At 35.7% G+C, this 124,811-nt stretch overlaps 1 protein-coding gene and 1 pseudogene across 1 annotated transcript; both read left to right on the forward strand.

Moving 5' to 3' along the window:
- Window positions 1-74,165: 74,165 nt before the first annotated feature.
- Window positions 74,166-116,162, forward strand: Gc (GC vitamin D binding protein). The gene is made up of 13 exons (XM_026402598.2): window positions 74,166-74,334; window positions 88,770-88,839; window positions 89,422-89,554; window positions 91,853-92,064; window positions 93,490-93,622; window positions 93,927-94,021; window positions 101,578-101,707; window positions 103,257-103,459; window positions 104,957-105,086; window positions 105,542-105,639; window positions 107,275-107,407; window positions 111,735-111,788; window positions 114,224-116,162. Exons 1-12 carry the CDS (start codon window positions 74,277-74,279, stop codon window positions 111,786-111,788), a joined length of 1,449 nt encoding a protein of 482 aa, XP_026258383.2. The 5' UTR covers window positions 74,166-74,276; the 3' UTR covers window positions 114,224-116,162.
- LOC113192441 (rab-like protein 2A pseudogene) lies at window positions 84,688-85,348 on the forward strand (annotated as a pseudogene).
- Window positions 116,163-124,811: the final 8,649 nt, after the last annotated feature.

Consider the following 124,811-nt stretch of genomic DNA (forward strand, 5'->3'; position numbering starts at 1 on the left):
TGCCTGTCCCATTTTATAGGTGCTAAATTATAATTCGGAGACATCAGATAACTTACATGAAATTGTAAAACTCTGAGGAAGTTTTGAGTTGTACACAGGTCCATGCAGTTAGTTCTAAAGCCCAAGATCTCTCATCGGATCCTATTTCTAAGTGGAGCTTCCTTCAATGTTCCCAACTTCAAACATATTTCAAAACTCTCAATTGCTCTTACAAACACCAACTAGCAGAATAGTTATCAGGAAATCAGGTTAAATGTTTTCTCATCAAAATTGCAGAGGAGAGAATACAAAGAACAATGCATAAATCATCTCAGACTATTTTGGCATTTCATTTTAAAGCCCATTCTTTAGAAAATAATTTACATATTTTCCTTCTGACAAAGACCACCAAGAGAGTGAAGAAATAAAAGAAAATAAAAAAGAAAAGTTGTTAACTGGCCACAAGATGCTTTCAGGCAGGTGGTGATCCTTTTATTCTTGTCTTCTCCAAAGAAAAATTTCAGTGGAAAGACTCAGACTGAACATGAGAAGTTTAAGCAGCACTGATTTGTGATTTATTAGCAAAGCAAGAGCACACAGTACACCTCACAAAAAGCAGAGCAGGCTGTACCAAAAGATGGAGAGCACCACTACCTAGGTTTATGACTGTTTTTACGTCAGTGAGGAGTAAATATTTTTTACATTTATGTAAATTAAAGATATAAATTTTTCTTCTAGTGCATTTGATTAACATCTACAAGTTAATATAATTTTATATTCAATGTACAGGCACTTAACCCATAACTATCTAAGTGGAGCTCAAAGGGGGGTTTCAAAACTGCAATGCAAATGATATTATAAAGAATTCCACATCATTTAGGGACACAATTTTTCAGTTACTGCAGTCTGTCTCACATTTAGTAAGTAAGAGGAAGAAGGGTTGTTCCTATTTTCCTCTTAGTGTGGAAACCAAACTCACCAGTTAAGACTGCAAGGGAAAAGAGACATCTCTAAAACAAGTGATGAATGGGCACCCCCTTGAGCCCTCCCATTGATATCTAATTGCCTCTAACAAACTGTAGAGATTTTGATGCATTTGAACTTTAAGTATGGACATTTTCAATTTAATTGATTAGGGATAACTAATCAGTTAATTGATTAGGGATAACTAATCAGTTAATTGATTAGGGATAATGGAGAATTGATATCTGTTTACAAAGAAAATTTGATTCCAATATGATGAGACATGATCTTTAAAGGACCGCACCTGACCCCATAAACCTTGCAGGAAAATTTATTTTATGGCTTAGTTTCCACACTAAGAGGAAAATAGGAACAACCCTTCTTCCTCTTACTTACTATCAGATACTGTTTCTTCTCCACTGGAATAAATACTGAAAAATTTGGGCTTCTTTAGCTGTATTATGTTGAATGACAAATAATAAGTTTTTGCTTCTTTATTCCTTGAATCCACCAGTGGAATATTCTGGATATCACCTTTGTAAAAGCAAAACCTTTTACATAACCAGGGAAGTTTCTATGTATATGTTTTGCTGGCTTCAATATTATATCCCTCATCTTTCCCTATACTAAAACACTCCTAAATCACCTGCTTTATTCCAAAAACATCTAAATACTTATTAGAATCTGTTAGTGCAATATTCTTAGGAGATCTTAGTTTTTGAAATGTCTTTGTTATACCCTGAGATATATTTTATGTTTATTTATAAAATTGACATAAATACATAATAGTTTTATCAATTATTATACTCTTCATATTCCCAAATTCTAAGTCCCAATTTTTCTCTCAGCAAATGTCAGTGTCATCTACAATATAAATATGTACAATGGCAAGATAATCCACCTTAAAGAAAACAAAATAAAAATGTTCTGAGGCAATGTTATGTGGGGAAGATATGTTTAATGTTTTCAGACAAAAATATTAGTGTGAAAAGTAGAAAAGATTAGGCTTCCTTCTTACAATGAACACATTTCCATCAAGACATTCCACCAACCCTCCATACATTAGCTGCGCAATCCTGTGCTGTTCTGTCCCTGAGACTCCTGCATTTCACATAACTCCCCAGATTATCATTTGCAAACTAAACTGTTCTCTTTGGTCACACTGCATAATCCTTACTACTCTTCTCACCATGAATCAAGTTGTTGAAGCCATCACTGATGTTTTTACCAGAGATAAGGAGCAGAGATTAGTCCATTTATGTTCCTGCCCTTCTTCACTATACAGCAGTTAGAAAGTACCTGCCTAGGGGGGTAGGGTGAAGATTAAACATCAAATATGGTTATTTAAAAGAGGTATTACTTACCTTAATAAGCTATTTTCTTATTTGCATTTCTGTTAATTATACTTATTTTAATAGATTTATTGAGGTTTAACTACTAAACAAAGAACTTCACTTAGCTAATGTGTACAATGTGATAAATTTGGACACATGCAAATGCCTGTGATCCTATGCCACAATCAAGATCATGGGCACATCCAAGACTTCCACAAGTTCCCTCATATTCCTTTGTGTTTGTGTTTGTTTACTTGTGATGAGAAAATGTAACATGAAATCTATCGTCTTAACAATTTTTAATGTGTACAATACCATATTGTCATTTCTAAGAACACAGAAGATCTCTAGAACTTATTCATCTAGATAGTTACTTTGTAGATCCAAGTGATATAGTTAAACTTCTGTAGCTGACATATTTAGTGCCTTATGTCAGGTCTCCATAGTAAAGCCTTGAATTCAACTCAGCTGTAGCAGACAGTTCTGAGTGCAGTACCGAGCTAGCTCTGATTTTGTTCAACCTGTAAGAATTTGCAGCTCTCTGTAGGCCAGTGTCATAATCCTGCAGTGAAAATGGTATTATTCAAAACAATACAGCTATGTGGTAGCTCTTAATCACCAGAGGTAAGGTAAATGTAATGGAAATCAATTGCAAAGAGGAAACAAAATTCCATTATCCATAGAAATAAGTAGTAATGGCTTATAAAACATGGAGTTTCTAAGCCCCAAAGTTAGATGGACAGACAGCAAAAGTATTGCCTGAACGTTAGAATCAGGAAAAAAAAATTCAAGTTGTGAATTTTGAATTTTTACTTTTGAACAAAAGTATATGGTGACTACTACAAAAGAAACATTTATTTTTCCAGATTCTAGTCATAAGCCCATTCTCAGAAGCAACACTCATGAATTTAAGATTGGATCTTCTTGAGGAAGTATGCTTAACACTACTGAAAATATGTAAGGAAAATTTTACCCAACTCCTTTCCAAAACAGACTTGTAGCCATTTACCAAAGTAAAGTTACACTAGGGAAAGAGTTTATCTAGATCTCATGATTGCACAGGGTAGACTTTGAGCTGACATAGCTCCTGAGGGATGAGAATGCCATCATGACTTCTAGTCCACACTGAAGTAAATAGAGGCCAGGTAATTAATAGAGTCCTGGACCAAGTTCATATTACAGTGATTATAATGTGTCTGAAGAAATACTCTGCAGTCATTTATTTTTAATCCCTCAGTGCATACTTGGGATTGAAATACTTAGCAGCTGTCAGAACCCTCCTATTGGTTTCTAGATTTATGGAGTAAAAGCCATTTTGGTAGGAAAGTCAATTTTTTTTTTTAACTTTGAAGCCATTGTCCCTTTGACTTCCACAGTCCAATAGTACTGTTAAGTTTAACATTCATCTTTCTTAGAATAAATTTTTCCTCTGGGAAATTTTAGGACATTATGTTTTATTTTCCTAGATGTGGTCAACACACTTTAAGATATCTTCCTTACATCTCATCCATCGGTGTTTACGCTTTTCTATGATTTCATCTTTTTGAGAATGAATGAGAACTTATTTCCAACCTAAAGAAACAGAAAAGGCAACTGGAAATCACTCCTGTGTTTTACATTTACAGAAGACTCTGTCTTCTTGGTAGATTTGCTTTTCCTTTTCTTGCTGGTTTTGAAGCAACAACCAACCTCAAGTCGTACAGTCTGAGGAATTGAGTCTTGTGGAATGAATTTAGTCACATAAGTAAAATAAAATGTTCAATATAATTTCATGTGTAACAAGGTGCTTGTGCTTAAACTTTGTTAAGGATCTTTCTATCTTTCATGAGTCTGAATTCTTCAGATTTTGTTTTCTTTTCAGTCAGGCTCTTCATAGCAGCAAGAGGGCTACCAAGAGCCCCAAACTCACCTCTTCACAGATGAAATTGGTAGAAATCCAACGGAGCTCCAGAGCTGAGTCATATGCCTATTACAGAAGGTAAGGCTTAAGGTAATGGTCTATTTACTTCAGTGTTGACTAGGAGCCTTGATGGCATTCTCCTCTCTCTGAAAAAGAAGAGGAAGTTGTATCCTACAGATACCATGTGAGTCAAATAAGTGATTCTTCAAAAGAAAACTAAGCACCAAAGGATTCTTATCCAAAGGAGAGAAATAGATACTGGGTAGGCAGAATTCAATAAAATTCAGATTATATTTTGGCTCTGCAACATTCAATGTCAGCCTCCTTTCCAAACACTTGATTATGAACATTCTTCCACCTAGTAAAACACAACCTAACACATACAACTAAAGACACCCTTAAACCATTTCCAAGTTGAGCAACACAGATTCACACTAAACTGCTCTATTTAGCTCCAGGTCCTTATCTCCTACTAATGTGATTATCTTTTGATCATGGATCTTCATAGCATGCAACCAATAGCAGGTGATAAGTTGAACCACCCAAACAGAGAGTATATAATGATTAGAGGAAAATTTCAAAATCATGATAAAATAACTATATGAGTAAGATTTAAAGAAAAAAAACATTGATTTCTGGGCAAACCAAGAGAATTCTCATTATTGAGAGGATGTGTGATGAAAACAGCCCAATTCTTGTTGACACGGTTTGGAGAGAATGCTCTGGGCATTATGTCAGTGGGTTAGCAATCTCCAGCCCTTATTTATTTGACACACACTTTTTATCTGCTTACATTCTTGGAACCTCATGGGTTAGTAACCAAAGTGTAGGTCTTCTCAAATTGAGGCTCTTGGCTTTGTTCCTTCACATCAGGTGTCTTTCCATTCTCCTCACCCCTACCTCAATAAGCCATTTGCATCACCATATTTTCACAAATATATTTCATGTTAGTTGGGTCTCTTTGGGTTACAAATTATACAAACTGAACTTAAACTTACTTTTAAAAGGATGAAAAATTGTTAACTCAAGTAATCTAAATATTCTCTGGTGAGCAGCTCTCCTGTGACTTGATCTAGGTACTCAAAGGTAAGATCTGTCTTCCTCTATCTCTTGGCTCTGGTTTTCTCTGTGTTGAATACATTCCAGGCATGTTTTGTTGCAGTATCTGAGGTAGGCACATATCTTAAAATATCTTGACAAGTTTAATGGAATGAGAGTTTTGCATCTTCCTCTAATCCTTTTGATAAAAATCTAAGGATTAGATCTTATTAGACTGGATCCACATGAGAACAGGAGCTAGATAGGCAAACAGGGTAGCACCTGGAATTCAACAATTCCATGGACAAAGTATCTGGTTGGACAGACAGCAGGTAGGTGATCAAGCAAATGAACAGGCAGGTGAACAGCATGATCAACATCCTGATTGGACAAGGAGGAGGTATGATCATGTCTCACTCTGATTGGTTGAAGAAACCCTCCTCCCCGAAAATCATCAGCCAATAGCTTTCAAAGTCACCTTAAGCAACACCATGGAAACCCCTAGAAAGTAGCTACTCAGCAGCTACCCATTAGGGACTTCTCCCTTGTGGGAGCTGCACTTCCTCTCTGTTCAAAGAAAGAAAGAAAATCTGTCACTTTACCCTCCACTGTTCCTGGATCACATTCTTTGGATCTTTCTCTCCCAGTCACCAAACCAATAAGCATAAACTCAAAAGTTGGATAATGTTTAATGGAAATGAGACAGAAAGATAAACCACCCAAAAACAGCTTGAAAAATTGTCTTGGAGAATAAAATGAAGAAGAGAGAATTGGGAAGCTTCTGACCCCAGCTAGTCCTAGCCACAAGGATAGTTCCTTAACAGCCCTTAAACATGGCCAACCCCCTAAGTTACTTTCTCTTGCACCAGCAGACTCTTACCCTTGCCTCTGAGGTTAATTAAGGCTTAGAAATCACTTTACTTCAGATTTTCTGAAGAAGGAAAAATAGAGTTCCCTTTATAAATCCTATATCCAACAATCACTTGTCAACATGGATGGAACCCATAAAAACCCCTAGACTGCCAGGTGTGTTGGCTCAGGTGTGTAATCCCAGTGTCTCTGGAGGTTGAGGCAGGAGGATCACAAATTCAAAGGTCTCAGCAACTTAGTGAGATCTGTCTCAAAATAAAAAACAAAATGGGCTGTGAATGTGGCTCAGTGGTTAAGTGTGCCTGAGTTTAATCCCTGTACAAAAAAAAAAAAAAAATCAAAACCAAAACCAAAAAACTCACAACTGTAGAAAACAGATACCCATTAGCATCCCTCTCTCTTGCCACCCCTCCCTCATTAGGAGCTTTGCCTTCTTTCTTTCTTTCTTTCATAGATCCTGTTAACTTTGCTCTTTATCTTGTGTCCTTGGGTTTCCTTTTTGGAATTCACAAGACAAGGAACTCACCCATTCACTCCATGCTCCAGAAATATGAAATCTGTCTGATTTTTCGCATTTCCAGCAGTAGTGATTTTGATGTATCTAGTGCCATTCTGCAATACCAGTAGATTAATGTAATGGTCTTACCTCACTCTTCCCAAAAGGTACATTTGAGGAGAAGAAATGTGGGAAAATTTTGAATTTTACTGACTATAATGAGAGTAGTAAAATCCAAGATAACAGCCAAGACCCTGTGCAAAGTTGCTCAGACTGAGTTGCTTTGACTCCCTGGAAAGAAGAATCCTTAAGCAAAACATGCTGACTCTTATTGTCAGGTTCATGATTCTTGTTCAGTCAATTTAGATGGTCAGAATTTTTCTAGGTAGTATATCCTAAGTAACTAATAAACTATATTATCTTACCAGAATTTCAGTCTAAGAATGACACTGGAGAACATTCTGTGCTTTGAGGGTTATTAAACCATTTTGAAAGAGTATTTTTTTAAGACAATCTGAAAGGTCAACCTGAGATAATTACTTCATGCTAAGTTTTTATTATATGTCAAATAACATAAGTAATTTACATTCTCTAGTGCATTTAGTTCTCACTATAGCTTCAACATGTCTACTACTCCCCTTTTTATATGAGAATTATAAAGCCCAGCAAGGCCAAATAATGTTGTCCCCCCAAATAAATTTGAAAGCAATATATAAGTTCAGGAGTGTCTAATTCAAAAACCTGTAGAAATAACCAATTTATTTAAAAGTCCTTTTAGAATTGTTCCTTACAGGAGAACACATCTTCTGAAGTAAAAACAACATTACAGCTCATTCCAGGGAGTTTGGTATTAATAGTGCAGGCTGGAGTTTGAAGCTTTGAAATTTTAACTGCAGCACACTAGCTTTAAAACTAGAGGTTATATAATAAGCTATGCTATGGCTCATTTATAAATAATGTATTTATCACATTATTTATAGTGACTAACACTGTATATGATACATACAGAAAATTATAGCTATTATCAGTATAAGTAGCAAATAATTTCAAGATGTTTGAGTTTATAGTTGCATAAAGCATTAATTACTAATTAATTAAGCCTAAAGATGAGAGACACTGCAAAAGTTGTTCACCAGGTTCAACAGTTAAAAGCCTTAAATAGGTTTACTAGAATATATGTAAATGTTTTCTGTTTTTTAGCACTTAAAATCAATCATGTTGCTACTAGACCCTATGTCATAAGTATTCAATGAAAATTTTCATCTTTCTATTTATAAAATTTCATTTATGCAAAGGAAATGGTGATTTGTATGGTCAGATGATTCTTTTTCTCTTTTGGATTCATTGTATTGCATTCCATTGTCATTGTGAAATTCATATTCATATTTTACAAGAAGTGTGTATGTCATTAGATATCCTAAATACTTTTATGAAGACAATTGTGTGGACAATTACAAGTCATCTCTGTTAAGTATTATTAACTGAGCAAATATACTATTGTTGAAACATTTTAATAAAAATTTAAGTTAGATAATAAAGTTAACTCAAGCTAACAGAAATAACACATAAATTACTCTGATTCTGATATCTAAAATACTAAGTATGAATACAAAATCTCTTTAGGAGAGAAAACATGTCCTTAAAATTAGAAAATATGGAATCATTTGATTCTAAGTGAAACAAGATAAAAACAACTTTGGAAAATGGGCTATTAATTCAAAGATTAAACATATCATCATGATCATAATAATTAAATTTGGTATTATTATCTATATTCTCAATAACTTTAATAATTATGTTATTCCAAGTAAGTACAGCTGTTCATGTCTTAATGTATCATTTTAAACGTAAAATGTGTGTACATAAATATTTCCTTCAATTTTAATAAAGAAATATGTCATCGTTCACTGTGAGTCAGAGAAAATAGAAAATGGAGTGAAAGCTGGTTCAAACACTAGCAGTTTTAATGAAAATATCTCAGTGATATGATGTCAAGAGTTAAATACATTGCAGTGATTCTGAGTTCTGATTTTAGTTTTGCTGCTGATAAATTGTACGATTTTTGACAAATTACTTGATCCTCTTGGGATGTTGCCAGAATTGTGCATAATCAGTAATTCCCTTTGTTGAGGCATGGAAACAGAGTCACAGAATATTAGGATTTGAAGAAAGCTTAGAGGACACCAAGTGCAGTCTTAACACAAAATGGGTTAAGATAATGCTCTAGGTCTGTGTTGGACTGCCTGGAAGAAGTCTTTTGTGCTGAGAGGAGAAAGGTTTGGTACCATTATTTCTGTTGTTGAGAGTCTTTGAAAATAAATAATAAACAAATGAAGGTTAGAAGTTAATGCCATGTACTAACAATAAGATTTCTTCTTTATTCTGTTATTAGTCATACCAAAAGATCATTGTTAACTTACTAAATAAACACTCCAATCACCTAATATGTGTGAGGAATTATGCTAGTTCCTGGAGATTAAAAATAAAAAGGAGACAGTATATCCAAGGACTCTAAGTTCAATGAAGATTCACATTCTAGGAAATAGCTGTAGTGAAGAGGGGAGATGCATTGCTAGTGAAGTAGATAAAGAATAAAGAAAGAATAATAGTGACCTACAGGGAAAGCAAAGTTCTGACCATCCAACTCATCTAAAGGAGATGAGAATTTTTTCACTGAAGATGAGGTGACATTTAGCCCAAAATTGTGAAGGGAGAAAAAGTGGAGGGAGACATAAGCTTGTTGAAGAAGCCATTTCAGGGAAAGCAATGACCTGAACAGAGGATAGCAAACAAAAGGGAGAAATTCACTGTGGCTGGAAGAGAAAAAAAAAATGGTATAAGAAAGAAAGTCACAATCCTATTTGAATGGTCTTCTGCAACCAACCAAAAAGTACAGGGCTTCTTGGTATTATTTCTTATTCTATTATTTTTTTTCTCATTCTCATACATCATCTCTCTTTTTCCCCTCCAGGATTCATCCTGTTTCTTTCTCTGGAGATCTTTTCAGTGAAAAGCTTGGCTGCATTCAATCACAGTGCTTCATTTCCTTTGGTGCTTTTTACAAATAAGTTTGATTAAATAAAAGCACCCATGTGGTCTTTGCAGAGCCATCAGTTGAAGTTTGTGACTCATCTTGCAGCATAGGTGAACACCTTCATTTGTATCCAGTAGGGACAAAAGAAAATGACATGGGTTTAATTAATGACCTGGGCACCATGGTGTGCAAAAAAAGAAAATTTCTTTATTTTCCCAGTGTCAGCCTGTGGGCTCATTCCTCTCTAGGCTGACAGTGACTCTAGAAGAGCCTACATTCTCTCTGGCAGGTCTAAATTAATAACCTATATTTCTGGATGTTAAAGTTTTAGTCCAATCAAGTATAATTTTAAACCCCTTTTAAAATAAACTACTGCCCTTTCTGCTCAGGTGCACACAAGGCAGAAACCAGTAGACAAAGAGAGGCCTCATAAGCCTCTTAATTTGTCCTTTAATCTCCTTTACTGGCTGGATGGAATGTATGGCTCCTTCCAGGGTCAAATAAGGATATTGGGCATGCTAAGGATGGAAAGGATATAGGGTAATAGAAAATTTCTCATTTAATGGTACTGTAATCTAGTTGTCCATGCCTTCTTTGTGACAAATGTATAGTTACTGGCTAAATTTTTTTTTTCACATAGAATGCAAACAGCCTGGTCAATGGAAGCCCTATTCTCCTGGTCAGTTTCACAAGCCCTCAATTTCTGCATATGACTCTCTATTCTGCCTCTTTAATCCTGAAGTTGACTTGCTCCTATTAGGATTTCTCTGTGAAATGATTCTATTTAAAAGATATTTGTTGAGTCAAATTAAAACAGATTGCAATCAAAGAAAGCTTGTTGCCATAAACTTAGATTTATGGAATGAGAAGATGCCCTGAAAGAAAAAAATGTCCATGCTGTTCCTTTTGGGCATTTATACTTACCTGTTCTCTTTGACTGAAGCACTTCATGACTTGCTCCCTCACTTTTTGTGGAACTTCCCTACTGACAGCAGCTCTTCCTAGGAAATATCAACACTGATTTCTGTGTTTCATTGCAACTTTACTGTCTAAAGTCTTTAAGGAACTAGAATCTTTGAGGGACCATGGTGTGGCAGGCTTTTTTTCCTGGAACTAATTGAAGGCTCTTCCCAACCAATGACCTGTGGACTCATTCTCTTTAATTGAGAGCATTAGTTTTCAATCTTTTATTGATATATCCATCATGATAATTCTGCAGTAGTGACACAAAAATAAGCAAAATATAAACCAAGCTTTTCTAGTACTTACTAATTTTTAAATATTTTCATGACAGGTTTGGGAAAGCAAATAATTTTGTGTTGAAGCTAAATTGAGAAAATATTTGTAATATTGCAGATTTTAGGGTGATATGTATTTTCTGTCTTTATTTTTGTCATACAAAATTGTTCAATGTAAAATCTGTCAAAAGAATAGTACCAGAAATTCAATATAATATTCTACACATTTGTTAAAATGTAATGGCATACATTTGCACTAAAATACCAAAAGAAAGTTTTGTCTTAACACTTACTTAGCACAGAATCAGCAAAAGAAATTAAGTGAATTAGATATAATACAGAGGGTCATAGGAAGAAGATATTTATATTTACACAACATCAACAAAGTACTTTAAACTCATTATGTAAAGAAATTTATGAAATTCATGTTAAAAAAGACAACCATAGCAATAGGTAAAAGACGTTTATGAAAAAATTTAACGAGAGAATATCTAAATGGTCAACAATAAAGGTGTTAAAATTCACTCATCATCAGAAAAATTCAAGTTAATACCACAGTGAGATACATGATCCACCAGAATGACTAAAACTTAAAAATTTAATGATAAAGTTTGAAGTGGATATGGAACAAATAGCATCTGCGAACATTGATGGTAGGAATATAATGGGAAACATTTAATAGAAGCTGAACTATTTATACACTGTGACCCAACAACTTCATGCCTAGTTTCATACAAAATATATACATAATTGCATCAAAAATATACCCAAGTATTTTCAAAGTAAATTTTTTGTAATAGCTATAACTCAAAACAACCTCAGTATGCAACAATACAAAAAATGAGTAGCAATGTATTAAAAATGGAAATACTATATTGCAGAGGATACAGGTTAAACCCTGTAGACCACGTTGAACCCTCTCCTTGTTTTTACAAATAAAGTCTTATTGAAGTACATACAATCCCCTTATTTGTTTTTATTGTATATGACTGCTTTTATACTTTAGAACATTGTGGATAGTTGCAACAAAGATTTTAATGGCCCATAAAACTCAGAATAATCACCATCTGGCCCTTTATAGAAAAAAATGTACCGAGTCCTGCTACATATAAGTGAAAATGAATGAACTGTGACTGCGGGAAATCATGGGATGAATCCCACAAACAAACACAGGGCTGAGCCAGAAGAAGCTGAAGGCAAAAGTGAATGGGGTAAAAAAGGACAATTCATTTAAAGTTTAAAAAAATGCAAAACTAAACTGCAATATTGAAGGTCAGGATCCTGGTTCCTCAGGGGAAAAGAGTACACTAATAACTGGGTGAAGATGTAAGAAGGTTTCTAAAGTACTAGTAACACTTCATTTCTTCACTTAAATATTGGCCACAGGAATGTTTTCATTTTGTGATTATACCTATAATATGTGCATTTTCATGATATATATAAAGTTCCAAAAATGAATTTAACTTAAAAATATAATTAGAGCACAGTAGAGAGACTAGGACATAAGCATAATGGAAGAGGATTCCTCTGTCATATCTGGCAATACCCATCACATCTCCCTAAAGAATTTACATTCAGTTCTTTCAGTAAATCACTTAATACCTCCTCTCTCTACACTTTTAATTCTCCATTCACTCAATTTTCTAACAGTAATTTGATTTTCTATTTGACAGGCAAAATTGAGAGAGTCGGAAAAGATAATTCCATTGTCTAATTATCGAAGAATTTACTTATGTATTCCCATTTATAATCTTCTAAGGATGATCTTTCTCCTCATGCACAGGTTTGGTATTGTTCTCACCTCTTCAGAGATTATTCTAGTTAATATGAAATAGCAGACAAAAATCCCATCCAGGAAAATGGAAGAATTTTATAACTCATTCGTGATGATTGTGATTAAAATGAATAGATAAATACTTGAAATCTTGCATAAAAAGTGCATGAATATTTGGAGGTCAAAAGATAGTAGAAGAAAAGATGAGAATAACCCAAAATATTTAAATTGTAAATTGATATATGAATCCAATATGAACACTCCTTGTGCATGTTTGGAGATATTTTTTGAAAATATTTTATTATTTTAAATATTATATTTAATCTTTTAAAAAAATTATTTTTTATTCTAATTTGTTATATATGACAGCAGAATGCATTACAATTCTCATTACACATTTAGAGCACATATTTTCATATCTCTGGTTGTATACAATGTATATTCACACCATTAGTGTCTTCATACAGGTACTTAGGGTAATGATGCCCATCTCATTCCACCATCTTTTTTATACCCATTGCTCCATCCCTTCCCCTCCTTCCCCTTTGCCCTTTCTAGAGTTCATCTAATCTTTCCATGATTCTCCTCCCAACCCCACTATGAATCAGTCTCCTTATATCAGAGAAAATATTTGGCATTTGGTTTTTTGGGATTGGCTAACTTCACTTAGCATTATATTCTCCAAATTCATCCATTTACCTGCAAATGTCATAATTTTATTCTCTTTTATTGCTGAGTAATATTCCATCAAATATCAAAACATAACAAAAGATAGTGCACCACGATCAAGTGAGATTCATCCTGGGGATGCAAGTTTGGTTCAACATACAGAAATCAATAAATGTAATTCATCACATCAATAGACTTAAAGATAAGAACCATATGATCATCTTTTTTTTTTTTTTATTTTTTATTTTTTTTTTTATTGGTCGTTCATAACATTACATAGTTCTTAATACATCATATTACACGGTTTGATTCAAGTGGATTATGAACTCCCGCTTTTACCCCGTATACAAATTGCTGTATCACATCAGTTACCCTTCCATTGATTGACATATTGCCTTTCTAGTGTCTGATGTATTCTGCTGTCTGTCCTATTCTCTACTATCCCCCCTCCCCTCCCCTCCCCTCCCCTCCCCTTTTCTCTCTCTACCCCTTCTACTGTAAATCATGTCTTCCATTTGTATTCTCTTGACTTACCCCTCCTTACCTCTTATATGACATTTTGTATAACCCTGAGGATCGCCTTCCATTTCCATGCAATTTCCCTTCTCACTCCCTTTCCCTCCCACCTCTCATCCCTGTTTACTGTAAATATTCTTCTCAAGCTCTTCGTCCCTACCCTGTCCTTGTTTACACCCCTTATATCAAAGGAGTCATTTGGTATTTGTTTTTTAAAGATTGACTAGCTTCACTTAGCATAATCTGCTCTAATGCCATCCATTTCCCTCCAAATTCTATAATTTTGTCATTTTTTAATGCAGAGTAATACTCCATAGTGTATAAATGCCACATTTTTTTTATCCATTCATCTATTGAAGGGCATCTAGGCTGGTTCCACAGTCTTGCTATCGTGAATTGAGCTGCTATGAACATCGATGTAGCAGTGTCCCTGTAGCATGCTCTTGTTAGGGCTTTAGGGAATAGACCTAGAAGGGGAATAGCTGGGTCAAATGGTGGTTCCATTCCCAGCTTTCCGAGAAATCTCCATACTGCTTTCCAAATTGGCTGCACCAATTTGCAGTCCCACCAGCAATGAACAAGAGTGCCCTTTTCCCCGCATCCTCTCCAGCACTTATTGTTGTTTGACTTCCTAATGGCTGCCAGTCTTACTGGAGTGAGATGGTATCTTAGGGTAGTTTTGATTTGCATTTCTCTGACTGCTAGCGATGGTGAGCATTTTTTCATGTACTTGTTGATTGATTGTATGTCCTCCTCTGAGAAGTGTCTGTTCAGGTCCTTGGCCCATTTATTGATTGGGTTATTTGTTATCTTATTGTCTAATTTTTTGAGTTCTTTGTATATTCTGGTTATTAGGGCTCTATCTGAAGTGTGTGGAGTAAAGATTTGTTCCCAGGATGTAGGCTCCCTGTTTATCTCTCTTATTGTTTCTTTTGCTGAGAAAAAACTTTTTAGTTTGAGTAAGTCCCATTTGTTGATTCTATTTGTTAACTCTAGCGCTATGGGTGTCCTATTGAGGAATTTGGAGCCCGATCCCACAGCGTGTAGATCATAACCAACTTTTTCTTCTATCAGATGCCGTGTCTCTGATTTAATATCAAGCTCCTTGATCCATTTTGAGTTAACTTTTGTGCACGGCGAGAGATAGGGATTCAGATTCATTTTGGTGCAAATGGATTTCCAGTTTTCCCAGCACCATTTGTTGAAGATGCTATCCTTCCTCCATTGCATGCTTTTAGCCCCTTTATCAAATATAAGATAGTTGTAGTTTTGTGGATTGGTTACTGTGTCCTCTATTCTGTACCATTGGTCCACCCGCCTGTTTTGGTACCAGTACCATGCTGTTTTTGTAACTATTGCTCTGTAGTATAGTTTGAAGTCTGGTATCGCTATACCGCCTGATTCACACTTCCTGCTTAGTATTGTTTTTGTTATTCTGGGTCTTTTATTATTCCATATGAATTTCATGATTCTTTTATCTATTTCTACAAGATATGCTGTTGGGATTTTGATTGGCATTGCATTGAACTTATAGAGAACTTTTGGTAATATCGCCATTTTGATGATGTTAGTTCTGCCTATCCATGAGCAGGGTATGTTTTTCCATCTTCTAAGGTCTTCTTCTATGTCTTTCTTTAGGGTTCTGTAATTTTCATTGTATAAATCTTTCACCTCTTTTGTTAGGTTGATTCCCAAGTATTTTATTTTTTGGGGGGATATTGTGAATGGAGTAGTTGTCCTCATTTCCGTTTCAGAGGATTTGTCGCTGATATACAGGAATGCCTTTGATTTACGCGTGTTGATCTTATATCCTGCCACTTTGCTGAATTCATTTATTAGCTCTAATAGCTTCTTTGTAGACCCTTTTGGGTCTGCTAGGTATAGAATCATATCATCTGCAAATAGTGATAATTTAAGTTCTTCTTTTCCTATTTTTATGCCTTTAATTTCTTTTGACTGTCTAATTGCTCTAGCCAGTGTTTCGAGGACTATGTTGAACAGAAGTGGTGAGAGAGGGCATCCCTGTCTTGTACCAGATCTTAGAGGGAATGCCTTCAATTTTTCTCCATTCAGAATGATGCTGGCCTGTGGCTTATCATAGATTGCTTTTACAATGTTGAGGTATGATCCTGTTATCCCTAATTTTTCTAGCGTTTTGAAATAAAGGGATGCTGTACTTTGTCGAATGCTTTTTCTGCATCTATTGAGATGATCATATGGTTCTTATTTTTAAGTCTATTGATGTGGTGAATAACATTTATTGATTTCCGTATATTGAACCAGCCTTGCATCCCAGGGATGAATCCTACTTGATCATGATGTATAATTTTTTTGATATGTATTTGAATCTGATTCGCCAGAATTTTATTGAGGATTTTTGCGTCAAGGTTCATTAGAGATATTGGTCTGTAGTTTTCCTTCTTTGATGTGTCTTTGTCTGGTTTCGGAATCAGGGTGATGTTGGCCTCGTAGAATGAATTTGGAAGTTCTCCCTCTTTTTCTATTTCCTGAAATAGCTTGAAAAGTATTGGTGTTAGTTCCTCTTTAAAGGTTTTGTAAAACTCTGCTGTATACCCATCCGATCCTGGGCTTTTCTTAGTTGGTAGTCTTTTGATGGTTTCTTCTATTTCCTCTATTGTTATTGGTCTGTTTAGGTTGTCTATATCCTCCTGACTCAATCTGGGCAGATCATAGGACTCAAGGAATTTATCTATGCCTTCACTATCTTCTATTTTATTGGAGTATAAGGATTCAAAGTAATTTCTGATTATCTTCTGTATTTCTGAAGTGTCTGTTGTGATATTGCCTTTTTCATCCCGTATGCTAGTAATTTGGGTTCTCTCTCTTCTTCTCTTCATTAGCATGGCTAAGGGTCTGTCAATTTTATTTATTTTTTCAAAGAACCAGCTTTTAGTTTTGTCAATTTTTTCAATTGTTCCTTTTGTTTCAATTTCATTAATTTCAGCTCTGATTTTAATTATTTCTTGCCTTCTACTTCTTTTGCTGTTGTTTTGCTCTTCTTTTTCTAGGATTTTGAGATGAAGTATGAGATCATTTATTTGTTGGTTTTTTCTTTTTTTGAGGAATGAACTCCAAGCAATGAATTTTCCTCTTAGAACTGCTTTCAATGTGTCCCATAGATTCCGATATGTTGTGTCTGTGTTTTCATTTAACTCTAGGAATTTTTTAATTTCCTCCTTGATGTCTTCTAAAACCCATTGATCACTCAGCAACCTATTGTTCATTCTCCAGGTGATGCTTGATTTTTCCTTTCTTATTTTATCATTGATTTTCAGTTTCATTCCATTATGATCAGATAAGATGCATGGTATTATCTCTACCCCTTTGTATTGTCTAAGAGTTGCCCTGTGACATAGTATATGGTCTATTTTTGAGAAGGTTCCATGTGCTGCTGAGAAAAAAGTGTAGCTACTTGATGTTGGGTGGTATAGTCTATATATGTCAATTAAGTCTAGGTTGTTAATTGTGTTATTGAGTTCTATAGTTTCCTTATTTAACTTTTGTTTGGAAGATCTGTCCAGTGGTGAGAGAGGTGTGTTGAAGTCTCCCATGATTATTGTATGGTGGTCTATTAGACTCTTGAACTTGAGAAGAGTTTGCTTGATGAACACAGCTGCACCATTATTTGGGGCATATATATTTATGATTGTTATGTCTTGTTGGTGTATGGTTCCCTTGAGCAGTATGAAGTGTCCTTCTATATCCCTTTTGATTAGCTTTGGCTTGAAATCTATTTTATTAGATATGAGTATGGACACTCCTGCTTGTTTCCGCGGTCCATATGAGTGATATGATTTTTCCCAACCTTTCACCTTCAGTCTATGTATATCTTTTCCTATCAAATGCGTCTCCTGTAGACAGCATATTGTTGGGTCTTGTTTTTTGATCCATTCTACTAGCCTGTGTCTCTTAATTGGTGAGTTTAAGCCATTAACATTTAGGGTTATTATTGAGATATGGTTTGTTCTTCTATCCATATTTGTTTATTGATGTTACTAAACCTGATTTGTTATCTTCTTTGACTACTTTCCCCCCTTTACTGTCCTACCTCCCATTGTTGGTTTTCAATGTTATTTTCCATTTCCTCTTCCTGTAATGTTCTGCCAAGGATTTTTTGAAGAGATGGTTTTCTAGCTGCGAATTCTTTTAACTTTTGTTTATTGTGGAAGGTTTTAATTTCATCTTCTAACCTGAAGCTTAATTTCTCCGGATACACGATTCTTGGTTGGAGCCCATTGTCTTTCAGTGTTTGAAATATATTATTCCAGGATCTTCTAGCTTTCAGAGTCTGTGTTGAGAGATCAGCTGTTATCCTGATTGGTTTACCCCTAAATGTAATCTGCTTTCTTTCTCTTGCAGCTTTTAAAATTCTCTCCTTATTCTGTATGTTGGACATCTTCATTATAATGTGTCTAGGTGTGGATCTCTTATGATTTTGCACATTCGGCGTCCTGTAGGCTTCTAGGATTTGGGATTCTGTCTCAATCTTCAATTCTGGGAAGTTTTCTCGTATTATTTCACTGAATAGACTGTTTATTCCTTTGGAATGGAGCTCTGTGCCTTCCTGTATCCCAATGACTCTTAAATTTGGTCTTTTGATATTGTCCCATAATTCCTGGATGTTCTGCTCATGGTTTCTTAGCAGACTTGCTGAGCTGTCTATGTTCTTTTCCAGTTGAAATACTTTGTCTTCATTGTCTGATGTTCTCTCTTCTAAGTGATCTACTCTGCTGGTAGTATTCTCAATTGAGTTTTTAAGTTGGTTTATTGTTTCCTGCATTTCTAGAATTTCAATTTGTTTGTTTTTTATTACCTCTATCTCCCTGTGAAATTGATCTTTTACTTCCTGGATTTGTTTGTCAATGTGATCTTTCATTGTCTGATTTTGCTGTCTCATGTCTTCCTTGAGACTCCAGATCATCTGAAGCATATATATCCTGAACTCTTTATCTGATATTCCATCTGTTGCAGCTATTACCTCTTCTAAAGTTGAGTTGACCTGCATTGCTTGTGGTCCTTTCTTTCCTTGTCTTTTCATACTGCTCGCGTTTCTTTCTGCTTGGTGCAACTGTTGTGTTTTGAAATTTACCCCCTATTTATTTATGTTGCTCTTGTATACTTGAAAAGTCTCCCTTGCAGGTGCGGGCGGCGGCTGTGCCCCTACTCCAATTGGGGTGACGTGTCTACCACGCTGGCGGCTCTCTGGGCCTGTTCCAGGAGTGGAAGGCGGCTCTGCTCTGTCCCTATTCCAATTGGGGTGTCGTGACTACAATGCTGGCAGGTCGCTGGGCCTGTTCCGGGCATGGGCGGTGGGCTTGGCTGGCGGGATTCCACCTAATGGCAGTCCCTAACCTCCCTGCTTGCTAATTAATGGCTTCTCTGAGGCGCCACGCCTTCTGTAGCTGCGGGGCAGGCCGCGCGAATCAGTTGGCCTGGATCTCCGGGGTCCTGCTGCTGGCTGTTTTGATGTTGCAAGCTGTTGGAGAGTGGTGGTGTATTCTTCAGCTTTCCCGGATGGTGGCCGCTGACTGCCTGGATGGAGTGTCCGCTGTTTTGATGTTGCACTCTGAAGGAGAGTGGCGGTGTATCCTTCAGCTTTCCCGAATGGTGGCCGCTGACTGCCTTGGTGGAGTGTCCGCTGTGGGGGATGGGACTGTACCGCTTCCTTCCCCTTCTGAGATCCCGTGCTCGGCCCAAGGGTCCGTGTGGGCTTGGCTGGTGGGATTCCACCTAATGGCCTTCCCTAACCTCCCTGCTTGCTAATTAATGGCTTCACTGAGTCGCCACGCCTACTGTAGCCGCAGTGCAGGCCACGCGAATCAGTTGGCCTGGATCTCCGGGGCCCTGCTGCAGGCTGCTGGGATCCCTGGCACTCTATCACTTTGATTTTTTCTGCTTGCCCCTCCCCCAGCGCTGGCTAGCCAGGTTTCCTTTTGGCTGCTACTGGGAGGAGGGGTTGGAGGTCAGGTGTCTCTGGTTTCCCCCTAGTCTTTATGGAGGCTCAGCTTGATACTCCCTCTCCCGGCAAGCCTAGGAGAGATTTTATGCGAATTCCCGCTGTCTGGGGGGTGAGCTGAATGACACCGACCTGTTTTGATGTTGCACTCTGAAGGAGAGTGGCGGTGTATCCTTCAGCTTTCCCGGATGGTGGCCGCTGACTGCCTCGGTGGAGTGTCCGCTGTGGGGGATGGGACTGTACCGCTTCCTTCCCCTTCTGAGATCCCGTGCTCGGCCCAAGGGTCCGTGTGGGCTTGGCTGGTGGGATTCCACCTAATGGCCTTCCCTAACCTCCCTGCTTGCTAATTAATGGCTTCACTGAGGCGCCACGCCTTCTGTAGCCGCAGGGCAGGCCACGCGAATCAGTTGGCCTGGATCTCCGGGGCCCTGCTGCAGGCTGCTGGGATCCCTGGCACTCTATCACTTTCTGAATTCATTTATGAGTTCTAGAAGTTTTCTGGTGAAGTTTTTTGGATCTTTTTAATATAGAATCCTGTCTTTTGTAAATAGGGATAGTTTGATTTCTTCTTTCCTATTCATATTCCTTTAATTTCTTTCTTTTGCCTAATTGCTGTGGCTAGAGTTTAAAAGACTATTTTGAATAGAAGTTATCCCCAGACATTTTTAAATTTTATTTTGAGATAAGGTCTCACTAAATTACCCAGCCTATAGTTGGAATTAGAGCTGTGTTGAGACAGCTCAGTTTCTCCTTTATCCCCAAGCAATATTTCTATGCTTTACAAAATTCCTCTTTACAGATAAAAAAGCCAATTCAATACTAAATCCAAGCAAACTTGTTGAATGAATAAATATTTCTTCTAGTATGAATATTTTCTATTCTTTTGAAACATCACAGAGCAAAAATGATGCTTATTTTGAGGGGGCTGGGGGTACCAGGATTAAACTCAGGGGCACTCAAACACTGAGCCACATCCCCAGCCCTGTTTTGTATTTTATTTAGAGACAGGATCTCACTGAGTTGCTTAGAATCTTGCTATTGCTGAGGCTGGCGTTGAACTCAGGATCCTCCTGCCTCAGCCTCCTGAGCTGCTGGGATTACAGGCACATGTAACCACACCCTGCAAAAGATACTTATTAACACACACACACACACACACACACACAAAAATCGCTCTTATCTGGTGGAATTTCAAATACTGAAATGGATATAGTTAGTCATTCTGGAGGAAAGGTGGTCCAGATACATTCCTGGCTTACCTACTATATTTCAAGTTATACTCTGTAAATGCCTGCATACACACACTGTTCTTCAGAATGCCCAAGAATATAATTTCCAAAATGTACTTTTTCTTCTTCTAAAATGTAAGTAACATTTAGGATTTTAATATTTTCTATATGCTAAATAGAAAACACGAAAGATACAAATTTTTACATGTTTTTCTTCCCAGACCACATAATTTTTAAACAAGAGATTATTATAAAACACAGCTTTGACTACTGATTTATTTAAGATTAACATAAAGCCCTTTACTTCAGAGGAATCCATTTCTACATGTGAGAAGTTTCTGAATTCTTGTATAACAACTTTCCCAAAAAAGATCAATAAAATAAGCAATAGACAATAATTGAAAATGTCACAGATTCTGTATTCATTTTAATCAATAATTTCAAACTTACAATGATTTGACTCATGATTTTTCAACCTTATGATGATGTGAAAGCAATATTCATTCAATAGAAATGCTTCAAAGTTTGAATTTGGATCTTTTCTCAGTCTAAGGATATAGGAATATACCCTCTCATGATACAGGCCAGTGGTAACAAACCACAGCTCCCAGTCAGCTAAGCAATCACAAACTTAAACAATGATAATCTGCAAAGTACTGTGTGGCTAAGCTATGATGTTCTGGAGGATAGGTGTATTAAATGCATTTAAACTTATATTTTCAACTTACCATGGATTTATCAGAACATAACCCCATCACAAGTTGAAAAGCATCTTGTATACTATTTAAATCTTTTTCTATACTCTTGATAAAGTTAGATGCTATTTTATGAAATATGTGTGAGAAAGGGTAGAAGCAATGAAAAATTAAAGATTCAGAAAGAAATTTGTATAAAGTCAATTACCAGGAGAAAAAACATAGTCCCAAGCTAAGTAAGGTATACTGTAAAAGAAATAATCAAACTTTAACTGTTTTTTTATAATAAAGTCAAGGAACATTACTGCCTACTTCTGATATGGCTGTAGCAGGCAATCAAGCAAAATTTCACCATAAAATTGAAGTTCCACTCAAAATTTTGACTAAACGAATGCAGAAATGATAATTTCATTTTGGTCTTTGCTGTTCTTTATCTAATAGTAGTAGATGATACAATGTCTTTAGCACATTAAAGCATTCATTTCTTAGGCTATACTCTTCATTATGCACCAGAAGCCACATCAGTCTATGTAAATTTAAGTTTAAATGAATTCAGATTAAATAAAATTTAACATTTAGTTCTTTCATCACAGTAGCAATGTTGTTTTGGTGCTCATCAACCACTACAATGGTAGTTAATTCTGGATAGCATTCTTTAGAACATCTCCATCATCACATGAATTTCTTTTGGACAGCACTGACTTACAAAGCAAGTTTCAATAAATAGAGTCTAACTAAGAAAACTAAAATACATACTTCCCTTCTGTCTATGACCATAATTTTCCACATTACTGTTTTTAGTAAAAATATTTATCGTGTACCTATTATATACAAGATGCTTATTTTAAACATGACTCATAAAGTAGTGAAAAGAATTCCCTGCCATTATACCTTTGGCCTTCCGGAGGGAAGAAACAATACAGAAAAATGGGAACAACTACATTGAAAAAAGATTTGTCATAGAATTTGCAGGGAAATGGATGGCACTAGAGCAGATTATGCTTAGTGAAGCTAGTCAATCCCTAAAAAACAAATACCAAATGTCTTCTTTGATATAATGAGAGCAACTATGAACAGAGCAGGGAGGAAGAGCAGGAAGAAAAGATTAACATTAAACAGAGACATGAGGTGGGAGGGAAAGGGAGAGAAAAGGGAAATTGCATGGAAATGAAGGGAGACCCTCATTGCTATACAAAATTACATATAAGAGGTTGTGAGGGGAATGGGAAAATAAACAAGGAGAGAAATGAATTACAGTAGATGGGGTAGAGAGAGAAGATGGGAGGGGAGGGGAGGGGGGATAGTAGGGGATAGGAAAGGTAGCAGAATACAACAATTACTAATTGGGCATTATGTAAAATTGTGGATGTGTAACTGACGTGATTCTGCAATCTGCATTTGGGGTAAAATTGGGAGTTCATAACCCACTTCAATCTAATGTATGAAATATGATATGTCAAGAGCTTTGTAATGTTGTGAACAACCAATAAAAAAAAAAAAGATTTGTCAGTAAGTATCATGTAGTAAATGAAATAAGACAATTCAGTGGAAAGTGACCAGAGAAAGCACAGGGTAGGGTGGAAGGAGATGCCTTCTTATGTTGAAAGTTGGAGGAATCTTTTCAGGGCTTATATTCAGAATGAATCCTTGTGACAAAAGAAGCCACTATGCAAAGGTCCCCTGAAAGAAAGAACAGTTTTTGGAAATGCTCTCAGGCAGGAGCAGTCCTGGCCCATTCTAAACTGCTTGTGGGCTCAGATGGTTAAAGGGTAAGGAAACAGAATAGTACAGAATAGAGTAAAACATAAGCAGAGCCAACTCATTCAGGGACTCATGGGATATTGTAAGACTGTTTAAAAAAAATAGAAATATACTAAAAAGCCATTGACGCATTTCCAGCATGGCCATGATGAAATTGCTAAGGCCCACCCAAAGACATTCAGACATAAATTCCTTAAATAACATAATTCTTAAGTTATTTTTAAGGAAGTGCCTTCATAATCTACTGAAGAGTGGCTTGAAACAGTATTTTCAAGAATAGATATGTGCAGAAGAAGCAAGCTTCTCCAATCAATGATCTTCTGACAACACTGACTCAAATACCCAATGCAGAATATGTCAATCCACCCTCTGAAAAAAAAATATGCAAACTATAAAAACACATGATAATCATCTATGTCTGTGCAAAAAACCCTAAAATTTCTTCTTCTTATCAGCAGATCAACAAGACTCTTTTCCCCCTCTTCCATCATATAAATTGACTGCAATACTAATGAATCAGGGAGGCCAGCTCCTGACCTTCTTCCAAAACAGCTACTTCTTGCAAAAATCAGAACAATAATATCAGTTTCTATGCACATTGGACAGCAAGCCTTTCCTTGGTATCAATGATATGATTTAAATGATGGCTGTCATGGTTATATGTGGACTTTATCCTTTAAAGAATGTGGGTTATATCTTTATTCAGATATTATCTTGTTCTATTCCTAAAACTGTTATAAAAACCTAGCCATAGAGCTAGTCTTCCTATGGACAACCCTAAAAGGAGTTATTTATTATTCCTCATATTCTCCCAGAACCACAGAAATATCTTTGGAAGTACAAGATAGGTGTTATTAACAGAAAAATACTACCCACTCCACCACTTGCTACTTGTATGTTGCATAAGCTTTAAAAACATCCATAAACCTATTTTCCTCAACAGAAAAATATGGCATAAAACCTGTAACAGTAATCACCCAGATAGATTAGAAAATCTAGTAGTGCTTTGTGAATTAGTATTTTTAAACTAAATCTTTATCATATGTTCCATCATGTTCTGGGTTAAGTTTTGATGAATGACTAAAATAGTTTAGAAGTGCTAAGCCTAGTAATGTGTATGAGTTCTAGCCAATATAAATAAGCCTAACAAAAAAAAATATCTACTGTAATTTTCTGAAAGAATAAATATTTAAGATCCAAGAAAGATATTAGAATGATAAATACCTTTATTCTTCTATGAATCTCCCAAACTCTTAACTGAAATTTCTATAAAACTATTACAGTTATTTTAGCCTTAAAATATTTTTCTTAGACCTTTAGTAAACTGTATATATGAAACAATGTTCTCTTGATTACAAACTGAAATGCTAACAAATAAATAAATGTATACAATCTAAGTGGTCTGTTCGACATGAAGTTGACATTTCATTTTCAAATTATATCATTTTCAAGTTCAGTACACTTCTTTATGTTTATAATTAACACCCAGATGGAAACACTTGCTTTCTTGCTCCTTTGTCGTCTCTCTCTGCTTAAAAGCAGAGGTGAAAATAGGTTTTGAATGTCAAGGAATTGGAAATATACTTCCTGAGGTGATTGCCAATCTTCACTTTCCATTTTAGCTTGCAGCCATAGAATCTTGAGCATTTCTATGATTTCCTTTATCTTCTGTCATCAGCTAAGATGATAGAATTTCTCTTCTATTCTTCTATGAAATCTGTAAGAAGGTAGTCTATATGTTCTGTTCGTAGCACCTCACAAAGAATGCATTGGAAAAAAACACTGATTCTCTCTGCATCTCTCCAATGTTACAGCAGATATTTGTGTGTATTTATTTGTTAGTTTATTTATTTATTGGTTCTCTAATTATATATGATAGTAGAACCCATTTTGATATAATTATACAAGCATGAAATATATTTTAATCAAGTTACAACCTCCTTCTTGTGGATGTACCCATAGGTGGGATTCACTGTGATGTTTTCATATATGTACATAGGAAAATTATGTCAGATTTAAGCCACTGTCCTTCCTATTCCTATCCCCACTCCTTTGCCTCCATTCCCCACTTTCTAATCTACTGAACTTCTATTCTCCAACCTACCACACACAGGTACACACCTTATGGTGGGCTAGCACACACATCAGAATAAACATTTGACCTTTGGTTTTGGAGGACTGGCTCAACTTAGCAGGCTAATCTCTAGATCCATCTATTTACTGGCAAATGTCATGAAGTCATTATTTTTATAGCTAATACTCCATTGTATATGTGTGTGTGTGTGTGTGTGTGTGTGTGTATCACATTTTCTTTATCCACTCATTTGTTGAGGGGCACCTAGGTTGAGATTCTGTGTTTTAAATATTAACCTTCATGCAAATGAGGTAGGTACTATTATTGTCCCAAAGACAATAGAAATAATTCTTGTAAGGAAGATGGATAGTAAATAACAAAGCTGGGATTTGACCACTGATTTTCAATGTTCTTAATCTCTACAAAAAAAAAAAAAAATTCTGTCTTTGATCAGGACGTCAATAATTACATTATCAAGCCAATGTCTAAAAACAGTCATATAAAAACTAATCTAAGTCAATTTAGTCATATATAATTCTTTTTTTTAGAGAGAGAGATAGAGAATTTTTTTAATATTTATTTTTTATTTTTTGGCAGACACAACACCTTTGTTTGTATATGGTGCTGAGGATGGAACCAGGGTCGCACGCATGCCAGGCGAGCGCACTACCACTTGAGCCACATCCCCAGCCCAGTCATATATAATTCTTAGGTTCTTTTTGATAAACATTAATACTTAGAGGCAAGTGATAGATACAGATTACTTCTTCAGAGCCTATTTACCAGATAATAACGAAAGCAAGTCTTGGACAAAATTATGCAGCACATATAGGTATTTATTACCAATAGTAACACGGCAATCATACAATGAAGCCTCAGCTCTCTGCCCTTGTGGCTGCACCAGAGGCACCTTACATGAATGGTGCATGCACAGTAATTGGGACAATGCCAAAACACAGACTTGGACAAAGCATTGTGTCAGAAGCATGACTCCAAGAGAATTCTAAATTAGCAGATGAGCCCAGAATTGGGTCAATTATTGAATTTACAGGATTCTATTTCCCATCTCTACAAGGGTATGAGCATCTCTACACTATTTCTGACCAATTTACATTTCATGAGTATTGTGATTTCTACATTTAATGATACACAAACATTATATCAGAAGAAAAGTTATAAATGTAGTATTAAGCTTTAGTGAATAAATCTTATGCTGAGTTCTTTAGGGAAAAATATTAGAGATCTGAAGCTTGCATTGAAATGTACCTAACAATAAAACAGATGACTATGAGAAGAATAGTTGCACAGATATGTGATGGAATCAAGTACAGTGAGATGCTAATGGAAAAACCTAGGTACAAATTATCAAAACATTTAATGTTTTGATAATATCTTGATTTTTCTCTTTGTGTGAAAATACTCATAAATATCACCAAAATGGAGTGCCTTTGTGCTGTGGTCCCTCAAAAAACCCTCAAAGTGTCCCTTAAAGGACTCACAGTGTCCCTCAAAGGACTGTGTATTAAAGGATTGGTCTGCAGAGTGTTGGTACTGGGAGGTGGTGGAAACTTTGAGAGGTAGGGCCAAGTGGGGGGGGGGTCCTTGGGTCACTGCATCTTTACTCCCAGAAAGGGCTGAAGTAATTCTCATGGTACTCAGAGTTAGTGCTCAGAAGAGGATTGTTATAAAAAGAGCAAGCCCGGCTCCTTCCCTTCTCTCTGAGTCACAGTGTGATCATTTTCTCCATTAAACATTTCTGCCATCTGTCATAGGGCCCTTGCAAGAGCTGGCACCATGCTGAACTATCAGCCTCAAAAACTATTAGCTGAATAAACCTCTTTCTTCATAAGTAGCTTGCCTCAAGTATTTTGCTAAAGTAGTTAAAAACAGACTAATTCCCTTTGTAATATTGAAGATACATTCTTTCAACCCCATGTTTTGAGTACTTCATAAGTGTTAATCAGGGTTCAAGGTGCTGGCAATAAGATAGTGAATAAAACAAACAAAACCTCTGCTGTAATGAAGTCTACATCTCTGTTCTAGGAAGACAAATAGTAAATAGACATGTACACAGATAATATGTCAGGTGGTGAGAAAATCTAAGAAGAAGAATGCAGCCAGGTGTAGTGGCACGTGCCTGTAATTCCAGTGACTAGGGAGGTTGAGACAGAAAAATTGTGAGTTCAAAGCCAGCCTTAGCAACTCAGCAAGACTCTGCCTCTAAATAAAATACTAAAAAAAGGCTTGGGACATAGTTCAGTGTTTAAGCATCCCTGATTCCAATCCCAAGGGACAAAACAAAAGAATAATAATGGAAAATAAGAGTAGAAGTTAGGAAAAGACTCTGAGGAGATCACATTTTAGTGGGGATATGAATAAAGTGAGGAAGTGTCTATGGCTTAATAGCATTATAGGCAGATGAAGCAGCAAATGAAAAAACTCTGAGGTGAGTGTGGACATGGAATGTAAAAGATGTACATATATGTAAATTATATATAAATGTACAACTTCAAAATTTAAATATAAATATGTATATTAAATGTGTTACATATTTATATATAAAACATAATTTATACATACATTTATATATATATAATTTTATGTATATGAAAACAAACAAGGAGGTCAGAATGGCCTTAGCAAAGCAGAAGGGCAACAGAAAACAAGATTAGAAAGATAAGGACAGGCAAAAGGGCAAAGTAGAAGAGTTCATGGAAGGTTGCAGATTTAATTGTGATTGATATGGGAAGCCACTGAAAGTCTTTGAGCAGAGAGGAATGATAGGATCTAATTTATACTTTAAAGGAATTGACCTAACAGCTTTCTTGATCACAGACTATAAAGGGTTTTGATAGCAGATCACAGGAGGTAAAGATAGAAGACAGATTAGGTCTTTAAATAGCCAAAGTCCAGTCAAAAGAACAAGGTATCTTTGATTAGAATGGTTTTAATGAAAGAAGTGAATCATATGTATCTAAATATGACTCTGGACATATTCAGAAGGCATAGCTGACAGAATCCCTCAAGGGTTGAATATAGGGTTTGAGAGAAAGATGGAGTAGTGGGACAAATGGAAAGCAGAATTGCCACACATTGAAAGAAAGAACAGGTCTGGAAAGGGGAGGATTTTAAGAATTTATACTGAGGTCTGACAATTTTGACAAGTCTTTTTAGGCATCCAAATAAAAATTGCTACATAGTTGGATAAAATGAACCTAAGGTACAGATCTGGCCTGGTGTTAAGCCCTCGAAGGGGTGAGACCACCAGGCAGGGCAGGTAGGTTGAATAAGAGGAAGGTCTACCTCCAAGACAGCTTGGAGAACTTTAAAGCTAAAAAGATGAGATTCACCATTCAAGGAGTCTTGGACGCTAAGTGAATGATCAGTCTCAAGAAAAAAAAAGTAGAGAAGTGACAAATGCAGCTGACAGGTTGAGAGAAGGCTCCTAACTGACCTCAGCTGGCAATTAGAGTTTATCAGTGAATGCAAATGCAAATCATTATAGCATATGCCATATACTCCAATTTATAGATACTTTCTCTGCTTTTTAATCTTAAAAATTGTACATTTAACGATTCTTAGTCTTTATCTTTTCTTTAGTTTGAACTAAATTAATTAACTATATTAATTTCAGTGCTTTCTCTTGAAAATGCAATCTTCCAAATTATGGAGAAAAGAAACTTTAGAAAAGATAAGAGAATGTTCTATTTTCCCCCAGTGCCACTGGGAAGCAGTCCATTTTCTGCATAATAAATCCAGTTATGATAAGGTAGTAATTTGGATACACCCACAAAAGAATCCATCCTATTTTCCTACCCTATGTGCAATTTAATATATGTATAATTCTGTTCTATTTTTCTAACATTATAAAACCACCCTTGAAAGTAATATTTACACAAAGGTATACACAAATATTCCAATATATTGCTGAAGAGATTATCCTAAGGTCCTGAAACACTGACCCTTAATTCCTAAAACTTTGTAGTCCTTCATTGTCGTTTCAATAATTTTTTACATAGGTATGATATTAAAATAAAATGTTTATTTTCTAAAAACATAAATAAAATGGACTCTTCTCTTTAAACCTGAAGAGTTGCAAGATTTCTTTCTCCTTCCTTGATTGGAAGATGTAATCCATTCCATGACCTAGAGACCTCTTCATCAAAGAAGGAGCTCTGAGTCTTTGTCATTTAAAGTGACATTAGTGGTGTCTTGATCAGTTTCTTTACATAAAGTGGTAGAAATGGAAGCTTGATTAGAGTGGCTGTGCTAGAAAATGGGAAGAAAGGAATCAGACAATAAGACAACTGGTTAAAGGAGTTTTGGTGAAAGAGGGACTAGAAAAAATGGGCCAATGGCTGAAAAGGATGTGAGTCAAGGGAGGTCTTATTTTTTAAGATTGGAATAATTTCATCATCTTTGCATGTGATAGGAACCCTAACGTGGGGACAGAAATTTTAAAGGAAATAAAGAATGGGAAATTGCAGGCATAATGGTTGTGAAGAGGCTAGAGGGCTGGGACTAGAGCCTAAGTGGAATAGTTGGACTTGGGAATGATTGAAGGCTTCACTCAATTCAACAAAGGAGCAAAAAGCCTCTGAGAACAGATGTTGTTTTAGGTGGTGGGAGCATGTGGATATTCTTTCTGCATCTCTCCTATTTTCTTGATGAATAAAGAAATACATTCAACAGTTGATGTCAGGAAGAAAGCTATTCCAAGTTTAGAAGGAGGGAGAGATTAGAAAATCAATGTTTAAGACTGAGGGAGAATATGTTGGCCAAGGAAAAGTGGTAGTATATCTGGCCTCCCTTAGGACCTAATGGTTTTGTGATCCTGAATTTAAGGTGAGTCTAGAAAACATCTTGGAGATTTAACTAAAGCCTAAATACCAATTAGAATTGTCATACAGAGGAAGCAACCTAAATTACGTCTGTATACTTATCTTTTCTTTGTCCAGAGGCAGATGGATAGGTATTGTATATGCATAAACACACACACACACACACACACACACACATTATATACTTATGTATATATGTATATATAAATATATAAATACAAATTTTATATATACATGTATTATATATGTGTGTATATATATTAATATATATTATATATAATAAGTTTTAAAAATTACACACGCATAAGAACCTAAACTGAATGACCTAGAACCCTGATTCCTACTCTTCTGCCTAGTTAATAATTAATAATTAATTTAACTTAATGGTCACGTTCTCAGAAAAGAATTCCCTGACTCTTCTGCTATGCCCATCACTCCTATATTCTTTTTTGTATCCTGTACTTCTATCTAGAATTGACCCCAATTACAAATAAATGAATGTTTATATAATTTTTGTTTGCCTTACCTTGTAAGCTATAAACTTCCTAAGGGCAAAAGACCATGTGAGCCATCTCTGCAATATTCCCTACTGAACTGGTATCATTAACAAAAATTAACACATTAATTGCTTAATAAACATCTACTATTAGTTCCTCACTTAATCAGTCACTATATATTTATGAATATAAACCATGCATTATAAATACAATGTGTTTACAGAATTTATGATCCAATAAGAAAATAATAATCAAATCATCACACAAATATCTAATTACTAATTATGATCAGTAACCCATTAAAAATACAGAATTCTTTGAGATATTTAGCAGATTTGATCCAGATTGGGAAGTCAGCTAGAGGTTCCCTGGACACATGTAATTTAAGCTAATCTTTGAAAGATGAGTAAGAATTAAGTAGACAAGGAGTTGAAGTATTCTAGGCAGAAAGCACAACAGAAATAAAGGCACTGTGCCAGAATGAACAAGGTATGTTTCAGCAAGGTGAGTGAGCTACAGCTTAGATCTTCAGACAAGGAGAGGGAAGCTAGATAATATCAGGTATTTCCAGAGAAGTAGGCATGTCCAGATGAATAAATGGATATATCTATAACAAATCTTAATTCTCACACACAGAGATTTACTCTCTGTAAAATGTGGCTGGACCAGGTTGTTCTCATCATAACCTTTCACAATATTTACCACTCTTCAAGAAATTTTCAAGTAAAATAACAGATAGGTAATATAATCATGCTAAAGAAAGTCCAAGTAACATTACACGCCAAGCTAAATAATAGAAATTAAAAAGTGAAGGGAAAAGTCAAAATAAAATCAACACACATCACAAAGAAATGCAAATGAGCCAAATTAAAAATGATCCATAGAGTAGTGTGTCAGTCAGCTTTCTGTTGCTATGAAAAATACTGAGCTACTCAACTTAGAAAGCTGAAAGAATTATTTTGACTCATAGTTTCAGAGGGTTCTTGCCATGGCCACATGGCCCTTTTGCAACACAGTATTTCGTGGTAGAATCATGTGGAAAGAAAGCCCGTTCACCTCATGGCAGCCAGGAAGCAAAGAGAAAAAGAGACAAGGAGCTGGGTTCCCAATATCTTCTTCAAGAGCATGCTCCCAGTGACCTAACTTCTTCATGCTGGGCCTTGCCTCTCAGAGGTTCCACCACTTCCCAGTAGTGCTACAGATTGGAACCAAGCCTTCAATACATGGGCCTTTGGGGGACACGCAAGATCCAAACCACAGCAAGTAGCACTTAGAAGATTTGTCTTGCAAGCAGCTATTTTGTTTCAGTAAAACAGTAACCTCCCTCAATTTAAATGGTGTTCATTTAAAATTTTATTGGCTTTACATTTTAAAATTTTTACTTTCTTATTTAGTAGTCCTTTAAAATTATGTAAGCATAAAAATTTATGGCTAGTTTTACATTTGTAAGGATTTAAGAGAATTATAACCAAATAACCAAGTAGAACATCCTATTATTCTTATACAGATAACCAACACATCTTAATCTGCTCAGGCTGCACTAACAAAATAACAGACTGAATAGCTTAAACAACAGAAATGTATTTTCTCACTTCTAGAGTCTGGAGGTCTAAGATTATCATGTCGGCATGGTTGGGTTCTGATGGCAGCTCTCTTCCTAGCTTGTAGATCGCCATCTTCTTGCTGTGTCCTCATAAGGCATTCAGGGCAAGCAAGCACTCTGTTGTCTCTTCTCAAGAGGGCACTGATCCAATTATGGGATCCCACCCATACTACCTCTAAACCTAATTACTTTCCAAAAGTTCTATCTCCATGTACCATCCCTGGGTGTTTAGGGATACAGCATCTGAATTTTGGGAAACAATTCAATCCATAGAAATGCATTAATAATATTTTTAAATGCCAAAATAAAAAAATCCATAAGAATTTCCTACTGAAATGAGTATTTGCCCCATTTATTCCCTTTAGGCAAGATTCATTATTAAATTAGCAAGTCATGAAGAGGATAATTAGGAAATAAGAGGTAAGAATTAAGAACCCCATCAATATAAGAAAAGCAAACTAATTAGACTCTACAAATTTGGCACTTTACTTGTAATATCTCTTAAGTGTCTGTAGTAAGAATAATATCAATAACAACAACAATAATAATCACTATCACTCTCAAGACTGTTGTCACTTATTAAGCACATTTTTTTTGTACCAGATAAGGTACCAGGCACTTCATAAATATTATTTATTTTTAAATGTTTTTAAATCAGATTTGTTCTTAAAAGTAATCTACAGTAGTTATTTCTCCCCATTTTATGGTTGAAAAACCTTAATCGTTGGCATAAATCTAAGATTACCTAAAAACTAAGAAGTGAATTCCAGAATTGAACTACATATGGCTGTCAACAAAGTCCATGTTATAAAGTTCAACATAAAAAGGAGTTAGTACAACATCACATAGTAAGAAGTAGGGAGCTACAGCTAAAGTCTGGTGTTTCCCACTGTACCCACCAAACCATTGAGGGCACACTACAAATGACCCACATCATAGGTCAGCTCTCAACAATGAGACACAAAATAAACCTCACTTTTTACAAGTTTGCTTAGGTTTCCCTGTCATCTCTGAAAACCAAGCCACAAACACCACGAGAGCATAGCCTATCAACAGTAATACATTATGCAGACTTAAGATAAAGTCTGTTATTACTATGTTAGCTGTCTTGTCTAGCTGTCAGAAATGCCGGAAGCTAAGAAACCAAATCAGGAGAACTTAGGAAAACAGGAATAAGATCAAAAATAACTGAAAGTCAGAATCATTTTAACCTTGTGAATGCATCTGCTAGCCGCTGGTGTGGAAACAATTGGCTGAGTCACTTGAAAGGCAGGACTTGCCCTCTAGGCACATAACTGCTTTGCTTCAGGCAATGGTCAGCCTGTCTGGGCCCTTCAAGAAGACTGCCATTTCTTCCCACCAGATTCTCAGTATTGCCCAGATCTAGAAGCCTTTAGAAGTTCCAAATTGCTTTACCTCTCTTCCAAGAACCATAAATTTATCTCGGAATTGAAAAATACAACTAGTACTACAAAAAATGGTATTTGTTACTTTCTACCATCACAAAGGGCAAGATATTTATTAGGTGACTGCCACACAGTACACGCACAAAAGATGTTTGGCATATGAACAAAATTTTGAAACATTCGTAAATGTGTATAGATCCTACAAGAAACAGAAATGTGTTTTAAACCAATTTTCTTAATTACCACCCTCAGAACAAGGTTAATAAGAGAACTTCCACTATCACTCAAAATGAGTGAAACTTTTAATCCAGTTCTCCTAATGCTCACTATTCAAAATGCTTGTAGGTGACTGGAATGCAGAATCTCATGTTCTTTTCTAGACTCACATAATCAAAATCCACTATTTAACTGGTTGGGATGTACATTAAGGTTTGAGAAGACAAGATATTTTCAAAACCTGGATATAATCAACTTGGAATTACAAAATTTTTTGTGTAATATAGATTTCTAACATATTCTGCAATTTAAGATTTTCTAAATTGGGGTCTGTGATTGGGAACCCTGCCAAAAGTATCAACCATGATTTCAAAGTTATTCATGTGTGATGATTGTCACTTTAAGGAAAACGAGCATCTGTCATCTTCTATAGAGCTCATAATAAATATCATGAAAATAAAGAAATTCCTCATAGAAAAAATATGTGAATTACAACATTTCAGTTATTTCAAGAGTAAGATCTCTGAATTTGGTATGGTATAAGTAAGCACATTTTGATCTATTAATATCTATTTCTTAAAGCCAATAACATCAAAAACATCACTAGATCTGAGAAAATAAAAATAAATATATAGGTAGAAAAGATAAGAAAGAAAATAGTGGGCTGGGGATGTGGCTCAAGCGGTAGCGCGCTCGCCTGGCATGCGTGCGGCCTGGGTTCGATCCTCAGCACCATGTACAAACAAAGATGTTGTGTCCACCGAAAAACTAAAAAAAAAAAAAAAAAAATTAAAAATTCTCTCTCTCTCCTTCTCTCTCTCTCACTCTCTCTTTAAAAAAAAAAGAAAATAGAGCACTTAGAAACACCCTTTTCAGCAGAAATACTCTCAAAGAAACAATTCCTTTAATAATTAGGTTAAACCTGATTCCTATAATCCATATACATTTATACAGGGCATATTTCTACACAAATCATAAAGTTGATTTCTTCTACTTACATAGGAAAATTCCCAAGGGCAATTAGTAAATTATAATCTCTGTGTGTCATCTTATATTAGACTAAGAGGATAGGCATTCTCACAAAGAGAATTAGTATAGTGAAGAAAAGATAAAGATGTGGTTTAAACATTATTCCTAAATATTTAGAAATCTATGGTTACTAATATATTCACCTGTGTTTGCCAGTGAATGAGGCCTCGAAAAAGGTGGATTCACATTTAATCAATGTTTCGATTACTATACAGATCAGAAAGTTTGCAATTCTCCGAAGTTTTTAGCCTCTTTCTATGTTTATTTAGAAACTTCTTATATTACTGACTTCACATATGAAAATAGTAAACCATTCTCTATAACCAAATAGTTTAAACATTACTAAGAATATAACTAATATAAAGATTATTTTTATTTATGAATAAGTAAATTTGACTGACAGTCATGTTAATGTATTAAATTATTGCCTGCTGATTTCAACAAAAATAGTGGTGGAATAGACATTTTCACTCCTTATCTTATACACCATTGAAAGTGAGTAGTTTTGACAGCAACCCCTGCCTGAGAGTACTTTCATGAGAGGGAGTTAGGCTGTTAAAGAGATGCTACCCTCTTAAAGTATTAAAACAGGCAAGAATAGATGAACTGAAGAGTGTAAGAAGAGTTTCCCTTTATGTCATCCTTTCTTCAAAGAAGCATAACACAATACTATGAGAAATATCTCAATCTAAGATTTCACTTCTAGATGGTATGGTTTGGATGTGGTTTGTACCCCAAGGATTCCTGGGCTACTGACTTGGTGCTCCGTCTAGTGAAGTAATGTTAAAAGGTGATGAGACCTTTAAGAAGAGGGCACTAAGGAGTGGTCATTAGGTCATAGTGGCATTGCACTTTGAAGAAGTATATACTCCCAAGACTCCTACCAGCAAGAGGAAATAAGAGTAGGGGATGAGTATAATCATCAAAAAGGGATAAGAAGCACTCAGATTTTTTTCAAAAATAAACAAACTAGACAAACTAGACGGAATTAAGAAATCTCAAGGACATAAAATAAGTAATGAAAAGGGGGACATTAAAACTGATTTGACAGAAATATAAAGAATCACAAGAGAGAACTATGAACAGTTATATGCCAACAATTAGAAAGTTGGATAACCAAATTGAACATACCGAACTAAAAAGGAGATTGACTTAATAACATGAACGCCCAATAAAGCCTAGAACCACATGTCTTCATGGATGAATTCTTCCAAATGTGTAAAAAAGAATTAATCCCAGTCTGTATCAAACTCTTACCATCCTACCCCCCCCAAAAAAAAAATATTGAAGAGGGAACACACCCTATGGGCCAGTATTACCTTGATACCAAAGCCAAACAAGGGTATTACAATTAAACCAAATTCAAAACATTCAAAGGACCACACACCATGATCTCGTGTGATTTATCTCTAGAATGCAAGCATGGTTCAATATACAAATCAATAGCGTGATAGACACATTAACAGAGTGAGGGATAAAAAACATATGATCATCTCAATAGATGCAGAAAAAGCATTTAACCAAATTCAACGTATTTTGATAAAAACTCAACAAATTCATAATTGAAGGATCATGTATATCAACATGGTCAAGACCATATGTGACAAGCCCACTGGTAACATCATATTCAGAGGTGAAAACCTTAAAGCCCGTCTTATAAAGAAAATGAAAAAGATGTTGCAGTTGTCTTAATGTTCTCCAAAAGTCACGCCTTGAAGCTGAACTTCATAGTGGTGTTATTAAAGAGTTAGGGCCTCTTTTGAAGTGATTAAGTCATGAGGGTGGCACCCTCATGAATAGATTAGTGCTCCATGAAAGAGCTCTAGGGAACTAGCTTAGGACCATGCCCCTTTAATCTCTTTGGTCATGTGAGGAAACAGCAGTCATTCTCTAAAATAAAAAAATAAAAATCAACAAGACACTATGTTGGAAGCAGACCAGGCCTTTCTCACCAAAACCTACTGACATCTTGATCTTGGACTTCTCAGCCTTCAAATTTGTGAGAAATAAAATTCCATTGTTTATAAATTACCCAGTCTCATGTAATTTGTTATAGCAGCACAAATGAATTAAGAGAAATGCCAACTCTCACTATATCTATCAAAAAAATACTAACCAGAAGTTTTTACAAGAATAATTAGGCAAGCAGCAAAAAAAGCCATCCAAATCACAAAATCAGAAGCAAAATTATTTCCATTGTTACATGACATGATCTCATATATATATAAAAGACAGAATCTAAAGGCTCCACCAAAAAATGTGTTAGAATAAATGAATTCAGTAAAATTTCAGAATAAAAATTAACATGCAAAATCAGTAGCATTTCTATATGCCAATAATCAGCTATCCAAAAATAAATCAATAAAACAATTCTACTTACAATAGCATCAATAATTAATTAATTAATTAGAAAAACATTTAACAAACTATTCAACTGATAAGAAGCTAATATCCAAAATACGTAAGTAACTCAAAAACTCAATTCAATAGCACAAAACAAGCTGATTAAAAAAATGAGAAAAGGACTTTAACAGACATTTTGCAAAGAACATATATATGCCTAATAGGTTCATGGAAAGATGCTCAGAATCACTAATCTTAAGATAAATGCAAATTAAAAGCAAAATGAGCTATCACTTCATTCCTGTTAAAATACCTTTTTTTCAAAAACATGAAAGATAGAAGTGTTGACAAGAAAGTGAGGAAAAAGCAACACTTCTACACCATTAGTGGAAGTGTAAATTGATATATCCATTAAGGAAAACAGTATGAAATTTCCCCAAAACATTAAAAATAGTACTATTATGTGATTCAGCTATTCAACTTTTGGATATATGTTGAAAAGAGATGAAATCATTATATCAAAGAGACACTTGCATTCCCATGTGTATTGCAGCATTATTCTCAAGAACCAAAATATGGAATCAACTTTTACGTCCATCTACAGAAGGACGGATGAAGAAAATGTCATACACACACACCACACAACACAACTCTATTCATCTATAAAACCAAAAGAAGTCTTGACAATTTGAACAATATGAATGAACCTGAGAATGTTTTGCTAAATGGAATAAGGCACAGAAAGATGCTGCATAGTTTTGTTTACATGTAGAATTTAAAAAAGCAAAACTCATAAAAGCAGAGAGAATGGTAGTTGCTATGAGATGGGGGTGAAAGAAATGGGGAAATATTGATTCAAGGGTACAGTTTCAGTTATCTGGGAAGAATAAGTTTTGGAGATCTAATGCTGATGACTATAACTAATGTTACTGCATTGTATTTACTAAAAAATACACTGGAGATTTTCTGAGAAATTAGACCTTAAGTGTTTGCACCACAGAAAATAATCCCTAAAAGATTTAGCAAATCATTCCCAGTTTAAACTTGCTTTGTGGTGGTTATTCCAAGTATCTATACCAAACTATTTTAAGTGTAATAACTGTTTTCTAAAAATTCGAATCTCCATACCTCATCATAACTTGTGTTGAAGTTAAAGGTAATTAAGTCAGTGCTTAAAGGAAGACTTCTTTGTTTGAAAATTATCATTAATAGAAGACTAGAAATTAATGATGCCTAAAATAATGATATTCTTTTTCAGTTAAACTTTGCTTCAAGATTGCAAAATACAATTCTCTTATAAAGAAAGTGCCATAGGAAGTAACTGAGATATGAAAATATCCTACTAAAAGTTTTATGAGCCTCAAACTAGAAACAGAGTTTTGAAGTAAAACTGTTTATAATATATCCTGAGTAAAAAGGTGACCTACCCATCTTTTGTAGGGATTGAAATAATTCATTATTCATGATGTGATCATATAGATAAGCATATGGAAACTCCTGGGGCTCTTCAGAATATATACATGCACATACATCTAAGAAAGAGGGCCACAAGTTAATGCCTGTAGTTAGAATTAAAATGAGTGCAGTCACACAAACGGGAGATGGGGCATCTCTGAAAAATAATCTAAAGTTCAAAAGTTAAATCTGATGATATAGAAAACCTAAACAGATCAATATCACATAACAAAATTGAAATAGCAACTAAAAGCCTTTCAGCAAAGAAAAGCTCAGGACTAGATGGATTCTCAGCAGAGTCTACCAGACCTTTAGAGAAGAACTAACACCAGTCTTCCTCAAATTATTATTCCATGATATGGAAACAGAAGGAACTCTCTAAAACACATTCTATGAAGCCAGGATAACTCTAATAACAAACAGAAATCCCACTAGGAAAGAAAACTACAGGCCAATATACCAGATGAACATAGATGCAAAAATCCTTAATAAAATATTATCAAACTTAGTGCAAAAACAAATAAAGAATATAAAATGCCATGGTCAGTGGGTTTCATCCCAGGAATACAAGCCTGGTTCAACATAAACAAATAAAAAAAATGTAATTTACCCCGCTTAAATAGAATTAAAAACAAGAATCATATGGTTTTTAAAAAAATTCATGTTTAAAAAGCATAAGAGAAACTAGGGATAGTAGGAAATTACCCTGACATTATAAAAGCTACATTGACAAACCCAAAGCTAACATCATACTGAAAGCTTTTTCTCTAAAACCAGGAACAAGACAAGGATGTCTCACCACTACTATTGAAAATAGTTATCAAAACTCTAGCCAGAAGAATCAGGCAAAAAAAAAAAAAGGAAACTAAAGGGATACAAATCAGAAAAGGGATACAAATCACTGTTTATTGATGACAGGATCCTATATCTATAAGATAAAAAAATTCCACCAGAAATTTCTAGAGCTTATAACTGAGTTCAATAAAGTAGCAGGATACAAGATCAATAAATCAATAGTTTTCCTATACTTCAACAGTGATTCAGCTGAAGAAGAAATCAGGAAAACCATTCCATTCACAGAAAGAAAAAAAAAAACCTGGGAATTAATCCTACCAAGGAGGTGAAAGATCTCTACAATGAAAGTGACAGGATTCTAAAGAAAGAAACTGAAGATGGAAAGACATCCATGTTCTTGGACAGGCAGAATCAAAACAGACACGAAGACCAATGGAATTAATAGAAGATGCAGAGACAAACTCACATATTTACAGATACTCACATATCTGATACTTGACAAAAGTGTCAAAAATACATACTGGATAAAAGACATCATTTTAAATAAATGGTGAAGTGAAAACTAGATATCAATAAGTAGAAGGATGAATTTAGATGCCTATCTTTTAGCCTGCAAAAAATAAAATCAAAGGCTGGGGTTGTAGCTCAGTGGTAGAGAGCTTGCACCACATGCTTGAGGCACTAAGTTCAATAAAAAGAAATAGATTTTTTAAAAAAATATTGTGTCCATCTACAACTAAAAAAATATTTTTAAAAAATGAAATCAAAATGGATTCAAAACTTATGAATTAGACCACAAATCTTAAAACTGCTAGGCATGACTTCCTCAACAAGACTTCTAAAGTTCTAGAAATAAAATCAAGAATCAAATAAGCAGTATACCTTCAAATTAAAAAGCATATGTGCAGCAAAGGAATTAGTTAAGAGGGTGAAGAAAAAGCCTATGGAGTGGGAGAAAATCTTTGCCATCTACTCCTCTGACAGGACATTAATATCCAGAATATATAAAAATAGGTAAAAAAAACTCAAAGCCAAAGACACACACACACACACACACACAGCCCAATCAACGGGCAAAAAAACTAAACAGAAATTTCTCAATTTCTCAAGAAATACAAATGGCCGAGAAACATGAAAAATGTTCAACAGCTCTAGCAATCAGGAAATTCAAATCAAAACTACACTAAGATTTCATCTCATTCCAGTCAGAATGGCAATTATCAAGAAAACAAATACTGGCAAGGACAATTATGTGTGGAAAAAGGTACACTCTTACATTGTTGGTCAGACTGCAAAATTAGTACAACCATTCTGGAAAGCAGAGCAAACATTCCTCAAAAAACTAAGAATGGAACCACCATATGACCCAGCTATCCTATTCCTGGGTATTTTTCTAAAATATCTAAAATCAGCATACTATAGCAATACTGCCACGTCAATGTTTATGTCTGCACAACTCACAGTAGCCAAATTATGGAATCAACCCAGATGCTATTAATAGATGAATGAATCAAGAAAATGGTACATATACATAATGGAGTTTTACTCGGCCATAAGGAGGAATGAAATAGTGGCATTTAGCAGTAAATGAATAGAAATGGAGAAGAATCAAGCTAAGTGAAATAAGCAAGACTCAGAAAAATCACACGTTGAACATGTTTCCTCATATATGGAAGCTAGAGCAAAATAAGGGAAAGAAGAAGGTTGGGGAGGACATTGGGGAAGATCAGTGAAGCAGGAGAACAAGAGTGAGGGAGGAAGAAAGGTCAGGGGGAAGAAATATGAAATGAATTTAATAATGTTATATACATATATAGAAGTATCAAAGGGAATTTTACCTTTATGAATATGTAGAAGAAAGGAAGTTTAGTAGAGAAGGGAGAACAGGGGGAGAGAAGAGAGAAGGCAAGGGGTACAGAATGGAGATTGAAATCCAATTTCCTTCATGTATGATTTTATCAAAATGAACCCAAATACTGTGTATGATTATAATGCTCTAATTAAAAAGAATCAATACAGACTTTATAGAAGCTACGAGAAAACTTTATCTAAATGCAAAATGATTTGTTTCATGGATGGGTGAGATAAATGGTTTTTCTTTTATTTTCTCTTTTCTACTCTTCAAAAGTGCATAGAGCAATGAATTCCATTCTTTCCAGTCTCCCATGTTTTCATTAAACTTCCCTGCTGTGAAACACAGATATATTTTCTCTGTCCATGACCCATGGATATGGCCTTTAGATATCTTCTCTGAAGTCTTACACTGTAGAGGACAAAGTACCCCTGGCTAGAAATGATTCTGAATACTGTCTCAGATCTCCTCTCAACAAAATTTTCAACAATGAGGGCAAAAAGATGCTTTTGCATGGTGTGCTACTCTTAAAAGCAAACCCCAAGAATAAAAGCAGTCATTTTCACTTTACATTGATTTTGATTTGGCAAAGGACACATAAGAGCATCCAGAGAGTTCATTCTCTAAGTCTTTCATTTCCATTGTTTTCCAATGATCATTAGGTTGCTGAAATTCAGAATTTTTCAATATAAACATATTCAAGAAAAATCACCTAAGCAAATATAATATTTGCTCTTACTTTTAATTACACAAAACCATCCTTCTCATATAAAATTAGCAATGATGTGACTGATTTTAAATACAATAATTTGAAATAATTCACATTTCTTTATGATGTTTCACCTAACCTGCTATCTCATCTGTCCTGGATGATTTTAGTATTTTCAATAATTTCTATAATTGGCTTCCTTGGGTAAGAACATGTCAATAAAAGATAAAATGTTCCATAAAAGATGAAGTAAATAATTGATGCATTGTAAATAAAAATCTGACATTTCCAAGTAAAGGAAGAACACATAGAAGAGTCAGTCAAAACACTCTTCTAAAAAACAAAATCCCGTAATTATTATAGTAATCATTATTATGGACAATGTTTCTGACTTCTTAAAATTAATTAGAAATCTCAAAAAAGGTTTTTATGTCCTAAGTAGAAATCTATTTGATTCAGAAATATGTATATGTTGTTCTCACCAAGCAGAGAATGGTTGGATCCCCTCCACACACACAAATTCATATGGATATTGAAGCTAAAAACACCACACATAACCCAGGAGGATACAAAAAGCTTTATACTGCTCACATAAGAAGGCATTCTGGGAAAGATGGGACAGGATGGAATCTAAACCTGTTGAAATATAATGTAGGAGAGGAGACCCATTTGAAGTGTTACAAAATATAACGAGGAACAAACTGATGACTAAAACATGAGTGTCTAGATACCATTCAATGTGTTCTATGTGTGTTAACTCATTGAACCTCCCATATCAAGGTATGTAGTAGATATCACAAAGAGTATTATTTTAGACAAAGAAACCAAAGCATAAAGTTGTTAAGTAACTCGATCAACATCATTAACCAGTCATTGGCCAGCATTTGAATCAGTTAGTCTGGCCCTAGGGATATATACTTTAAACCACTATTCTCTCAATATATAATCACTACTGACCAGAAATTATGGCCACACTGTTGATCTTAGCAGCAGGAATATACTCTACCCCTATTAATTATGAAGCTACATTTAGTGTACTAGTTGGAAGAACAAGAGTGAGGGTAATGAAGACGGATGGGGGCTGCAAGGGAAAATTTGAGTCACACACCAAGACCCAGACTCACAATGTTTTAAATGGAAATAAAATCATAGATCTATTGCTACCGGAGCCTGATTCTCAGGTTCATCACTGGGTAAACTTGACAGGTGATGTCTTTGAACAAATAAGCAATTCTTAAAGACAATTATTATTCAGAAGCTACTGAAAAGGGGGATAGAATGTAGAATGCTATAAAAACAAGCAAACCGAAAATATCAAGGGGATAGATAGGGGGTGGAAGGAAGTTAATTGAACACTGTGCTGTAAATAAGAGGATCCTATATGTCTGGTCCTAACCACCATGTGAGTGAGCCTCTAAGACATGGAAACTTCAGAAGTCAGGGCAGTACCAGAGCAAAAAGTCTTACAGGTTTCTGGAAGCAATATTTAGGAGGGAGTAGGGAAACTGTTAGGCGGCTGCTGAAGGACAATGCCTTCAGGCTCTGAGGCATAAATAAAAGATAGAACTAAATCACATGGCAATGTAAGTAGCTGAAATAATTGAGCAAGATGAAAGAGGACTCAAGAAATGGCTTGGAATGGATGTTTAATATAAAAAAAGAGATAATTAGTAATAAGTCCATGCCAGCATGCCCTGTTACATAATTGGGGGAAGCTGCCAAAAAGTAAATCAGAGAACAATCCTGTCACATACACTTTCAAGTGTGTGACTTCCCAGGTAAATAAAGGCAAGGCATCCTCTCTTTAATCAGCTCACAGAATGGTTGAGCAAGTTCTGTGCAAACCTTTCACGCACGCGCGCGCGCACACACACACACACACACACACACAATTTAGAATTATCTTAAAAGCTTGTGTCCTACTGAGATTATACTAGTGCCCCTTTATCTGTGGTTTTGCTTTGCTATGTTTTAGTTAATTGTGCTCAACAATGGTCTGAAAATATTAAATGGAAATTTCCAGAAATACACGTTTTAAATTGCACACTATTCTGAGTATCATGGTGAAATGCCACACTTGCTCACTCCATTCCTTCTAGACATGAGCCTTTGCTTTGTCCAGCATGTCCACACAGCATATACAACCTGCTCATTGGTCACTTAACAGCCATCTTGGTGATCAGATCCCTGTCACAGAGCTGCTGTGCTTGTATTTAAGTAACTCTTGTTTCAGTTGATAAAGGCCCAAAGCACAAGAGGAGGGATGCTGGAAATCTGGAATATGCCAAAGAGAAGCCTTAAAATGCTTCCTCTAAATGACCAGGTTGAAGTTCTTAAGGAAAGAAAAAACTGTATGCTGAGGTTGCCAAGATCTATGGTGAGGACAACTCTTCTGTTCATCAAATTGTGAAGAAAGAAAAAGAAATTCATGCTAGTTTTTCTGATGCACCTTAAAGTGTAAAGGTACAACTATAGTGTGATGAGTGCTTACTAAGATGGTAAAGACATTAAATCACAGGGTTTGATGCTATCTGTGGCTTCAGGTATTCACTGGACATCTTGGAATGTAGCTCAAGTGGATACAGGAGGCCACTGCAGTGCTTCCAAGAAAGAACTGATGCATTCTTGACTCCTGGATAGTAGAGGAATCATGCAAATAAGAGCAAAGTGTGATTCCAGGAGCTCTGTTCTTGTTCTATAAACACCATGTCCTTTCTACCTCCCTGTCGTAGGAGACGGACACTGGGGCAGCATTCAGAGTGCTAAGCCAACCTCCGCCGTCTGATTTCTACATGAGTATATAATCATAATGAAGATTATAATGAAGTTATAATGGGTTATAATGAAGATCATCATAATTGCTGGTTAATTCCATTTGCAATTTCTTCCTTATTCCCTTTCTCCTAGGAGTCTTCTTTATCTGGGAAGAAATGAGGTCTAAGAGCTGAGAATTTCAAAGCATTCTGTTGTAAAAACAATCATATTATCCAAGATGGTTCATATTTTATTGAAACAGTTGAAAATAACTGAGCCAATCTCTTTTATGTTATAATCATTCAGCCTCGCGGATTCAAAATTAAATTGATCACTTTTTAAACTTCATCTTAAGCAATCATAAGCAGCTATCACTTAAGTGCAGCATTCATTCCCCTTAAATTACAGCAACAATACCTCCCATGTCCTTGAAGAACCAAGAAGTCCAGAGAACTTGTTGTGCTTTGGGGTTGAGATTTAGCTGGTGATACACTTTCTTAGAATGCTTGGTTATGTGATATAAATAAATCAGTTTTGATTGAAGTTTCTGTGACTTGCTACTGATAGAGATTCTCTCTTTTGACCAGAAGTGTACTCAGGCACCTGAATCCTTTTGGACAAGATACAACTTCAGATTTTCTTATCTGTTGTTGTAGAATCCAATTTGAGTATGCATTCTGTCCAGCCAGCTTACAAATATACCCCACCCTTAATATACAACCACCCTCCAAAATGTTATCACCCTACCTGCCTTCAACAATAACACCATGAAGTCAATTAGCCAGAAACTCTATCCTTGGTTGATTTCTCTTAGCAATTTTTCATCCATTGTCTCCCAACTTGTTCCTTGTTATAAATCCCTATGAGTGCTTACTGGGGTCAGAGTTGAACTCAGTCTCTCCTACTATAAGACTCCACTACAGTGGTCCCCACTCCTTTTACCAGGTCCACCCTTGAATAAAATCCACCTTGCTCTCTTTAACAAGTGTCATGAATAAATTTTTCTTTAATACTACTAAAAATTGCTAAGTTAAATATAACCATAAGAACAAGAATTATTCAGTGAAGTTTATTTCTTGTCACTGATCTCTTAGTTGCATAAAAAAATCAAAGGAATAAGCCTCTATAAAGATAATTAAGTAATAAGTCCATGCCATTTTCTATTAGGAGCATTGAAATAATTTATTATGAAAGTAACAAGGCTTAAGCTCTTGTCTTTTTACATATAAAAAAGTATATATTCTAACACATTAACAAGGAATATCTTTTTACAGCCCAGGGGATAATCATATCAAACAAATATGACTCATATCTATAATAAATAATGCAATGAGTATTTGCCACTAAGTATTAAGTGCTTGTTCACTTTTAGTTTAATGATCATTATTGCTTACATAAAGCACTTCCTAATAGAGGCAGAGACATTTTTTAATTTTAATTTTTCCACTCCATTGGCTAGATTTATATTTGTAAACGTTGGGAGTGTGACATAATGGCTTGCCTAACACATTTAAAAATTAGGTCAATTAATAAGAAACCACAATCACAATTGTCTCTGAAGAGGGAAAGTTGCTGACTGGGAGATAGGCTTAGGGGAAATCTTGCTATATCTTTTTATAGATTTCAATTTTAAATATCAAATATATGCAAAAAAATGATAATTTCATTTAAAAGATGAATTTAAATGTTAAATTTGAAAACAACATTTTCTTGGGTATGAGTGATTCTTTTAAAGCTTACAGTACTGTAGAAATAAAAATATTTTATTATCCTAAAAATTACTTAGTATTAATCCATTTATATACTTGATTTCCCTGTAGATGTCTAAAACAGAGGAAGGAGCTATCCTATGCCTATGTCTTTCTGGTTATTTAAGCCCATCACCAAAAGTGACACACATGTTCACATTATGACAAGAAAAGGCCTTTGGTGGGATCTGACCATTCTTATTGCCCAAGTAAGGAATCTGTAGCAAAGAACAAGATGAAAGAACTATCAGAGGAAAAATGTAAGAAGTTAGAAGATCAGCAACGGAGACATATTACCTAGTAAGAGTTCAAAAAAAGAACAAGCAAAACAGAATGGAAGAAACTACCTAACGAACATTGGAAGGAATTTTTTTAGAAACTCCCATTACTATAGATCATCCATATGGGAGAACCTGAAGCCAAGGTTCTACTTTTGTGCCCCACCTTATTTTCTCTTGCTGATTAAAAGACCAGCCTTCTTCCCCCTCCTCCATAATCCTCAATATCATTTGCTCCCTCTCAGTTGCATTAGTACATCAATGTAATGATAATGCTATTATTTCTCTCCAACCTCTTCAACTACAACCCATTTCTAAGCAAAACCCTTCAAAAAAGTTATTATATTCAGTATCATCAATTCCTCCCTTACCAATCCTTCTTGAACACATCTGATCAGGTTTCTGTCCCCAGTTCTCCACACACACAAAAAAATTCTTTTCACATTTACTAATAAGTTTAATGGTAGTAATTCTACTATAAATTTTAAGTATTTTATAGTGTTCCTATACAGCCAAACATTGCACTCTTGGGTATTTATCTTAGAAAAATAAATAATGTTTACACAGTTCAAACTATGATATATATAGAGAGAAAACTAATCAGCAACAAAAAAACTATTAAGACATATAAACTGGATGAAACTTCAGAGAATTAGGTGAGTGGGGGAAAAAAAATCCCCAAAAGTTATGTAATATATTATTCCATTTACTGAAACTGAATTAGGATTTCATTGTTGAAAAAGGAGGAGTTGAGATAAAGTGTGATTATAAAAATGCAATACAAGGGATCTTTGTATCTTGATGACATCAGTGTTAATAACTTGGTTGTGTTCCTGTATCAGAGTTTTGAAAGATGCCACCATTTGGGAAAACTAGTAAGGGACCTTTCTGTGTTATTTCTTATAGCTGCATGTACATCTATAATTATCTCAAAATAAAAAATAAGGAAGGGTGTGAGAGTGTGTATTGTGTATGGGAGTGAGGAGAAAAATCGACCCCCCAAAAAAACTTAGATTCTGTTTCCCATTCTTTTAGTGTTGTGCAAATTAGGCAAGAAGCCATAAATGGCCCTGGAAGAGAACTCAATCTTATTTTATGCTGGGGCCCCAGAGGAGATCACACTCCAAATTCTGAGCCCCCATCACCAGATTTTCGCAATATTTATAGTCTATCTAGTGTCATAAATTTTCTAGTCTAAATGATACATGATTGTGCATGGGGTCTCTAGAGGGAAGCATGTTTACAGATAAATCTCTAACCTTGGGCCCAGAGCCACATAGGGGTATTTACACTTCAAAGGAGTAATTAGATTCCTAGGGCAAGTCATTTACAATCCAAAAGGTAGTCCCTGACTAGAAAGCTGAGGAGACACTCTCCCTTTCCTAGGCACTAATCCTCATGGCAGTTTTCTGCATCCTGGTTTGGGTTAGTTAAGCATTACAATCTCCCAGGTCCTTGTTCTGGGCAACAAGGGGCAGCCTTATACCTGCAGTCTAATGAAATTAACTCTGGTAAGCCAGGATAACCAGGCTCTGAAGCCCAAATGAAGAGATTTCCTCAAGATTTTTCCCCCAACCAGCTCCTGACCACCCTGGCACTTCCCCCTGTGGCTTTGCCTGCCCCGCCCGCCATGCCTCCTGTTTCTAGGGATCTGGGTATATAAACTGTCTTCACAACAAATATTTTCCTATCTGCATGTCTTTTATACCTGACTTAAACAAGTCCCACATGCGTTTTAAACCTAGGCCTAATGCTGAAAGACGGAATTCATCTTAGGTCTCAAGAGACCTTGATGGTCTGTGTTGGGAAGTGGATCATTATTAGCAAAATTTATATCCTACAGATGACTATTTAATCAAAGTACTTACTACATATAGGAAGAGGCCATAGTACCATGGGTAGTAGCTACAGATTTGGAAGTGGGGATCTTTCTACTTGGATAAAGCCGTCAGAAGCAACCTCTGGTGGGATTTTAGGGAATCAATAGAAGAAAGATATTAAATTTCGTACTCATCAAAAAGATTCTTAAAATGGCATTAATTTAATTTGTAGAAATAAAATACATGTGACCACATCTAAAAGTTTGTATAGCAGTGTATTAAAAAGAAATAAATATGCATAAAGAAAAATAAAGGAATGAAACATACTAAAACACCTATTGCAGGAAAACACCTTTTTTTTCTTCTTTTCTCTGGTTTTATTTCAATTTTTAATCATTAGTCATATTAATCATCCTGTAAAATAACAAGTTTTAAAGAATATGTAAAACACATCTGAAAGTAGAAAAACAAAATAAAGTGTATAGAAGATAGAAGGAAAAAATTACCCCTTTGTCTTTGTAATGTTAAGCCTAGTGTGTTGCAAATATAAGAAAATATCACACTGCCTTATTCTTTGAAATTCACACTGATTACTTTGCTTTTCTTTCCATATGTATAGGGTAGGGGTATTGGAGATTGAACCCAAAGGTACTTAAGCACTGAGTTCTAACCCCAATTGCTCCCCACCCTCCTTTCCTTTTCTTTTTTGAGACAATGTCTTGTTAAATAATTGAGGCTGGCTCAAATTTGTGATCCTCCTTCCTCAACTTCCCAAGTGGCTGGGATTAAAGGTATGTACCACCACACTCAGACTACACATTTTTGTTTTTAAAATTCTTACTTGAGATGTTGCTAGGTTTTGTTTTCTGGAAAATAAGGTGGCCTCTGTCAAACTTTCTTCTGGATCAAGTCCTTTTCCTGAAAGTGGTATTAAAAATTACAGTACACATAGGCTAGGCATGGCAACACACCTATAATCCCAGCTACTCAGGAGGCAGGAGGATTGCAAGTTCAAGGCCAACCTAGCAACTTAGCAAGACCCTGTCTCAAGATAAAATGCAATGCAATAAAATAAAATAAAATACAAATAACATGGTCAAGGTCAAAAAAGTGTTAAAAACAGAAAAATTTTTTAAAAAGTTGTTCATTTACATAAATCTATACACATCTGCCTCTCTTTTAACTGAAGAGTGTAGAATATTATATTCTTCAGTGTAAAGACAAACTTTTGAGCAATGAGTTCTCTAAACCTTAGAAGAGCCCTATAATTGGCACTCTTAACAAACAACTGCAAGTAAATCTGAGGCAAGGGGATATGATAGTTGGATCACATCAGAATATACTTCCCTGGGAGCATGGATGGTGGAAGGATACCCTCATCATTATGCAAAACACATGTATGAAGATGTGAATTTGGTGTCAACATACCTTATATACAATCAGAGATATGATAAATTGTTGTATAAAGGTGTATTAAGAATTGTAATGCAAAAAATAATAATAATTAGAGCTCATGTATAATGGCATAATTTGGAGTGAACATACTTTATATAGAGAGTTATGAAAATGGTGTTGTGAATGTATAATTATGATTGTAATGCATTCACTATTGTCATGTATGTAAGAAATTTAAAAAAAAAGAATACACTTCCCTGAGAATAGTCCCAATGCAAAACTGAAATTTTTAAAAGTAGATCTAAATATCTATGGGAAAAAATAAGGAGAGAAATGAATTACAGTAGATGGGGTAGAGAGAGAAGATGGGAGGGGAGGGGAGGGGGGATAGTAGAGGATAGTAGCAGAATACAACAGTTACTATTATGACATTATGTAAAAATGTGGATGTGTAACCGATGTGATTCTACAATCTTTGTAATGTTTTGAATAACCAATAAAAAAAGAAAATAAATATCTAAATATAACATGACATTTGTTTATATTTTATGATAGAAATAATTTCCATTTCACTCTAAAAATGTATATAAAAACTAACCTATTACACATATAGAGCATGAATTTTTAATATCTCTGTTTGTATACACAGTATATTCACACCAATCATGTCTTCGTACATGTACTTTGGATAATGATGTCCATCACATTCCACCATCATTTCTAACCCCAGGCCTCCTCCCCTCCACTCCCACCCCTCTGCCCTATCTGGAGTTTTTCTATTCCTCCCATGCTCCCTCTCTCCCTACCCCACTATGAATCAGCCTCCTTATATCAGAGAAAACATTTAGCATTTGGTCTTCTGGGATTGGCTATCTTCACTTAGCATTATCTTCTCTAACTCCATCCATTTACCTGCAAATGCCATGATTTTATTCTCTTTTATTGTTGAGTAATATTTCATTGTGTATATATGCCACATTTTTTTATCCATTCATCTATTTAAGGGCATCTAGGTTGGTTCCACAGTTTAGCTATTGTGAATTGTGCTGCTGTAAAATTTGTGCCATATATGTGTAATATGAGTTGTAATACATTCTGCTGTCTTATAAAATAAAAAAATTTAAAAATTAACACATAATAACATATTGCTATGTGCTGAGATAAGCATATATGTAAATAAATATCCGATTTTATAGAATGCCTAATTTTTGAATAATTATTTGAAATAAAGTATATTTTATAAATATAAGTTGAGTGCAAAGTATGGAAAACATTAAAAAGACAGAATAATTATATCTCTGTCTTCTCTGCTGGCCTCACCTCCTGTCCTATTTTCAGAGATAAGTCTTCAGTATCAAAATTAACTCGTTTACCAATGTTAGATCATCCTGTGGCTTTAAATATACCTTCTATACATACAATGCCTAACTTTATATTTCAATCCACTTATCTAACTTGAACTCTGGACTCCACCTAATCATGAGGAGACAAGGTTGTTAGACTTCACAGTAGAGACAAGAAAGAAAACAGGTGCACACAGAGAGAGCTTTTGAGATCAGCAGAGGGTCTCCCTTGATTCTTCAGCTGAGTACTGATCAACATATAGATCCAAAGAAACCACCTAAAGGCAGGGAAAATTCCTGGAGTTCAAATTATTTGGAAAAAAAATTCCATTCCTACCAGTTACCACATAAAACTTTATTGCACATAAAATATACAATAGGATACTCTGAAAGACTTAGCCTCAACAATAGGGTAAAATTAGCCCAAAAGTAAATATTTCTTATCCCTCATAACAAATAAAATCAAGATGTAAAAGGGTCAAACTGTTCACTAGTAAAAGAGTATGTCCTCTACAAAGCTCAAGATTACTTACAAAAAGAGAAATATATCCAGTAGCCTATAAGATAAAATTCACTGTTGCTGGGAGCAGTGGTAAAAGCCTATAATCCCAGTGATTTGGGAGGCTGAAGCAGGAGGACCCAAGTTCGAGGCCAGCCCCAGCCACTTAGAAAGACCCTGTCTCAAAGTAAAAAATAAACAAAAAGGGCTGGTGTGTAGCTCAGTGGTAAAGTACCACTAGGTTCAATCCCCAGTACCAAAACAAAAACAAAACCAAAAAGTTACTACATATGCAAAGAAACAGAAAAGACTGATCCATAATTAGAAACATCAATCAAACCCAATCTAAAAATTATATAGATGATATGATTATAGATAAGGACATTAAAATACTTATTATAATTCATATGTTGATGAAGGTAGGACTAAGATGGACTGGATTAAGATAGAATATATTTTAAAGATCCAAATCAAAGTTCTAGAGATGAAAATTGAAGTATTTAAAATGAAAAACATATACATTGGATTCACAGCATCATAAACACCATAGAAGAAATGAGTACTAAAGGTGAAGACTTATAGAATTATCTAAATGCAACACTCAGGGGAAAAAATAAATGCAGTAACAATAAACTGCAGGACAACTTCACGCAGAATCAAAAATTGGACATGGATACAAATACTTGAAGACATAATAACTACAAATCTTCCAAATTTGAAGGAAACTATAAACTCACATACCAAAAGACCCCCAAAATAAGGAAAGTGAGAAAACCACACCAAGACACATTGCAGTTAAATTTCTTATAACAATGACAAAGGACCCAATATTACAAATAGCAAGAGAATAAAGACATATACAGAGGGTCAAAAATTAGAATGGTTAAAAAAAAATAAGAATGGTAAATAACTCCACATCAGAAATTATGTAAGATGAAGAACATGGAGAAATATTCTTAAAGTATTAAATTTTAAAAAATCAACCTAAATTTTTATGTCCAATGACAAATTCTGATATCAGAAAAAAAGTTCTCAAATACATTACATCAGCTTCTATCTTAAGAAAAAAATAGAAAATTAGGGGCTGGGGCTGTAGTTCAGTGGTAGAGCACTTGCCTGGCGCATCTGAGTCACTGGATTTGATCCCCAGCACCACATAAAAATAAATAAATAAAGGTGTATTTATTTATTTATTTTTTGTGTCCATCTGTAACAAAAAATATATGTATGTATGTATACATACACACACACACACACACACACACACATTTTAAGAATAGAAAATTAAACCAAAATTAAGAATGAAAGGGAAGAAGCAAGATAAGGCAGAAATCAATGATTTAGGAAATCATTGACTATCAAGAAAGAAAACAGAAGATGGTTCTTGGAGGAAAAAAAATCAATAAAATTAAAAAGTCTTTAGTCAAAATAATCAAGGATAAGAAGAAAAGAGATACATATCAGCAATATCAGGAATGGAAGAGTTGATACCACTACTGATACTACAGGTATTAAAATTATTTTAAAAAGAAACATTATTATATCATTTATAGAATGAATCTGATAACTACGATTAAATGAACTGCCAGGCGTGGTAGTTCACACCTATAATATCAGCAGTTCAAGAGGCTGAGGCAGGAGGATTGTAAGTTCAAAGCCAGCCTCAGCTAAGGTGCTAAGCAACTCAATGAGACCCTTTCTCTAAATAAAATACAAAATAGGACTGGGGATGTGGCTCAGTGGGTAAGTGCCCTTGAATTCAATCCCCAGTACAAAAAAAAAATGTTTTTCAGATAGGAAGAAACAAACTTTATTTATTTATAGACAGAATAATCATCTAAATAGAAATTCCATAGAATATTCAAAAATGCTATACTGTTTACTAAGTTTTCAGGATATATGATAAATATTTTAAATCCTTTTTAAATTTTATATATTAACAATTGAATAGAGACATTAAAATAGAAATGCCAATTAATGATAGCTTTGCATCTTCAAAAGAATAAAATACAGATGAACCTATCAAAAGATATGTAAAACTCTACATATTTTAAATAACAAAACATTAAAATAATTAAAGTGTTCTATAAATCAAAAGATATTTTATATTTGTAGCTTGAAAGACACAACATTTGTTCATTTCTCTGAATGTAGGCGGTGAGAGGATTGGAAATAAACAAACATAAATATAGAGAAAAGCAGGATTCAGTGGACCAACCCAACTTCTGATGGGAGAAAGACTGGCCATGAACAGGCTCTGCACATTTGTTATATAGGTTTAAACATCAAAAGCTTATTCAAGAGAAACAAAAATGAGGTTGTACGCAAGACCAGCCCAACTAAAAGCTTATCAGCTTGCGTCCAAATCTCTTCTACTTCAGGCAGCTGGCATTTGAACCTAAGGCTATTGAACCAATAAATTCTGTGACAAGTACAGAAGTTTTCCTCTTAGCAGGGGCCACTCCAAATGACAAGTTTCTCAGCACCTTCACACCAGAATTTCCCAAGGGGAGTGTCCAATGTCCCGGACAGTTCAAAGCAATGATTCATTCACCATTCCTGACAAAATCCCACTGTCAGCCCTCCATTATTAAATATAGAGGAGAATCTTCACATAAAATAAAACAAAAAGCACAATAAATAAGGTAACACAAAGGAGCTTTTCCACTCTAAAAAATCCGGTGTTCTCTAGCAAGGAAAAGGTAAACAACTCATTGTTGAATTAGGAAGCCCATATCACTAGGTTTTGTGGTAGCTACTTAGTATTCTTAGGAGAAATTTAAGAAAATCCAAGAGTTGACTAACGAAGACAAGTGAGCTAACATAAGCTATGTCTTAGAAAGGCTCAAGAGATAGCTAACAATTGCCATGTGTAAGGAGGCCATCTTGGCAGGAGTCCATCCAACTCCAAAAAGACTCAAACCTAAAGTGTTAGCTTCTCCACTGACAATGTGGGCACCTGAACAGGACCTCTACTCTGAGCCTTAGATATATCTTATGTAAAGAAGAGAATACTGAGAACCCACCAGTGCTAGAAACCTCATATTTTGTCGTATGTATTCTCATTTTACTCTCACAACAGAAATGGTAATAATAACATTATTATTTCCACAAATGAAATTTTTTACCCAGAACTTCAATGTTAATTAATAGCAGAGATGTCATTCAAACCTTCATATTAACATCCTCCTCTAAGCCAAGAATGGGCATATTACAGTCTACGAGTAGTAAAATCTGGCCTGTTTTTGTATGCGAGTAAATTAAGAAGAGTTGAAAAATCATAAAATGTCATGAGTTGGGAAAGATTATATGAAATTAAAATCTGGATCACCTGCTAAAAATGCTAATATTTTCATTTGCTGGATCACATTTCCTGCTCATGTGTTAGAGCCCCCTTTAATTATATTAACTCCTCTTTGGAGGCAGAGGATAATGAAGTCTTCCATTAAATGTCAAGAATAAATGCAGTCAAATTAGGCCATTGTTAAATGGACATTTTTTTTCTTTTAAAAAAGATGGAACAAAAATGAAAAGTGGTTTTGGTAACATCTAAATGGATGGAATTGATTGCTCCATAGCCAAATTAGTTGGCCTCAAAGTTGTCCTCTGACAATCTTTTGAGACATTAACAGGTACCCTCATTATGATTTTAATAAATAAATGTTCTGTGAAGTGAATCTTAGCCATCTTCCTTCTATGATATCTTTATTGTATTCATTTGAAATATACTTATGAAAAAAATAGCTTTCATATTGATTAAGGCATTTGTAACATTTGCATTGGACTGTAAATTAGTCACTATATACTGTACGCATTAACAGGCTAGGAAATGATACGTTTTTGTGCTCACTAAAGCAGGTAAAGAGTTCACAAGATTGATAACTCAGTATCAGCTCTCTACATGGCTGAATTTCCCTTTTGCAAATTTCCCTTCTACCATTCTGATATTTCTTACCTGTGCAGAAAGTAAATCCTCAGAAGCAATTCAATTCAATTAGCTCAGATTACAATACAGTTCTCTTAACTCGGACTACTGTTTTCTAAATGACCCTATATTATTTTTTGAAGATGTTAACTTATGTGCTCCACTTTCCTGCCTCACCTCCATATTGCCAGAGAGTAGACTCAAACTTTTTGGTTAGTTTAGCTACTTGAACTATGATTATATCTGTGACAAAAAGTATTGCAAAAGACTCAATTTGAAGGGGATATGTTTACAGATTTGGCTTTGATAGGCTGAGCTTGAGATTCCTTTAACAAATCCAGATATTTGGGTTGGATAATTCTTCACATCAGGCAAGAGGTAGTTGGTTGACCATAGAGAGGCTTGGGTGGTAGATATGCACTTGTGAGTCTTCTGCATACTTGCAAAAGAAGAATTGAGCATGAATGAAGTCACTTGGAGTCATAATACAGAGTGAGAACACAGAGAACGAAGGCTGAAGTTTAAGTACCTCTAATATTTAATAGCCTGATAGAGTAGAATAAGTCTGCAAAAGAGTCAGAGAAGAGCAACAAGATTAAATGAGCAGTGTTGTGCTGTGTATGCTGTCAGTTGAGAAAAGTATGTCAGGAAGGAAGTACCAAAAGAGTCAAGAGTCAAGTGTGTATACGTGTGAGTGTGTGTGTGTGTGTGTGTGTACACACATATATGTTGTAAAGACATATATGTATGTACACACCCATATGGTGGTATATCATTAGAATGCTTGCTTTCCATTTTTAGTTCCTCTAAGACAGATTGAAGAAGAAAATGTTCCAAGCACATTTTCTCTGTTATATCCTTGACTTAGTCCACCATCAAATGTAAGGTTCATATAACATATATACATACATATATATGTATGTATACACACACACACACATATATATATATATATAGATATAGATATATACACATATACCAAGCATCATGAGCAATGAGGAATGCACATTTTTTAAATAACCAAGGAATTCATTGGTTGAGAGGGAAAAGGAGGTAAAGAAATTAATATAGCAAAGTATAGTCATTCCATAGAAGAAATTGACTTTCAGAAGAGAGGAGAGTAGGTAACAATTGCTGAACAATGAGTGACCGGCTGAGATTGTGTCTTGATTTGTTTAAATGGGAGATACTGAGTACAAAGTCACTGGGATAAACTGTTGAGGAGGAGAACATGCATCTACAAGAAAGGATGAATGTAAATTCTGTACAAATTCTGAGAAAGTCAAGGACATAAATAAAAAGATTAGCCTCTACAATGTTGGTTACATGACATAGGCAAGGGATATTGCCCACAACAACTAGCACACTGGAGGGTGGCTATTTTACCAGGAAGGATTCTTTTGGTTACAACTAATCAAATCTAATTTCATACTGGTTAAAGCAAAATAAATTTATTAGTACATATAACAAAAAGTATAGATTAAACAGCCTTCAAGCTTGTTGTAAAGACCGAGTTCCAAGCACATTTTCTCTGTAATATCCTTGACTTAGTCCACCATCAAATGTAAGGTTCATATAACAAAGACTGAAATACTTTCTAGGTTTGACATCCATAAATCTCTTAGGACCATCTCCCCAGGGCTCTCACTCTGATTGGTTCAAATTAGGTTACATGCCTTCTCCTGAAATGATCACTGTGGGCAGGAGATTATTTTAACTACGGCAAACGCAGAATTAATTATGCTGGGTGACTGTTTTCTGGCAGGATTTACTAGACAAGGGACCATCTCACCTGATCATAATGGTTGCTGCACAATGAATGGGGATGTGGGAAGGGAACCAGAGCTAACAAGAAAACCAAACTGTCTACTTCATGCCATGCAATGAACCATCAAAATAGAACTAACTGATCATTTCTCAAAATAGTGGTGTATCATTAGAATGCTTGCTTTCCATTTTTAGTTCCTCCTTTAAGGCAGATTGAAGAAGAAAAAAGAAGGTCTCGTACTTTGACTGAGGTAATGGAGCTGGTAATGAAAAGAACTAAAGTTTTCACTACCAGGAGTCACCATGGCTAATAAAGTTGATGGCTAGAGGCACCTTTATCAAGACTGTTATTAAAAACCAAAATTAGCATTTGCTACATGAAATTTACTCAGAAAATCTTATGGAAGTGGAACACAATGTCCACATTGGTTATATATGTGTTTTCCCACTAATAAGCTTGATAATAATTAGATTCCCAGGGCTTCAAATTCAGTTATTGTTGTTTTACACACTGTGCATTGCCTCCTGTAACAGTTACTATTCCAAGATGTTTTCCAGGAAAACATGAGTGATTAAGATAGTGGCAAGTTGTCGCTAGGTGTGGTGGCGCATACCTGTAATCCCAGCAGCTCAGAAGGCTGCGGCTGGAGGATCACAGAGTTCAAAGTCAGCCTCAGCAAAGGCAAGGTGCTAAACAACTCAATGAGATCCTGTCTCTAAATAAAATACAAAATAGGGCTGGGGATGTGGGTCAATGGGTGAGTGCTCCTGTGTTCAATCCCCAGTATCCCCCAAAAGATAGTAGCAAGTTGCAATAGAGTTCAATCTCTGCATTGCCTACACAGAGGAAATAAATCTATTCTGATCATTGTAATATAGTTGTGCTAGGTTCTGCTGTTCTTTTGTTATTCTGCCCAAATTTAAGAGTCTATTCAAGAGTCAATTGAGCCTTTAGTTAAGATTGAAAGGGGGCTTCATATGTTCCTGATAGGATTAATCATTTTATTACTTTATCTTTCTGTCTAAAACTCTTATCAAGCTATAAAGACTCATGAATATTTTTGAACAGCAACATTTGAATTTCTAATATTCTCAGACATTGTTTGTTTATATTCTTTATATTTGTTCTATTGACCATCAGTTTTTTTCTTTTCCTATCCTAGCTAAGTGTTTCTCAACTCTGCTGCATATTAGACTCACTCAGAGAATTTTAACCAAAGGAGAGGGAACAGAAAGGGGAATCCCAAATGGGAAAGTAAAGGGAAGGAAGGAAAAATAAAACACTAGAACCTGGGCCCCAGCCCTGCAGAGACTGATTTATGGTTGTGGAGTGAGATGTGGGCATAACAGGTGGTACTGTGCAGTCAGACTGAGAATCACTGTCCCAGAAGATGGGTCATGAACTGCATTTTCAGACTTTATACTCTGGCCAGTTATTTTTGTTCACCCTACCCTGACTTCTCTCTCATACAGGACAACCTCTTCAAGTACATTCTTGCAGAATAAACCTCAGATCATTACTTACAACCTCATCTGGCTTTGGAGCCTATTACTGAGTGATATCTAGAAACAGTGTTACCCAAATTAGATTTAGCTGACTTTGGCATTCATTCACACAAATAATAAATGTAGCCAATACACTGCATCTTCTCTGCTATATATAGTGTGACATTTACTGCTCATTTTATAATCAATGAAATAGTCATTCTATAATTGAAACTCATATTTAAATTTTACTCTGACTCCAGGAAAATGGAAAAAGTTTATATAAAATTAAATGCTATCAATTTCTACAGAAATAATGTAGCTTTAATACTCTTAACATTAGACAAAAATATGGTGCAATAGATAGATAAAATATCTACATTAGGGCAAAACATTAAAGCCTATTCCTAATATAAAAGAATTTCAATGAATTTTAAAAATTGCTAGGAAAGTGAAGGTTAGAATGTGTAAATAGAAAAGGTACATTGAAGTAGGCCCTAATCTCCATCATGTGGGATTAGGCCCCAACTTCCTTAATAAGACTCCTGTGGCACAATAATTAAAATCAAGAATCAATAAATGGGATGGACTCAAGCTAAAAAGTTTCTTCTCAGCAAAAGAAATAATCTGTGAGGTGAATAGAGAGCCTACATCTTGGGAGCAAATCTTTACCCCGCACACATAAGATAGAGCACTAATCTCTAGGGTAAATAAAGAACTCAAAAAGCTAAACACACGCACATACACACACACACACATACAAAAAAAAAAAAATCAATAAATGGACCAAGAACCTAAAGAGACACTTCTCAGAAGATGACACACAATCAATCAACAAATATATGAAAAAATATCCATCATAACTAGCACTTAGAGAAATGCAAATCAAAACCACTCAAAGATTTCATTTCACTCCAGTCAGAATGGCAGCTATTATGAAGACAAACAACAATAAGTGTTGGCGAGGATGTGAGGGAAAAAGTACACCCATACACTGCTGGTGGGACTGCAAATTGGTACAGTCAATATGGAAAGCAGAATGGAGATTTCTTGAAAAATTGGGAATGGGACCACCATTTGACTCAGTTATCCCTCTCCTCGGTCTATACCCAAAAGACTTAAAAACAGTATACTACAGAGACACAGCCACATCAATGTTTATAGCAGCACGATTCACAATAGCTAAACTGTGGAACCAACCTAGATGCCCTTCAATAGATGAATGGATAAAAAAAATGTGGCATGTATACCCAATGGAATATTACTCAGCAATAAAAGAGAATAAAATCATGGCATTTGCATGTAAATGGATGGAGTTAGAGAAGATAATGCTAAGTGAAGTTTGCCAATCCCATAAAACCAAATGCCAAATGTTTTCTCTGATATAAGGAGGCTGATTCATAGTGGGGTAGGCAGGGGGAGCATGGAGGAATAGATGAACTCCAGATAGGACAGAAGGATGGGAGGGAATGGGGCATGGGGTTAGAAATGATGGTGGAATGTGATGATCATTAGTATCCAAAGTACAGGTATGAAGACACGAATTGGTGTGAATATACTGTGTATACAACCAGAGATATGAATAATTGTGCTCTATATGTGTAATACAAATTGTCATGCATTCTGCTGTCATATATAAATAAAAAAATAAAATGCAAAAAATAAAAAAAGTTACATTGAATTTAGGATGGTAATACAAAAAATTCAAATAGAAACCAGCCACTATTTCTTTATATGACTGTGGTCATGGCCTATGGAAGCCACCAAGTGCCACAAAGCTTTATGTCAAAATGAATGAAAGAACTTAGTGAAAGTCAGTCTCCTTGAAGGGAGTGTCAGAGACTTCTCTTGAGGGCTCTAGCTCATGTACACAGTGCTGGTTGTATGGTAAATATTCAATTTTTGCTCAGTTTCAGATTGCTCAAGGTCCATGGTTCAGCTGAGATGTTCTGTTTGCCTTCAGGTACTGGGAGGGCAAATACAAATTTAAAAGAAGAGGCTAATACTCCCTGTTGAAAATAAGGGAAGAGTCTTCCTACACACTCTTTACTTAGAGCATTTTAGAAAACTTGCAATTTCATTATATGACTCTAAAATATCTGTAAAACTTAAAAAAAAAAAAAAGCTTTTAAAGTTAAATTAGCCACTTGCCACTTTACAACTCAGGAATGTACTTCTCGGACACCTGAAAATCATCTCTTTGAAATGACTCATCCTAAAAGCACTTCTACCTCCCAGTTTCTGTGAAAGGGTCATGGCCCATTTTCACTGGGTGCCTTGCTCCAAAATCACTTCTTGCCATAAAAGTGAGAAGTTTATATTTTCCTTTAGATAAAGCCACTACTTTATATCAATGGCCATCCCAGTTACCAAGGAAAGCTGAACTATGTGTGACAAATAGTGAGGTCACATCTTCTTGGAGGACCTACTATTTATTTTGAAAATGTTCATGTAATGGGTTATCGGCTTGACTGTGTGCGTGGCTAAGATTTCTGTCTTTTGGGTCACTGAAGTGACGGAAGCACATGGCCTCATGTGGGTCACATTCTATTTTAATGTCCATTCAATAATAAAATTGCTTTCTTTCTCCTCTTCCTTTGTGGTGAGGTCTTTTGGACTTGGAGATGTTGTTCTATAAGTTTTCCCAACAGTGCCCACTCCAGTCCTTCTCATTGTGTCTTTTGTGCTCAAGTATAATAAGGAAACCTTCCTTTGAAGAGCATTTGTATTTTAAGAAAAATTCTGAGGCTATTCCATGATTGAACCAGGATTTTATGTCCTCTGCCCTTCATCAGGAAAAACCTAAATTGCAAGAGTAAATAATAGCCTCTCATTATTTTCAACAAATCTGATATTTATTTGGCAAAAAAAAATGCTCTGTACAATTTTCCCAGTACTATAGATACAATAGTGAGTAAAGCAAAGCCTCTGTTTCCAAAATGTATGTATTTTTCCAAGAAATGAAAAGCAATGATAATCAGGTACCTCATCTTTCATATTTCCAAAATTGGGAGGACCTGGGTGCAATGGATCTCACTATTAGCCAGGTAGAAGGTAATCATTGCCTGCACATGTTCCAAACTCATCACATCTGTTCTTATTGCCATCATTATTGCTATTATACCAAATGAGTCAGGTGTGGTCCTCATAGTGCATGTGGCAAGTTTAATTGCATTTAAAGTGTCTTTTTAAAAGATTAAACTTGAATTGTCTTTATGAAAAGTCAGGCCAACAGCATAGAAACAAAGTAGAATGGAATAAATGTGTAGTAGTGAAGGAAATATTCATAATGATTAGTATAACCTTGTTTTGATTTTGCTAAATAATAACCAAATGATTTCTCTCACAGCTTAGTATGGCTTTGAGATTAAGCTCCAGCATTTGGCGGGTTGTAAGCAGAACTATCCTTGGGAAATGTCTGGAACCTTCTCTAAGTGACCTCAGAACATGCCCTCTCCTGTCTCTTCATTCATCTTGCTATGAGTAACATGGATGAGGCCACCTTGGATGATGACAGGAGACCTTATAGAGAGTAACAAGAGAAGAAACCTTGGTTCTGATCCATGGGAGCTGTTGACCACCAGAAAAAAATTCACAGGACAGAAATTTACTTTATCTAGATTAAGCTACTCTACTATTAGTTGGAGTATGTTGTCATTTGCAGCTGAACATAATCTTAGTGTTACACTTTAGATATGAGATGTCCCCCAAAAGCTCATGTGTGAGACAATTCTGGAACATGCAGAGGTGAAATGATGAGATGTAAAGGTGTAACCTAATCAGTGCATTAACCCACTGATACTGATTAACTGGGTGGTAGCTATATAGGCAGGTAGCTTGTGGCTGGAGATAGTAGGTCCCTGGGGGGTATGACTCTGAGGTTTATATTTTGTCTCTGGTGAGCTGAGTCTCTACTTCCTGGTTGCCAAGTCCTTGGCTGCTTTTTTCCCACCACTCCCTTCCCCTATGATGTTCTGCCTCACCTGGCACTCAGAGCAATGGCATTACTGACCATAGAATCAATCTCTGAAAACATGAGCCAAAACAAACTTTCCCTCTAAAATGTTCTTGTTCAGGTATTTTGGAGATAGTGATGCAAAAGCTGACTGAAACAACTGGCCAGAACGGGAAGATAGACTGAAGCAACAGTATTTGTGCAAAGGTCCTGTGGCATAATTTCCAGAATTAAAAAAAAAAGAACACCAATTTAGGTGAAAGTTAACAAGCAAAGAAAGAAAGGTCCAGAAGAGTGCAGACCACCATGTGACAAGAAGGCAATAAAAAGTCCCTGAAGAATTAGGATAAAGATTAAAATGCACTTTATAAAAATTAGTTCTGGGTGTCCAGTGGGAAATGAAGAGAAGGCAAGTAAGAGGATATACAGGGAAGCTATTAGGAGACTCTTGTAGAAATTAAAGTAAAAAATGACAGGGGCCCAGATTAAGGTAGTAGCAAAGAATAAAGGTAGCAGATTACAACAGTCACTAATATGCCATTAGGTAAAAATGTGAGTATGTAACAGATGTGATTCTGCTATATGTATTTGGGGTAGAAATGGGAGTTCAAAACCCAATGGAGTCAAATGTATGAAAGATGATTTATCAAGAGCTCTGTAATGTTTGGAACAATCAATAAAAATAAATAAATAAATAAATAAATAAATAGGCAAGTTTCTTATCTTCTGAAAGCCTCAATTTTCTTTTCCAGCAAGATTGGGATATATAAAACATTCTTCCTCATAATACTTCTGTGAAAATTAAATGAGATTATATCTTTGGCATAGAAAAAGAGAATAGTGTTAGCTACTGCCATTACTATTATAATGACTGGCAGTAGAATTATAAGACTTGCTGATGGATTTTATTAAATATGAACTTTACTGTGAGCTGGGTACTGTTCTCATCAGAGGTTCTGCCAACCTAATGATCAGCTAGAGTCCAGGGGAGATAAGCCTATTGTTTCTACCCATGTCGGAGCTTCAGAGTGCCCATTCAGCTTTTTTCTGAGATGTTTACTACATTCACCTTTTACAAATACAGCAGGTATGAATGTTATTCCACTTTCAAAGACAAAAATTTACATAATTCTTTATTTCTCTAAATCCAATCAAATCTGCTGTGGTTCTCTACACTCTTGATCAACAGAAAGTTTATTTTGGAGGGTCCTTCTCTAAGGTTATGTAAATGCTCCAGGGTCTGATTTATCTAAAACATTCTCAAGGACTGCTAATCAGCCCACAAGGAACAAGCGCTGTGGTCACAGTAGGGAACATGGCTATTTCATTGAGCACTTGGGGCACCATGCTCTTTCCAAGTAGGGGAGTCAGGTCCCCGATAAACAGCTATTAATCCCTTCTGCACTTTTGCTACCTCCCTGGGGTACTGAAAGGAAGCAAACGGCTGAACCCCACAAGTCCAAGCCCATAGAATTTGAGAATTTCTCAGCTTCTCCAGGGAAAATACCTAGTAATATCCCTTTCTATCTCCTCTCTAATAATCACCACAACCTAGTCCTCCCACCACCACCCCTGCCCTTACCATACCAAATGGATTACTATTCTGTTTCATTTATTTTTAGCTCAGATGTAAAGAAAACAGTCTGTTTTATGTTCCCATGGGACTTGGGACCATGCTGTGGGGATGGGAAGATGTTTGGCTTGCCATTTGACAAATAGCTTCATCTAAGAATTTACGGGGTTGGTAAACTAGGACTGCTCATTCCAGCATGAGTCCCTTTTATTCCCAGGAGTTCATTCATGTTGTTGTAGCAAAGAAAAAGGAGGAAAGCATATGAAGTAGTCTCCACTTTTTGTATGTTGCAAGAGCCCACCAGAACTTCTTAATCTTGTTTCATAGCAACTTTGTACCCCTGAAACTGTGCCTTATGAAAACAAGCAGAGGGGAGCATCTCCTGAAGTTTAGCCAAAGATTCTCCTAAACATGTATCCATTTTCAAACTCCTCAAACCTGCAACTCTGATTTTTCTCATTCTGCTAAACCATTCACCTTTCCTTGCCTCCTGCTCACCTCACTCAGACTCAGATTCAAACAGTGGTTTGGCCTTTACCCCAACAGTTCCTGGAAGCAGCTAAGTGAGTTTGCCTCACTTAGGTAAACAAAGATTGAATCCTCCCTAACCGGCATAAACCACAAAACTCCTTACTTTCCCCGGGAGCAGGAGAGGAAGGTAAAATAGCTCAGAACTTGGTTCAACCTTCAAACAACGTAAATGTCTGAACAGAAGAATGGATACATAAAATTTGGCATATCCATGCAATTAAGTGTTTAAAAGCTGTGAAAAGGAATAAATCAGATTGATTAATATCAACCTAAGTGAATCTCAAACACATTGTTTCCAGGGAAGGAAAGTAGTCACTAACGATAGTGCACAGTGCTGATATTTAGATAAGGTATAGAAGCAGGCAAAACAATAGGAAAATATGACATTAATTGGAGTAAAAAAAGAAGCAAAAATATCTATCTATCTATCTATCATAGATAGGTACATAGATAGATAGATGAATTGGTTACCTCAGGGGTAGGAGAATGCAATCAACAGAAGTGCTTTAAAAGGATTTTTTATGTTACATGTTTATGAATTTCAAATATGCTATCTTCTGAAACTTTTCAACATGTTTATAATAAATTATAATACAAGGAAAAGTTAAAGAAACAAAATCTAGACTTCTCTATCCTATAGATAGGCCCAAGAATGGGGAAATGTGCTAATACATTTCTGCTTCATATTGCACCATTTCACCAATGGATATTTAAACCACGTTACCTAGCGTGAGCAGGGTTGTACCACATCGACAAACTCCCAGATAACTGAACACAAGTTTAAATTTTTGTTTTTGCTTCCTTGTGGTGTTTCCATATCCCTCTTGGCTCCAGTCAACATTCATTAATACAATTATCAGGACTGAAGAAGAGAGCAGGCATAATTACACAAGCAAATCTCAAGTACTCCCAAGCATGATCATATATGTCACATGGCCATCCCTAACTTTGAGAGGCTGTGTCTTGGAGTGCAGTATCCTCCAAAAATTTTAAAAAATTAAAAGTGCTAAAGCAGAACCTGAGTCAAGTGCATTCCTGCCAGTTGTTAATATTGTCAAGTAATCCTAAAAACAGGAATAGTGGGAAGAGTAATAGAAGGAGTAAAAGGCAGTCCCAGGTTTTATGAAGCTATTTCTGAGACCCAATCATGCTGGAACTCCTCAGAGGAGCCATGTAAAATGTATTCTGAAGGATAAATTTTTAAAAAAGTATTTATGTACTTTCCAGCCTCACTGGCCAAGAGTTGACTCACAGCAATAACTCTCTCATACTTCCTTATTGGTGCACATATCAGAATTCTTCCACTAATGCCCTACATTTGTTCATAAAGAATCGCCAGAGCAGAAGGCGAGAAACATACAGTGCAGTTGGGGCAAGTCTATCGAGTTGCACCTGTAAGTAGCAGATTGCTACTGTAATTGCTAATATCAAATGGAGAACTGGAGCTCATGAAGCAGAGCAGAGGAGCTGTCCGATACATGGCTTATACCACTCAGATCCATTTGTGCCCTACATTAAATACAATATAAGAAGACATAGTGGCCACTACTGTAAACCTGAAAAATAATAAATTACACATTTTAGATTCCCCTAATCCTTGAGCAAAAACTCGGTTGCTGCAGATTTCTTGCTTAAGGAGATTATATAGATTTCCAAGGGGAGGCAAAACCTTAGTTACTTCACTGTGGCCTACTATAGCTGCTGCAATTACATATCTATATTAATGTCTGAGTGTGGAAGCACTAGGATATTCTGAATTCCAGATGTATTCCTTCTTGTCCCTGTGGTGTAGCATCTCGGCCATAGGTAATCAGGAGCAATCATTCCTATTCATATTAACTACTTTATTTGTCTAATGGCTCAGCAGTATGAGAAATTAAAATGAGGTAGTATGGGGCACAGAATCCTTACTATACCCTCTTGTAGAAGTATTTCCTGAGGAGAACCAGAATAAACCCAGGGAAGGAAAAGACAATTCCAAAGACAGTCACTTGGAGTAATGGTGAGCAGCCTTATCCTCACTGCTAACTTTGGTTCCCATAGACACATTTAGTTATTGAGGACAATTTATCATGGTATGCCAATATAGAATATTGCTTACACTGAAGGACAGTTTCAAAATCACTGGTGTCAGTTAACTGACTTCTTTCCAAGGTCCTCTCTCATTCCTGGCCACATTCAAATCTGATAAAAGGATGAAAAGTCATCCCAAGTACAATGTATACCTCCTCTGAAGAGACTGAGAACTGCAAGGTTTTTTGTGTTAAACTCCAAAAAATTTTACCTATGTTACAGTTCTCTGAAATGCTTGAGAAAATTATCCCTCACCCTTTACCACTTCCATGTACCCTTCCAGAAAACCATAGGACATACTAATTTTTGTTCAGCATGTTCTGTTAGACTGATGAAATAATATAGTAAAAAATATGATATTCTGAAGAATGTCAAAAAATTCAGGGTCTCTGAAACCTATACTGTTACAAAGAACAGGGGAGTTAATATAACCCTGGGATGGGGCAGAAATTGTTCAGTGAATCCAGGAGATAGGGTCATCTTTAAACTCTGCCATGGAAGCTTTCTGAACATCACAGAATGACATGAATTAGTAAAGTTTCTTCACTTCACAAAACCCAGCCAATGCCACAATTAACACGGACACAATAGTGTATGACACTACTGTATGCTGAGGGTTACCACCACCCTTTGGCCTTCCACTGCAGTGGGATCTGATCACTGTGTGGATTACCACTTGCAGGGTGCTGTGCTGTCTTGAGTTCTATTAAAAATATATGACTAGATCTACTTCTAGTGTCCTGCCTGGGATTTTTCTAGAAGCAAAGCCTGAGGCATGGCTGATGTGTGTACTTTTTATTTGGTGACATGCTCACTCTCTAGGATGCTTTCCTCAGAAGGATGATTGAGAACACCCAAATTCTCTTCTTGTGGTAGAAAAGAATTATGTTCATCACCAACTCTTGTCCCCACTGTCTGTGTGCTTCTTATAGGTGTTATCTTCCTCATCATTCTAACTTGGAATGCATATCAAAATGATTGGTGGTTTTTACAGGTGTCCCCTGCAGATGTGACAAGCCCTGAGGCAGAGAAGAGGTCCCAAGTGCAGCTCAAATGAGGTGCTATCTGCTTGCACAAGTTCCAAAAGCAAAGTTTGGGGGTGGGAGGAGGAAGGTAGTATGACAGAATATGAGGAAAGGCAAAAGCAGTCTCCAGAGTAAGCTGGGTACTTATAAGGAAAGGAAGTCTGAAAATCCTAGTTATTGTTAATCATAAAGACCCAGACTCCTTTGAATACATAATAAAATCAGTCTATAAACTACCATGAAGCCATAAGTCTTTATTATAGTAAGCATCAAATAAAAATGAGTGAGAGAACAAGTAAAAGATGAGAAATGATGCGTTCAATTGAATTCTTAATGGAATAAAATTTAAACACATGTCATCTCACTAAATATGTAGATATATGTCTCCTCACAATCAAATAATAGTGAACTAAAATATTTTGTCATGCTTTATAAAACACACATTGTATAGGCAATCAATCTCAGTCATGTCTCCATAATAGACAACAGAGATAAGATAGATTCATTTCAGCAAGTTTAATAAACCAGAACAAATATGGGAGATTTAAATCATGAATCAGTGATTGTTCTTTAGGCAAAGTGAACATGAAAAATATATTTGAAAGGAAGCAGAGTTGGAGGTAGACTCAAAAAATGTATTCAGCCAGCAAACCATGAACTGAGATCCCTGAAACCATGAGCCAAAATAAACTTTTCCTCTTCTAAGTTGCTCTTGTCAGGTATTTTGATCACAGTGATACAAAGCTAACTAACAGAAAATGTCACCAAGAAGTAGAGCTGTTGATGTGACTACCTGTTGCTGTTCAGAAGCCTCTAAGAGTTTGGAAAATTTGGGAAATGCATTCAAGAGAAGCTTTAGAATGTTGTAATGTTGAAATGCAGAATGTTCTAAGTAGAACTTAATGGGTGATTCTGGTGGGAGCTCAGAAGACCAGAATGCCAATAGTGATGCAGACAGTTAAGACTGTGTTCAAAAGATATCAGAGGGGATTGAGGACTCTACTGGGAATTCAACTAGAGACTATTCATGTTACACTCTGGCAAAGAACTTGGTTACATTTTATCCATATCCCGATATTTTGTATGAGGCTAACTTTAAAGGTGAAGGGATAATTAATTTGGTGGAGAAATTTCAATGTAATACAGAATTCAGGCATGAAATGAGTATTGCTGACTGTTTTTAGCCAGGTTTACTGTGGGAATCAGGAATGGAAGGCAGAGAGGAAAAAACTGAAAAACTTACAGTTTGGCCAGAGATTAAGTACATGTATGATTGGGGCTAAAGAAGGCATGGTTGCTAAAGAGATTTCTGCCACTAAAAAGAAGCTAATTTGTAAATACAATAGAAAAGATGTCTGGTGGGCATCTCAAGCATCATCAAGACCACATTCATCACAGTTTCAAGGGTATAAAAGTAAAAACTCATTTAAGAGAATTATGGGCTCTCTGTTTATGCAGGGGTGCCCCAAAAGGAAATTGTTTCTCCAGGATTCATTTCACTGTAACTAAGCTGCCAAGGCACTCAGAGACCACTACAGCTATGGCCCAAAAGGACCTGGCTACTGCTCAAACTAGTAGTAGACCTTGACATTGTCCACATGGTGTTTCTTCTGCATGGATGCAAGATACTAGAGTTAAGGGATAAGTAAAGTTTTCTTTGAGATTTCAAAGGAAGACCTGGGAGGTCAGGTAACATGTGGCCAAGCTCTAATCCTTTTAGGCTAAGCAGGTGCTGTTTGACACTGTAAGAATGAAGCTGAAGCTTGAATGGAGACCCCAGAGATTAATAGATGCCAGTAATGTGGAATGTCTGCTGAGGAAAATGGAAAATAGCTGGCTATGGACAAAGGAAGCCTAAGAGAAGGCCACATGGGCGTCTGTCAGAAAGGCAGAAGGGCTGCCCAAAACCATTGGAGCTCAGATCTCATGGCCATATTCCCCAGATGGTGGGCATGGAGCTAATGGACTTGTTTGCCCAGCTGGATTTTGGTCTCGCTTTGGTTCCAGTCTTTCTTTCTAGATTCTCATTTCCCCTTTTGTAATGGAAATACTTACTCTGCCATTACATGTTGAAAGTATATAACTTACTTTTGGTTTGTACAGAGGTTTACCACCAAGAGTTTCCCTGGACTCTCAGAGGAGACTTTGGACTTGGACTTTGGGGCATTGCTGGAACTGTTCAAACTATGAGGACTCTTGGAGATGGGCTAAATACATTTTGCATTGTGAAATGGACATGAGCTTTGGGAGACCAGTGAGAGAAAATTATGGTTTGGATATGAGATATCCCCCCAAAGCTCCTGTGTTAATTCAAGAATACTCAGAGGAAAATAATTAGAATATAATAGCTATAATACAGTTGTGGATTAATCCATTTGATGGATTAATAATTTGAAAGGACTACTGTACTGGGTGGTAACTGTAGACTGGAGGGGCATGACTGGAGATGGGTCACTGGGGCCATGCCCTTGGAGATTATGTCTTTTCCCCTTGGCGTCTCCTTTTCTCTCTCTGCTTCCTGGCTGCAGTTTTGCTTCACCATGCTCTTCTGCCATGATGTTCTGCCTCACCTTGGGTCTAGAGCAATGAAATCAGCCAACCATGGACTGAGACCTCTAAAATTGTAAGCCAAAATAACTTTTCCTCCTCTAGGCTATTCTCATCAGTTTTTTTCAGTCAAGATGATACAAAGCTAACTAACACACATATTAAACATTAGCCAGACACAGAAAGACAAGTATTGCATGTTCTCTCTCACATGTGGAACTAAAGCATAAATAAATGCAGTTGAGCTGAAAGAAGAAGACTGGTAGGTACTAGGAAGAATACAGGGTAGGGGCAAAGGTAGAACATGGGATAGACATAATCAATCACAGTGTATGGATATATGGAAATAACATAGTAATCCCACTGATCTGCATGTAGCAGTATAAAAAAAATAAAAAGAGACTGCTTTGGTAAAAAGTGTAAAACCTAAGAGCTACTAAAAGGGACAAACAATTCCTGTACAATTCCATGCTTTACATGCTTAAAGAATAATTTTTCTTAAGTATATACTTCTTTAAGAAATTTCCAAGTACCACTAACTGCTGCTGTAACAAACACTGCCAGGTTTGATTTGGTCATTTTACCTATTTCTCTGAATCGAACTTACTAGATTAATCATTGTCACATGAGGCTTCTCGTTTTTGCCAAATATGATTAATCATTTCTGCCCAGTTTTAGACAGTAAGCAATCAGAATCTGAAAGATAAAGAAAAGTCACATAAGACAGACTGAAAATTAGACAAGTGAGTGCCAATTTTCAGTTAGAAAAAGACAAACAAAGCCAAAAGAATGCATTTGGCCGCTTGTGTGGAGATTTCTCAAGAGGTACCTAAATTAGATGTTGCAATTCTTGCAACATGTAGTTTATAATTAAACAAAAGTGGTGTTATTGCAAAAGCAGAGATAAAGTTATAAATTTAAAAAAATAAAAGAATGAGCAGGTCTTAAACTAATGAAAATTCATGAGAAATAATCTAAATATATTTTTGAATGAACTAATCATCATAAGATGATTGAAATACCATTTTTAAAAGATGCAAAAGTATATTTAATATTATCTTTAAATAAAACACTAATATATTAATAGTTCAGCGGGTTTCTGGAGTTCTCAGTACTTTTTAAATTTTTTGTACTCACCTAGAATGTATTCCCAAATAATTTCCAATAAAAGTAACATACATTTTTAATTAAATTGAAAAAAAAAACCTAGGAGTCAACCCAAAGGGAAAATTTAAAGATTTAGTCAAAACAATAATATAATCCTTGAATAGCATAAAATTGTTTATTCTCCCCATTAATGTTGCAGAATCTTCTAAGCTTTACCACGTGGATTTCAATTGACTTTACAGAAATATTTCTTTGATCTTGCATCAGTACTTTTTCCAACTAGCTGTACTCTATTTTATGAACCTAACACTCATATCTTTTCTTTTCTTTTTTTTATTAGAACTTTAGGTTATACATAGTAGTTGGATTCATCCTGACAAACTCCAAACTCACACATGCATGGAAATCAGTTTCAGTCCATGATCTCCCTGTTCCTTCCCTCTTTTCTCTCCCAGGGTCCCTCCCCTCTCCCATTCTCCTTCCACTGCTCTATTAGATTTCCTTTCACTCATCAATGAATTTATATTTTATTGGTTCTTTATATTATCTTGTCCTTCCCTCTCCCTTTCCTTTATTTTACTCTAGTTTCTACATATGAGAGAAAATATTTGACCTTTGAGTTTCTGAGTCTGGCTAATTTCACTGAGAATGATATTCTCTATTTCTATCCATTTACTAGCAAATGTCATAATTTCAATCTTTCTAATGGAAGAGTAGAACTCCACTGTCTATGTATACCACAATTTCTTAATCCATTCACCTATTGACAGGCATCTGGTTGATGTATTTTGTATATAGTTGGAGGATTTGACTAAAAAATGTAAGTGGTTCCTATCATTTATTGAGATTTGGGGGAACTCTGCCTATATAGTTAAACCTCAGTTAATGAACTGATAATGGAATTCTAAATCACTTATCTGTGAGACCCAGGATACAGGACTGGATTTAAAATCTTCTACTAAGTTCCAAACTTCAATAGTTCCATTGACCTCCCCAATGGTTATAAATTTAGAGATGCAGAGGAGAAAAGTGTAATAACAAGAATAAAGGCTAAGATTAATGCACATTACCATATGTTAGGTGTTATGGAAAATTCTGCACAAGGATTATCCTAATCTCAAGCAATCATGTGATAGAGGGTACTATGAATCACCACAACACATGTAAGGAGAATAAGGCTTAGGGAGGTAAAATAAATTTCCCAAGATTAAATAGCAATAAGATCTGGGTAAAGATTTGGTTCCAAAAACCTGTGTATCTAACCTGAACCTAAGCCCTTCCTGACAAGAGGACTAGGGGTTGACCCAATTCCCATAAATGATCACTATCTGTGTCTCTCTGGGCCAGTCACAAAATTTTCCTGGGAGTCAATTCTCTCTTCTATGAAATAAAATTATTGGATTCCATGACCTCTAATACCACTATGAACTCCTAAGTTATATTATCATAAAACATATCAGTTGTGTAATATTAGAAAGAACTATCTAGAGGAAATCTACTAACTCATTGATTTGGGACAAGTTACTTAACCTCTTTAGTTATTTTCCTCACTTAGTATGTATACCAGTGCTTCAAAAAGTGTGTAATTAACATATAAAGTGCTATACTATCATTTCAAAATTGTTGTACAGCATTGAAATTAGGGATTTAAGGAATTATACTAAATTGTCTTCTCATTCTTTATTTCCCTTTTTATTTACAACCTTAGAACTGTGGTATTTGAAGGCAATGATTATTTATAGTAGATTTCCAATTTTCCATTAATACATGAGAAAGTTGGAAATGCACAAAGAACATAAATAGCACTATGAAGAGGGAGAAAATGTGTCCCTTACTAATACTGTAAACCAATTCTAATGAAAAACAACAGTGGAAAATAATCTATATACCTTGGCTCTTTTGAATTTGGACAAGTTAATGATTAAAATCTCCCAGATTTTCCACTACATTATGCCCAGAGTGTCTATTTGCCTTGATTGATGATAATTTTATCTCTTTTGGGCCAAGGATAACTGTCCCTTGCTTCTGTGTAGAGATTAATAATTGATTAGCTCATAGTCAGAAGTCTTAGTAAAGGGAACAGGTAACTTTTGGCTATTGTCTTTTACATAGAAGCCTACCAGGGACAGGAGGTGCTGCAGGATTCCCAGGTGGGAAAATGAAGAGAGTCTTGGTTTTCCTGCTTGCTGTAGCATTTGGACATGCTCTTGAAAGAGGTAAAATTTCTCTTGTTGTGATTAATAAGTATTATGAGTTAAATTTTCTATTACCCCTTTAAAAATTATACAAAAGGTGAGAAACAGAAGAATTGGTGAACGTGTTGGGGAAGAGAAGAACCAATTAACAAGGGATTAATGTGAGTTCAACTATGCATATACTATTGAATTGGAATAGCAAAAAAAGAAAAAATAAGAGTCTCATGAAAGAAAAGAAAATGAAATTATATAATTTATTAACTATCTCTTTACTCTTTTTGATAAATAAGATCTGAAGAGAATGGTTTGAAATTAGAAATGTGTTAACTGTTAAAAGATAATGCCACTGGAGACAGATTCATGACTAGGCATTTCAGACCTCAAATATTGATCCCTATTAACAGCATAATATACTATGTCAATAATGCATAAAGTCAGCTAAGAGATTTCTTTGATCCTCCTCAAAGAATCATATACATGCAGTATTTGAAAATGCATTACTATTTTTCAAATACCACCCACATAAGAATTTTCTGACTATGAAAGAGAACCATAAATAAGATAATTGAAATGTTTTTCATTGAAATTGTTCTTCCAATAGTGTCTTCATTTTCAGGCAGTCTTTAAAATATTTTGTTAATGATGCAAACATAGATTGTGTGATGTATACAACTTCTTGAATTTCACAGCTAGGGAAACTTCCATATCAGTTTCAACTTACTTTTCTTGCTAGATTTTAATGTTTATAAGAAAATTTGAATTCATCCTGCTTTGTAAAATAAAAATTTCATTTAGGCTGTCAGTTAATAGCCTCATCCAAGTCATATTCATTTTAGTAATTTATTTAACCAGTGGAATAAAAGGTGTTTCACCAGAAATTATCATTTTTTACCTATAATATGTATAATCTCTATTTGATTCTTATGCTCACTTTTCCTTGATGTTGCAACTTTCATACAAATTATTTTGAATTTTGTCATATTCATCTACAGATCCTTAATTAAGTTATAAGTCCATAGGTGATAAAACAGAATATAAGAAGGTAAAATAAATTGTGTGGGTAATTTACAAGGAACTCTGAAGACTTCTTCCTTTGCCCCAGATTTCCCTGGGGAAGATTTGAGCCTGAAAAATCCTGCTGAGGCTGGTTCAGATCAGAATGTATGAACACAATGGTCCAGTAATGGGCCAAGTCTTGGAAATACACATGAAGACTAAACCTGGGATGTGAGTTACCATCTTGGACTGCTGACTCAGTATGTGTGCATAGGCTTCATGTCAGAATTACAGTTCTTTGGGTATTTACAGAACATTCTGCAATCTCTATTTTGACATTCTCAGCAGACCTAGTCCCAGATGAAATGGATACTCAAAAACTCAACTAAGCTCCCTTAACTATCTTAACTTCAGTCTTACCAAGTCAGATGATATTCTGAGACACATAAAATACATTTGTAAGTAACAAATACAAAGTATTTAGGATAAGTTCTACCCACCAGTTCTCTGAGTTGACCCAAAGACCAGGTCAGTGATGTACCTGGAAGTTATGTGTACTCTTTCCTAGCAAGAAGTTACAAAGTGGACAGATAAAGAGGTTCAGCAGACTCCTGGGTTCCAAGCAGCCTTATAGGGTGAGATTAGTTTGAGTTGCAGTTTTTCTCTGCCTGTTACTATTCTAGAGAGCTGATATCTCATGGGTGTTCCTTTGAATTTCTCATAGCCCATATGGCTTAAGTATTACATCCTAGTGTAAATTGAAATATAATACCAAGTACATATCTTGGGGAAACTGGCATTTTCTACCTAAATGATACTGCCAAAAGGTCATTATTAATTTATTTATCCAAAAGCCTCTATTTAACCTTACTAAGATAAATGGAGTGCTACTGAACACTTAATACAATCTAAATCACAAAGCTTAGTACAAAATATCACTGAATGCTTAATACTTATGAAATGTCCCATTTAAATTACAGTTTTTATACATGCCTGATAATGAACTCCCAGTTTCTCTATGGGATTTAGTAAGAAACTTAGAAAACTGTATCCCATTCAGGAAATACAAATCTTGCTAGTACTTTAATATACTAGATAATTGCTGTATAATTGTTTAGGCCTTTTAAAAAATTTTTGAGTTTTTACCATAAAGAAATGATAAATGTTGGAGGAGATGGATACGTTTAATTTGATTTAAACATTGTACAATGTATATATGTATCAACACCATACCCCACAAGAAAAATTAAAATAAGGTAAAAAAATTCACAAACCTAGTTTTTGTAATTATAAGAAGAATGATTATTAATCTTTAAAGGAATGTCTACCTAAATCCTATCATGTCATGTTTAGTCTGCTGCAATTAAAAGACATTTAAATGGTTCAGAGGTTCTGCTTGACAAAAATCAGGCATGATAATAGGAATATAAATGACTCCTTGCCACTAGATTGCATAATTTATTTTCAGGTTATATAGGTATAACTTTAACAACTATTTAGCTACACATAAATTAATAGGAAACAGTGAAAGAAAATTATTTGTGTGCATTATTTTCTGAAGATTTTTTAAAGTTATTTTTAATTGATAAATCCATTAATAGAACATAATGTGACTTTGTTCATTTGTTTAGTACCAGAAATTGAACCCAGGAGTGCTTAACTACTGAGCCACATTCCTAGCCCTTTTTATTTTTTATTGTGAGACAGGGTCTCACTAAATTCCTTAGGCCCTCACTAAGTTACTGAGATTGGCCTTCAACTTGTGATTCTCCTGCCTCAGCATCCTTAGTCACTGGGATCACAGGTGTGTACCACCCCACCCAGCTAAAATGGAATTTTTTTTAGGCGTGTGCATATACACAATGTAGAAAAATTACATCAAGGCAATGAATACATGCATCATCTCACTTGCTTATCACTTTTTGTGCTGAGGCATTTGCAATTTACTCTGTTATTTTTAAACATATAATACATTGTTGAGTATAGGCACCCTACTTCCCATAAGATCTCAGAACTTATTCCTCTTATCTAACTGAAACTTTGCACCTTTTGACCAATAATTTTCCATTCCTTCCTGCCCGCCCCCGCCATCCTACAGTAGTTACTGTCCACTAGTAACCATCATTCTACTCTTCTATGACCTTGGTTTTTTTAGATTCCACCTATAAGATCATGCATTTTTCTTTCTGTTCCTGGCTTACTGTAATTGTCTGCTTGGCACAATGTCTTCCAGGATCACCTACATTATTGTAAATGCCAGAATTACCTTCATTCAGAGAGCTGAACAGTATTCCATTGTATATGCTTAATACATTTTCTTTATCCATTCATCCATTGTGGATGCTGAGGTTATTTTCATATCTTAGCTTCTGTGAATAATACTACAGTGAACGTGGGAATACAGAAATCCTTTCAATATATTGATGCCAATTTCTTTTAATACTGGATCATATGACAGTTCTATTTTTTAAATTTTTATTTATCTTTTTTAAGAGAGAGAGAGAATTTTTTAATATTTATTTTTTAGTTTTCGGTGGACACAACATTTTTTTTTTATTTTTATGTGGTGCTGAGGATCAAACCCAGTGCCCCATGCATGCCAGGCGAGTGAGGTACTGCTTGAGCCATATCCCCAGCCCAGTTCTATATTTTTTATTTTTATTTTTTTGAGAAACCTCCATACTATTTTCCATAATAGCTGTTCTAATTTACATTCTCACCAACAAATTACCAGGGTTCCCTTTTCTCCATATTTTCCCAAACACTTCTCCTTCATATTTTTGATAATAGCCATTCAAACAAATAAAGGTGATATCTCATTGTAGTTTTCGTTTGCATTTCCCTGATGATTAGTGGTATTGAGAACATTTTTCTTATGTCTATTAGCCAAATATACCGATTCTTTTGAGAAGTATTTATTCAAGTCATTGCCCATTTTTTAATTTAGGGTGTGTGTGGGGGGGTATTTTATTGAGTTTCTTACTTATTTAGGATTTTTTTGGTTGTTTTGGTACTGGAGATTGAACCCAAAGGCACTTCAACACTGAGCCACATCCCCAGCCATTTTTTGTATTTTATTTAGAGACAGGGTCTCACTGAGTTTCTTAGGCCTCACTATGTTGCTGAGGCTGGCTTTGAACTCATGATCATTCTGCCTCAGCCTCCTGAGCCACTGGGATTACAGGCTTACCCCACAGCACCCAGATTATATTGGGATTATTAATCCCTTATCAGATGTATGGTTTGCAAACATTTTCTCCCACACTATAGGTTGTTGCTTTCTTTCCATTTGCTGTACAGAAGATTTTTAATATAATGTAATTGTCTGTTTTATGCTTTTGTTGCCTGTGCCTTTGAAGTCACATCAAAATAATCATTGCCTATACAGTGTTGTATAATTTTCCCTTGCTCTTTCTTTTATAAGTTAAGCAGTTTCAGGCCTTACATTTAACTCTTTAATTCATTTTGAATTGATCTTTTCTAAAGTTTTAATTGAGCTAGATAGTGTATGGCTAACCATGAAAACAGAATCACCGCCAATTCCTATTTATATCACCTCATCACAGGAGTACAATATAGAAATACAACTTTGTCCTCCCTTATCGAATGACAATTTCTTAAGATTTTATAATACATCCTTGATATAGGCTTTTAAAAAACTACACGTTGTGTCTAAAACTGTACCAGGCATCAAGAACCTCTAAATTAAATATGACCTTTTACCAGAACAAACTTGAATAAAAAATAAAAAGTTTTGTTTAAGGGAAACATAATTAGTATTGACTTTCTTTACAAGATCTATCAGCAAATGCCTAGCAAGTATTACTTCATGTCCCTGTCTCTACTGAGACCCAAGAACTTGACTGAGACTTTCAGTCAAACCACTTGCCTTTCCCTATACCAAATCTTTTTTTTTTCTTTTAATGAGGTGGAGTGGTAATAAAGAGTAACCATCAACTTTCCCAGTACTGGTAGTCATAAATTAAAAGTTCAGAAAAGCATGAATAATGACTCTTCAACACCATGAATAGAATAGTGAGAAATTCCAATAGAGTAATTCTCTAACTCATAGACAAAACATGTTCAAAAAGTTAGTGTTGATTATTTAAAAGTTAAAACACATTTTTTCATAAAATTAATTGTACACAAAGATTAAGTTATTAAAGTGCTCAGTGGTTGAATGCCCCTGAGTTCAATTCCCAGTACCTCCCACACACACAAAAAAAGAGTGAAATCACCCAAGATACCTTTTTTTTTTTTTTTTTGGTACCACAACTTCAGGATTAAAGTTCCATAAAGGCAGAGATATGTCTCTCCTGGTCTCCATTATATACGCAGGTTGAATACTGAACCCAATTTTTGCTGTGCTGTACATTGGAGGTGAACTGTGATAACGACAACCTTAGAACTGTTTTTCTCAGGATTAAAGGGAATATGTGTGTCAAATATGTAGACTGGTACTCACCAAATTATTGGTGCTCAAATGTTAACTGTAATTATATTATTATTTACCCTTATAAGGACCAAGCATTCCTAATCCAAAAATCTGAGCATTTTAGATTTCATATTTACAGACTAGGGATACTCAAATGGCAAAGTCTATATAAATATTCTAAAATTTGAAACACCTTGAAATCTAAAACACATCTGTCTCAGATAAGAGATACTCAAAAAGTGCTGCTTTACAACCTAAGTACAGCAATGCATTTTAAGTTTCCAAGTCAAGATGCAGCAGAGATTGCGTTCACCCATCCCAATGCAAGAGAGAAAATTCCTCTCTTATCTGTACTCCTGAAAAAGAAATTGTAGATGAGGTTACATAATTGATGAAGAGAAGGAGAGTTAAGACACATATATGAAAAAAAAATGCTTCGTTTGGGACTTTAATGAGTATCTAAAAGGCAGGATACTACTTGGTACAAACCCAAGGATGTTAGTTTGAATGAGTCTGTGAGGCTGCTTCTGTTGCAGCTGTAGTTTGGGGGTCACTAACTCATTGACCTTAAGTCTCCTACTGTTTTCAAATTTTCAAAATCTAAAATGAAGTTCAGTTTTTTCCACTGATATAATCCTAAGAGGTAATTTAATTTCCTCTAGATTAGTGAATCTATAAGTGTTATGTAGGTCTTAAATTTAATCTTAAAAGATTGAATTTCTTTCCACTGAGTCAAACTCAAAAACCTGCGCACCTGCTTGCAGTCATCAGTATTAATATGAAACCTCAAATCAATGCTCAACATAAAAATGTCAATGGAGATTTAAAAACTGAAAATTGTAATAAAAAGTGTTAATTCAATTCCCTATTCTTCATTGACAATATTTCTAGTGATATATCAGTCTCCAATAACCAGGGAAGATTTTAAACCAGACTAATGTTTAATTTGTCAAGTAAAATTATTACTCTGAAATCACCAGTATCTAGCCCGATTAGTTTGAATAACAGTGCAAGCTATATTCTTAATAGGTAAATATTCTTTAAAATAACATATGTACATACTAACATATGTACCTACCTTTTCTAAAAGAGATGAGCATGTCAATGCAGAATAGAAATGCCAAATAATGAAATTGCAAAAACATAGAATACATGACAGAACTTCAGAATCCTGTGATTCTCCAGAACACAAAAGGAAAATAGCAACTTGAGACAATATATTAGTCAGCTTTGCATTCTTGTGACCAAAATACTGGACAAAAACAACTTAGAAGAGTGAAAGGTTAAATTCGTTCGTGGTTTCAGAGGCTTAGCCTATGGTTTGCAGAATCCATTGCTCTGGGCCCAAGGTGAGGCAGAAACTCATGGCAGAAGAACATGGCAAAAGGAAGCTTCTCCATTTGTGGGGTCTGGAAGCAGAGCTGAAAAAGAAAAAAAGGGCACAGGGAAGATGCACCCTTCCAGGATACGCCCCACTGAGCTACCTCTTCTAGCAACATTCCACCTACCTATAATTACTGCCTCGTAAGTCAATTCAAACTAGGATAGACTGATCGGGTTATGGCTCTCACAATCCAATCATTTCATCTCTGAACATTCCTGGATTAACACAGGAGCTTTGGGGGGACACCTCATATCCAAAACATATCTGTTTCTAGCATCCTGTATAAGCATCAACTCAAGTCAATGTTATTTAGGATCCATTTATTGCACCTGATATACAAAAGGCTTTCCTAGAAGACCAGATTAGGTATTAGTGAAAGATTATAATAGTGAATGCGGGGCATGGTGGCACATAACCTGTAATCCCAGCAGTTTGGGAGGCTGAGGCAGGAGGATCAGAAGTTCAAAGCTAGCCTCAGCAAAAGCGAGGTGCTGAGCAACTCAGTAAGACCCTGTCTCTAAATAAAAATATACAAAATAGGGCTAGGGATGTGGCTCAGTGGTTGAGTGCCCCCGAGTTCAATCCCTGGTTACCACCCCCCCAAAAAAGAGTGAAAGCACCCAAGATACCTTTTTTTTTTTTTTCTTCCGGTACCACGTCTTTAGGATAAAAGTTCCATAAGGGCAGAGGTATCTCTCTCTTGGTCTCCATTATATATGCAGATTCAATAGTGAACCCAACACCTGGCTCAGAGCAAGTCCTCAAAAATCATCTATTGCACATATGGGTGAATGCTGTCTGATTTGTTGGGAAAGGTAAAGTGCATGAAGCAATAAATATTTCCCCAGAGTAAATCAAATTTGTTTTCAAAAGTCCAGAATTAGATATGACTTACCAGAATATTTCACAATACAGATAAAAATTGTTATGATGTTACAAAAAGTAAAACTTTGTGTTAATGAAATTTGTAAACATTTAATTAAATACTGAGTCATGGTAAAAAATGATTTCACAAGAGTCACTAAGATCATGCCAATATTTATTGGCACCATATCAAGATCCAAATCATTTTCTTTATGACTAAATTGTAAAGGACAGAGTATGTCATTTACCATTCATTTGAGACATATTTTAACTATATGAATCAGAGTGAGGTAACTGGTGTAGAAAACATTTACTAAGCAGTATTCAATTGCTGTGGGGAGTCAATACGCAATACTCACATTACAAATTAAGTACAGTATTTATTTGCTGGGTTTTGTTGATGTTGCTTTGTTTTTGTTTTGTTTTGTTGTTGTTGTTTTGTTTTTGTTTTTTGCAAAATGAGAGAATGATTAACATATTTTCCTAGCCTTGTAAGCAAGATATCTTCTCTTTGGATAAATGAATAAAAGGAATTTTTATCAGAAATATGTTTGAGGGATAGTTCATCTGAAATATCAAGATGCAATAGCTTATTTTATGAGCCATTTTTATAAGAGCAGTTTATCCTTATATTTGAATTCTGAACTTTCTCAGAGCCTCCCTTTTGAGCCTTCCTCCCTTGCTTCCTCTCATGTCCAAGGCTGAATGTTCAACAAAAATGGTTCTCAAACCACTTTAAGCTTTCTGCAGTCTATCTGATTTCCCACTTTTCTCCCATCAATATGCATTCTAACTAAAGCTGTGCATATGGATATGAATTCTAAAGCACTTGTATGCAAACAAGCAGATGATTTAATTAAAACTACTTAATGGGGTAATCTATAGTGCTCATTTATACTCCTTTCTCAGGCATATTGCCTTCTCATATCATACATATGATACAAAAAAAAAACTTCAGGAGAAATGAGAAATCTGAAATCAGAAGGCTAAAAATAAAATATTTTTCAAAGTGTTCATTGGTAATAACCCATTTGAATGTAGTGGTTCACTTTGAATGTAATTGAATTGTCCCAATACAAATACCCACAAAAATAATCTCTTCAGTTTTATAGGGAGAGTTTATTAAGCAGTAATCTCATATGCATTAAAAGAAAAAATTCCATTAGAATCATATTTTATAGCTTAAAACACTATAAACTTTTGGGGAAAATTCATAAGTACTGATATATAATCCCTGAGAAATTATCTTAAGGATCATGAGGCTACAATCTTGTATTAAATTCAAGAATCATCTTTTTTTTTTTTTGGTACTGGGGATTGAACCCAGGGGTACTTAACCACTAAGCCACATCCCAGCCCTTAGCCCTTTCTTATATTTTATTTAGAGACAAGGTCTCACTTAGTTGCTGAGTGCCTTGCTAATCTGCTAAGGCTGGCTTTTAACTTTATTTTATCTAGTTATTTAAATTAATTTTGGGGGGGGATTGAAAGCTTTTAATAAATTCAGTGACAAACTTTCTTCTTCAAAATGTTGCTATCATTTCAGCTAGTTATTAGTCATATTTGTAACAAAGTTTTCTTACATTGACCTAAAAGCTGTTGCTCTGCAACTGCCGGCTATTTTTCCTATCTCTAGCTTAATAACAACATAAAATGTCTCTCCTGACATTCTAAAGTACAGCTCTTTATTAAACAAGGGTAGTTCTAACCTATATTATTTCTATGTTCTAATCTTTGGCCTTTTAGAATACCATCAATGATTAATGAAAAATGCCTGCCTTACTTTGACCTTTTGAATTCATTACAATATCCAATCTTCTAAACTTATCAATTAATTTTTTTAGAGTACTACATGCTAATGTTCTCAGACAAACAGGGGTTGGTTTTAAGTGGCCTTTGGATTCTATGGACCATTATCTCTATAAATCCTATTGCCTTGTCCTAGTTTCCAGAATAATGTCAGATTTGAACATGTGGGTCTTTTCTATCTTGCATGGAATATTTTTTAATGTGTGCTAAATTCCCCAAAACTGCAGAACTTAAAGTTCTCCTAAACAATAATAGCATAGCCATAGCACTTAGGAAAGACTAAAATCATCATTCTAAGAACCTGTTATTGTGTTTATTTCATTTTTAAAATTAAAAAATTATTGATGTTTTATAATTGTATATAATTCTGGGATTCTTTATGTCATATTTGTGCATACACATAACATAATTTAGTCAAACTCATTCCCCAGTACCTTCCCTTTCTCTCATCCCTCACTGATCCACCTACTCTCCTCTACTGAACTCTTCCCCAGCACTATTGTTAATTAGTGTAATACATGACTCATTGTGGTATACTCCTACATGAACATAGCCTAATTTGGTAGATTTCATTCCCCAGTACTTTCCCATTCCCTGATCTCTTACTCCCTCTCCATCTATTTCTTCTACACTGTTAGTCTTCCTTCTATTTTTTGTGAGATCCCCCTTGGGATTTTGATGGTATTCATTGCAGTTGGTCACTAATTATAAAATGCTGCTTAGCCGCTGCAGGAATGTGACCCAGCAGGAAGCTAAGTGCACTATGGGCCAGTGGGGTGGAGGGGCTGTGGGGCCAGAATGCGGTAGCCTCCCTAGTGTCTCTAGCCCTGGCACTGGACCACAGCGACAAGACCATGTGGCCAAGCCTCTCTACAACTAAAAGTCAATGTCAGGGGACAGAACCAAATCCTATGAGCTAAACCAAGAGAAATTCCATGCTGATGACAACCTGAAGATCCTCTGCCTGGGGCCCAATGCAGTGGGCAAGTCTAAACTCATGGAGAGATTCCTCATGAATGGATTTCAACTACAGCAGCTGTCCACATAAGCCCTGACCCTGCCTAAACACAGGGCCACTTTGGACTGCAAGATCATCTTCATGGACTTTTTGCCAAGAACAGTTCCAAGGCATGCACACCTTCTACTACCCCACAAGGCCCATGCCTGCATCCTCGTGTTCAATATGCAGAGTGAAGTCACCTATAAAAACCTGAACTTCTGGTAGACAGAGCTTGAGGAGTTCAGGCCAGAGCTTCCATGCAATGTATGACCAGCAAAACTGATATAGACATACATGTGACCCTATAAAGCTTCAGTTTTGCCAGGAAGTTCTCCGTGCCTCTGTACTTTGTCTCAGCAGCTGATGTTCCCAATGTCCTGAAGCTCTAAAATGGTAGAACTCAATTAGCTGTGTCTTACAAACAGAATTCCAGGACTTCATGATCAAGGTTTTACAGGAGCCTGAGAAATTCAAGTTGGACAGGAAAGAGGAGAACGCGCCTGACCAGTATCAGTGTGGCAGGATCCAGAGCCAAACCTCCTCCTGATCCGAAGTCTGCCTCCAAGGGCTGACTTGAGAGTGTTGGGGGAGGGGGCTTTTGGAATGGTCTTCTAGCTCTGAAAGGAGAACCTCTCCAGGCCACCCCTGCTCAGCCTCCCCCAACACCTCCACCCCATGACACAGGATGAGGTAGCAAGGACTACACTCGGGACAGGTGTGAGGTCCCCCAAACCTGCTTATGACAGAATTATGGAATAGCGTCCTTCACACCTCTCATCCCCACCCCCAGCTTGGCAGTGGAAAGAACCAGGAAACACATTTGTGTGTCTATTCAGTAAATGGGCATTTAGGTGGTTGTTTTTTGGTTTGGAGGATTATTTTTCTTCCCCAAACGGACTTCAGGGACTATTCTTTGTATTTCTTCCAGGAGAATGATTGCTCATCCCTGATTTCTCCCTTACCCCACTGCAGAATGTGTAAGGCCTCTGTCTTTTTTCCCCCTTTAGTCTCCCAGCTGGTTTTTTAAAAGATGTTTTTTGAGCAGACAGCTTATTCCAAGTTTTTGAACATGTAAAAATTTCAGGAGCTCTTCTATGTCAGTCAAGATCACTGAAGAAGTTGGTCATTAAAATTAAGTAAAAGCAGGTGACAAGTCTAACTGTACTTAGTCTTACAAATACACAGAACAAAGTAACAGTACTGTTCATAAAAAATGGGTCACAAAGCCTTGCCACAAGGACAACGATTTGGAATACAAGAAATCAGTTTTCAGAACTGCTGCCTTCAGGCCTCGCTGTCAGCTTAGGAGTTTTGCTTTCTTTCTCTAGAACATGTGGAACACTGTATCTCCTGGGGGTGGTCAAGGGCTGTGAAGAAAGAGCTGTCTTGCCGCCTTGGTGCCCTGTCTGGTGTCTGGTTTGCCAATGTGCATTTATGATCATCTTGGGCATCAACGCATTGTGGTCCTTAATTTGTTTGAATTGTTTCTGTTTTTACAGTAAAGATTGAATTCAAGAAATGCACCTGAAGAATGTATTTGTTTATCAATCCTGACTTTTCTCACCCAAAAATATATTCTGGGTTGTCAATCTGAAAAATATGGAGTCAACAGGTTTTATCATAAATCTACTAATTCTACAAAGAATCTTTTACCACAACAAACACAAACAAAATCTCCTAGTTTGTACCCAATCATCACCATCTACACTCCCAACCACAAAACAAAAATTTCTACCCAGGAATATTCAGAATTCCCAGAACTATAATTGTCAGACAAGCAAGGACATCTTGGGGATAAAATAAATGATAGTGGTTACCAGTATAATCTCTGAGATGACTTTCCCGATGTTTAAGCCAAGAGGATAAAGACTAAAAGTTAAAGACACTTAGAGACAGGCCATTCATATACTTAAAATTTTTCAAAAGATGCTGCATCAAAGGGTGTTGGGAATGTATTTGTATGAATGGTGGATTAGGAAAGGAGAATGCTGACTTCCACGTGGCTACCCTATGACATGTAGTAGGCATATTGAACAAGCAGGTCTCATGATCAGTAAAGAACTCATCATTTCCCACTGTGGGAATGTTACTCCCTGGTAATAAGACGGTCATCTTGGATGGACTGAAGATCAGGTGTCATGAGTTTTCTGATCACTCCCACTAACAAAAAGATCCTTCAGTTTTATGAACCCTGAAGTAACTTCCTCATTGCCTGTTCCAGTCCTATGGTAGAAATGGACTTGAGAGTGTTGGGGGAGGGGGCTTTTGGAATGGTCTTCTAGCTCTGAAAGGAGAACCTCTCCAGGCCACCCCTGCTCAGCCTCCCCCAACACCTCCAGTGGACTTTTGAATCTCTTTTTCTCTGCCTATTCCCCTCTTCTCCTTCTGCCTACGCTCTAGGTTGCTCCTAGCTCCTCTAGGGCTAGCACAGGGGAGGGAGAAGTTATCAGGAGAGGCAAAAGCTGGGAAAAGTAACTCAGTGGACAGCTGCGGAGTGACTGACCTTCCCTCTGGGTATGGACAGGTATGATGCCGATGTATTCTCTTAGGCAAACTCTCTCCCTTCACACCTGGAAATGTGTCACACCCAGCTGGCATCTTAAGATTTCCTCTTGGGCCCTGATTTTCAAGTCATCTTGAGGTGCCTCAGTGGTGGCAGCCTGCTGCCCTCCAGGTAGCATTTGGAGGGGCGGTAATATTTAAGATGACTCCAGGCCACCTTGCTCGCTTGCTTGGTTTACATCAGATCTACTTTCCATCCAGGGCCCTCTCCTTTGTTCCTCAGGTTGCCCAACCAGCTCTCACCCTTTAGATTTCTCTGGCCTTAATTAGACACGGGTCCACTGTAGTTCAAACTTCAAGGGTCACCTAACATGGTATCTGAGCAGTTTCCTTGAAGTCCGTCTTTACACTTGACACAAGTGGAAAAACTCTGCAGACTTACCACACTGATGTCTTTCTCCAAAAAGTATTTTGCCTAATTTCCATCTTATTACCACAGGAATTCTTAGCATTCCCTTAGAGACCCTGGAGATGGTAATAGACCCAGTGTGGCCATGCTCACTCTCACACACCTCCTTTAAAGTCCTGCATTAGTAGGGCTGTCCCTTCACTTTGGAATTTAAGAACTTTCTGCATTTATTTTTTGTTGTTTCTTCCTTTGTGTTGAGGGCCACAGACAAGTCAAGATGGTGACTGGCACTTTGCCAGGAGGAGTGGTTTGAGAAGTAAAGCCAGCAGGCCATTAAGATGATGGAGATTCCTTAATGAACTGACTGCTGTGTCTAGATTATGTCAATTAAGTTAAGCTGTGTATAATTATTAAGATGATGAGGATTCCTTAATGACTGATTGCTGTAACTGGATGATGCTAAATTGAGTCAAGCTGTGTATTCAGTTATGTATAAATACCTCTGCTGTCCTACAATAAAGCGGCTCCCGTTGTATCAACCTTCACAAGTTGCTTATCACACACACACACCCTCCCCCCTCACCCCCCCCCCAGCCAGACTGCAGCACCTTTGAAGCCTTCAGTGAAACTAAGACAACAACATAAAGATGGGAAAGAAGGGATGGGGATAATGGAGTGAGGGAAGAAGGGAGGGGGAGAGAGAGAGAGAGGAAGAGGAAGCCGTCTCATTTTAGCATTGCTATAAAGATGGAATCTGAGAGAATAATTTTCATGTTAATAAATTCTGACTCACTAGTTGACACTTACCGTTTGAATTATCTGCTTAACATTAGTTTCTTTTATTTCCTGCTGTCTATTAAAATATAACAGCATGCCATAAAATGATGGCCTATGTTGAGAAAACAGCTAGAAAGTCGTTCCAAAAATGAAACTGCAAATAGATATTGATAAAATGCTACTCTACTATAAACCATGTGGATTATCACTTTACTCAGGTATGTTTAATTTAATATTCATTAAAAGAGAAAAGATACAAATTTTCTATTTCTGGTCCTAGGCCGAGATTATGAGAAGGATAAAGTCTGCCAGGAACTGGCTAGTCTGGGAAGAGATGACTTCAGATCTCTGTAAGTGTGCAGTATGCATTCAGTTCACCCTGGTGGCTTGGTCTAGAACAAAACTGAAGGAGGGTTGAAATGATCTCTGAGAAAACAAAGGACAGAGTCCTAGGCCAATGGAGCCAGGGATGTCAGGCAAATGGAAGAAATTCAAAGACCCCAGTTGAACTGTGGTTACTGTGATCTAAGAATTTGTCACCAGTAAGTTTATGAATGTGATTACAGTGAATAGGTAAGCATAGTTTTCTAAGGGAAATTAAAATATATATTTAGAACACTTTCTAGGATTCTGCAAACAGAGGCAAAAAGGAACAGAACAGGTTCTTTTGGGGGTGCTCAAAGCACATAATATCAGGATGACTTAATGGAACTTCCAAGTTCAATTTCTACTGCTTATAAGATACATTTTCTTAGAACAAAAACCACTCTTTAAAAAAATTAAATGTGATATTCTTTTCATTACTGAAATATAAAAGTAAATGTACAAAATATTCCATTTAAAACACAAATATACAGACCTCATTTTAATATGTGTCAAAATGCAAAAGAAAATTAAATGCTAACTTTATATCAACTTACTATTTTCCTCAGGTCACTAGTCCTATATAGCAGAAAATTTTCCAGTGGTACATTTGAACAGGTCAGCCAACTTGTGAAAGAAGTTGTCTCCTTGACCGAAGACTGTTGTGCGGAGGGGGCTGACCCTGACTGCTACGACACCAGGGTGAGCTTATGTGGCTGGCCCTCTCTACAGTAGCCCAGGGAAGGAAGCTATGATAGGTCCCTCTGCCATGTCTTAACCGAAACTTCAGACAGCAAGTTTACCTACTCTAAGTCTGGAGCTGGTGGTGGAATATGAAGCCTACTATCTTTAGTTCCCAGGTTTATTCTAGCAGAGTTAGTCCATTTTACTCATTCCTACATGATCCAAATGAGAAAATTAGGATAAAGTAACTTAGGGACTTACTAAATATACACTGTTGGTGAGAAGTAGTTAAAGAATATGAATTTAGATCTTACTCTAAAGCCAGTTTTTAAAATAATTACAAATTTGCACCTTACAAATATCAACTCATGAATCTCTTAAAATAATTTTAGTACATGCTATGCAGCTTAAAAGCCTGCCTATACCTTTATCATCATGTAAGCACTGGTACCACATGCCATAGAATACTTTCATGATGGCCTCAAATGATAGGGGGTTCAAAAATTGCATACATACACTTGGTTACAAGTTAACGTTCTCTATAGTATATATGCAGAAATTAAACTTCTGAAATGACAGAGTACAAACTATAAACAATTGAAAAATGTGAAACCTGGGTAGTTTTAGCAAGTTACTAATAGAGTAATCAGGCCCAACACAAATTACATTTAGAGGCATTTTGATAAAGGCCTCCACAGACACATTAGTCTCTCTGCTAAGGCCTATTAGCCTGCAGAAACAGTGTTCAAAGGTCTGATTGGAACAGATTCTGTACAATGAATATTCTTACTCACAGATTGCTTTATCTGGCTATTTACTTTCTCTGAATTCTACAATAATTTTCTTCCACCACCATGCCCATAAATAACTGTCACTTCAACCTCACCTCTGTATCACCTCAAACTAAACAAGCATCAAACTGTCAACCACGGTCAAAACATCACAGCATATTTTAAATTGTATTTCATCTATTTGCTAATGCATCCAAAGTTGTGACCTGTCTCTATAGTCTTGGAGCTTAAGAAAACAAGGGTAATGTTGGCATTTTTTTTTTGCATGACACCTTTCTTCCTCCTGCTCATTCAAGATATTTAGAAAAATGGGAGGGGGAGTGTTGATACTTTTTTACATTCTAATTTTATTTGAAAGGGAATACTTTTTAAAAGGAAAAATAGAAAAGTTTCCAGGGAAATAAATAGAAAGGAAAAGGAAATGAGATAATAGGAGACATAAGATTTAAAGAGAACCTGATTCCTAAGTTCTGAGAGGCTGATATGGTAGGTAGGGATGAGGATGAAGAGATAGTTAACAAAATTCATTCATCACATCGCTCTTCTTCACTGATAAGAAAGCTCTTTAGAAGTTTTACCTTAAAAAGATGAGCAACATGTAAAATAATTATAAAAATATCAGATTATTTTTCCCACATAAGTAATTTTTCCATAAAACTATTTCTAATTCTTCTTTTTTCTATGATGTCTAACACTTTTCTGTCGTTTTAAGTATCAAATTATTTCTAAAAAGAACATGTTCTGTTGTTACAATTGCTTTGATGGTGCTTCAAGCATCAGTTTGGCCTTGTTGAGGCAACTACAGCGCTCCCAGAGGTTCTTAACCCCATGCTGCACTTGAGAACAAATCTTGAAACTTTGAGAAAACCAGATTTTCAAGTCCTATCTTTGACCTACTGAATCAGAATTTCTGGGTTGTGTAAGCCAGGCATTTCTGACTTTTTCATACCCTACAAATAATTCTGATGCAGAAGCATGCTCCAGAACCATTAGATAAAATATAAACCAACACAGAACTCTAAAGCAGTCAAGTGTCAAGAGTCTGTTCATGTAATAAAAGAATGGAAGGGGGCAGGGGAAAGTCTTCATTTTTAGGGGCGTAACCGCAACAGAATACATATGGAGAATCATCAATGGAACTTTTCCAGAATCATCAGTGGAACTTTTCCAAATGACCCTCTCCTCCTCAGAGATGTTAAAATCCCCATGGAGGAACACTGGGCCAAAGGATAAAATTCTAACGACTACAGTAGAACATATGTCCATTTGTTAATGAAGGTTCTGCTTTTTATTCTACTCTGAGGAGACTCACTTATTAACATAAATACGACCCTATACTTCCCTCAAACTATACCTGTGCAACTTTTCATGGTTTGAAATCATCTCTGGAGTTTTTGTCTGAACACTTGATTACTGATGACAATTTTTAAATAATAGGCTAAGATATCATACTGAATGGAGAACTACAAGCCTGAAGGTTGCACATATTGTATAAGTTTCTCTTTTTTTTCTTCTCTCTTTGCAGACCTCAGCACTATCTGCCAAGTCCTGTGAAAGTGACTCTCCATTCCCAGTACACCCAGGAACTCCTGAATGCTGTACCAAAGAGGGGCTTGAACGGAAGCTCTGTATGGCTGCCCTGAAACACCAGCCACAAGAATTTCCTACCTATGTGGAGCCAACAAATGATGAAATCTGTGAAGCATTCAGAAAAGATCCAAAGGGATTTGCTGACCAGTAAGTTGTTTTCATTATAAAAAGAACTTTGGGTCATAAAACATCTGAAATGAATTGAATCTAACCAGCTACTCTATGCAAACACCTCTTCTAGGAACCCAGACAACTACCAATGATGGAAACTTGACTCTCACCCAAGACAGCTCATCTCCTTGTCAGTGCTGACTATGTTTATGTCTGTCCCAGACAGAGATGAAATCAACTCTCCCAAACTCCCACCCACAAACCCGAGGTTCTATTATCTGAAGCAGAATCCTTTGGATCCCCTGTCCAAACATGACATATTTCCCAATACTTTACAGCCCCTATTGTGGCTGCCCTTATGCTAGAGGTAATCCATACAATCGAAGCAGCTTTATTGCTGTGTCCTTTCTAGATACTTTCCAAGAAAGCATATGAGAGGAACAGCTTTATTTCCCCCTCACTCCTATACATTTCCAGAAACAGCTCACAACAGCAGTTACGGAATACAAGTGGCAGGAAGATTTCTGAGGTTGGTTTATACTGATGTCATAAGAGAGAATGAGAGCTCCCTGTGTCCCTTTCAAGTATCAAGTTCAAATTCTTTATTTAAAGTTCCCCAGGTCCTATATTCCTAATACCAGTTATGTTGATCATGTGGCCCTTTAAAAAAAGCTTTTAACAGCAGTGATAAAATGAAAGGTTCCTGGTTTATCCTGAATTCATACAAAGGGCATTGGGAACACGACACATGCACTACAAAAGTAAACATGTGACTTTGACCCTCTCCTTGCTTAACATTCATGAGGAGCCAAATTATACTTGATTATGTTAGTTTTAGAAAGTCATAAAAATGTACAAAAAAAACTGCAAAAGACAATTTATGGAAATGGAAAAAAAATATTGCACAAATCAAAAGCAATGTCATTCAAATTGGTAATAATTTTATTAACAACTTGCTTGCCCATTCCTATAAATTTTCAAAAAGGATTTTGCCGAAGACTTCAGTTTCTTTTTAATCCATGGATTTGTGCTCCTTAAAATTGAAATGATTTCTCTCAACAATTAAGTATGCTTATACATAACAATTGTCCAGAATAATAAACTGAGGTGAATAAGAATAAATTTGAGTAAACCTGATAAGTACATTCATTGTAATTAATTCAATAAATGGCTTAATAAACACCTAGTATGGATGGGAGATGCACTTGGCTAAGTGAACAAAGTGAACAAAGGGACAAACAGCTCTTTGCTTCAAGCATATCTCATAGGAACTAAGACAACTAGTTTTTTAAAAATATATATTTATTAAAAGACTAGTATTGTAATTATTTCTCTAGGTCCTTTGTGTTTTTTAAACAAACTAAAAACTGATATAACACACATCCTCCATCAACATACATATGAGAAATCAGGTTTTGTTTTCCTACAAATTTTTTGACCAATCCTATTTTTCTCCCACAGGTTTTTGTATGAATATTCCAGTAATTATGGACAAGCTCCTCTGCCACTTTTAATTGGTCACACCAAGAGTTATCTCTCTATGGTAGGAACCTGCTGTACCTCCACAAGCCCAACTGTATGCTTTTTGAAAGAGGTAGGTTGTGTTTTGCTTATTACATAGTCGTGCTATTTTTCTTCTTGTAATGACATTCTTTTAAACAATGGTAGATGTTGAGATTTTGCACTTATTAAGAGTTCTCAGATGTCTTCTTCACATGCAGTTAATTGGAAAATAAATATGCCACCTCAGGAAAGGAGATATCACTGTTACTTTTGTCAGATTTCAGCTTTCTAGTCATCAAAAAATCATAAAATTAACATCTCTGTTTTTGCTATTTGTGCACACTGTTTTCAATGGATCCTGATCATCTGATGAGATTTTGTCACTTTTTTTCTAGAGACTTCATATGAGACAGTTCTCTCTTCTTACCACTATGTCAAATAGAGTTTGTTCACAATATGCTGCTTATGGAAAGGAGAAATCAAGGCTCAGGTAAAGATTAAGTATCATCATCACATTTAGAACATTACTTCTGCACTATCCCTAATGATAGAATTCTCCCAGATGTTGGTGAAATATAGAAACTAGACTACCACAGAACTATGCACATATTCAATGATCTCAAGTATTTCCTTTAGTTTTCCTTTTACATTGAGATAGTGAGTTTGGCATGTAGAACATAGGAATTTATAATATAAAGTCACCAAATAGACATTACTTTATTTATCTTTATTTTATTTTTTTAATATTTATTTTTTAGTTTTAGGTGGACACAATATCTTTTTTTTATTTTTATATGGTCATGAGGATCGAACCCAGCGCCCTGCAATGTCAGGCAAGCTCGCCACCGCTTGAGCCACATCCCCAGCCCATATTTACCTTTATTTTATACATGCATCAGTGTCTAAGAATTTACTCCAAAGAAGTAACATTCAGTCTAAACAAAGATTAAGCTACAAAATATTACTGCCATATTTTAATAAGAAAAATATTAGTGAATTCATAATTGTCCCTAGAATAAAAAATGTTTGAATTAACTTTGTCAAAATTATATTGTAAAAATTATTTTATGAAAAGTACCAAATAATGGTCAAAGAAATTTAAAAAGATACAAAATAGAACGAAATTCCACATTTGTGGTTTGGAAATCTTAATACTATTAAAATGCCCTTAGTATTCAAAGCAATCTCTCTCTAAATTATAATGAAATGTTTTTTTGCAGAAATAGAAAAAAACTTAGCTAACTCTCCATTACAAAAATAAATACTTGGAATAACTAACTTATAAAGAGGAAAGTCTTATTTTAGCCAACAATTTTAGAGGTCATAGTCCACGATCAATTGGACCCATTGCTTTGGTTCTGTACTAATATATCATGGTAGGAGTACATAGCACAGTAAATTGCTCACTTCAGAGCCAGAAGACAAAAGAGAAATGGTTGGTTGGGGTTCCACTACCCCATGGAGGGCATACTCCCAATGACATAAAGACTTCCAATAAACCCCACCTCTTAAGGGTTCCACCACCTCCAGTTACCACAACCCTGGGATCAAGCATTTAACCCATGGGCCTTTGTGAGACATTCAAGTTCCAAACCACAGCACCATCCTAAAATTAATAGGGAAACTTCAGCAGATCTTAAGAGACTCCAAACAATCAAAACAATCTTGAAAAAGAATAAAGTTGGAAACTAAAAATTTCCTGATTTCACCAGGCACAGTGGCATACACCTGTATGTATCCCAGAAACTCAGGATGCTGTGGCAGGAAGATCAAAAGTTCAAAGTCAGTCTTAGTAACTTAGCAAGACCCTGTCTTAAAATAAAAAATAGAAAAGGGGGACTATGAATGTGACTCAGTGGTTAAGCAATCCCTGGTACCAACAACAACTACAACAAAATAATTCCTTATTTCAAAACCCACTACAAAGCAACAATAATCAAGATGGTGTGGTACTAGCCTTAAAACAGATATATAGACCACAGAAGACCTAAAAATACACTCTAATATATGGCCAAATGATTTTCAATAAAAATCCCAAGACTACACAATTAAGAAAAGGGTTTCTTCATTGAATAGTGTTGAGAAAACTGGATATTCACATGCAAGATAAAGAAGTTTTATTCTGACCTTATATTATATACAAATACAAAAATGAAATAAATATCTAAATGTAAGAACTAAAACTATAAAACTCCTGGAAGAAAATAAAATGGAAATTTTCAGGGTATGGAATTTGGCAATGATTCTTGGATATGACACCAATACATGGACAAGAAAAGCAAAAATAAATAAATGGAACTATACCAAATCTTAAAACTTCTGTTCAAAGGACATAACAAAGAGAGTGAAATGGCAACCTACAAAATGAGAGAAAATATTTGCAAGTCACATCTTATATTAATACTATGAATATTATTTATAATATTCAGAATACATAAGGAAATACTATACCACGCCAACAAAAAACAATTAAACATTAATAAACAATTCTCCAAAGCAAAATATAAAAATGGTCAACAGTATATGAAAAGATGCTAAGCATCATTAATCATAAGAGAATTGCAAATCAAAACCACAATGAGATATTGCCTATACCCATTAAGATTGTTACAATCAAAAAAGCAGAAAATAGAAAATGTTAGAGAGGGTGCAGAGAAGTCAGAATACCCATGCATTGTTGATGGGAATTTAAAATGGTTCATCCATGAAAGGAAATGGAGTGGAAATTCCTTAAAACCTAAAAATGGAATTACCTGTATGTACAAGGCCCTAGGTTCGATCCCCAGCACCAAAAAAAAAAAAAAAAAAAAAATAGAATTACCATATGATCTAGAAATTCTGGTTCAAGTTATATATTTATTTAAAAGAATTCCAGGAAAGATCTCTAAATGCTATTTGCACACCCATGTTCATTGCAGCATTATTTACAATAGCCAAGAGATGAAAACAAACCAAATGTTCATTGACAGATGACTTGCTAAAGAAAATGTTAAATATGCATACAATGGAATATGATAGTCTTTTAAAAGTCTTATCACATGCTACAACATGGATAAATCTTGAGGACATGATGCTAAGTGAAATAAGCCAGTCACTAAAAGATAGTATACAATTTCACTAATATGAACTATATAAAGTAGTTAAAACCATACAAAATAAAGAAAGGTAATTGCCAGGGACTAGGACCAGGGAGAGATGAAACAGTGTTTAATGGATATAAAGTTTCAGTTTTGCAAGGTTAAGTTGTGGAGATACAGTTCAATGTAATGTGAATATGATTAACACTACTGAAATATAAAAATGATTAGGGTGCTAACTTTTTTTTAGAGAGAGAGAGAATTTTTTAATATTTATTTTTTAGTTTTCAGTGGACACAACATCTTTATTTTATGTGGTGCTGAGTATCAAACCCAGTGCCCCATGCATGCCAGGGGAGCACGCTACCGCTTAAGCCACATCCCCAGCCCCAGGATGCTAAATTTAATGTTGCATTTCATCACAATTCTAAAAAAGAATTCTTAATGATATCCTTGTCTATGAAGAATTTTTTTTCTTAGACATCCAACCCCTCATAATACCACTTCACTCCTAAATGTTTGGGTGTGTATTTCTCTGTTTCCTAATAATAAGGAAATCCACTTACTTAATCACCCAACACAATTGCCCAAATCAGGAATGTTGACTTCTATATGATATAATATTATCTCATCTATGAATTTTACTCTGATTTTACCACCTATCTCAATGATCTAATATGTTTCTCCTCCTTAGTTCAAAATCCAATTCAGGATCACTAATTGAATTTGAGTTTTATTACTTTTCAGTCTATTAATCCAGAATAATTCTTCAGCTTTTATTTACTCATTTTTTTTCATGATTATGACATTTTTAAGAGTAGAGACCATTTGTTTTATTGAATGTCTCTCAATTTAGATTCTTTCAGTATTTCTTAAAGATTAAATTCAAGTGATGTTGTTAACAGGAATACTAAATAAGTGATATGTGTCCTTAGTACATCACATTATGAAGCACACAATGTCATTTTAATGGATGCTTTTAACTGTAATAGTTTTTATTATTTATTCTAATTTGTTATACATGATGGACAGAATGTAATTCATTTCATATTACACATATAGAGCATAATTTTTCAAGTCACTGGTTGTACACAAAGTATTTTCACACCATTCATGTCTTCATACATGTACTTCAGGTAATGATGTCTAACTCATTCCCCCATCATTCCTACTGCCTTACCCTCTCCTTTCCCTTCCCTCCCTCCCCTTTGCCCTATCTAAAGTTCCTCCACTCCTCCCATGCTCCCCCACCATCAACATTATGAGTCAGCATCCTCATCAAAGAAAACATTTGGCCTTTGGTTTTTTGGGATTGGCTTGCTTTACTTAAGATTATATTCTCAAACTCCATCCATTTACCTGCAAATGCCATGATTTTATTCTCTTTTAATGCTGAGTAATGCTCCATTGTGTGTGTATGTATGTGTGTGCGTATATGTATGTGTGTGTGTGTGTGTATACACACACACACACACACACACACACACACACACACATACACCAAAGTTTCCCTATCCATTCATATACTGAAGGGCATCTAGGTTAGTTCCATAGTTTATCTATTGTGATTGTGCTGCTATAAACATTAATGTGGCTGTGTCCCTGAAGTATGCTATTTTTAAGTCCTTTGGGTATAAACCAAGGACTGGGATAGCTGGATCAAATGGTGGTTCCATTCCAAGTTTTCCAAGGAATCTCCATACTGCTTTCTATGTTGGCTGCACCAATTTGCAGTCCCAACAGCAATGTATGAGTATGCCTTTTTCCCTACCTCCTTGCCAACACTTATTGTTGTTTGTATTCTTAATGGCTGCCATTCTGACCAAAGTGTGATGAAATCTTAGTTTTGATTTGCATTTCTCTAATTGCTAGAGATGTTGAACATTTTTTTCATGTTTGTTGATTGATTGAATATCCTGTTCTGAGAAGTATCTGTTCAGTTCCTTGGCCCATTTATTGTTTGGGTTATTTGTTTTTCTGGTGTTTAGGTTTTTGAGTGCTTTATATACCCTAGAGATTAGTGCTCTATCTGATGTGCTTGTGGTAAAGATTTGCTCCCATTCTGTAGGCTCTGTATTCACCTCACTGATTATTTCTTTTGCTGAGAAGAAGCTTTTTAGTTTGAATCCATCCAATTTATTGATTCTTGGCTTTAATTCTTACTCTATAGGAGTCTTATTAAGAAAGTTGGGGCCTAATCTGACATGATGGACATTTGGGCCTACTTTTTCTTCCATTAGGCGCAAGGTCTTTGGCTTAATTCCTAGGTCCTTGATCCACTTTGAATTAAAGTTTTGTGTGTAGTGAGAGATAAGGTTTTATTTCATTTTGTTACATGTTGATTTCCAGTCTTTCCAGCACCATTTGTTGAAGAGGTTATCTTTTCTCCAATGTATGTTTTTGGCACCTTTGTCTAATATAAGATAACTGTAGTTATGTGGATTAGACTCTGTCCTATATTCTGTACCATTAGTCTATAAGTCTATTTTGGTGCCAGTACCATGCTGCTTTTGTTACTATTGCTCTGTAGTATAGTTTAAGGTCTGGTATAGGAATGCCACCTGCTTCACTCTTCTTGCTAAGGGTTGCTTTAGCTATTCTGGATCTCTTATTTTTCCAGATGAATTTCATGATTGCTTTTCCTATTTCTATAAGGAATGTCATTGGGATTTTGATTGTATTGCATTGAATCTGTATAGTGCCTTTGGTAGTATGGTCATTTTGATGATATTAATTCTGCCTATCTAAGAACTAGAGAGATCTTTCCATCTTCTAAGGTCTTCTTTAATTTCTTTCTTTAACGTGTTGTAGTTTTCATTGTAGAGGTCTTTCACCTCTTTTGTTAAGTTTATTCCCAAGTTTTGTTGTTGTTGTTGTTTGAGGGGGTGGGTTTCCTAGTTTCTCTTTCAGCAGATTTGTCACTGATGTACAGAAATGCCTTTGATTTATGGGTGTTGATTTTATATCCAGCTACTTTCCTGAATTCATTTGTTAGTTCTAGAAGATTTCTGGTGGAATGTTTCAGGTCTTCTAGGTATAGAATCATATCATCTGCAAATAGTGATAATTTCAGTTCTTATTTCCCTATCTGTATCTCTTTAATTTCTTTTGTCTGTCTGATTGTCTGGCTAAGGTTTCAAAAACTATGTTAATTAGAAGTGGTAATAGAGGGCGTCCCTGTCTTGTTCCAGTTTTTAGAGGGAATGTTTTCAATTTTTCTCCATTTAGAATGATGTTGGTGTGGGGCTTAGCATAGATAGCCATTACAATGTTGAGGTATGTTCCTGTTATCCCTAGTTTTTCTAGAATTTTTGAACATGAAGGGAGGCTGTATTTTATCAAATGCTTCCTCAGCATCTATTGAGATAATCATATGATTTTTATCTTTGAGTCTATTGATATGATGAATTACATTTATTGATTTCTGAATGTTGAACCAAACTTGCATTTCTGGGATGAACCCTACTTGATCATGATGCACTCTCTTTTTGAAAAGTTTTTGTATTCAATTTGCCAGAATGTTATTGAGAATTTCTGCATCTATGTTCATTAGAGATATTGGTCTGAAGTTTTCTTTCTTTGATGTGTCTTTGTCTGGTTTTGGAATCAGGGTGATATTCACCTCATAGAATGTGTTTGGAAGTGTTCCCTCTTTTTTTAGTTCATAAAATAGTTTGAGAAGTATTGGTGTTAGTTCTTCTTTAAAGGTCTTGTAAAACTAAGCTTTGTATCCATCCGGTCCTGGGCTTTTCTTGGTTGATAGGCTTCTGAAGGAGACCTCTATTTCCTTGCTTGAAATTGATCTCTTTAAATTGTGTACATTATCATGGTTTAGTTTGGGCATATCATATACCTCTAGAAATTTGTTGATGCCTTCAGTGTTTTCTATTTTATTGGGTTACGAATTTTCAAAATAATTTATAATTATCTTCTGTATTTCTATAGTGTCTGTAGTAATATTTCCTTTTTATCACGATGTTAGTAATTTGAGTTTTCTCTCTCCTTCTCTTCATTGGCATAGCTAATGGTTTATCAATTTTATTTAGTTTTTCAAAGAATCAACTTTTTGTTTTTTCAATTTTTTCAATTGTTTCTTTGTTTCAATTTCATTGATTTCTGCTCTGATTTTAATTATTTCCTGTCTCCTATTGCTTTGGGGGTTGATTTGTTCTTCTATTTCTAGGGCTTTGAGATACAATGTTAGGTCATTTATTTGTTGAATTTTTCTTTTTTTGAAGGAATGAACTCCATACAATGAACTTTCCTCTTAGAACTGCCTTCATGGTGTCCCAGAGATTTTGATATTTTGTATCGGTGTTCTCATTTACCTCTAAACATTTTTTAATCTCCTCCTTCATATCTTTTGCAACCCATTGTTCATTTATTTAGTCTCCAGGTGTTGGAGTAGCTTTTATTTTTTATTTTATTATGATATTCCTGATATGTAAGTGAAAAAATCAAATACAAAAAGAGTATAGCATAATCCCATTCACACCCTTATAAAATGCTTAAGCACTGCACACCCCAAATATCAACATTTATTTACTCTTTAGTAAAGGGCCAAAGGTCTTTTTTTACTTCTTTTACCTACAATTTCTAAGTAAATTTATAAAACTTTTTGTAAATATTAAGAGGCTATAAAAACACAACATTGGCCTCATGAATAGAAAGATGTGCTTTCTTTACTGCCCTTTTAGATCCAGCATCTTAAAGCCATGCTTCTATTGTGTAGATTGGACCAGAAGAGAAGCTTCATTTGAGCATTGAAAATCTGAAAAGACTCATGTGGGGTAGTTTAATTTTGAGTGTGCAGCTTTGATATGTAGGCTCTAGCATGTACAGATGTGCTCCGTGCATCTGTTGAAATCAAAGAGTTGAAAGTACATTATTTCTCTAGGAAGTGTGTACATAATGAAACCAAGAAAACTGAGGACGTGTCCAACTAACAGATTCATTTTCAACTATTTAGTCATCTCATCAAATTAGCCCAGAAAGTGCCTACTGCTGATTTGGAGGATGTTTTGCCACTAGCTGAAGATATTACTAGAATCCTCTCCAAATGCTGTGAGTCTACTTCTGAGGATTGCATAGCCAAAGAGGTAAGGCAATCCCTATTATCTCCATCATGTGCCTAGCAGGGAGTGCTGTGCTCTCCCTGGCAGGCTCTTTAAGCTACTTTTCATGTGTGTTATTTTAATGGATCTTCACATGTATTCTATGTGATATCAATATATTCTTCAGTTTATTTTACAGATGAGAAAACAAGATTAACAAGGGGCAAAAATTTGAGACCATGCAATTAATACATGACAAGTTCTACATGCAAGGACATGGGACCTCAATCCCAAACCCTTTATTTGAAGTGTACAGTACAGTAACAGTTAGCTTCATAGGAATACTGTATAACTTTAATTTTAACAAAAATTAAATGTATGTAAATTGAACATAATTTAAAATTCAGTTCTTTAGTCACACAGCCACATTTCAATTGCACAACATTATAGGACAGAGCAGTTACAGATAAATGTCATTATTACATAAAATCCTATTAGTGCTGTAATCATTATACTATTAGAGGCTATTAATATTTTTACTAACACTTTTCATAACTTGATGGGCATTTCAAATTTTTTCACCACTTTCAAGTTCCATAATTGTCCTGAGTATATAAACTGGAATAATTGCTTTATGTGAAGTTCAATGTTTTAGTCAGCTTTTTCACTGCTGTGATTAAAGGATCAACCAGCACAACTGTGAGAGAGGAATAGTTTATTTGAGAGCTCATGGTTTCAGAGGTCTTAATCCAGAGAAGACTGGCTCCATTCCTTGGGGCTCGAGGTGAGGCAGAACATCATGGCAGAAGAGTGCGGCAGAGGAAAGTAGCTCACAATATGGTGATCATGAAATAGAGAGAGAGACTCCAGCTCCAGATACAAAATATATACCCTATAGCCACACCCCCAAATTAACCACTTCCTCCAGCCACACCCCACCTGCCTCTAGTTACCACTCAGTTAATCCCATCAGGGATTAATTCACTGATTTGGTTAAGACTCTCACAATCCAATAATTTCTCCTTTGAACCTTCTTGCATTTTCTTACATGTGAGATTTTGGGGGACACTTCATATCCAAACCACAACAGTCAGTCTCCAAGATCTTGTTAACCTTTTCAGCAATAGATTCATTGTGTTGTCTTTTTCCATCAAAATGCATAATTGTTACTAGATGTTTTCTATAATGACATATAATGGCTATATAGGACTCTATTACATACATTTATTATATGTAATACATCTATCTCCCCAGACATACCATATTTCAATTTAACTAATTCTCTATTATTGTATTTAAGTTGTGTTTGTTTTCCAATATTTTAAGTAGAGCTGTATTATATAGCCTTATTTTAAGTCTTCCCTTTATCCATAATTATTATCTAAGTATGAATTCTTAGAGATGAAGTTGTACAATTTTTAAGCTTTTAGTATATATTGATAAATTGCCTTCCCATGTGTTGTACCAATTTACTTTCTAAGAGCATCACACTTACTTTCCTGAACATGAGGCCAGGACTTATAAGCCTAAACCTTATTTGTCATAAGACCAACAAAGAAGCTAACAATGCACAAACTCACCATTCCTTTTGTAGCTGCCTGAACACACAGTAAAAATATGTGACAACTTATCCACAAAGAATTCTAAGTTTGAAGACTGTTGTCAAGAAAAAACACCTATGGACATTTTTATGTGCACTTACTTCATGCCAGCTGCCCAACCACCCCAACTGCCAGATGTCCAGTTCCCCACAAATAAAGATGTGTGTGATGCAAAAAACACCAAAGCCATGGATCAGTAAGTAGAGGTGATGTGAAATGTCTTTCTGTATCAACTTGTCCTGGAGAAAATCTCACTGTGGCCAGATTGAGGGAAGGTATGCTATCATTCAAACATAGGTAGTTTTTTATGCTTTTTATGGACTTCAAGTATTTATTAGTTGACTTTAAATGACTCAGAATTTTAAAACTGTATTTTAACAAAGAACAATTGAATTTAATAAAAAGAGTTTGGATGTGGCAAATGGAATTTAGCATTCCTAATTCTGCCTCTTCTGATTATCATGCACTTTCAAAAGACCTTTCTGAATCAAAGTCTCTTTTTAATTTGAGAATGGTAATACTTTCTTACTACTGCACAATTACTACTAAGAAATTCATCTAGAAAGATTAGTAAGTATGAAAACTTTTTATATGATTAAACATATTCACAAAAAATATGGCAGTGTAAATGTTTATATAATTATTAGCTAATTTTATCACATGGTATTTAATTCAAAGTCACAGATCCAAAGTCTAAAGTTTATCCAACTTTTGGAGAATGATTATTTGATACAATAAACAAATATAGAATCATGTTTTTCCTAAAAGTATTGATATTCACTACCATCAAAAGAAAAATGAGATTAAATGAAAAGAAATGGTGTACCTTGGCAGACATGGTGGCACAGGCCTATAATCCCATGGCTCAGGAGGCTGAGGCAGGAGGATCACAAGTTCAAAGCCAACCTCAGGAATTCAGCAAGGTGCTAAGCAACTCAGCAAGACCCTATCTCTAAATAAAATATAAAAAAGGATGTGGCTCGGGGGCTAAGTGCCCCTGAGTTCAACCCCCAGTACCAAAAAAAAAAAAAAAAAAAAGAAAGAAAAGAAAAGAAAAGGTGGACCTTTATCTTGTTTTATCTAACAAAGGAACTAAGGTAAACATACCACGAGTTGCATATGCTATGAATACATGCCTACTAATTGCATGAAAGTATTTTGCAAATATCTTGAAAAGTCCTCATATCAGACAACAGATTTTAGATAGGACCAAAACTCTAATTTACAATTTTCTTATAAATACTGATGTTTTCATCAGTGTGTAGGCAGCAGTGGAATAAGATATACTGGAAGAATTTATACAGACTTTATTTTTTACAGAAAATCTGCTTAACTGCCTTGATGTTACTGATAGGGTCAATTCTATTATTTATACAAAATTCCGTATGTTTTACATATAATATATAAATACATATTACATGTTTCAAAGTATTATAACATGTTTTCATGAGTGTATTTGAATACTTGCCTTGAATTTATTACAAGTATTAATAACTCACATTTTAATAAAAACACTGTACAGCCCAAAACCTGTTGCTGTGGAGTTAGTTTGGGATAAATCTTTTATAATTAAGATGCAGAAACCAGGTACTCTGCCTTTATGATAGCTATGTCCTATTCAAAACAAGAACACATCCACACGTATCCACATACATCTTAAAAAAAGTATTATCATCTTTCTCTCTCACACCAGGTATGCATTTGAACTAAGTAGAAGGACTCACATTCCAGAAGTATTCCTCAGCAAAATACTCACACTAACCCTGAAAACCCTTAGTGAATGCTGTGACTCTCAAAATCCTGCTGCTTGTTTTGTGACTAAGGTATGATTTTCTGGGTTTTCTTAATCAGCCATGTACATCAAGAGTTGGCAAACTACAACCCCTGGGCCAAACCTGGCCCACTGCCTACCTTTGTATGTATAGCTTATAAGCTAAAAATGGAAAAATGGTTCTAGATTTTTTAATTGCTTGGGAGAAAATATTACTATTTCATGATGCATAAAAATTGAAATTCAAATGTCAGTGTTTAACATAAATTTTCATTGGAATACATCCATCCTCATTGTTTACATATTGTTTATGGCTGCTTTGTAGAGAGCAGAGTAGTTATAAGTCCATAAATGGCCTGCAAAGTCTAAAATATTTACAATCTGGCTTTACACTGAAAATATTTGCTGATTTCTGGCACAGACAGGACATAGAATTTTGGTATAATGACCTTATGGGGCAGTGTTTCAAGACAATTTTTTTTCATGCGAATATTGCTTTTCTTACAGGGTTCTCTAATGAAGAGGAAACAATCTCTTTTCCTTGACAAGGGACAAGAATTGTGTGCAGATTATTCAGAAAACACATTCACTGAGTACAAGAAAAAGTAAGTGATTTGTTCTGGCTGTGTTCACCAAATGTTTCAATAATACTTTTCTAATATTGTGATTTGAAGGCAAAATTGAAAACTCAGAATGTGTTAAGTGAACAGAAAAACACAAAGGTAAAATTGTTTTGAAAAGGAATTAGAATCTAATATTTGTATAAGAAGCAGACGAGCTATTTTCTGGGAGGAAAATATCATATTATCAATTGAGTGACCAATTAAAACATAGACACAAAAATATAAATTATAAAATCTACCTGCAAGAACTTGGGTCAAAATGGCAACATTAGCACATTCTTGCCCCAGAGCTCTCTGTAAATATTGATGTTCACATTGAGGAACTATAGAACTATTGAAAAGTACTATCTAACTTCACCACATATTGCCTGACAAGAAGACCCAAGCAATCAATCTGCCATCATCAGCATATGTTACCTATATACTGGAAATACAAATGCTAATTATCAATAATGTTCAAGCACTTTTTCTCAGTTAAGGGGAGTAAAAGGCATTTTTAAAAATAAATAGGCATTAGCACTAAATAATAAAGAAGTGGTACTGATTTCTTGGGGGAAATTTTCCATTTAGAAGACCTTCTCAGCTTTATATAGTGAATTTCTCACACCCATTTCAAATCATTTTGATCAGCCCAGGCTTCAAATAAGTACAAACAGAACTCCCAAAGAATCCCAAAAGCCATCTCCATCAGTGACCCCCATGAAGTCTACTTTAGCAAAGTTCAAGAAATAAATGAAAATCAATGAAAGCCTCAAGTTTAAAATGGTTATTTCTCATTTATCAGAAAATTATTTAATTGTATAACCTAAAAGAATATTTCAGAGGCAGTTGGATGTTAAACAGATAACTCTCTGCAAACAGCTACGAATTCCAGGAATGCAAGGAGGCAATTGAGTAATCATTGTTTACATAGTCATGATTCCAGATGAACATGTAGCAGAATTGACATGTAGGGTTATGAAATCAGAGAATACAGAGACAGCTGGGTTTTGATATTTGAAGTCCCCTCCCCCAAATCCAGGCTGAGCTATCCATTATGAGGGTGGAGAGGCTCCAAGACCACAGATTGACCAAACTGAAAGAATCCAGACCTATGAAGTCCTATCTCCATCTTAAAAGTGAGATGGAAGATTCATTAGTCAAACAGCTAAAAAGAAGGGCCAAAGTGCTTGATTCACATCAATGAGCATAGTGTGTTGAGACATAGACAAACTGAGGGGTGAAATATGAGAGAAAAGAAAAAGCATAAAGGTAGTATCAAATCATGTAAGGAAATATTCTTTAAGAGCTTGAATCAACTGGAGAGAAGGTAAAAATGTCAGAGAACATACAAAAGGAAGTCATTTGTGTTGAAATAATGAGCAAATAAATGTGGAAAGATTGGCATTTAAATTCAGCAGCAGTTTCTATGTTTCATGATCTTGAAAGAGGTATAGATTTCACTTTCTAATTTCAAATTGACTCACTGAAAATCATTCCACATACATAGAATTTTCTTGAGACAGACAAGTACTTTTCTTTTTTATTGTATAAGATTTGAAATGACTGTCATTTTGCATTAGAAACGTTTACAAAATACATCTAATAAAACCTTGCATAATAAAAATGGTCTTTTAGACTAGAAGAGCGACTAAGAGCAAAAATGCCTAACGCCACACCCATGGAGCTGACAGGGGTGGTTGACAAGCTTTCAGACTTTGCCTCCAAGTGCTGTTCCATAAATTCACCTCCTCTCTACTGTGGCTCACAGGTAAGAGAACACAGCCCTCGTTTATCACTGCAGAGTATGTGAAGAACTTGAGCCCTCAGATTTATTCAGTATTTTGTTAGTAAAATGTCATCATATGACAGGCTTTTCCTGGTGATATATTATAACTTTGTTGTCTTAGCGAGGAACTAGGAAAAATGACTGTTTCCATGTCATGCCCACTTGAAAGAAAATTAAGGCAAAATATAGGAAATTGTATGTTTTAAGAAACAAAAAGATTTGTGAATACAGGAATGAAAGCACAGTGTAGTGTCTTTCAACTGGTAAGTTGTAACCTGGTAGCCACTTATAAAAAGGAAAGAAAAATACAATTCAAATATCAGAGCCCATCTCACACAGTGATGGTAAATGTCATTTCATGAAAATTTTATCTTATAATTTTTACTGAACCTACCCTGGCTTTCTCTAAAATAGAAAATTCGTCCTCTGTTCCCAATAGCAGTTCTTTTATATTTTGAAATGGCCTTTTTTTTTTTTCAATTACTCCTTTTTCTTTTAAAGTCTTGGGCTATGAGTGCAATTCTCTTAATATTTTTGTGAAGTCTTATTTTTTTACTGCCTGATCAACATAGTCTTTTATCAGTTTGACAACCGAAACTACATATTGGGTTGTTGAGTTTTTTTTCTAACTTTAGAGATTATGATTTCTCATTTCTAAATTTATAACCGACTTGCAAAACTATTTGATAATCTTATTTGTAATGATTTATGAAGTTGGAATTTCAAAATGAGAAGAATACAATAAAAGCTCACTCTTTAAATTCCACTGACAAACTATGTCATCTTCATCTTTCATTAAAATTCAAACCACATAAGATTTGAACATAAACCCTAAAAAAGTTCGACTTTCTAGGTTGTCTTTTCCCAGAAAAAATAAAATTACCTTACCTAAAAGTTGTTTTCTATCAGCAAAATTTGCTGTGAGGATCTTAGCCATTTAAAAGGTGGGGGGAGCTAAATAATCCTCTAGATTCTATGATAAGAAATATCAGTGCTTAAACCTTCCTCTGTCACCTTTATCTGTTTTTCCAGATGCACATTTCCCTTTTTAACATCACACATGACAAACTGAATTTGATGAACAAAATCCTTGCTTCCTCCAGCCCCTTATTTTTCATATCTTTGGAAAAATAACTGATTTTCAGTTTATTTTTCATTATAACATAATCCATTCTAAAACTCATTTGGTTTCAATGGCAATGATGAGATGGCAGGTTTATAGCTTTTTGTTTTCTTTCTTTGTCACCAGGAAACTTTATAGTAGTGCTGTTCTTAAGTAACCAAGGGAGTTGATGAGGTGTTTGTAACACATTTGAGTATTTAGAGCACTCAGATTCATTCTGGTGTTTCTCTGGTCTTTCTGGCTATCCTTCTAAACTGACCTCATAGCTAGGTAAGCTAGGCCAATTAGCTTGGGCTCCAGTAACACCTGTCAGAACATCACTGCCCTTAACTCCCAGCACTTAGTGTGACTTTTTATCTACTTACCCTTATTTGAATCACAATTTGTTAGACCACCTGCTATATTTGCATGACAGTTTTGTGTCCTTTAAAGGAATGTCCACCTGCTCTTTTACTTCAAGCCACTTACATCTAGGGATCAGGCTGTGTTTGCCATTGTAAGTGTACTTGGCACAGTGCTGGAAGAGTAGCAAAAGGGGCTTCTGAATCACACCACAGCAGCATCTCACTATGTGGAAAGCCACCCCTACTACTGTCCTAATGTTGACATGACCAAGAAACAGAACTACCCGTGAGATCATCTCTTGGCTTTACCGTGGCACTCTCAGAACCAGATGATTTGTTTATACCACAGAGAACTCTTTGCCTACAGAAAAACACGCAGTTTCAAAAAATCAGACTTAAAATGCTTTTTCTCTCTTTGCCGTCATTCTGACAAGGCATCCTATGAGCTTTTCTGAGAACTCATTACTGTGCTTCCTCTGAGATGTCCCAAAAGAGAGCTATTCACACTGCCCATAGTATTTAGAGGGCCACTGTCATATGCTGGAGTTGATAAGTAAAATCCTGGAAACAGGGACAAATACAAATAGAGAAGTGGAAACTGGGCTGACAAGAAGGGTGACATACTCGGTCCCCTCTCCTCCCTACCTCATAACTTCAGGAAACCCTCACGTAGCCACTTCAGTTCTCTCTCTCTCTCTCTTTCTCTCTCTGTAGATATTTTATGGTATGTTAAGCAGAGTATGATTTAGCCTTACAAATTTATGATTACAGAATAATAAAAACGACTCTAAATGTTAAGTACCATTTTAATTTCCCTCCTTTAGATGGGTTAAGATTTATAGAGGTTATGTAATGTTAGGAAAATCACAAACTTATTCTTCATGAGACTTTACTCTCACTTCATATCATTGTTATAGACTTAAGCCCTAAGTTAGCAGTGAGAAAAGCAAAATCTTGACACCAAAAAGACTATTAACTATTGGCTGAAAAATTATTGTTGTTTAAATGGCAAAAAATTATACCAGGTTGGTAGTATCACTCTGAATTCTATCCGCCTCCCTTCCTGGGTTATAGCCATTAGTTATATGCTCTGCTTTTGCTTCAGCAATTCCTTTTTTACTACCTTTGCCCAATTTGTTTTAAAGTTGCTCTTCTCCTTATCTAAAAACATAGTAAACACAACACTGTAGACACCTCCCTGTGGTCTTTCTCCTCCCCTTACAAGATCCATGAAAGAACAGGACATTCTGTGATTCCTCCTGCCTCCTTTAACTACTCAGCCTTTGCAATCTGGCTCTGCTGGTACTCTGCCACTAACAAGTTCACACCAAGAGTGTCCTTGGTAATTCTAACTTTTTCCAGTCCTTAATAGACTTCGCTGCTTTAGTAGACAACTATAACTATTCCTTCTTTCCTAAAACAATTTCTTCAGCATCTATTATTACTTTAATCCTTCAGTTCTATGATTCTTCCTTTCTTATTCTAATTTCATATTTTCCTCTTCCTCTACCCATTCCTTAAATTTCTATTTCCCCAGTGTTTTATCCTTGGTCTTCAACTCTATGACACCTTTTCATGAGTGTTCTCATCTGTGCACATTTTATCTCCAAATCTCTACCTCCAGCCCAGATCTTTCCCCTTAGCACCAGGTTTTCTTGTCTCACAAGAAATTCAAGATAATCACAATCAAATCATCTCTCTAAACCTTCCTCTTGTTTTTCCTAATTTTATGAATTTCACCATTATTTACCTGTTATCCAAAAAGCAAAAACATAGTGTTACTTAATTTCTCCTTTTCTTTTTTCATACCTATCCAACCAAATCCCAAACCCTATCAACTCTAATTTCTCAACATTTCTGTCTCCTACCCATCCTCTTCAACATTCTCAGTACCTGACCCTAGGTCACCTTTCACCTGGAATACAACCTCCCCTTTAGGCTCCTTCTGCACTCTGCCACCAGTGCCTCATCCTCAATCCCATCTTATATTGAGATCAAAATAACTTTTTTTCCTCCAGTAGCTCTCCATCACTTGCAAACTGAAATCCATTGTTTTCTTGGGAGCTTTTTGTTTTTTGGGTTTTTTTTTTTCTTTTTTACATTCTAGATCTAGGATCTGGTTTCCTCCCATCACTGTGTCTTATGCCCCTGGTGTTCTCCTGAACTATAGGCAGTTTTCCAAACACGTTAAACTTGCTGTTAACTCAACAACGTTGCATAAAACGATGCAGCCTAATTTCCCTAGCTTTCACTGGGCTTCAGGATTTACTCTAGATACCACCTCCTCCAGGAATTCCCTAGCACTCAAAAAATCCTTGGTATCACATCACATGGTGTGTCACTCACCAATCAGCACTTACTAAATGCTTGCTTGCTTTTCCCTGCTCTGGTGCTGGGGATGGGGCCAGGGCCTTGCCCATGCTGGCAAGCATTCTACCACTGAGTTGCATCTTCAGCCTTATTTTATTCTGAGAAGGGACTCACTAATTTACCCAGGCTGGCCTTGAATTTGCAACCATCCTCTCTCAGCCTCCAGAGTCATTGGGATTACAAGCTGGGCGCCAACACCCCACACCCAACTCAGCACTTAAATTCAATTCTCATTTCTTTGTCTATTTTTCCCAGCAGATTGTAAAATATTTAAGAGGGGTGAGAATGTTAAATAAAGTTATAAATAAAGTTAAATAAATGTGAAGCTTGGCAAATAAAAATGACAATTGACATAGCATTCTGTCAAGAATCGTTTCCTCAAATAAGATTTCAAAGTTTTGTACATTTCTTATCTGCTCTAGTGGTCTATAAATACAGTGTTTCATAAATTATATATTTTCTGTCTTATCAGATTGATGCTGAAATGAAAGACATACTGGAGGCCGATGTGTTTATCTTATCTTAGGTGAGTACATTTTTTAAAAAATAGAACAGTAAAGAATCCAACATTGAACATATTATTTAGATTATTCTATTTATTATCTACTCAAATTCATTTTACAATTGGGAATATGAAGCATCTAAAAAAAATTAAAGTGCTTACACAAGTACACACAGCCAATTTCTGACACAGTTAAAACCAACTCCAGATCTATTGACCCCAGCCTGGTGCTACATCCATCATAATGTCACATCTAAGATAATAACATCATAAAGATCATGTAAAGGAGTTTGATGCACTTCAATAGGAAAAACAGTTTAAAGATTGGGCTCATCAAGTCTTAAAAATAACCCAGCAGGGTTCTTAGGAGAAAAAGGCATTTTTTCCTCAAATTAAAGCAACACTGTTGAAATATTATCACTTGCTTCTTTCAGATATTATGCTTTCACTCCTTTAAAAATGTCTGTTGGAGATATTAAGAACACAAAATAGTTTATTTTGACTTAATGCCACACCTTAAACTGAAGGTAACCTTAATTCTGCACATTTTAAAATATATATATTCTCTCCAGATCCAACTATATATTTTAAAGATATTACATCTGAGATTTTAAAATCATGCAAACAATATTTTGGGTTTATCTCAGATCTAAGTTGAACTGAGGGTTTCTGATGCTGTCAAATTTTTATTTTGCTATCTTGTTCACAATGTTGCCCCAACTGATGTGAAAACAAAAGTATCCCAATCCAGTGACTAGAGAAAATGGATCACTTCACCGTATTATGATTTTCAACTATCAGGAATTTGAATTAGGAGCTGGAGTTGTAACTCAATGGTAGAGTGCTTGCCTAGTATGTGTGAGGCACTGAGTTCCATCCTCAGTACTGCATAAAAATCAATAAATTAAATAAAGGTATTGTGTTCATCTACCATTAAAAATAAAAATTAAAAAAAATTAAAAGAATTTGAATTATCTGAAGCAGTAAATAAAATACTCTAAGAAGTAGTACAGTGTCAGGCATGTATTTCTTTTTCAATGAATACCTGGACCCACTCCTTTCAAGTTAGAGATTTAAACAGCTCTTATAAGTCAATTCCTTTTGTCTCTCAAGGTATTATGATCACTAGGTACACCTCCAATTCATACCTTATGATCAACCATTTAATGCTATTTCACTTTTAACTAAAGTGTTATTATAAACTAGTCCCCCTGATCAATTACTTTCTTCAAGCCCTCAAACTGAATTGTGGTCATATTTACATGCCCCATGGGATAGAGAGTAACTGTCTAAGTCTCACAAAGGCAAAGCAAGCGTATGTTTTGCCCTTTTGCTTTGGAAGTAACTAGTATTTTAGGGCTTGCCGGGTTGCCAAAAGAGAAATGATTTTCCTTACACCGTACAATTAATCTGGGTAAAAAATATTTTAGAACCACACCCAGCACATATATCTCATACTATGAGAGAAACATAAGAACTTGAACTAAATGAGGGAAGTACATATTCATATCTCACATTTCATCTTCATTCCAAGGCACAAATTCATTGAAGACAATAAAAGATGAGATTTCTTATAGTGTACAAATAGAATTCTATTAGATTGTCTTGAAAGAGAAAAATTAAGAGGGCGGTACATTTGTTACAAAGAAGAAGGTAATTATATTTTTTTTAAAAACTCATACTATAAGTGTTTTACTAAAATAAAAACTACAGATCTATTATGTCAATTCTATAATCAGAACCTGTATTAATTATCGTACTGTCACTGTAACAAAATACCTAAAATAACTAACTTATAAAGAAAAAAAAGGTTTATTTCAGCTTACAGTGATAGAGGTTCTAGTCCATGACCCAGACCCATTGTTCCAAGCCCTGGGCTAGGGTGCTAGATGACAGTGGCCAAGAGCATGCTGCAGAACATACTGATCATTTCATGACCAGAAAGCAAAGAGGAAGAGGCCAGGGTCCTGCAATTCCCTTGATGGGTACACCCCCCAATGACTGCCCACTAGGCACCCCTTCTTAAGTTTCCATCACCTCCCAAGAGCACCACCCTTGGAACCAAGCCTTTTGGGACATTCATCATCCAAACCATAGCAAACAGCCTCACTGCTACCAGTTTACTTTTTTGCTCTGGCAATGATCATTCATTCTCAGAGCAGAAAGTCAAATCCATCATTAGTTTATAGAAAAAGAAAAAAAACACACTGTGCAACAAGTTTTGTAGCTTGGCATAATAACAGTGATGCCTTTTTCTCTTTGGTACTGGGAATTTCTGACTTTTCTTTTTTCTGGACCCATGAGGTGAGTCATATTGGATATATGGATCATGCTGGACAGGGTTATTTTTGTCCTAACCACAAAAATAATATGACCCTACATGCATCTGATTAGCAGTGTTAAGGATAATGCCCATTAGTGGTTTTCCTAACATGTGTTCATTTCCATTGTCCACATAGACCTACCACAGGAACCACCCTGAAGGATGACCTCAGATGGCCAAACCTAAGCAAACCACCAAGCTCCTAGGGCGAACACGAGGATACTCCTTTAACCAGCCACAGTGTCTTCATACAAATGATAAACATGATGATTTGCTATCAGAATAAATCGAAATATAATGCAAACCCAAAACGCAACTGAGAATGAACTGTTGTGCACTGAACAGAACTGTTCCTGTGTCTTTCACAATGATGCTGTGGTAGGCAGCCTCAGCCTCACGAGCCTTCACTTTTTACTAGATCTCTGCTGTTTCTCTCTAAAAGACTCACAATATAAATCATCCACTTTACAATTCCCAACACACTGAACTCCACTCCTTGATTGCTTCTTGGGCTTAGTAGGTGCCATTAAAGCCAACTTTCTACTGAAAACAGCTTTGAGATATTTCACTTCTTAAAAACAAAACATCTCCTGAGACCACCTTCTTGCTCACAGCTGTGTGGCATTAATTACGTAGTTCTGCCTTGCAAAAAGAAAAATCTTTGTGGTCTGAATAAGATTTTGTTTTTGTTTTCTGTCTTTGCTAAAAACTCCTGAGGGCAATTTACGGAAACAAAGTTTCAGAACATGACAATTTTTCAGCTTAATTTACTTTATATATGAAAATACATGCGATTTTTCTATATGCCTTTTTTTGCCCATGGAAAATGAAGGTACTTTATTCTATATTTCTGTTTTGGAAGAACAAGGAAAACCTTTTCTATGAGTAAATAGTATCAGGGAATTTGAATTCACCTGTTGACAGAAGGAAGGTTATATAGTAATGGTCATACATATTTCATGGTGAATATACTCAGAGTCAATTTAACCAGGATCATCACTTGTCACTTCCAAGAGACAAAGTCCCAGCAAGGAGCATTTCATTAACAGAGCCAAGGTCAAGGGCCCAAGGCAATAGTGTTGGGGGCAGGCCCCAAATGGTTGTAGTTAGGCTCCTTTGTACAGGCTTCCAGGGAGCTAGGTTATGCATTTAGTGTGTGATAAAGCTATGAATACACAATGTTATGGTCAGTGTGTAGTGAAGATCAGAAATTTTGATTCAGGGTATATACTCCAGGTCATCAACACTAACTTGTGAGTACCCATCCTTATGTAAACTGTTGGCAATGTGCCTTCTTTGTTTGGCCTGCATATAGAACAGGGCCTATGGAAAAGACTCAGGGCTAAATGGGAGCAAATAAGGGGCAAAAAATTGGAACTGGCTGGGGGCTAAAGTGGAAGCTAGAGACTGGAGACTACTACTTCCTCTGAATAAGACATGTCTACCATCCCAACTTCGATTTTCATCTTCTTCCACCTGTTGAATCCTGAACTTTGTTTCCTGGGTCTGAGACCCTACATGACAAATGGCTAGGAAATAAAAAACCTGCTCATTTGCAGCTTCTATAGTAAAAGGCACAGCTCTGCCTCCCACAATGATCCCAAACTGGGAAATTAACCTCAACTAGAGAAATTCTGCAGATGCCATGGAGTTCAAAAGCAACAAACTGTCCACACATAATGAGGCAGCCCTTTTGATATTTTTTAAAATTATCTTTTACTGAAAAATTACATCACTGAAGCTTCTAGCAATTCTGAGGAGTAGATACCATTGCTAAAATATGAGAAGACAGACTCCAAAAAGGTGAAATCATACCAAAGTTACCAAAGAACAAAACAGGAATTTACCTTTTAATTCTAGCAATTCGTGGAAGGTTAGTAGGCATAACTGAAGAAAGAGTTCTTTAATTGAATAATTTTGGAAACATAACATTGTATATCACTCAGAGAGTCCCAATTTACTTTATATAAATTCAGTGTTTTGAAATTTATTTAACCACTAACCTCCCTTGTGTTAGTACTTTCCAAAATCATTCCCTTTTGAAATCAATTTTGGAAAATTCTGCTGTGTTCTTACCTGAGAAATCACAATAATAAATCATTCATCAATGTTTTAGTTTTCACTCCTGTGACTAAAGACCCAATAAGAATAATTTCAGAGGAGTAAAAGTTTATTTAGGGGCTCACGGTTTCAGAGGTCTCAGTCCATAGACAGTCAGTCTTGTACTTCGGGGCTTGAGATAAGGCAGAACACCATGGCTGAGGAGTGGAGAAGCAGTTCACTTGATGATCAGGAGGGGGGGGGAGGGGAGGGGGGGGGAGGGAAGAGGGGGGGAGGGGAGAGGGGGGAGGGGAGGGGGGAGGGGAGGGGAGAGGGGGAGAGAGGGAGAGGGGGAGAGGGGGAGGGAGAGAGAGGGGGAGGGAGAGAGAGGGGGAGGGAGGGAGAGGGGGAGGGAGGGAGGGAGGGAGAGAGGGAGAGAGGGAGGGAAGGAGGGAGGGAGGGAGACACTCCACTTTCCAGATAGAAAATATATACCCCAAAGACACACCCCCAGTGAACCACCTCCTCCAGTCACACTCTTCCTGCCCACAGTTACCACTCAGTTAATCCCTATCAGGGGATTAATTCATTGATTGGTTGAGGCTCTCATAATCAAATCATTTCTCCTCTAAACTTTCTTGCCTTGTCTCACACATGAGTTTTTGGGGGACAACCTAGTAGCTAAATCATAATGATCAACTACTACAAACTGGTCCATCTTTATCAATTATTTTTATTCTTGATCAGGCAGAATTGGCTGGTACTGTTACTAAGTAGCCAATGAATTTTACATGATTGACCGAAGTAGCATCACCCAAGAACCATCAACTTTAATTGGTCTTCACAGTATTATTATCTCACCTGGAAATTCTTGAGAAACAAAGCTCCCTTTGTGGAGATTTTGATTTAAAAATATAACAAGGGAAAAGCCATTCTATTGTGTCACTTACTTTAACAGCAATAAGCCCTAGTACAGAAAGAATTTGATCAGTTTGACTATTCACCCAATTTCAGTGGAAGATGAATAACTAAAATTAAATAAGAAGGCTTAGAAGGTTGCCGTCCATATCTCTGGTCTCTTTTTTGTGCATCTGTCTTCACTACTGAGCTTTCTCCCCTAACCAACCTATGGGCCAGTGATTCACAATCTTGCTACACATTAGAATCATATGGAAAATACTGAGGGGGAAAAAAATATCAGTGCCCCAGCATCCTTTCAGAGTTTTGATTTAATCAGTCTTGAGTAAAATCTGCTGTTTAACCAAGCTTGAAAAATCACTGCTTCAGGAACTACATGCCTTCACCCAAATTTCTAAGACTGCATTATCTTAATCCAGCATTGTATTTTGAGTTTTTTTGTCCTTACTTATAGAATGAAACGTTGATTTTTCACCAGTTCATTTCATCTTTGTCCATTTTTTTCCAGGATCTGAAATATTTTTTCCCCACCAGGCCAAGAAAGCACCTAATAGTTTATTCCACCAGAATTACCACCAAGAACCTCCTGGTGTCATACTTAGGTTTTGGGGCAAGTTTTAGGTTGCAATTAGTGACTCATAGATCAGTGGCTGGGCATTCCTATATTGCTTCTACCTCAGTAAGAAAGTGTCTATGAATCTAGTGTTTGCAATCTTCAGTGTCAGAATGTATCTCTGTATCTGTTGTGTGCTGCACTTGAAGTCTGTGTATGCCTGATTCAAATGAGAACCTTTGCCGCCACCTTGTGGATGATATACCTAAATGCAAAAAGATTCTGAAAATCAGATCTTAATAAAACTGCAAATACAAAATCGTCTGGAATAGGCTTTGTGCTAAGCCCCATTTAGAACATGAAAAACCACTAGTAAGACATGTAATTTTCAATTTTTATTCCCAGAAATTAATTTTAATAATTGTGTAAAATTGGCGACTTTGTACACAGAGACCTGAGAATGTTTAAAATTTGAGGGGGGAAAAAGATCCATTTTCTCTCTTAAAAGCACTGGTAATGGAGTATGAATACCTTCTCTATATTAAACTCCTATTACATTTAAGATAAGAAAAAATGTAAAACATAGTAGTACCTTGTTTTTTACAGACTTTATTACTTTTCAAAGGTCTTTCTGGCCTATGATCTTATCAAATCTTCATCTCAATTGCACGAAGCAGATTATCCTGGTACTATTATATCTAATTTTCAGATAAAGTAGGTTCAGTGGGATAAACTCACTAAACAATGTGACACACTAACAAACAACAAAGATCAATGTGACAATAGAGAGCACTTAGTACTTTCCCTAGGTGAGGTATAGCACTTAGTACATTGTAACTATGACATTGATCTATTGCTTAGCAACATACCACTCTGAAAAAGAGCAACTCAAGGCAATAATAATCATAAAATGTGCTTAGAAATCTGGGTTTGATGTCCAGTGTTTCTCATGTAGTGGCAGGGGCTGGGTCAATCTTGAAAGCTTTTCTATTACCATATGTGGCACTTGGGCTGCAAAGAATGATACAGTGAGGGTCTGGAATAAGTGGGCTACTTGAGCAACTCTCTCTTTGGGTGGTCTTTCCATATAACAGCCTCCCAGCCACCAGGCTCTTCACATGGTGGCTGAAGGCTCCCAGAGTTTCCCACAGGACAATAGCACAAGTTTCTCTTTCTAATTGACACTCAGAAATGAGGTTGCACACTTCCTGCTACATTGTATCAATCAAAAAGTCCAAAGGCTCATCTATGCTAAGGGAAGGAGAAATAGAGGGTAATTTTAGATGAATGAAGTAACAAAGAATTTGTAGATATTTCAAAATCACCATATATACATTATCTCCATTAACATTTGTGAGTTAGGTACTCCTAGAATCCCCATTTATAGATGAGTATGCTGAGGCATAATGTGGCTAACTAATATCCCCAAGGTAAACAGATAACAAGAGTAGCAATAGAATGTGATTCCCGGGAGCTGAACTCCAGACTCCAGTACACTCTTAACCTCTGTACATACTCTTGTGACACTGAAACTGGAAGCTGGATACACATTGACAATTGTGAAGGGTATTTTGCTTTCAACTACAATTATCAGTAAAAAGAAAAATGAAAATAAAAAATAAATATTTATATTTCCCTTTATCCCCATTGCACAAGAAAGTGAGGGCTAGTAAAACTGTGTTTTGAAGAATGCCTGTTTTAAATAAACATTTATGAAATATCCAGTTAGCACAGTCCCTTTATTAGAGGAACTTCCACTCTACTAGAGAAGACTAATACACTAGGAAGTGAATGACACAAGCAGAGAGAAGAGAATCACTAAAGATGAACTGAGAAGAACACTGGCCAATGGTGTTTCCAGATATGAATATTGGTGCAGGCTCTTTGGGGTGAAATGATGTTCTCTGCTATACCATCAGTTCCAGTGCAGTCACCTTGTAAGGCTTCTTTTCTGTGCGAGGATCATATCATCTGTCATTTCTCCTCCTGCCTCTTATCAGCCAACAGTTCTCTTGAAACGCCATCTAGGAGTTGAAGCTGAGAAGAACATTGAGCATAGCACACCATTCATTGGACTCTCATTGAAAAGTCACTAAAAGTTGGCTTTATGCTTTTTGTTTACTTTAGTGATGGGTTGGAGTGACTCATTATACAATTAAAATAAATCATGCTGCCACCATCTACACAGTCAGGCTTTGTAAAACCTACCTGAGCAAATAGGGAGGAGGGAGGTATCTTCCAAGAATTTTAGCAACCAGCTCCTTTTTGTACTTTGAGAAATCCTCCTTTGACTCAGACTCTCGTCAAGACCTTCAATGTTCTGATAACAACAATGATGTTATTTCAATTCTTTATAACACATTTATGTTATTACTATATTCCATGTTTATTCAGTCCCCAAATTGCATGAATAACCTAAAGTGATTTAAATTTATTATTCTCTTTCCAGAAATATTTGATTTTTTTTTTTACAAAAACATATTGGCTGAAAGTAAAAGGCAAAGGACTCAATATGTTACAAGTTTTAGAAACACATGGAGAGGAGAAAATAATTTAGGACAGTAGACTCTCCAGGAGGCCACATCATAGCTCAAATGAACTGAGAAGAACTGGATGTGTCCACTATTTGTGAAGCCAACCAACCCTATAGTGATCTTAACCTTCTTACAATGCCTCTAGGCTTAAATAAAATTATCTCAACTATTTTCCAATGCAGTGACCTTGGCAATGTAAAACATAGACCCCCAAATCAACAAAATATGTAAATAAATGAGATCATAGATAAATTTCTTAAAAGCCAATTTGGTTGGGAAAGGACTAGGACTAAAGACCATTACCAGGGTGACATTCAAAACATTTAATAATCAGTATGTCGTATGTCCTGACTAATCAGAGTAGACACTGGCCAATAAGAAAACATGACTGAAAGAAACCACTGGTAACTGGTTCAGCTATATGGGGAGGGGGCACATTCAAACATTTTCTGCCATTAGGAAATGGAATAACTGAGCTAGTTGAGGAAAGCTGTGGAGAAGAAGGGGTACAAAAACACAAAGCAAGAGAGTCAAAGATACATTTGATTCACTTGGAAAGTTCTTAGGTTGTTGACATTTTTGCCATGCAGAACATAACAAAGCACTCTGAAGGCAGGGGAAATAATTTAAATAGAAGTCTAAGTCAAATGAAAACATCCTAAATATAAACAAAGTCACCAAATGTTTTTAAATAATTACTTTCTGTATCAGCAATCTGGTGGGGAGGAGTTCATAAAATAAGCTAAAATATTATAAAGTTAATCAAATGAAAATTTTTAAAACTAGTATAAAATCAAAACAAGGTAAATAAACTTAACACAGAGTGGGGGAAACAATTTTAATCCGCAACCAGTTTTTCTTATTCAGTTTAATTTATATATGGTTTATTGTCATTTGTAAGTGCCCAATGATGATATTTAAAGCTAATCAAAAATTACACTTTGTTGTTACTCTAATTTCTAATGGATTGTTTCCGTGTAACATGCAGAGAATTGCATTGTAAAGAATCATCAGTTATTGACTCAAAAGACTGAAATCAAGCCCAAACAATAAAGAAAGCAGCAGTTAATTTCAATTCAAATAAAATCATTATTCTCATCAATTGGCTAAATTATATCCAGTCAATTTTTTAATTAGCATGGCTGTATTTCAAAATGTTGTTGCTCTAAGCATTTCCATGAATATATACCATAAACACTGAGAAAAAGTCAAACATTTTTAAACAGCTCCTTCTCACCACAATTTAAGTTAGAACACTATTTGTGTTCTAACTCTTCCTCCTATCTCTTACATATTCCAGTACACAGCCAAGGTGTGCTATGATTTAAATACTTCAACAAAAAGACATAAAGGTTCTTTCAGGAGCATCTATCTGTGAGATTCGTCACTCTATATCTCTGCTGAAATTTAGAAGCAGCTTAGGAGATGCCTGACAAAGGCCAGGACATCATCCCAGACACTCAGTCTCTTAAGGCAGCCCAACACAATAGTGGGGACATCCATCCAGTGTACAACCAGTTACAGGAGTCCATCACTGTCATTCACATACCTCATGAGAACCTGAGGCACAGGAAAGATGATGCATGACTGTACACACTTCACTGTCTTCCCAACCTAAGCACACCTATGAGATTTGGACATTTCCTGCTATGGGACATGAAACATAGTACTGTTGGCTCCTCCCAAGCAAAAATTAATCTATACAAATGCCCGCCCTGGACATAATCTTAACCAATTAAGAATAAAGTTTATATTTTGCCCTCAATCTCTACCCAACTCTTAATTTAAAAAAAAAAAAACTCATTTTGACCCTTGAACAAAATGTTAAGAAAATTACTGAACTGGATCCTTTGGTCCGTGCAAAATAATAATTAAATAAACATCATTTATTTTGACCTCTGGTCACAACTCTTAAACATGTATATAACTCTACTAAGTGAAGTTTTGCTGAAACGTGGTTTGTGTTCTTGAGGCACCATCCATATTTCCCAACCTCTATTTCAAGTGGCCCCATTTTAATTAAATACCTGGGTTGAGAAATAGGAAATTTGTGATTAATATCTGCATTGTGCAGGTAGAACAGAAAAGAGATTTTTCAGGGAAAGATCTCTTCTCATAACCAACAGCTCATTTTACTCCCAGATCAGAAAATTCACCTCTGTACTATGTTAAGCAGCAAAATATAATTTTTTTAGAAATTAAAAGGAAGGAATTATATTTATTTCTCCAGTGCTTAAAAGAAATATTAACACTTGACCAGTACCTCCCTGGGACTCAGCCACACAGAGCCCCAGCTATGGGTACCTCACTTTAGGGAATCCTCTTCTAGTCTTCTTTCATGGCCTTTCCTCTAGGACCCTCCCCAGGAGTTCATGCAACCATAGGGTCAATGTTTCCCTTAAAAGTCCACTTTCCTCATTTCACTGTAGTTCTCAGAATTCCATGAAAACTGCTGGTTCTGGCACAGACCTCCTCTCTAGGCAGACCACAGCTAGTAAGAAATGCTCTAGGTACAAGGGGAGGTAGTTGTTTGGAGGATGTGGACAGGATGTAGACATGTGGGTCAAGGTCTACACATGTGCATGTATGAGATTCTCATGAAGCTGGGCAGAGATGGGTCTGGGGAGAAATAAGGACATGCTATGAACTGTATGCCGACTCTCTGCACATTCTGTTACAGAGCTAAGAGGAATCAAAGTTGTTAAATTTAAACCTAGATTTCCAGGTTGTTTTGAAGGTATATTTGCCAAGGCAGGAGTAAATAATGTACTTTATTTAATAGCTTATCAGCTTTAAATATTTAGACATGTGCTAGGTGGACCTCCACATGTACTCTTACGCCAGGGCCTGCAAAATCAGGTCCAGGTCTATAGTATAGAGATACCAAAAATGAATCAAGTAGGTGACATCTCTTTATCTGCCCTACACAAAAGCAATATATAGCCTTATCCAAACAGGTTTAACAACAAGAAGTTTTATCCAGGCTTTTTAGGATGTTGACTTAAGCTGCTGGCTCTCACCTCAAAAATCAAGCCTGAAAAAGTTAAGAATGTGAAGGGTAGACTAACATTGATTTGTGTAACTAGCAGCCATAATAACAATTGTGAGAACCCTGGAGTGTTCTGGACACTGGAGAATCCCTGCTAAGGCTGTCTTGAACCTGCAAACCTTGGAAGGGAGGGAGGCTGAATTATAAGAGAGTCATCCTGGAGTATAAAAAGCTGGAAGAAATCTAAATTTGTGTTTGTATTTACAGACCTTTAAAACTCTAATAAAATCATAAAAGATGGTCTGAATAAGACAGACCATTCTTTTGGAGTAAATGACTTACTATTATAAAAATACCAATTATCTCCAAATTTATCTTTAAATTAGACCTAATCCCTATTAAAATTTCAGATGAATTTTTCTGAATCACTCAAAATTCTTGTTTGAAAACGTATGTGGAAGTAAAATGTCTAGAACAAAGTCAGCCTAAAAGTCAACAATGTGTAAGAATGTGCACAACCAGATATTAACACATAAAACAGTCATATTCATAATATATCAGCATACAAACAGATAAATAAGACAGACTATAAAGTCATGAGTATAAAAGAACTTAAAATGCTATAGTGATGCCATCAGAAATCCATGCAAAACGATTGCATTATTTTATAGGTAGTATAAATCATAACTCTATCAAAAAACACATGTAGGACCAGGAGTGTAGCTCAGTGTTAGAGCACTTGCCCAGCATGCAAAAGTCCTTTAGTTCAATCCCCAGTACCATGCACACACTCACACAAGAAGAAGTATAAGAAAAGGAAGAAGAAACTTTTAAAAGCACATGTAAATATACACTACAAGTGAAGTAAACACTCAAAAGCAAAAGATAAATTACTAAAGTTAACAGGAAAAAAATGAAGGTAAATAAATTTGTAACATGGGAGCAAGAACAACCTATTTTAAAAATACAAAAAAGACAAATCATAAGACTTGATGAATTTTATTATAGTAAAGTTAAGGAATTATGACCAACAAAGGACATCATGGATAAAATTCATAGAAAAAAATGCAGATAAGAATAACACATTTATAATTTTAAAACTGAAAAGGTATTAACATTTGAAAAATATAACCAAATTTATGAACAAAAAAGAAAGAAAAATGCATCAACTAAGTGAATAGGTGAGGCACAGGAGATTATTAAGGTGGTGAAATTATTCTGTATGACACTAAAATGGTGAACAAGTGATATAATACATTTTTAAAAATCCACAGAACTTTATATCACAAAAAGTAACTTTAATCTATGCAATTTTATAAACATCATTTAAGAGTTTGATACTCCCAGGAAAGAATGCAGACTATGACAAGAGAATCTAACTGTATTGCAAGTGTTACTGAAAAGGTTGTGGGGAAAGGTGTTGTTAACATAACTTGAGAAATAAAGAGAGTCTATAAGACAAAAAGAACTTCATTAAAGCATTTTACTCCCATTGACAAAATTCTTTTATTTTTATATTATTAATACATATATATACATATATACATATATATGTATATGTGTGTGTTAACAATTATGATACTGCTATGCATGTATGCTGGAAGTGAACAATTTAGTAAGTGGATGGAGAAGACAAAAGTTCTCACTATTGGAGTGGAAGTCTAAAAATAATCAAGGGGAAGAAGCTCAC

Source organism: Urocitellus parryii, chromosome 10, assembly GCF_045843805.1.
Source record: "Urocitellus parryii isolate mUroPar1 chromosome 10, mUroPar1.hap1, whole genome shotgun sequence".
Lineage (NCBI taxonomy): Eukaryota > Metazoa > Chordata > Mammalia > Rodentia > Sciuridae > Urocitellus > Urocitellus parryii.

Bases quoted from the DNA above. Each gene is read 5' to 3' on its own strand.
- Gc (XM_026402598.2), top strand. From the start codon at position 74,277: ATGAAGAGAGTCTTGGTTTTCCTGCTTGCTGTAGCATTTGGACATGCT. The intron at 89,555-91,852 runs GTGAGCTTATGT...CTCTCTTTGCAG, and splicing joins CTGACTGCTACGACACCAGG to ACCTCAGCACTATCTGCCAA. The intron at 92,065-93,489 runs GTAAGTTGTTTT...TTTCTCCCACAG, and splicing joins CCAAAGGGATTTGCTGACCA to GTTTTTGTATGAATATTCCA.